Source organism: Lampetra planeri, chromosome 17 (assembly GCF_965212315.1).
Source record: "Lampetra planeri chromosome 17, kcLamPlan1.2.h2, whole genome shotgun sequence".
NCBI classification, from domain to species: domain Eukaryota; kingdom Metazoa; phylum Chordata; class Hyperoartia; order Petromyzontiformes; family Petromyzontidae; genus Lampetra; species Lampetra planeri.
Genome location: NC_136123.1, coordinates 10,406,916 through 10,551,094, shown reverse-complemented (window position 1 = coordinate 10,551,094; position 144,179 = coordinate 10,406,916). Strand labels below are relative to the sequence as shown.

Sequence of the window (144,179 nt, the reverse complement as noted above, 5' to 3'; positions counted from 1 at the left end):
GTTTTCCTAAATTGATTCTAAATGTTGCCATTGGCATGAGATAATGAGATGAAACAATATTCATTGGAAACTCTTGCATCTCGCCATGTGGAAGGTTGGCCCATGTAAGCATCTATCGAAGAACAACGTCTGAGCTCCCTTCAAATGACCTCCGATCCACATTTGGGAAGCTGCATTCTCCCGCAGGGGAATTACACTGAAACCAGACATTTTTAAGTCACAAAGGCTGGTATATTTTTGGTTCAACAAAGTGAAAAAACATAATAAAATATGTTTATTGCAGTCATTCGTGACTGAAACAAGATAGGAAAGTGATGTAAAAGCCAATATAGTTAATTAAAATGGTAAAATCTATGAACATTTAATATTTACCACTAAAATAACATCAGTACATTACAAATGTATTGTAGATAGATTATTAAAAATATATCATAGATTATCACATCTGCAGAGTCATCTCAGCCTAACCCCTGCCCACTCCCCCACCCCTCATGGGCCCTCCCCCCCCCCCCACTTTCCCCCCTCACCCCCTCTGGTAATGTAGTTTAACCTCTCACTTGTGAAATGATCATGCTGTCCATGGTTAGAGAGCTCGACTGGCAACCTGATATTTCCAAATTCGAATCCTGGTTTTGGGTGAGACTCAACAGCGCACAAAGTGAGCACCGCTTCACAGGAAAACCCAGCCACCTGCCATAGGTTTGTAGAATTTGGGTGGGGGTCAAGGAATGTTTCAGCAGCGGTGAGACGTGTTGTTGGTTCGCGCTTGCCTGTGAACGCTCCACGCGGCCCCAATCCCCTCCAGAACGAGTACTACTGCCGGCTCGACTTCCTGTGGAAGCAGAAGTTCAAGAAGGAGCGCGAGGAGATCGAGACGATGGAGAACCTGAACCGAGTTCTCCTGGAGAACGTCCTGCCGGCGCACGTGGCAGAGCACTTCCTCACCCACCACCGCAAGAACGAGGTGATGCGTGGGTGGCATCTTGGGTGGAGCAGACCCCGGGGCCATGAGTTCGATTCCTGAGCATGTTTTTTGTTGTTGTTATGGAACGCTTCACGAATTTGTCTTGCATCCTTGCGCGGGGGCCATGCTCATATTCTCTGTGTCATTCCAATTTTGGTATTTGTACTACCTGAGCAAGTACAATTCCTTACCAAGTTTAACTCGGCATCATTGTTATCACCATCCCCTGATCACCAAACAGTTATCTATATAAACAATCTTTATTTTACCAGGTAAGGCCCACTGAGGTATATAAATCTTTTTCAGAAGCGACCTGGCTACAAATGATAGCTCAACGAAGTGGCTTAGCTTGTGGAAATGTATAGCAGCCAAATACTCTAAACGCGTGATGTTGATTCTAAATGTGGAGGGAAACATTGGAGGACCCCGAGAAAAATCCACAGGCAGAACATGCAAACTCCAAATGTACAGGCGTCAGGGTCGAGATCAAACCCACGACCTCCTGTATACCAGGCGAGGTAGTTAACACCTCACCACCGTGGCACCAAACTATTACATCATTTTATATTTGTCACGATCAAACCCTCATTTATCCAACATCATTATCATCATATGCCTGTAAAAGTCAACCATGTATAAATCAATGCCATCGAATTATTATCGTGCAATGAATCAACTTATTCCACCAATTAGCCATGATCATCAAATTAATCTGGATCATCATTATTCTATACATAATTTTACGTCTACGAATCAACACCATGGTAATGTGGAATGTCCACAACTACCTCTCTAGAGTGCCAATGGAGGTGAGGACCACCCAGGTGTTGACGGAGTATGTGAATGCACGCTTCAGCAGTCGGTGCATACCTCGTATGTAAGTTCGCACCTAACGAGCAGGCAATGGCGGTGCGTCTGCTCTGCTACGACAGGACCTCTACCACCAGTCGTACGAGTGCGTCTGCGTGATGTTCGCCTCCATCCCCGACTTCAAAGAGTTCTACCAGGAGTCGGACGTCAACAAAGAGGGCCTGGAGTGCCTACGTCTCCTCAACGAAATCATAGCCGACTTTGACGAGGTCCGTTCTCACCGCACCTCCTAACAGAGCTGTGGTCGAATCTCAGTCATGCATTTAACAATCACGTCCCAAGTGCGGCTGAATAGGCGGGTGCACAACGCCACGTTAGCACGTGCGGCTGACCGGTACGTTCAAGAGGCAAACATTACTTTAGAAATGGCGGTCAAACCAATTGAAATTTGATCGTAAGTATTTGGGGTGGTGGTGCAGAATATAGGGCACTGACCTGACTTAGATTCCCTGGCCATGGTGAAAACCGTTGGTGAGTGATATCTAAAATTGGTTATCCGCGCCCCTTTCACCATGCCGAAGCATGACTAACATCCCCATGACTGACACGGCACGGGATGGTCTCCATAAAAAAACAATTTTCCAGGTTCCAAGCAAACCTCTACATTTTTCTATTCTCTCCTATTTTTATTTTGCTAGGTACAGCCCACTGTGCTATATCGTAGCTATTTTTCAGAAGCGGCCTGGCCACAAATGATAAGTCAACGAAATGGCTTATGTGGAGATTTATCACAGCCAAATACTCGAAACGCATGTTTTTAAATGTGGAGGGAAAAATCTATGCGACCACGGTATGGACCATGTATACTCCAAATATACTCCAAATATACAGGCAACAGGGTTGGGATCAAACCCACGACCTCCTATAAACCAGGCGAGGCAGTTAACATCTAGCCACCGTGGCACCTGACCACCACGCTCACCACCACACTCAGCATAATGAGTGTGGTTGTGATACATACATCACGTGCTTAGCCACCTCCGCCCCGCTGAGTCCCTTTTAATCGAAGCTCCATAGATATCTTGTCCGAGACAAAATCAATTACCTAACACCGCTGAGCGATGTACGCGGGCGATTTTGTGTTCGCTGGTTCCAAGTGTGACCCGCTTTATAACTATTTACGTCCTCTCTTGCAGCTTCTGTCCAAGCCCAAGTTCAGCGGCGTAGAGAAGATCAAGACGATAGGCAGCACTTACATGGCTGCCACTGGGCTCAATGCTGCGGTGGGGCAAGAGAATGGGCAGGCGAGTACTTTTTTATATGTTCTGGCTACGGCAGCAGATCTCCGGGCTTGTCGACACGGCCGAGCAATGGGCGCGTTGCCTGCTTGTCGCAGAGGTTTGTGGCACAAGGAGGGGGGCGTTCAAAGTCGGAGTACGACGCGGTTCTAAAGAAGTTAAACATACATACATACATACACGGTGGACGTGGTTCGTGGTTGAGGTCGTGGGTCAGGTCGCGGGAGTGAAAATGCGTGTCGTCACATCCTCCTCCAACTGACATGGAGAATGAATGAAGTTGTCACGTGACCGAGGTTTAACAAATGGGTACAGCACCCCAATCGTTAAGTGTCATAAGATTGCTCTCCCGCACACCGGTGGTGCTGAAGCAGTTATTAGTACGTTTTTAAAAAAATCAAAATTGGAAACTCGTTTCTTTTAAACTGCTTTTTGTGTTCAGTTCGTTGCTAACGAAGAAGTTCAACGACATGTTCACGTGTAAAGTTTCATGAATTAGTCGTGTCGGGTGGAGGAACACATTTTACTTCTGTGATCTGACCCAAAAAACAACTCTTACAGATGTGTTTAAAGTGTATAGAGGATACATACATATACAGTATATGTGGGTATTTGGGTTTTATTATAGTGGTAAGTGCACCGTGCTATAGATTCAATGACCCTGGTTTGGGCCTTGGCACATCATTGGGATATCTGAACCTGTCCTGGGCTTCCCCTAGGTCAACACAGCCTTAAATGAGTGTGAGACCGGGCGTGGTGTTGGTCACACCGCCCTCTCGTGTGCCGTGCCGGCCTTCATAGGTGCTCGCTGACAGGACTTGCCCCAACAGTGTATGTAGGCTACACATGGGGGGGGTCTTTGTGTTTGTTGTGTGTGTGCGTGTGTGCGTGCTCGTCTAATGTGCGTGCTTTTCCCTGTGTCTAGGAGCCAGAGCGGCAGTACGCGCACATCGGGATCATGGTGGAGTTTGCCATGGCTCTCATGGGGAAACTGGACGTCATCAACAAACACTCGTTCAACAACTTCCGACTGCGAGTTGGTGCGACATCCTCCCAGTCCCCACTCACTCGCCTCTTCCCTTGACCACTTCAGCCCACAAATCATATGTGTATTTACGAATGCTGAACCTTTTTTCATCATACATAGATAACCGTGCCAATCGTAGCCTCATTCAACTCCATTCAATGGCCACACTCCGTAAGTCATAGGACAATCCAGTCAATCTAGAAACACCTTATTTGGCCGATAACATCTTAATTTATGGAGGACCTCATAGCTTAGAGGATTATACAGGGTGTTTAAAAAAATGGACCCAATTTGAAGTCGCTATATCTCTGCAACCACGAACCACCCATGAATGAAACTCTTACCACTTGAAAGGGCGGGGTATAGAGTTTCAAATGATTACGGCTCGATGCCTCTCCCAGCGCACAAACAGCCTCTAGCCTCAGTCGTTCGCAAGATGGTGACCCCGCAACACACAAGGGGCGTTTGGCGTTCTGCAGTTCAGCAAGACTGAATCCGTAATTGCGGTGCAGCGTGCATTTTTCAACGGCGCTTTGGCATTGATCCGCCAATGTCAAAGAGCATTCATCGTTGGTACCGGCAATTTTAGGAAACAGGCTGTTGATGTAAGGGGAAGAGCACAGGGCGACCACGCACCTCAGAGGAAAACGTGAGAAGAGAGGCGTTTGGGACGAATTCAACTATCGTCTCGATGTTGTCCGTACAGCAGTTGGAGGGCACATAGAGCATTTATAAAATGGTCAGTAAAACTTGATTACTCATTAAACCGTTTGTAACTTTTTGTGTAGTTGTAACATTTTGCCATCGTGAAATATACTGCTTTTAAATTGCGTCCATCTTTTAAAACACCCTGTATACTGCTTTGAAATGTGGTTCATCTTTTTGAAACACCCTGGGGATGCCATTCCCGCTAATCTGTGGTTCCTCGTGACTTTTGGGTCACTCTCTGGCTCGTCCGAGAGTGAGCGAACACTGTGAGGTACGTTACAAAGTTGGAATCATCATCATTATTAATACATGTCGATAAACATGTAAGTCTTCGTTCTTTAGAGCTCACAACCAATTATGCTCCACACACACAACTCTGTCAAGAAAGAACACTGACTTAGGGTGAGAGCAGCGAGGATAAATCATGTGAAGTACCAAAGGGTTTAATTCCAAATCTTTGGGGACGTCAGGTGAAAAAGGGCATAACGCTGGGCATTCCACTCCTTGGGAAGTGACTAGTGTTGCCTATGCGCGAGTCTGGCTCGACTGTATCCTATTACATACCACATGTTCATCCAATTCAAAACAACGACTTAGATTTGTCTTTGAAAGACCCAACACAGAAGATCCCTGGTTTTGATCTTCCACGAAACTCATGGTGCACCCTAAACTGCATCCACTGCACAAACCATGGCAGATGCGGATATCTAATGCACAAATGGAAAATTAAAAACTCTGCAGGGTGCGAGTTTGGTCATCCAGAACAGGACCGTACAATGTATAATGATGCAATGCTCGATCCACAAATACGTAGGAGACATCGCAGCGATTCACTTCGCTGCTGGCTTGGCCACCTGAATGTGACATTGCAGTTGTTGCTCTACGTCTACATCAGCAGACGAGGATTGGTCACCTTGTCTTTCCAGACAATGCCTGATAATCTCTCTTAGCCACAAATGACAGTTCAAACTTCTTGCAACACAGCCTGGAAACACATAGCCCAGGTATGCAGCTGCAAGATACGGGCTATTTGTTTTTTTGTTTGGTTTGCGATGTATCTCATGCTGGCGCCGTGTGCCCTGTGCGTTATCCTTCTCAGGAATCAACCACGGCCCTGTCATCGCTGGGGTCATTGGTGCACAGAAGCCACAGTATGACATCTGGGGCAACTCAGTCAACGTGTCCAGCCGTATGGACAGCACGGGGGTTCTTGGGAAGATTCAGGTTTGCTCGAGGGGCCTGTTGGGAGGCAGAGTAATGATCCCTGACCTCATTACTCATCATCGTCATCATCAACCATGATCAATCCGCTCCTAGAAGAAGGCCTCTTCCAAAGTAGTCGCCATCTCTCACAGTTCTGCGATGCAACCTTATCTCACCTTATTTTAGATTTATATAGAGTGCCTCAGCTGAAGGCACTTTACGGAGTTTAAACAGCGGTAACGGACATTTTAGGTGGCAAGGGGCAGTCCGACGGCTGAGGAATGAGTGACCGTAACAGAGGGCACACAATGAGTGACCGTAACAGAGGGCACACAATGAGTGACCGTAACAGAGGGCACACAATGAGTGACCGTAACAGAGGGCACACAATGAGTGACCGTAACAGAGGGCACACAATGAGTGACCGTAACAGAGGGCACACGTAGCAGGGGAGGGGCGGGAAGGAGCGGAGGGGTGAGGGGCGGAAAGTGGCAGGGAATACGAGTACCTACACAGGAGCTGATTTAATAATTCCTAACATTTGTGGAAAAAACATGCTCTGATAAAATATATAATTGCTCATCCCGAGCTATTCATGTTTTGATACGTGCATTGCCTTTGTCCTGTTCGCCTTTTGCCATTATATAGTCTAACACTGGTTTGTTGCATGTTTTGCCACGAGTATGTGTGGCTAATGCAGATGTTATGCCTTGCAATGATACGTCTATTTGATGATTGAACATCTTAACACCTCCTTTGTTTGTTGCCAGTAAGGGTTAAAGCCTATTCTTCTTTTTCCATAATTTTTTTATTCTGGTAAAAAGGTCCCCATTGGTGGACGTTGTCTCCGATGCGTCCCGTTGCTTGGCTGCCACTCCACCTCTGTTCTTGACCATCAGCTATCATCCCTTCTTCTAGGCGACGTCTCGCCCAAGTCCATCTTTCTGCAACGTTTTTAATGATGTTATTAAATCTCGAATCCACGCGTTCCTCTTTCTGCCTCCTCAAATGTAATTCCAGGCGTGCAATAGCCAAACAGATTGATAAAGAATGAAAATGTCGCTCCCCAAAAAAGCATTGAGAAACCTCAATAACATTGGCAAATGTTTACTCGCAATTCTTTTTTTTATTTAGCCCATTAGAAAAAAAGGTTAAAGGCTCACGAGAAATGTTCTGAGTTCCAAGCCAACAGGGCTTAATGTATGTATGTTGAACTTCTTTCGCACCGTAGGTAGCCAACCGTGCTAATCGGAGGTGTGAAATCTCAGTGCGTAGTGTGGAAGAGCGTTGCAACAATGTATTTCTCGTGCGAGCTCCACATGCTGGCACATGCACTGACAGCAGTGCCCGTCTCCAGTGGCAACGTCAGGGCTAGTGATGTAATTCCATTGGCAGTGGTCTATGCAGTTTACATTCCAGTGGCAGCATCGCCCCTGCCGCCACAGCAATCTCGTGAGGCCACAGTCTCCCTATACTTTGCACGCCGATCGTGTTTTTGTATTGTTTATTATAATGTTCTTACCCACCACTCCTGCACATCTGTGAAAAAACAAGCTTTGTAGCTCATCGGATTTCCTCCGGTATAAATTAATTTTTCTGATTCTGATACTTTGCAGCGGCGTGAGCAATGCGTACGTCTCGGCTCGCGCGTCACCACCCCGCTTGAACCCGTTTCCCCCGCGTCGCCGCGGCGCGTGTTGCGCGCGCGCGTGCAGGTCACGGAGGAGACGAGCGACATCCTGCAGACGCTCGGCTACAACTGCCAGTGCCGCGGCATGATCAAGGTGAAGGGCAAGGGAGAGCTCAAGACCTTCTTTGTCGTCACGGAGATGACTCGCTCGCTCTCGCAAGGCAACGTCATCTGCTGAGTCCCCTCGTCAGCACTCCACACTGTGGACCCAGCGAGTCGGACAGGCTTCGCGATAATTTAGCAGCGTCTGAACTGAGGGGTTAAAGTGCTTGCGCCACTCTTGCCTCCCTCTGTCTTCGGCGAGCGGAACGAATGCGGTCGCGCTCAAGGGTTTGTTCTCCTCCAGGCATCCGTGAACAAGCGTTTTTGTCTGACGTGCTGATCCGTCGTATATTGCATCCATGTCCCTGCAAAGATTGCCGACGAAGAGGTGTGTGGACAGATGACTGCAACACCAGCACCCGCCTGCTCCAAGCCCCCAGCAGGTTCGTGTAGTCTCATTAGGTGATTACATCTGACCTCTCTGTGGCAGTGAAATGAACTGGATCTTTCTCCTCATTAGCCTCTAAAAAAGCAGTCCTGGGACTGATGGAGGTGCTCCAAGTTGCAAACGAAGAATTGTCTGATTCTACAGAAAGTTTTTATCAAAGTGTCTCCCCCACTCAAATGAACGTTGGGCAGGTGCAGATCTACATCGGTGGCCCCCAAAGGCAGTTGTAGAAATTCGACATTCCTATGGCTGGGGCATGTCTCTCGATAAGAGAAGCATAGGAAAACCACTGTTGATATGCAACAAAGTGGTACTCACTTCATCAAGTCCAGGGGGATGATGAGCTGTAGTGCATAAATCCAAGACCATGCCCATACACTTAACGAGTAATAGTTTGTATGCAATTTCTAACAAAGCCTTTTTTTAAAGGTACCTTTTCTGTTTTATTAAAGCTGATAATCTGGACTTGAACTTTTTATGACATGGGCGGCTAAATATAAAAAAGAGAATGCTCTGAGAAACTCCTTTGGTGGAAAGTTGCCTCTCCGTGACCCGATGACGGTCGACTCAAAATCAGGAGGGGTGGCGCGATCCACGGTTTTGTGTCCCCGAAAAAAAAAGGTGTAAACAGCTGCTTTGGCCGTTCAACAGAAGTTCAATTGTGACATGAGTCTCATTGTTTTATTCACGACCTTCTTTTCTTTCGTTTTTAAATCCACTGAGCGTTTAAGATGAAGAACATTGCGACTGAAAAGGAACTTGCTTCACTGCCGCACAAGTTTTTTTTGCGCATTTCGAACCGGCGTATTTGAGGAATTCGCGCAGGAAAGTGTTTGCCAAACCGCCAGCTGCTGTATTGAAGCGATGTTAGAGTTGTATTCTTTGCTTTCTTATTTTGTCCTTTGATCACAGTTAGAGTGTACAGTATCATGTTTGATGCACTAAGAATAAGTTATTGATTCATAATGTGTCGTGAGATTTCATGCATAACTCGCCCGTGCGTATACAATAATCGTGTCTTGTGCGCGCTTGCGCGTGTTTTGTTTGGGGAGCGGCAGTGCAGCGGTTAGCGCGCTGAGCTCTAAACCCAGTGATCCTAGTTTGATTCCCGTTCACAGCCAACACCAGTGACAATTATCTGAACTGGTCCTGGGCCTCCCCTAGGTCTACTCAGCCTAAAATGAGTACCTGGTGCGTTGTTTAAACATCGTAACTAGAAAGACAAAGGCGGCCGGGCATGGTGCTGGCTACCCACGCGCTTGTGTGTCGTGCCGGCCTTCATAGGTGCTCGCTAACAGCATTCGCCTCAAAAGTCTGTTCAGGCTATACCGGGCATCTCTGCGTTGTCTTGTGTTTTGATTGTGGAAGATGCTGCCTGAGAACACCTGGATGCACATCGCCTGCATTTTCTGCACGATTTAGAGTCTGTGGACCCGAGCAGCAATTGGTGCCACCCAAGGTAGCAAAACTTTAGTCGTACAGATTTATTTTATACGGATAATGAGAGTGGATGAATTGCTAAGCCCTCTAATTTCAGGTGGTTATCGCATAATTCACTGTTATTGGCCACGTAAACAAATTTAAACCAGTAAAGTTATGCCACATCAGGTGAAATAAGCTGCTCTGGGCTCACAGGCTATCATGCTTTAGTGCCGCATAGAATTTGAAGTGATTGCAGTGACATATGTAGCCCTCGCAGAACTGACAGTGGTCTACAAACAATGCAGAGTGTATCCCATTGCATTGGAATATCATTCATGTAAATGTATTGTGCAAACCTGTTGATGCATTTCAAAAGCTGCGTTATTGTGAAATCATGAACCCGAAAGCTAATCACAAAGACTGAGCATCCGTTCGTGTCAAAATCGCTTCCGAAACCCGGGACACGAGAGAGCGGCTCTTGCAGCAGGAGTCAACACACCACCGGCTGCAAATGCAAACCGATGTTCATCCAGGTGTGCTGAAGCCTCGACGACGCGCGCACATTTTCACCGTCCTGTTTATCATGACCCCAGTTAATTTCGCAGCACTAAAGTAACGTCCGTGTGAAACGAGGAGAAAATAAACCTGCAGGCCAGGGATTAGTAAAAATGTAGTTCTGTAGCCTCACGGTCAGTCTTTCCATTGCTGGTCCCTTGAACAGAGTGTGTCCGACGGCGATGCTCGTTGATCACATCGCGAGTGAACGGCATGGATTTATGCGACGGGGAGAGACGGGACTGGGCTGTGTACGACCTGAGAGGCGGGAGTTGCCTACCTGCATTTGCGGTATGCGTAAAAGCTGCGTGAAACGAGCATCGCGTGGGTGATTATGTACATAACATACCATGTGGCGTTCAAAAGCGGGCGTAAGTGCGGAATCTAAGCGGGCGTTCATGGCATTGGAATAAACAATGTAACCACCTGTGTTTTAGATGTTGGTAATAGATTTATACGTTGTAGTGAGTGCTCTCGGACACTGTAGAACAAGGCACATGCGCATTGGTTTACTATGTTCGCAGTTGTACCACCCGTGCTCATTGGTATTCTATGATTGACTGCACAGACGTGTTCTTGTGATGCTGATGAGGTATGCACACAAATATTAGTACTTTTATCACCAGTTATATTCCATTTTATTCTCTTGGTATTACATCACAAAACAACTGTTTCATTTGGAATTCGCACAATCAACAGAGCATCGCATCACACCAGGGAACGGCCCGTAGAAAATGACGTCGCAGAACTACTTCTGAAGTCACTCGGTAGGCTTAACATTGTACACCGTGTGGAACACCCTTGTGCCCTCTAAATAAAAAAAACTAATTCATAATTTGGACATATTTCAAAAATGGGACGCATTGTTGGGAGGTGTGGAATAGTGATCATCACATGCATATTGTTGTTACTAAACGGCTTAAGCCTTCACATCTGCCAACATTGTCATATAAGTCTGGGGCTTTCAAGTGGAAGTTCACAGTTTCCTTTATTTTGCCAAGTGACATCTAATTTGACGTAATAAGTTGTCTTTTGTTCAGGAATATTAGTGACGAATACAAACAACGTTGAAATTCTAGAATTGCACAGATGAGCTAAGCAGGCTTTAGCCTGGCTAGTGCTTAGATGGGTGACTACCATGCACAAACATAAAGTCATAGGACTGTAGAGATACGTGGGTGGGTAGCAGGGACCAGTGTTGTTCTGTACTTCAGTGAATACAGGACTATTCTGTCCACCCTCATCAACCGAACTGGCCAGCGTGGTGAAGTGTAGGGAAATAACCTGCAGGACCTGCAGGGCCTGGGGGAGGCCTTCATCCAGCAGTGGATTGACAAGATGGCCAATGCGCCGAGTGACACAAACGACCGACGTTGACATCGGCGGCCAGGTCGGGTATAATGGAACGACTGTGAAGGGCATCAGTGTGTGGCGTTGAAATAAAAACGGTAGCAATCAAACGCAACTTAAACTTCAACTAATTTTTATTTCGCCAGGTAAGGCCCCAATGAGCTATATTGTACAGATTTTTTTTAGAAGCGACCTGGCCACAAATGATAGCTCAACGAAGTGGCTTATCACGTTGAAATTTATAGCAGCCAAATACTCTAAAAGCACTTTTTTTACGTGGAGGGAAAAACTGGAGAACCCGGAGAAAAATCGCGACCACGGAGAAAACATGCAAACTCCAAATTTACAGCAGGCGTCAGGGTCGGATCGAACCCACGAGCTCCTGTATACCAGGCGAGGTAGTTAACATCTCGCCACCATGGCGGCTAATCAGATTTAACAACACAAATGTGTGTAGCACTGCAGGTGCAACAGCTCACAGCTACATCCAAACCGTCATCTCAAAATATCTAGAGCCATTTGTATAATTTAGACCACCAACTGAAAGCGTCTTGAGATGTTATGCCCATTCCAATGGGAACGGAGTGCGATTTCGTCCCCATTGGGACTCATCACCACTGTAGAGCCATGAGGCTGAGAGCTTTTGTACGTGCGCTGCGCGCCTGTGTGAGTCGTTGTATCTATTCGCTTCCAGCCTGCATTGTTGTTTCTGTTGTGATGGGGTTTCTTTCCATTTACACGCTTGAATTAATAATCCAATCGCCGACACCCAAATAAACTGCCGAACCATGAGGCCAGTGTCCTACATCGGGGGCCACTGTCGGGCCCCTGGTGGCCTTTAGTGCGGCCCCTGACGTGCGGGCCCCCAGACAATACGCAAATGTGAAAACACCCCCCCCCCCCGCCATCATTGTGCTGTCAAACCGACAATGATTTCAAATGTGTGGCGGCCCTCAACACACTGATGATGTCTTATTGAAGAACAACTGTGTGAGACGTTAACGTTGCCGATAACTCGAGCCGGGGCTGACCACTGTTCTGTGACTCAGCGTGGAATTCCCGAGTGAGTGGTCGAAGGTTGACGTCGTTCATGACAATGCATTGCCTGTGAGTGCATTGATAACGACACTACAGTGCTGCTGACTGCAATATTCTAATCAGCAACTTAAAGGGGGTCTTCTGTACAAAATAACGAGGGTTATGTATGTACGTGTCTAGAAACGCGCAGCTGATTCGCAATACTCTTTTCTCATGAGTCTTCTTTACTCTTTGGTTCTATCGTTAAAGTCACGTAGTTAGAAATAATTTTAATAATTGTATTTTATTTCTAACTACAGTACGTGACTTTACCGAAACAACCAAAGAGTGTGGATTCCTGCAGTCACGAAATCTTCAAATCAAGAGTCTTTTTTAATTGCATTTTTTAGCCATTTCTTTACTGTTTTTTGTGTTTGCGTTTTGTGGGTGCGCAAAGAACATTCACACATGAGGCATGACACTCAAAAAAATCCATACAGATAAGTCAACAACATCGTGTACTCCCTCCCACCTGCTGGCCACTTTACAGTGAGGCCTCTACTTATGAACACCCGACTTACGAACGTTCAGAGATACGAACAAACCTGTCTGTATGTCCAGTTACCTGTTCGGACAGAGTCGTAAGTTCAACCGCTGCGATCATAGATGGAGGTAGTGGCCTCTACATCTACAGGAGATTTTAAATCCATTCCTCGTGTTTAGTGTACACGGCGTACAACATGTTTGGAATCAACAGGAGTGAAGTTGGACTTATGAACAGACCTCTGAAACCTAACTCGTTCGTAAGTAGAGGAGTGTGGCACGTGTGCCCCTGCACGCACCGCCGTGCTCGCCAAGGCCATCATTTTATTTTATTTCACACCCAACCGGTCGCAATCACTGTTAAACACCCGAGGTAGTCGAGGGACGCTCAACAATGGATTTTGCATGAAACTTCATTTTTACCAAATCAGTAGATCGGGAATGAAGTCTCATGTCACCTCCTGGCATTAGGGTTTCTCTGGTACCTTCCTTTCCTACCAAAGGTGAGGCACTGTTTAAACGGGAATTTGTCAATCATGTCAATACAGTACCCTATTCTTAGGTTTTTTCCGGTAAAGTCACGTAGGTAAAACATCAAAATTAATAAAAAAAATAAAATGAAATAAAAATCACGACGCTTCGGAGGCAACACAAGTCTCCGTCATCAGGTGGGACCGTCACAGCCAGATTAGCTGCATCAAGTGAGGCAATGATTCAAGATGTAATCCCTTAAAAGCAAATTGAGGGGGGAGGAGAGGAGGGGGGCTCATCAGAATGTGGTAGCCAATGAATGGAACGTATCGGGAGGGAGGGGGGCGGGGCTCAAAGACGGCACGGAGTGCCACGTACAACGCATCGCGAGGGGGAGGGGGGCGGGGCCAAAAGGATGGACGACGGCTTGGACGCGGTTGTGCGCAAGCAACTACTGCTGCACACGCCAACGCATTGGACAGAGAGGGGGAGGGGAGGCCTGATACGCATGATAGAAAAGAACGAAAATGCCCATGTTTATACCAATGCTGGCTGAACAATGAAGACAGTACTGTTAAACACTGGGGATGTTAACACTCGGTAAAGTAGAGTAAAATAGTGCCTGTCAGATAAGATGGTCCAAAAAAGTGTAATTAAGTCTTTTTTGCGTGGTTGATAACATCTTTCCAATGATTACTAAGTTTGTACCCATCATCACGGTTGAAATTATGTCTGTGTTTGTATATTTGTATGGCTTCGTGTACAAACCTTTGATGGTAGCCAGGAGGTTTGCAGAGAACCTTGGTCTCGGAAAAGACAATTTCATGAGAGCCCACCGAGTTGTAGCAATGATCGGCAACGGCCGAAGAATACAGTACCCCTCCTCTCATTGCGGGCTTTCTTGAATAATCGCTAATTTAAAAAGTATTTCGATTTATGAGAATAGGCTTTTTTCCTCTTTTTTCTGACAACAAAAAAAAACATTTTACAAGGAATCATGTCTCCATTAACCACAATACTTGCAGTGAGAATGCAAACAAAAAACAACACACATACTCTATTTCTATTTATTGCAATTGTTGCAACATGATGCCGCAATGAGACATTCAATGTGACTCAATTTGTCGTGCCAGATTGATTTTATCTATCAATAGCTAAGTTTCATTTGTTCAAGAAAAGTGTTTGTTAAAAAACATGTACTGTTGTCTCATTTCTGAAATCTTTTTTTACTTAAAAAACATTCATCTATTTTTCTCAGAATGTGCTTTTGGCATCAAACAAAGTATTCATTCAGAGCTCCTGCAGAGCAGGGCACATATTTGCCTGTGGATGGAGATATCACAGAACTTCTTCTGAGATCCCATCAAGTTATTTACAGCCCAGACACCAGGGGGATCACTGTCCTACACAGCCTGCTAAATAAAATATTAATCGCATCACAGGAAAACTAAACGTTTTAATTCTCACCACTGAAATATTGAGCGAAATTACATTTGGAACTTGGTAGAGACCAGCAACTCGCAACACCTGAGAATACAGTACAGCCATGGGTGGCAACCCAACTTCAAACCCACGATCTCTGCCGTGTCAGCTAAATATCCTAACCCCTTAGCCACTCGCCATGTCTATCACTAGAGGCTTTAATCTCTTCAGTGGTGATGCATTCTTAAAAAGGAAATGGCCAAACTTCCCAAACGCAGGGGTGCCCTCCTGAAACCGTGTCTCAGGATGTACTTACTAAACGCACACCTTCTAGAGAGCAGCGCGAACACAAGGTGTCGCGGTGGCTAGGAGATGTTAACTCCCTCGCCTGATATACAGGAGGTCGTGGGTTCAATCCCGACCCTGACGCCTGCTGTATATTTGGAGTTTGCATGTTCCTCTCCTCGTGGTCGCGTAGATTTTTCTCCGGGTCCTCTGGTATTTCCCTCCACATTTAGAAACATGCATCGTGCTTTCAGAGTATTTGGTTGCTCTACATTTTCATATGATGAGCCATTTCGTCGAGCTATTATTTGTGGCCAGGTTGCTTCTGAAAAAGAGCAGTATATCTCGGCGGGCCTTACCTGCTAAAATAAAAAAATAGTTACACTGTTAGGCATCGCGCTCGGCTCCCAAGCGCCCGCCCGAAGTGCCTGCACGTGGCGTGCGCCGGTGGCCGGAGTGCCTGCGCGCTTCTGGCTCGTGTGCGTGTGCCTCGTGTGAGCCCTACGAATGATTCCGAGCGCGCCTCTTCTGTCATTCTGCAGTCGTGTTACGTCGCGGTGTTCAGCACTTGCCCGTGCCTGTATCGTTGCATTGTTTATGTTGCCCCCCACCTGGGATTTAACGCATTGCCCTCGCCTTGCTTCTCCCCCCCCCCCGTCATCTCCACGTGGAGGGGTTGGCAAGCAACGCAAGTGCGACAGCGCTTCTTGTCCTGTTGGCTACAATTTCCTCGTCCGCATTCGATCGTAGCCATTGATTGCGTTGCGTAACGGGGCAGACACAAGTTTTCCCCGCAAATATTCGTAACATTGCACTGAAATTAAAGGAAGACGAAATCAAACAATAGCATGGGATGATATTTCAAAATTCATGATCAAAACAAATCACCGCGTTGTTTCATAGTCATAATTACGGGCACGCTGGCATCAATTGGAGGATATGCTGTCAATGAATATCCAACATGTCCCCTGCTTAAACAAACCACAGGGCAGAAGCCATCACTATTAGCTTACCCGAGCTGTTGAGGGAGGATCCAGATTCCCACGGCAGGGCCCACAATATCTCCTGTTGACTTCCTCACAAAGTGGTATATGTTTTGCAGTTAATCCCCAACCCCACAATGTGTGTATGTTGAACTTCTTTCGCACCGTACATAGCCACACGTGCGCATCGGAGGTGTGGGGGAAGGACAACAAACTGAACACAAAAAGCAGTTCAAAAGAAATGGGTTTTGAATCTAGATTTAAAAGTGCATAGCTCCAGCGCATCTGAAAGCACGCGATGCGGAGACCGTCTTTGTTCGATGGCCAGCCATGAACCACTGCGAGGATGAGCGGAGTTCGCGTGATGATGGTTTATGCTCCTTGACGACATCAGCGACGTATTGTGGTTCATACCAATTATGTTCTCAGCAATGGACGTTCAGCTTTGGAAGGTAGTTGTCACAGTGCTCACAGCCCTCAGTGATGTTACACAATTGGTGTTTTTAAAAGTGAGCTCATTGATGCTAACATACTACATGTGAATTTTAACCGTAGAAATGTATTTGCAGGCTTTCTATCTCGATATATAGGAAGTGGCTGCTTCTGCTGCCCCCATATTACCCCAAGCTGTTTACACGGTAATTTCTCTTCTTTTAATTGCTGTTCCCATCAGTTTCATTAATTTTAGTTAAAATTAAATGATTCAATAATAATAATAATCACCCGTTACTGACCAAGTAACAGTAATCCAATTACGCACTTAAATGCTTAATAATAGTGCAGGATTGCCCATACCTATCTCGAATAATATGACCACTTGTCATTTATGTTACAAAAAAGTAAAAAGTGGGTTCCTACTCAATGGAGCCTGAGGTTTTTGCTCATCTCCTGTTTACAACCCTGCAGCAGTAGTGGAAATTCCACATTCTGATGGAATAGAACAACCACTATTGACTTTCCCACAATGTGGTACTATTTTCATCAACTCCAGAGGACTGGTGCGGCTGTGTCGACCACGAACCAGAAATTGAGTTCCCAACCTTCCGATGACAAAGCCGCAATCTAGCGCTGTGCCACTCGGCAAGGGTCCATTTGTGATATCGCCCACTTCTGAAGGCAGAGCTGGCAAGATAGATCAGCTACCATACAGTGAAATGCACGACTGTTTAAGTGAATGCTTGTACCATTCTCTTGTCTGCATAGCCAAAACAACTTTGTATTTTATTGATGATGAAATAGACATCAGATTAAGGCCAGTAAAAAAAAAACTCGAGGTCATTCTATTACGTAGATGATATTTTCTGTCATGGATTTGGAAAATGGCAAGTTCCTGGACACATTTTGGGTAAAAATTAACAAAAGAGCAAAATGATATAACAATCTGATTCTCATCAGCATACATTCGCTCTCATTTCAATCATCAATCGCCATAGTTAAAATGCATTAATATACAGTGCTGCAATCAATATTAAATTGGATATTCTTTTTCCTATTTATTACGATCGTGAAACCCTTGAGGAAAAGAAAAAGCAATTACAGAGCAATTACGATAATAGTTACTGCAGCATTGCAGACACTCAGTCATTGCATGCTGGTAATTCAACTTCACAATTAAATTGCACTGATTTGATTACTGGTCAAATTTTCCCATCTGCACAAGTCATGTTCACTCTGTGTATGGAACTCATTTGCATATTGACCAAGTCATGTGAATCTAAATCCATGACAACAGTGTTATCATGAAAATGAAAAAAGAGTTCCCGTTTCCATTACTGTCACGATGGCGAGATGTTAACTACCTCGCCTGGTATATAGGATTCGATCCCGACCCTGATGCCTGTTTATTTTTAATTTGCATGTTCTCCCCGTAGTCGCGTGTAATTTTCTACAGGTCCTCCGATTTTTCCCTCCACATTTATAAACATGCGTTTAGCGTATTTGGCTGCTATACATTTCCACACGATAAGCCACTTAGTTGACCTAATCATTTGTGGCCAGGTTGCTTCTGAAAAGAGATATAGCTCAGTGGGCCTTAGCTGGTAAAATGAAATTCGTTTATAGGTTATTTAGATTTTAAATTAAACTAATGTATTACAATATATCCATCAGGAAAATTGGTTCTAAATCAGATAAATTAATTTGCAGAATCACAATACATTAATTACAATCAGTCTTTGTTTATATTCCAAGGTTGACCAGTTCGGACAAGTCTTGTCGATGTTTTTTTTCTTCCAATTTCACCTTGGGGCTTATATAGCTCAACAAATTACATGTCAGGATTTAGTCACAATTGTTTCTGTTCTGGTGAATACATAAACAACTCCATACCACAAAGTGTCTCAAATCTCAATTGAGCATTGGCCCAGTACTCATAGCTATTGGTTGCCCATGTGTCAGTGATGGAAAGTCCAGAATTATCAGAATTATTATTTATTCATACTGGATGAATCCGATCAGCTATACAGCTCTTTTTCACATATGTGAAGTATTTCAATAATGTCCAGTATTTCACAGATGGCCTGTTGGACACCGCTTTCTCTATAAGGCCAACCACTGTTTACGTCTCAACCAATAGTGTGTACCTGATCAATTCCAGTAGGATAATGGGCTGGCTAACAAATTATTAGAAATTATAAGAGTACTTTAGGAAACCTGTTTTGTATTTGAATTACCAATCGATAGCAAATGTCACTGCGTTTCAAAGTGACACTTCAAATGTTGAAAGTTGTCACTGACATAATCATAATTTAACCAAACAATGAATAACCCTTTGTCAATCGTATGCTGGATAACGGCCTCCCCACACTGTATCGGTCATGAGAGATGGGGGGTGGGTGACAGGGCGCAGTGTGCAGAACCAGTTCAGTGGTGTGCTAATAGCGCACCACTGCTGCCAAATGTACCACCCACAAGAAACAAGAGTCCGATCCATATAAATGCCTCGGTTTATGATTACATACGATTGCAGTGTCGTGCATAAGAGATTATGGATGAATATTGGTCAAAATTTGTCTATGTTAAGGGAATTGAATCCTTGATTCGCTGCCCATAGCACATGGATGTAACGTCCGTTTTAGACACAAGGAGATGCACACAAGGCAGACATTTGAGAATGGGCAGAACCATTTTATGACTGAGGCAGGATTCACTTGATTTCATCATTCTGTAAACGACCTATATTTAGAGACTGCATTATTTGTTCCAACACCACTGTGTTACTGCTGCCAACCTGCACAAAATAAATGTTTTACATTGCAGTTCTTTGTCTAGAGACTAGCCCGAATACTCGCCGCGATTCATTTGCAATGGGAATGCAATATTGGCAAAACCTGAATGCTTTTGGTCAGAAGTCAGCGGGAAGCTCAATCATTGGTCAGGTCTGGGCAGTGCCCTCCCGGTAAAAGTCATCTTGTAGGATGTTGGCAACGTGTCGAATCTTACCCTAAATGAATGGGACTCAGTTGATTCAGGGATTGAAACGTGGAAGGAAGATCAATATATCCCCCTATAACTACGCAGTCATTCGTCGCTGTGGTGAGATATATTGACTTGCAATCGGAAGGTCATGACTTCTAACCCAGTCAGGTGGCTGATTCGTCCATTTAATGAAGACCACGTTAGTTTAACACGTGGGGCTTTCGCGGCCAATATCATCCATAATAGAGGTTGTTGGGTTAGATCGCGTAAATATATAAATGTGTCGTTAAAACCAGCCACCACCCGACACAGCCTTACTAGTTGGCTGTATCGGGTGATGGCTGGTTTAACGACACATTTATATATTTACGCGATCTAACCCAAACACCTCTATTATGAATACAATGTTGTTTGCAGTCAGCCCATTTTGGAGAGGCTCTCTCCCACCAATGTAGAAGTGGAATTTTCCACCATTGGCTCAAGGCAATAAAATGAGAAGACTGCCAGTTTGAATGCTCATGTAAGAAGGGATATCGACTCATTTTATTCTGTATGACAAACCAGTCTCTCCTTCTGGCAGTGTTCTTCATTGCAAGGCCCGCAGGCCACTGACGTACCCCATTGTGCTGTCAAACCCCAATGGTTTTGAATGTGTGGCGGCCCGCACACTGATGCCTTATCAGCGGAAGTGGCCCCCATCTGAAAATTAGTCAAAGAACACTTCCGTATGGTCATACCAGCAGTCTCATTGCGTTGTAACCTGAACAGTGGCTTTAGAAAGGTATCGTATACAAACCTGTCTGCACATGCACGACATTTTTGTTGCATTTGAAATATTGTTTCAGTGAGTATGCTACTGACGGCAGTTACACAACTAAGAATGTTTCAACATCAGTATTCAAAACAGGCTTGGAATAAGGTATAATAGGTTTTACCCCTTCTGGCAATAAAACAGGTCTTACGATGTTAAAACACCGAACAGAAACTTTTTGCAAGGAATCCTGTCTGCATTAACCACATATACTTGTGGTGAACATGCAAAGAAAAAACATGCTCTGATAATGTTTGCATTGTCTTTGAAACTGATTGGTCCACACCAGAGACAGCTTTCTATTCTCAAAGTGTTAGACCAGAGAACGCCAAAAGGCGAACAGCACAAAGACAATGCCACTCTCAGGGCATTTCTAGTTCGGGGTGAGCGGCTACAATATGGTACATTTCTTGCCAGTATCCTTGGAATAAGGTATCACGAGCCTTTGGCGTTCCGATCCATCGAGAAACAACATCCCTTCCCGGTCTTCGAAGTCGCATACGCTTCACAGCTGAGTGGCAATGCCAACACCTGTCAAGAGGACGCAGTTGATGTTCACTTCCTTCTCCGTGCACTCGTGGATTAGTTGACAGAAAGAATAATCCTGCTAGCCCCCAACACCTCGTCCAACTTGAGCAGCGATGACATAGGGAGACAACCACCACCACCCCCCACCCCCTGCTGTGTTTCTCCTGCATATTGAAACAGTTCCTGGAAGCATGTGGTGCCCGTTGACTTCCGACAGAATTAGTCAAAATGAATCCCAGTCCACAGGACGTTTTGCTACCAATTGCTAATTAATTAAACTTGCGCGTGCTTTTGGGCGCTCAAGCTTGATGGTCAAGTTCATGAAACTATAATATTGTAAAACAGGTATATATACCGTATTTTCTGCATTATCAGATTAACCTGTTCTCTGTATTGTAAGTAAATGCTGGGGCTGCATTCTATAATCTGGTGTGTGTGTGTGTGAACACATTTGTTTAACTTTATTGACTCATTTGGGTGGCGCATTGCTTTCTGGAGCATCTTATAATTCGCCGAATACTGCACACACCACAATATATTGACATATCTAAGCAGGTGCTCTGTTTGTTAAATGATGCTTACACCATCTGGTGGCAGGACTGTTAACTGCGCTTTCCCATTGGTCCATTGTCTCGGCTAAGGAACATGAAGGATGCACTCTCAATCATCCTTGATACATCCGCAAAGGACAATATCTCTGCGTGTCATTTCGTGTGATCTGTGTTGCGAAGCAATTGCTTTTAATTGCATGTTTATGCACAAGCTATGACATATATAAGATCTTTAACCGTTCTTGAAATCGGGCAAATTGAACGTTTAAGATGTCGCATGGGACCTCTGTGGCCGAGGGGACCACAACAGTGCAAATGAGCTACACTTTTACGATCGTTATATTAATTTGCTCAACTCGTGACATGTTCATTTGCAACTGTTACGTGATACATAAATTAACGTCCTTAATCAAATGGCGTACATTCGACGAGACATTTACAGCAATTACTCTATTATTTGATGTATTATGCCAAATCAGTGTCTCTGTCCTCTTACATTTTTCTAAGGAGTTGAAACTTACCGCGATGTTTCATGCATTCAAAATGATTTTAAATGTCTTGACTCAAAATCTTGATCAATTCGGCAAAACATGTTAATGATACGACTATTTACACATTTTGCTCTGTAATTATTATTCTCATATTAAAATACAATGACAGACTTTCATGTCATCATTTAAAATTGATGTCAATTGGATGTTCAACTAAGCACTTCGTTATTTTGCATAGTGAAGAAATAACATTGTTAGTTTTGAATGGAGCTTAAAGCGGGCAAACTCCGTACATTCTATCAAATGTGAATGTCAAAGTGGCCAGCAGTGGGTGCTGTTGGCTTGCCCTGGCAGCCCTGACCCAGTCGCAGTAATTCTACAGGAATTATAACGTCCTTTGGATTCGGTCGCGTAAATGTATCGTACACCCACCTCGACCCGACACAGCCAATTAGTAAGGTTTGTCACGTGAACAAAACGCGCCAATTAGTTACTACTTCAGCACACCGGTGTGTTGGAAGGCAAACCCACAACATTTACAACTGAGTACGACGTTTCACTGGTCGTTACAACCAGCATCATCAGGCGATTGCCACAATTAATGGAGTACATTACTCAATAGGATGTATAATTATGTTGTGTGGCTGTACTCGCTTACTCTCGTTGAGTGCCTTGCCTTGGCTCCAAGTGTGAGCCAATTTTCCTGAATCGCATCCGTGAAAGTCAGTGTCGGATGTTTACATCATTATAATATGATTTATTTTGTAGAGCACCCTTAAGAAAAAAAAGTGCTCTACAATCACAAAACAGAAGACAATTACAATAATAAAACAATGACAACTGAAGACGGATAAAGTACCCCAATAAAACCAAATCCATTTAAAAAGGGTCCGTGAATATTTTTTTAAAGGTGACATTTAAAAAAAGATCAAGGGGTAACCGAATCTCTCGATGGCATTGGGGTAAAGAATCCCACGGTCTTGGAGCGGTGGAGCAGAATGCTGCATGGATCGAAGTCGCGTGCTAGGAACTGGCAAGGGTCCAGAGTCTGCCGAAAGGTCGCGTGCGGGTGCGGAGCAGGAAAGCAGAGACCCCTTTCGGTACGATGGAGCAAGACATTTCAGGGCCTTGTAGAATACGTGAGTAGCATATTCGTAAATTCACATTCGCGTCTGGATGACTTTGACATGCGCCCTACCGGCTCACGCTCCACAGAGCGAGTGCTTTATGGCATTTGGGTAAAGGACTCCGTTGAGGTGACTCCGAGAATCGCCGTAGTTACACGATGCCATCTTTTCCGTAGGCTGCTGTTTCCTCACGTGACATGATGCTCTGATTATGCTTGAAGGAGTTCAAGAACAACGTTGCTTGAACACGACAACAACACTGAACAGCATGCCAACAACGATAGCAACAATAGGGATGTAATTGGTGATGCAGCCAAAAACATTACTGGAAGTAATTTTTGTTTAAAAGAAAACATGCGTTAAATTAGCAAAACATGTTTATTACGATTGTTCGTGATTCATTGCTTTCAGTATTCATGACGGCCACGCTTTATGTTGCTTACAAAATTAGACGTAAGTTGCAGCTATCACGTGTATCACCTAAACAGTACGTGTGGTTTTATCAGTAAAATATAAACATGTTATTGTTGAAATTAAACCATAGATGTCACTAACGTGTACAATTTCTGGGTTTTTCCCCCACAGCGTATCATTCAACTCGTAATCTTGACGTGTCAGCTTTAAATTATTTGACGCGAATTAACCATAAAAAGCGTACTTTTAAATAAATGCAATAATTCGTCTTAATGAAGAGTAGGCCATTTTTTGCCTGATTTGCTTTTTTGTCGTCAGGTTTTATATAACCACAGGTGCACAGTGATGGTTTCTTACAGTTCGCTAATATATATACGGTATGATGTATTGAAGCTAGTATGTGCTATGACAATATACGTATGTAAGTGTATATATGCCATGTTTTTTATGTTATTATAAACTCTGTGGGGCACAGTGTATGGCATTTTGTTCACTGTATTGCAATAATAAATACCCATGCCACATGAGCCGTGCAGCCAAGACCTCAAACTGATTGAATTTTGGAATTCTGAAAGGTGTCGGTCGGCGTGTTCGTTTTATTTTATTTATGGCTCTGTCGTCGTTAATTATAACTTCCTGAAATCGTGGATTTGCCAGCCCAGTTCCAGCTATCGGTCATTCTCGCAGCGGCGGCTTTTGGTTGGCTGTCGAACGAAGACGGTCACCGTATCACGCGCGTGCCATCAGATGCGCTGCTTCTGCGACCGTCTGGAACGCTCTTCCTTCCGATATTAGGAAGCCACTGGAGCTGTGCAATTTGAAATCGTCTAGATTGAAAACAAATTCATTTGTGACTGCTTTTTGAGTTTAGTTTGTTGTCCTTCCCTCGCACCTTCAGTCCACTCAAACTATTTCATGTGTGTCCCTCTATAACACTCGACGTGGCAAAGTGAACGTGACTCCATGCTGAAGTGTTGAACAGTTGCCATGTATTAATCCCGCCCACCCCCCGATTTGATTCGTGATAATTTGGGGTCATGATTTAATTGAAGCATCAAATAGTTTTGGCCTTTGTTATTTACCATCTCATTTGTGTTGTTTCTTCGTGATTTTTGTCTTATGTCGTACAGACACACAGACCGATGCCGCTCAAGCAATGCATTTAAATCTCAATCATTTTTCTCTCGGTGATCAGTTGGTTCTAACGGTGTTTTAAATAATACCGGAACAGTGTCCCAGACAACATGAGAATCCTGAACGATATTTTCAGTTTTTTTAAATGTTATTGTAATTCATCATATTAAGAGTATTTCGTTTTTTTACTCGTGCGTCCTTAAATATATGTAATTGTTGTTTTTCGTAATGAGTTAATAAAACATAGTCATCGACTTACGAACGGCAGACTTACGAACACCTGTACTTACGAACCAGCTTCCATGAAAAGAAAGCATTATATTGACTTACAACGCGACACGGCAATTGCAAACTAAACCTCGGAACTATTTTGTTCAGAGGAGCGATCAACGAGATGTAATGAGTCGGTCTGGCTCTGGGAGTGAGTGAGTGCATGTGTGCGCGTGCGGGTGTGTGTGTATGAAAGTGTGAGTGTGTGGGAAGCGATAGAGTAGCGGTTAGCACGTTGGGCTATGAAAGCACCAACTCGAGTTCGATCCTTGCTCACGGCCAACACCAGTACCTGGCGTGGCGTGTAAACATCACCACTTGGGAGACAAAGGCGGCCGGCCGTGGTGTTGGCCACCTACCCCCTCGTGTGCCGTGCCGGCCTTCATCGGTGTTACTAACAGCACTTGCCCCAACTGTCTGTTAAGGCTATATGGGTGTAATGGGCGACTTCCGCGACACGCCGTGTAGAGGGTACTTTATTACTCACACTGGCCACAACACAGGCCAACACTTGTTCTTCCTCACACTGAGTGCAACACGACGTATTAACGTCTCTACTGGCTACACACAGCCGATCACTCGGCATGGTCCCATCGCCCCCACTCGGCTACGCCGCTGGCTGGCGGCGTGACGATGATGGCGATGGAAACCCCGCAGGAGATCTTCACGTGGCCGAATGACGGAGAGAAATGTCGGCGAGCAGCGATGCAGCCAGGACCCAAGACCCGGGTCCGCTCCCCCTGATATCCCCTCAGGCGTGGCTAGGCCCCGCCTCCGGCCACGCCCTCTCGTGGAACCTTCGAGCAGGTTCCCGGAGTATCTGGGCTAACCCCACCAGTTACCTTTGCCCCAGATACACCTCCTTCTCTGATTGGTTGTTACTTAACCATGCCCGTACCCCTGATTCCCCTTCCAGGCCAGCAGGTGTCACACTGTCATTACACGGGGGTATGGGGGAGGTTCTTTATCTTTGTGGACACGTGTGTGTGGGGGGAGTGGTAGTGCAACTGTTCACGCGCTCTGCTACCAACCTGGAGACCAAAGTTCAATTCCCGCTCACGATCAACACCAGTGACGATTGTCAGGTGTGGCGCTGACTACTCATCCCCTCCTGTGTCGGCGCCGCTCGCTAACACCACTTGCCCCAACAGCCTGTTAAGGCGACACGGGGGTCGTTGTGGTTGGGGTGTGTCCGTGTCTTTGGTGTTGTGTGTCTGTGTGTGCGCGCGTGACCTGTGTCTGTGTGCAATTGTGGTTACTCATTTCCCCCCTTCCGAATACAGGGTCGCATTAGGACTCGTGAAAATAAACTGTTTTCTATTTATGTTACTTTATTTTATCTTGTATTTACGACACAGTATTTTTTTTACAACGTTACATGCAAATGTACAATTTTCTTCTTAATTGTGAGTTGTGAGAAAATGGCTTCCCTTTTTGTTGAACCGTAACACATTTCATAACACTGAGCGTTTGGGCATATACATACAGTAACATTGTTGTGTTCAGACTTACGGACCGCTCGACTTACGAACCAGTTTCGGGAACGAATTAGGTTCGTAACCTGAGGACTGCCGGTATCTAAGTCTGCTCTCCAGTTGCCTGGGTGAAAAGTGATCAACGTCTTTACGCAATCCTGGTCAGGTGGTTCAACACTTAATAATTTGTACAAAATTCGCATGTTTGTTTGCATTCAATATCATTATTATTTGCAACCGATTCTCACGTGAACAATTTCACGACAGACTGGCAGATGGAACGGTGGGTAACGTAGTACGAAGCAGAGACACTTGGAAGTGAGTCCTGTGTCTTCTATTGCCAAAGTCTTTATTCAGTAACTTCCCCTTACAGTGGGCACTTCCTTGGCTACTCCAAAATAATACAACACACACACACACATCTCGAGTGAACTTACTGGCAACATATAATTCTCTAAAACACGAGAACTTGCGGTTGAGAACAACCTCTCACTGCGTCGCACGGCCCTTGCAGATCCACTTCTGCAAGCCGTCTGGAACACTCCTTCCGATAATCGAAAGCCACTGGGAGCTATGCAGGCATTTTTAAAATCTAGACTTAAAACTAATTTAGTTAGAACTGCTTTTTTGTGCTCAATTTGTCTTTTCCGATTCGCACGGTTGGCTACGTACGGTGCGAAAAAAGTTCTACATACATATACGTACATATGTCGCAGCAGGGTGGGGACGGACCTTCTGCCGACCTTCTTTTGAGTAGGTGGACGTCTGCCCCTGGGCACGTTGGAGGAGGCGACTCATCGTGGCCGCCGCGTGCCCTCGGGTGTGGGGGGAGGAAGGCCACTTGAACGCCCCGAACTCAGTTATCGCGGTGCTGCCCGGCCACCCAGCTCGACCCGGTTTGGAACTGAACTTGACGGCGCTGTAATAACTGACTGTAAAATCGGACCGCGATGAAATCTCCGATCATGCAAGATAGTAGCCATTTGGCCTCGTGTCTGATTACCTCTCAGCCGTATTTGCTGCTGTTGTTGTTATTCTTGAACTCGTGCCCAATTGGCCAGATCTTAAGAACTTTCCCAAAAACTCCTGTTTCTTTGGCTGCCCGAGTTTAAAACTCCCAGCCCGGACTGATCCCTCGAACCAACTGCCAACAACTTTAAATATACCGCCGTGGCACAAGGGATTGATTCTCAATCCACTACAGAAGCTTTCGTGAGCAACGCTATGAATCATAGCTGATTTTTTTGAAAGATCGCATAAGTAGATGCTGATGTGTGTCGTATATACCCTGCTCCACCTGATACTGCCGAATAAACCATTGTCAGGTGACCAATCGGGCCCAAGATTTGCGTGTTTGTTCACGTGGCAACTTTATTTGACTCGAAGAAAGCTATTATGAATCGTATCCAACCACGTCTTACATACTGTGTACATAAAACATAAAATAACAGAAACAGTAACACAGTTTTGCATATATATTTTATAAAATTAGATAATTTTAATGGCAGCAATCTTATCTATAATGTACTTACAAATAACATCACCACTACATTTTTGTCCACTGAGCCATTATGTTTGCACATGAATGGCACATGTTGATCATAAACACATTCCCTCTATCAGTTTACCTGCGACAGAGCATACCGTATTGAAATATTAACAATATATATTAAAAAGAAAAACACTTTTGAAATGATTTTGACAACTTTACAAAATTATCTATTCACACTTGACGTGTTTCGTTACGACACTTGCTGTGTCATGAGGGATGTTTTGTTTCACCGAATAGAGCATAGCTCCTGCAGAGCGAGCGTGTTTATGGAGGAAAAGAATGGCCCAGACAGGTGGAAGAAATATCTGAAAACGGATTAAAGCGCAGAAACGTAACCCCCCGACAACTGATTGCACGCATCACGGCTGGCGGAAGGGCTTCCATTACAGGGACAAGTTCCCCTCTGTCAGTTTTCTTTGGCCTACTCTCCCATGATGGCCAAAACACATTGGAAGAGGTGCGAGCATCATCCACGCTTTAACCCCACCACACGTGACCTGCCGATCGGATTAACTGCTGCGTGCTGCTGGGGAGACAAGAGGCCCAGGGAGATTTAAGAGACACTATTTCAACTGCCGTGCTAGAACATCCAACGGGAGACTTGTGGGTTGTGAATCCAGCTTGTTGACCATTACCTTCACGGCAGCATCTCTGTTGCATGACCCAAGTGGGTTCTCCCTTCCGTGCAGACATGTAAAGTATCTCGGAACCCATTCAATGGTAGGTTAAAGGAATCCTGACTGGGTGGGAATGTGTGGAATTGACCCCAACTCGTGGTTCAGGGCTGCCAAAGGAAAACGAGTGCCACTCTATTGCTCATATCGTCAGCGAGACAGTTTAACTTGACTTGTATTTGTCTGTACATAATATGAGTGATAACATCCTGTACATTACAATCCTTGTAGGGGGTAGTGAAACATTGTAAGGTAATGGAATCCCCCGTAGATTCTGCAATTCTGTAGAGTAAATGGAATCCTGTATTCGAGCACATTAAGTGTGAGGGGTTACATCGTTTATGATACACCGACTATGTTCTATAGGACCCGGTGAGGTGTAGGTTCCGTGTAGTATTGAGACCATATGACGCGCTATCGTCCCAGGTGCTGCTGGGAAGGTTATACGGTCGTGAGTTCAACCGCTGCCCGTTAGTTAACTCAGCCCCACCATCCTTCCTGAGGTCGATCAAAACGATTGGCAACTTTTTTGCGGAAGTCAACATTAGTCAGCTTGTGGCGAGAATGGCCCCTTGTCATGATAGTGTGGAATTTATACCACTGGCTCAGGTTTGCAAAATAGAAATGCGGGAGCGCCTCCCCACAACTCCTCGGAGCACGGAGACAGTTTTCCCCCCTTTTGTATTAGGAGCCCACTCCGAAATGCGTAACCACTCTCTTCACATTGACAATCTGAGAAGTCACAGGGGGAGGCAGACAAGGGCATTGAGAGAGAGAGGTAATGTCGTGATGTCTGGATGCGACAACACATCTAGCTGTTTAGGTTGTCGGCAGAACTTAAATGACCGTGAAAAAAAGCTGCTAGGATTTCATACAACAGAAATACATACCCAGTATAATACCAACAGAGTATCCCATTATAAAAACTGCGTGGTAAATTGTGTGTTGTATATTGTAGCATAATCATTATTGAATAGCATGACCTGTGGGTGAAGCGCCAAGTGTTGTATCAGGGTAAGTGAATACACTCTCCTCCATTCTTATCTATAAGTACAAATTGTACTGTTTATATATGTTTGAGTATATCGGCCGATTGATCTCCCATTGTTTAGTCAGAAGCGTTTTGCTTATGCTCTTACTTAGTTTCGAGTTGTTGGGCTTCATCAGTAGAATCCGATTACTAAACACTTAATGCTGGTTTACCAGACACTGTTGGTGAGGACATTACTTCTAATCACACTGCTGGTTATACTATGTCTAAGTAAAGGAAAGTATCGAGACTGGCTTGCATAACCGCAGACGTGTTAGAACCGGTTTTTACAATGGGCCTCTATTGTGATGATACAGTAATACTGTAGTAATAATAAGAAGAATATGGCATGATATTTTCTGGATACCACAATTTTATATGGTATTATCAATCAATATTAAACACAAAGGACAAGGATAACAAAATATATAAATCAAGCCGCTAAGCCACTCTATTAAATGAGGATCCACAATTTGCACATTTTATTGCCATATGTAACTAAATGTACGTGTAATTGTATTGCGAAATATTGTGAATTGTTACTATATTAAATTTAGTGGAATTTCCAATCACATCGCATGTGATGTGACGATAATCAGTGGCTACGTTGTAAATGTTCTACCTTGGATTAGGAGCATATCAAAGGCAAACTGTTTGCAAGCTAAAAACAAACTCTACATATTGACACATACCACCTCCATTTTATAAATGTAGTTCACCTGTTTATTTTCTATTTAGTCACTTTCCAATCGACAATAAATGACTGCAGGCCATTATTATCTGACTGCAAGCTCGCTGCGTATCTTGTGTAATGAGATTGTATTGAAGGATTTTCACTGTGAGAAACGCAACACGTTAATGTTTTCAGGGAAATTGCTTTTTTATCATAGCAGAGAGAAAAACAGGGCAGCAGATAATGACATTTTTTTTTTAAATCGACAACTGAAAAGAAATTGCCATTTATTACGTTAAATATATTTGTCAAGTCCCAATAATCTGCATTCCTCCCTCAGTTGTGCCCTGTAGAAGGGTCATTGTCGAAAACTATGGATTCAAAGTTGTTTTCGTGGCGTGCTGATGAGGAAAGTAGTGCCAGTGTTGTTCAGCTTGAGCCACAGGGAGGCACTATGGCACCAGCACTGTTGGAGGTCAGCAGTGCTGGGCACCAGACTCCCCTCTCACCATAGAAATGTCTAATTTCCACCAATGGCTCAGAACCACCACTGGAAATGAGCACAAATCTATGCTCGTCTGACCAGGGATAACGATTTGACCTGCCTCGTTTCTAGGCCAGTGCTAGTATATTTGCTTTTTTTAAATACAGCATACATATTTTCATATCCATTAAATCCAATTCGTGATAGGAGTTATGTGTTATTGGTGAACAAAAAGTACTCTAACCGAGCTCCTTCAACCTTGGAGGATGACACTACAGAACTACTTCTGTAGTCACATCGAATGCCTCTAAGACCCAAGATTAGATGTCCTCCTGCTTACCACATTTTGTCAAAATGTATAGCAACAACGAAGTGTCACGCTCAAATATGTGCTATGTACATTGGTCAAATTAAGTGAATCGCCACATTTATTTATATTTTTATGAAGTCGTCATCGACAACTGAGACCATCAACTGACTACACTAATAACAACGTTTAATCATAGATGGCTAGACCCAGAATCGAACTCAGGTCTCAACCATTAAGTGTTTTTTTACGTAATCGCCTAGACTCAGGGGAAGATCAATGATCAATGCCACCTCCGATTATCACGGTTGTCTACGTACGGTGCATACGAAGTTCAACACACATACATATGGATCCTCAGTCAATGAGAACAGTGGCAGGCAGAGTGGCGCTGTGCTAACACTTGTGCCTCACTGCAAGAAGGGCCTGGGTTTGACACCCGACTCGGTTACCCTTCAGTCTGTTATCCCCCTCTTTTGCAAGGTTTTCCTCCGGGTTTTCCCGGCCCCCCGCCCCCCCCCCCCCACAACAACAAAATACCCAACGCTAATCAAGGTCCAAATTTGCCCCGAAAATATATCATCCAAATATTAACTCACACAGCAATCAATGTCCCCCTTACTGGCAGACTACCCCCATCGCTGAGCGCAGGGCGTTGAGTCGCCTTGTGCCGCACAAGGGACAAAGCAGCTGCCAATAGGTGGGAGGGGGATCTTCACTCTGAGACGTTTCGTGACGTGATTGAATGCACGTTCATTAACTCCTTTAGACATAAACTACATATGGCTAAGAGAACATGTGTCTATACTCTATACAACCACACAATTAAACGCTGACAGGAATCTCTTATTTGAAAAAAATGTTGCATTCATTAAACTGGCCAGCATGTGTCACTACGGTACTAAGGTAACGGACACATGACGTTCGTAAGATCCCCTTCCTCTAAGTGCCACCCAGTACGCCATAACGTGGCTGAGTGTATCCCTTACCCGAGCCATAACTACTGTATTGCCTTTAACTTAATGAGGCACGGGTTCTTGAACACTTTTAGAACTGTCCGTGCCCTCTCATCTGCTTCGTTATTTATATGCCAAACTCGACGCCATTTTTGTTTTTACCCTGCCGTTCCCAAGACAATCAAAACCCCCCACTGGAAGCAAACCGCCAACCACCACGGACCCCCGAATCCTTGCATGGTTTGTTCTCCAGCGTGCATCTCGTTCGTTTCTTTGACTCTCCTCGCACCTCATTTCAGAAACAGTTGTTACAACCATAACAAAAAAAACCCCACCAACAACAACCAACAGATGCAATTTGTGGCTGTGCGAAGACACAACCTAAAAAAAATATATAATGCTCAGTCTTATTTCGTAGATATTCGCAGAGTGTAAGCTTGACGACACGCACGTGCTCGGGGAGTATTGTGAGATCACAACAATGCCCCATAGCGGCCTCCTGTGGTGTCATAGGGACGTTATGAGTCCCCTCGCCTCCAATTAACTATTTAACTTTCACTTTTTAACCACGTAAGGTCCACTGAGATATATAGCTCTTTTTCAGAAGTGAACTGGCCAAAAACTATATCTCAACGAAGCGGCTTATCGTGTGTACATTTATAGCAGCCAAATTCTCTAAACGCAATGTTGATTCTAAATGTGGAGGGGAAACCGGAGAACCAGGAGAGAAAGCCGCACGACCACGGGGAAAACATGCAAACTCCATAATAGAGGTGTTTTGGTTAGATCGTGTTAAACTGACTAACAAATATGGGAAGGATAGTATTCTTCACACAAGAAAAGTGAAGAAACTCGGCATCAAGTGGATGAAGCTGTCTTCTTAAAAGATGCAGAGATTCAAAGGTAATACCAAACGCAGTTAAAGTAACTCATCAAATTCAGTCACTTAAAGCTAGCCAAATACTACGTAACACTAATGAATTGTTAAAAGATGCAATCTAACCCAAACACCTCTATTATGGATAATATTGATCTCAAACTCCTACGTGTTAAAATGGCAGCTCAAGATATATAGGCGTCAGGGTCGGGATTGAACCCACGACCTTCCCTATATACCAGGCGAGGTAGTTAACATCTCGCCACCGTGGCACCCATGAGTCAGACCAGATATCTCACTTGTCGTACAAACCTGAGGTGACACAACTTTAGTGGTTCCAATTTCTTCATGTGACCATTAACAGTGAATCACGTGACAACCACTTTATAATGGCCCATGGACTATTGCTGCATGCTGAGAGCCGCCCATGTTAGTCGGTTGCAGGGAAAAAAACCTCATATTTGCCCAGTTTGCAAAAGAAAACTCAATGTGAATTGAAGGAAATTTCATTTCAGGAAATGTGAGCAATTGTCCACAGGATTCCAATGGGAAACCACAATGACGGCACTATAACCTATGTGTGGCAGGTCAATCTGCGGTTGTTGTTGTTGTTGTTATTCACAGGAGCATGTTTGAAGAGAGGGCTACCATGATTAAATATTAACTAACCTATGATTAACTAAACAATGCAACTGTGAACCTGACAATTAAACAATCAATTCACAATTCAGAATAAGCTACATTTACTTGCAGGGGCATCGGTTGCATACACGTCTAGCGGCTTGTGAATGGCTTGAGGTAGGGGGGGGGACTCCAAGGCGCCCCAGCCCGGCCCCTATTCGCATGGCTGCATCCGGGGGCGGGGTGTGAATCAGCCAATGGGAAACCGCCCCCTCAGTGAGCACATGGTTAGGAATTTCAATACGCCCTTCGTGTGCAGCATCGAATGTTCGGAGCCGATTCTATTTCAATTGATTCTACTGAAAATAGATTGATGGAGAATCGATTTCATATGCCGTGAGGAAATTACTGTTGAAACTTTTTTAGATGTATATTTTTTAAAGATACATTTTGGTGGGCCGCCACCCTAATGCCCTGGCACACGTACCAGCCGCCATTGGGTTTAATCTGCCACGTGAGTGGACCAATGTAACATACAAGACAGATTAAGCAACAAATATGTTGCTGGGCATCACTCCGCTGTTCCTGATGCGATTGTCTAGCTTGACCACCTGAATGTGAAATTGTAGTTGTTCTGCATCTGCATCAGCAGCCCATAAGACGAGAAGACTGGTCCAGAACACCCGTGGCTGGCAGGCCAAATTATGAGTTTCCGTTTCCGTGGTGAGACCATTGCTTTGTCCATCATTTTTTAGGGTTGCGTCTTCCTTTAAGTCTCCACAAAGCGTGGCTTCACAAACATTCGCAAACCCACACGTCACGTCCAATGTAAAACTGCACGTTGCAGAGTCCCTCTATCACAGCTCAGTATTTATATTAAACAAGATTCTTCTCTCGGCGAGCCTTATGTCAAACACAAATAAAAGTATTGTTATATACATCATGTATATGCATGTGTATATATATAATTTTATATGCCTATGGTACATATTCTGTACATATGGCGGGGGTAAAGCACGACATTGGTAGGGAATGAAGGCGTAACAAATCTTGAGATTTAGATTTTAAATTGACACGCTAATAATATGTTACGCGTTGACACGTTAATAACTTAATTGGGCCCTCCATTCTCAGTGACATCAGCCGTACCTGGTAAGACTGAAATAAACATGGTGGGAAATGAACAAAAGTTGTCCTTTGGAGTACCCCACTCCTGCAAGAGGAAATATGGAAATTCAAAAAATGGTTGATTGTTGTAGGTGAACACTCAATGGTCATTAGAGCATAGTGACACTGATTTTATAGCATATATACCATAGGCGCATATTCCACTGTGTATGTCAAGTACAAGTATATGGCATATGCACACACATATAAAACATATATGTATGCATACGCATGCATATACACAATACTGCTGGAAAATTAAAGCGTTTCGAACATAAGGCAAATATGGTAAACACACACAACGGATAAATACAGTTATGTACGCAATTCGTAAATAGACGGCACATTTATCTCGATTTAACAAAACGAAAGAGTAAAATTAAGTGTACTGTACTGGAACGCCTCCATCATTCCTCACTGAAGGAAATGTGAAACCGAACTTCTGCTGCGGAGGCTGGGAGGCACTCACAATCACAAGGTCACAAGTTCAAATCCTGGTCTGGGATCCAACCCAGCCCACCATCCCTCCAGGGTTAATAAAATAAGCACCACTTTGGGTGGAAAGTCAACAGTGGCTGCCTCGTGGATGAACTGCCAAAGTGATATAAAATATCCACCGCCGGCCCACGGCAGCCAGCGTAGCTGAGCGTCGCCCCACGCGAATGCGAGCGTCACGTCGAAGTACATTTGCGGGGATTAAAACTGGTTTACGTTGAAGCCGGTCAGCAGGCGAGTGAGCGAGCGAAGGAGCGGTCGGTCGGGCGGGTTGAGAGCACGAGCGAGCGAGCATGCGTGCGTGCGAGTCCGGTCACGTCTCCGTGTAGTGGTGGTAGTGATGGTGGTGGTGGTGCTCGTGGAAGTGGTGGTGCTCGTGCCGCTGCATCAGAGGCATCGCCGTGTCATACGCTCCACCGTAAGCGTCTCCCTCGCCCGCTACAGGCAGCGGGAGCGCCGGCCCGGGCGCCAGCCCGTAGCGCCCGTGCGCCTCGCGTGACCTCTGCCGGTGCTTCTTGTTTCCGTGCTGCTGTTGCTGCTGCTGCTGCTGCTGCAGTTCGGACGGCGATGCAAGCACCGGGGCGTACACGCTCTGTGACTGCAACCGGAGGGCTTTTCCGGACTTAGCCGCGGCTGGCTTGCCATGGACCCTCGGCGAACGCGCAATCAGCAAAAGCTGCTGCTGGGTTCGAGCCTTGCTCGTCAAGGCCTCGCCCTGCTGCCGGTTGAGTGGCGGCGGCGCGTCACCGCCTTGGCCGACGCCGGCGTCGCAAGCGTGCGGTCGATGGCTGCCACGTGGGCCGTGACTCTCGGGCCCCTGCGAGTGCGAGCGACCGTGGGGCTGCGTCACCTTGCTCTGTTGCTCCTGCTTGGCATTTTCTGGTGTGTCTGCACAGATGCACACAAAGGGCAATCCCCCCCATCGTTATATATTTTCGTTTGCACGGCACTTAAATGCCAAAGCATATCAAAACACCTTACAACATATTTCTCGCATCAAGGAGCATCAACCATCACGTGAACTCCGGTCATCCTTGCAGCAGCGGGTTTTGGGTGGTCATTGAACAAAGACGGTCATCGCATCGCGCGCTTTCAGATGCGCTTCTGCGGCCGTCTGGAATGCTCTTCCTTCCGATATTAGAAAACCACTGGAGCCATGGACTTTTAAATCTAGATTGAAACCTCATTTCTTTACAACTACTTTTTTGTGTTTAGTTTGTTGTCCTTCACCCCGCACCTCCGATTAGCATGGCTGGCTACGTATGGCACGAAAGATGTTCAACATACAATCAAACATATCTCATCTCAAACATTTGAAAGGAGACCCCCCCATAAGGCCGTATTTAGGCACCGAAGTAGCTCTGGCCTACTCGCACCTGGTCATCGTGGACACACGGTTTCAACGCACCTTCCTCGAAGCGCGACGTGTAGTTCTCGATACCCGCGAGGTCCAGGTAATGGTTCCGCCGCTCTATGTTCTCGTCCAGGCAGTAATGGTGCCGCGTGTTGGCTGGGGGGTTCTGGTCACTGTTGTGCCGACTGCAAGCAAAAGCGGAGTGGAGGGGTGAATGTGTAGTTCACATGTGCACGCTCAAACTATTTGGGCAATTTATTTTATTTTACCAGGTAAGGCCCACTGAGCTGCAATATATAGCTCTTTTTCAGATGTGCACTGGCCATCACAAATCATAGCTCAACGAAGTGGCTTATTACGTGGACATGTATCGCAGCCAAATAACTCTTAAAGGCGTGTTCCGAAATGTGGAGAGAGAAAATCTGAGGACCCGGAGAAAAATCCACGTGACCACGGGGAGAGAGACGCAAACTCCAAATATATAGGCGGCAGGGTCGGGATCGAACCCAAAACCTCCTGTACACCAGGTGAGGTAGCTAACATCTCGCCACCATGGCGCCCCAGTGGCAGCACGGGCAACAGATGTACAGGCAGACCCTGACTTACAAACGGGTTCCGTTCCTGAGACCCGTTCGTAAGTTGAACAGTTCGTAAGTCAGAACACAATAATACACTGTATTTAAATGCACATACGGTCAGTGTTATGAAGTGTGTTAGGGTGCAACGAAAAAGGGAAGCATTGTTAAAATCATAAATAAGAATAAATATTGCACCTTTGTATATTTGCCAAACCAAATAGCTCAGCGGTTCTGTTCACGAGTGTGAGTTCACGTTCGCAAGTCGGATGGTCTTACGGAAGCTCGTTCGTAAGTGGGGATGCTCATTATTGGGGCATTCGTAAGTCGTAGACTGTCTTTAATCTGATCCAATTAGAAAAATCCGATTACTTTCGTTACCATCCATCATCTTTCTGGGTCAATAAGATGAGTATAACTTGGTGGCAAGTCAGCAGTGGCGTTTTGAGAGGATGCGGAATTTCCTCCACTGGCTCTGGGTACCATTTAGAGAGATGAGCGCGGATGTAAAAATGCAACAAATTTAACTGCGACCGTTCTCTGTGACTGAACTCTTACCGAAGGTTCCGTTTGTCAGGACCGCCAACCCCGTCGGGGCTCCCCGTGGCACCGGCCCATGTCCCCTGTACGTCTGTGTGAACATGGCGGGAAGCATAGACAGACACATAGACAGATATTCAGACATAAAGACGCATGCAGGCATTCATAGAGACACTCAAGCTCAACGTACAGGCAAGCGAGATTCAGAAATCACTGCTGTAAATCAAATTGAGGTCACCTGATTTAGCATTGCTCGACTGCCTTCCCCCTCAACCCCACAATACATCGACATACAGGCATGCACAATACCAACAACAACAACAGCCGCAATTCACCGCTAACTGGTGGTGACGTCACCACTGTGCTAGGTCCACAAATTCCAAATGACAAAGATCCCCCATTTTTCCTTGTACATGTGTATGTATGTTGAACTTCTTTCGTACCGTACGTAGCCAACCATGCTAATCGAAGCCTTGAACAGATTGTTGGGGCAACTGCTGTTAGCAAGCACTTATGAAGGCCACGTAAGAGGGAGGGTGGCCAACAGCATGCCCGGCCGCCTTTGTCTCACCAGTGCTGATGTTTATACACCAGGCAAGTTGCTCATTAAAGGCTGAGTTTAAATTCGCCACTGATGTCGGCCATGAGCGTGAATGGAACTCGGGAAGCCGGGTTTATAGCGCAGTGCACTAACTGCTGTACCACCGCTCCCCACATTACAACACATATATACACGTACGTATGTAGATACACATGCTTACGCTGAGACATACCCATATGCAATAACGCACGGTAACTCACAGAGACACGCTGACATAACCGAGGACGTAAAAACAACATCAACGGCATTATACACATTGCTGTGGTGTCTAGGCTGTTAGCGAGCACCCATTAAGGAGATCACAGAACATGCAGGGATGATGCTATCAACACAACGCACAACTGACCATCTTTGTCTTATCCGTGGCGATGTTTGCACACAAGGCACAATTGACCTCAGAGATAACTGCAATGGGTTCGGATACCACTTGCCGCTTAAGATGTGCATGGCGAGAGATTTAGTCCAAATAACCAGAATAATGACCAGAATCCTCATAACGTGGGTATTATCGTTAAATACATTTTTTTTAAACGTTTCATTTCCGGACCAAATTTTATACGTGAATTTCTATCAGTAGTATGTGGAATCTGAACCTATTACTGGACATCCCCTAGATTAAATAAGCCTTAAATAAGTACATGACATTCTAATGTGCTGTGCCAGCCTAGGACAGGCCTGTTAATAACACTTGTCTCTCCACAATCTATAAGGCTACGAAGGTAGGGTCATCGTGATGTAACAATTTCACGGTATAAAATACGATATTAGACCCATTGTAATGGCATCGTCCATTTTTCTCAGTGTCATCATAACGTGAGTATTGCTACTTTTTTATATATATATTTGACTTCCTAACTTAAAATTATGAAGTACAAAAATTACAGGTTCAAATTAATAATTAAACGAAGAAGATAAATTATGATTACCATGTAAATTAATGAGTTGTAAAATGTTTCTTGAAGTGATTGATGTTATGGTGGTGATATGACATCATAAATTCCATAGTAAATTTAATTTCGTTAATTGTTTCTTGTATAACTGAAAGCATGTGCTTTAGAAGTGTTACAGGTTGTAGGGTTGCAATGATTAGAAGACTTATTGCAGGCTAAAGTCGAGTGAACGGCCGTTGAACAACTTTTAAATAAATCCTTAATCATACAATAAGTGCACCGAAGAACAAAAACAAGAAAGATTAAAATATGAAACACAATTACGAGGTATTAATGTAAATAAAACATCATAATCGTCATATTGTGAAAGTTAATATCGTATCGCGAAAATTATATATCGGCCACCCCTAAAGGAAGGAAGGCTCTGTGCATTTGCTGCAGACACAAACACTATGAACTAAACAATTAAACTTTTTTTTTTCTTTTACCAGGTAAGGCTCACTGAGCTATACAGCTCTTTTCGATTTAAAGCTTTCGTGACTGCAGGGATTCATCTTCTTGGTTCTTTCGGTAAAGTCACGTAGAAGGGAAGTAATAAAATAATAAAAACAAAACATAATAAAATAAAATAATAATTTATTATGTTTTATTATTTTATTACTTCCCTTCTACGTGACTTTACCGAAAGAACCAAGAAGATATACAGTTCTTTTTCAGAAACGACCTGGCCACAAATGATAGCTCAACGAAGTGGCTTATCACGTGGAAATGTATAGCAGCCAAATACTCTAAACACATGTTTCTAACTGTAGAGGGGAAAAACCAGAGGACCCTAGAAAAAAATCCACCCGACCACGGGGAGAGAGAAAGACACGCAAACTCCAGATATACAGCAGGCGTCAGTGTCGGGATAAAAGCCACGACCTCCTGTATACCAGGCGAGGTAGTTAACATCTCCTCGCCACCGGGGTGCCCACACGGGGAGACGGGCACAGCAGGGGTCACATCGGCGTCTCAGTACCGGTATTCGCTCGTCGCCGCTGGCTCGGGTCTGGCGTGACGCTCAGCTTCACTCGCAGAGTTTTGCTGTTGTTGGGGGAGTGGTTGACAGAGTTGTCCACCACCTCGTAGATTGTGTGCATCAGTCCGGCAATATCCTGGTGGAGGCATCATTATCATTAACATCATCATCATTAACATCACAGATGTTAGTTTAACTGGTTTATTGGCTGTGTTGGGTGGTGGCGGCTTTAACGACACATTTATATATTTACGCGATCTAATCCAAAAAACCTGTATTGTGGATTACTATCATTACTACTCACAAAAGTTTACCAATATAATAATCACAAACACAATGTTCCCCTGACCATACAGTGCAAAAAGTGCTCTGATGCGTTGACCTAGGAGACACCCACAGACTATTATTGTACGTGTGCGTGTATCTATACATATTCTGTATATATATACGTGCTCAATATGCGTCATGGCCCAAAGTGTACCCCTGCTCAAAGAGTGCGAGGCATTGCTCATCTGCCGATGAGCTGATGGTGGAAATTCCACATTCCAGATGGCAGGTGTAGGATTCCCATCCGCAGATGATATGTGGCAAGCGACTTTCTGAAGGCGACCTAGAAACCCCTGGTTCCCACCTCTACCCCAACGTGCACTTCATCCACCAGCAGTTGACAAAGGGCTTTAAATGATGTACTACTATGATTATGAACTCTCGTATTACACATACTACAGGTTAGAAAAAAACACACCATTAATGCTGCCATAGAACCCAAAAACACGTACATCAGGATAACATTTTGGACAACGGCTCTTCTTCAGAGCAGAGAGGGTAGGAATGTTGCCTCGTAGTTGGAGATTGTATTTTTGGGGCTTCCCCTAACACAGATCAATGCACATTTTTGGACAAGTTCAAATTTGCACGGTTTTCTCGCCTGCTTAGAGGACTTTTGCCATGGAGTCTTCTGCTCATGGGAAACGGTTCAGGTGTTCAATAATTTGTTTTCTATTTCCCAGCATTTTCAAGGTATTGCACCATCGTGAGATTCAACTCGAGTACATCGCTAAGTCACTTTGCCATTTCTGCTCTGAATTAGGGCCCACTGATTGAAACGTTAACCTGATACTTAAAATTTGTTCTGTTAAGACCGCAGCGTGAATAATAAAGGCAGTTGTTATTTTTTTTACGTGTCAGTATGCTGCTGGCCACTGTGCAGGCCCATTAATAATTTTTGAACATCCACACGTACAGTTTAAATATTTAATGACACGTATTTTGTGGCACACACACACACACGCGCGTACGTGCGTGCACGCACAGCCACAATCATATTTATATACACTCGCGTAAAAACGAAAGGGCATCGTCGCGTGCTAAACTCATGGCTCACAGTTCTCCCTGAATTTTCGGAAACGCAAACGACAAAAATCTCCGCCCTGTCTCTTGTTCATACTCAGCCAAAAAAAAAACACCGCGGGCACGGGCCACCTTGCCCACATTCCCTGGCGAGCCAACGCGAACCCACGGTCGTTCGCCAAAACCCACAAACCCCTCCTGCAACCGCAACAACATTTCGCGCTCGACCACCCCATGCCAAGCCACGTCCCAAATAAGGCTTAGTGGCTCACAAGGGGATTCTTTAGCTGACCTCTCATGGTGAGACTATAGCCAGAGGCTTGTTTGAAATACGTGGGGTGAGCGGGGGGGGCTACACTATTGCATCTGGAAGCACGTTTCTCTGTTCGTGCAGAAGAGCTCGACAAGTGATACCGCGCTCTCTGCATTATAAGACGCTCCGGAAAGAACGATGCACTGCCAAACTTGGGCCTGTCTCAATAAGTTATACGAATATGTTCTCTCGCACACAGACAAAGAGAAATATCCCTTGTATAGCCTGAACATACTGGTGGGGCAAGAGCTGTGAGCGAGAACCTATGAAGGCCGGCATGGCACACGAGGGAGTGAGTGGCCAACACGACCGCCTTTGTCTCCTCAGTGGTGATGTTGACACACCACACCAGGTACTTATTTGTTGAGGCTGAGTCGACCAGATAATCGTCACTGGTGTTGGCGGTGAGCGGGAATTGAACTAGGGTCGGCGGGTTCGTAGCGCAGCGCGCTAACCGTTACACTACCGCTCCCCACAATGCGCACACACACACACGCACACCTACCAGATTATAAGAAGCAACCCCCAATTTTTGCATTAAAATATAGGGGAGAAAGTGCGTGTCATAATCCAGGGAATACGGTAAGTATCATAAGACATGGGTGTACTTAGAGGCAAGGTTGGTAAGACGTGCAGTGGTGGAAATTGTGGGATGCACCCAAATGTAAGGCAATGATATTGTGTATATCGGAGGCAGTACAGCAAGTAGTTTTGTGTGATTTCCTCGTTAACATATAGGTGGCTGTTTCTCTAAGCATGAAATATTGTTTGCAAATATCAATATACTAAAACTAATTCAGGGAAGCATTGCAAAGCAGGACTAAGTTGAAAAAAGTCAATTAAACTTTCCCTGAAGGATAAAGAGGAATAAATATATCCAACGCTCGGAGGTGGGGGCCTCAAGCATAGCTGTGAACATTCCACGAAGTTGGGATCTCATTCCGCCAAGTCAAGAACTCATGTAAACACATCATTCAACTCAATAAGCAAGGCATAACACATCTTTTGCTGAGGAATGTTGGACATATTTTGTGATGCAATTGTGTTTAAAAAAAAGTTGTAGCGTCGTGTCATCTTCTAATAGGTAAATACAATTGCTTTACGAAATTGCAAAGGCAGGAGAGGAGATGTCACGCGAGGGAATGGCTCAGGAAGATGACACTGCAGAACTAATTCTGGACTATTTTCAACGAGCCTCTCTCTCACTCAACACTAGATGGCAGTCCTTCGCACTTTCCTTTGTTATAATTATAATGATGGCAATTATGCCATTACGTGTTTACACATTTTCGCCTTCAGACATGGCGATTGCTAAATTATGCAAATTAACCAATGTGTGTATGTATGTATGTTGAAGTTACACAAATAAATGTGCTGTGTGCAATCGTTAGTCATAGCTGTCAACCCATACGGTTTACCCCATATTCTTGTACAGGGAAATTGAGTTTTCAGTTCCATACGGCGTACGGCCGTTTCAATACGGGCAAAAAGAAAGTGTCTATTAGTTTGTGTTTCTTCCTTGCGATGGGACTTTGTAGGATGAACGTTGAGATGTATAAGGGGCACGGGGTGACCAATAAGGTCTGCACTGGTCTGTAATAAGGTAGGGCACTGACAAGGGGCTGTTGACAGGTGTGGGTTATTGATTGGCATTGCCGCCCCGGTGGAATGGTGGGATGGTCAAAGAGGCCGCTCGTTCAATTGCACAGGGCAGCAGTTGACACCAAGGGGCGAGTTTCTTCAATCCATCTCCCTCTGTCCACCCAGCAATATAAATAGTTACACCGCAGGGAGGGAGTCAATCATCAGGTCACGTGGCGTGGGATCAAGTGCGGGGACTCCCGCTTCTTGGCCAACGTGGAAGAGTAGGCCAATGGACCTTCTCGAGGGGCTCACGGGAGTTTCTCCTGGTGGAGGCCCTTCCACCAGCGGTGGCGTGAGAAAGGCGTTGCAGGGCTGCGCCGCCACCTAGCACTGATCTGAGGGCATCAGACTTTCTATTCTTGAAAAACCTGTTTCATTAATCAGCAGCTGTCTGGACTTGAACCCAGGGTTTAAGTGGTGCCCAACTGAGTGCGCTGGCAAGGCCCATTATGGGCCCGCCTGGGCTATTCAGCCATCTCCTACCATGGTAAACCTGATAACTGGAACACAGCCAGTCAATCCAGAGGCTTACTTTCGAGGCAAAAACAAAGCCAGTTTCGTTTCATTGCTCCGTTAAACAAAATGAGTGTGTGCAGTACAACATGTGGCTTGTAAACCAACATGGAAACACAATGTCGGAGGAAAATGCAGCCTAACGTTCGGGGAAGGGTAATGAGTCTGCCCACACCTGACTCCAGTAAAGCTCGGTTTAATGCAAGGCACGCGTTGCATTTGCGAACTGGAGGAATCCATGCCCCACGTTGCCTGCTGCTGGAGATTTGTGCAGTTTCATGGCCTCTGTGGGGAGAGTCGTTTGCACGTGGGTTGGTTTAAACTGGAGCCGTTTTGAAAACGTGCGTGTGTGGGTTTTATATTATGATTATTTTATATACGCAGCACACAGCATGTAAAGATTAAGGTAATGTATTGTATTGTATAGGGGTACGAAGCACAAAAACATCACCGCCCCTTCATCACTTCTAACGACACGTATACACAGTATACACTCGGCTAATGTTTGAGGCAATGGCCCTTCTTGCAGGCAGACCGACGAAATAGAGAGAACAGATCGGCTGGGAGAGCAACATTCACATCTTGGCGGAGGTTCACGCTTTGTCTGATTTCACTGGGGGAGCAAAACACGTTCCAACGTCTCCGTTACCAGCAGTGGCGGAAATCGCCAAAGCGACGATGTAAACTAAACTGAACTTTTTTTTATTTTACCAGGTAAGGCCCACTGAGATATACGTCCCTTTTTCAGAAGCGACCTGGCCACGAATGATAACTCAACGAAGTGGCTTATCACGTGGAAATTTATAACAGCCAAATACTCTGAATGCACGTTGATTCTAAATGTGGAGGGACAAAGCGGAGGACCCAGAGAAAAGTCCACGCGACCACTGAGAGAGAGACACACAAACTCCAAATATACAGCAGGCGTCAGGGTACGGATCGAACCCACGACCTCCTGCATACCAGGCGAGGTTGTTAACATCGCCACCGTGGCACCCCGTTGTGTTTCGGCTGTCATGAATCCGGTGAAGTGCGGCCTTCAACGGAGATCACACTCCACCGGCCAGGTGGGACAGTGACAGAACCCTTCAGTGGCCACTTGGGAATTGACAGGGCCCACATCCTCATGGGGTCAATGAAATCAGTACCGCTGTGTGGTGTAATCCACGGTGATTATCCTATGCCGGGAGTGGCCATTGCCAAGGGAATGTCGGAATATTCACTCCTAGGACAGAGCCATCAACAGGCTTATGAATAAGCACGTTTTCATGCTTGTTTGAGCCTGTCAATTATGCTTATTCAATGGGACAGCAGATTTGTTATTGTTTTATTTATTTGGGAATATTTTCCAGATGCTCGATGGATTGTTACATCGCAGGATCGTGAGAGGTGATACCAGCTCGACTAGGCCTTCATCCAGCAGTGGATTGACCATGGCTGATTGATGATGATTTTCCAGCGCAACAATGGTTCCACGTATGTATGATATCAAAGAGAGAGGATGAATGTCAACAATTGATCTGATTAAATACACGGCATTGGATTCAATCGCATTGAACTGAAGCAGATGACAGTGTAGAGCTCTGTAAGCAAAAGTTTAATTTCAGCCAGGTCTGTCTGGGTTGGCGACCCGGAAATTAATTCCATTCACCGCATCCAGCATACGCGCTCGCTACTCATCATGTAGTTATCTACCAACGACCTGGGAAATATTCAGTGAGGAATTAAGCCCCCACCCCCCGCCGTCCCCCGGCCCGTAATAATAGTGCAGCTTACCTCCCGAGTCACTTTCCCACTGTTGTCAAAGTCATAGAGCGTAAAGGTCCATTCCTGCCTGTTGCCCTCAGCCACTGAAACATCACATTCCATCTCCTGCTTTCACACAAGTCAAGAACACACACACACAGACACGCACACGCAAAAGGATCCTCCTCATACCCGTCGAAATATCCATCTGACAAGTGCCTTACTTCAACATCAACATCAGCCAACGTCCACGCTGGCAGTATGCACAGATTGAGAACTGCCTTCATTAGATTAATCAGCTTGCAGATTTTTGTTGTTACAATTCAATCAGCACACATTAAGGCCTAAATGGTGCACGAGGGGTGGTGCGCACAGAACAATGTCCAGCCACCTTTGTATCGCCTACACTGATGTTTGCATACAGCACCAGGTACTCATTTTGGGTTGAGTTAACCAAGGGTATTTTCGGATACCGCATGTCATGAATGTGTTTGAATGGGAATCAAATGCAGCTCACCAGACTCCCTGAACCACAAACTCAAAGACAAAACACATCCCATATGGGTATATAGACATTTGGGGCAATTGCTGTGAGTGAGCAGCTGTGAAGGCTGGCAGGGATGACTTGGCCAGAGCCATACCCAGCCACCTCTCTACCCAGTTATATTTCCACACAGTACCAGGCAGGACATTCTCTTAACACTGAGTCGAACTAGGGAAGGCCCAGGTTCAGTTCAGATAAAAACCACTGATGTTGGCCATGAGCAGGAATCAATCGCAGGTTTATGATGGATACGCATGCACACAAGACAAAGATCCCCCATATAGTCGAAACAGACTTTTGGGGAAAGTGCTATTAGCGAGCATTTATGAAGGCTGTCATGGCACACGAGAGGTTGGGTGGTCAGCATCATGCCCGGCCGCCTTTGTCTTCATAATGATGTTTACAGCACACCGCACTCGGTGGAGATTTAAAGCTGAGTCGACCAAGGGGAGGCCCAGGACCGGCTCAGATAATCGTCACTGGTGTTGGTCGTGAGCAGGATTCCAACTCGGTTTGCCGGGGTTCGTAGCGCAGCGTACTAATCACTGGGTCACCGCAGTGTGTGTTTGCGCCGCGCATGCCGTGCACATGCGCACACCAGGACACACTCGCATGCCGTGCACATGCGCACACCAGGACACACTCGCATGCCGTGCACATGCGCACACAAGGACACACTCGCACGCCGTGCACATGCGCACACCAGGACACACTCGCACGCCGTGCACATGCGCACACCAGGACACACTCGCATGCAATGCACGCTCGCGATTCCCCTCTCTGTGTCTGGGTAGACCACTGGGACAAATCCGGAGCGCAAACAGCAATTACGGAGAACAGCTCACGGCAGGGTGGCAATGCCACGCCAAGTGCCTTGCCGCCTGTGATCTGCAGAGTGCCGATATTGACACAAGGCATCAGGCGCTGAACTTCTTTTCAGTATGAGCTCAACTAACAGAGGTCCATGCGAGGTTTTCAGACACCAATCTCAACTGATGTTGTACATATATATGCACACACACACACACGAGTGTGCATCGTCAGGATTGAAATATAATTGTAGTAAAAACACAACGCGCTAACCAAACTTCAAAGACACGTAAAGATATGCCGATTATGTACCCAGGAAAGTCTCACTGCGCATCACGGCTCTTTTTCAGGAGGGTTCCATATTGGGGTGTTCGACCACTGTGCCGTTAATGGTTATTTGGCACGTGGGAGGACATTTGCATGACCAGAGAAAACCCATACATACGAGGGGATAAGACTCAAGGCTCCGCAAACATCATTTATATCCGCAGACAGACAAAATAAATGCAATCTACATGTGAATGTTCGTCTGCTTGCCACCTCATAGACAACAATAATATGCCTACAACACCTGCAATGCATTGGTGGTCTGTCATCCAATCACGAGCCCAGGCCCAGCATACCAAATCTCCCAAGATCTGATGAGATCAGATGCGTGAATTTGGCCTTCGGCAGTGCTTTCTTCGTACGTGAAACAGCGATATGTTGTTCATGGACTACCGGGGCCAAAAGCCTCTGGATGCTGATGATGCTGGACCCATAAACTTTGGTGGCAATTGGCCCACAGGCCTAGATGCTGCCATGCCTACTAAGTAAATAAAAATAAATGTTACATATCGCCATTCACACGAGGCCTCACAGCGCTTTACAATTCAATGCCAGTAATAAAAAAAACTTAACATTAACACTAAGAGCAAAACAACCCCGCACAGATGGATATGCAAGAGAAATTAAACGTGTTTTTAAACGAGCCCTAAAAACCTCGACTGTCGGAGCATCCCTAAGGGACCGGAGCAAGACGTTCCACAAACGAGGCGCCTGACTACACTGGAAGCTCTGTCACCCATTGATCGCAGATTTGTCCTCGGTACACTTTGGGTGTCCGGATTTGTGTGGATAGAAATTGCCAGACAGGGGCAGCATACGGTTTCGGCAGATCTCTGCCTTGTCAGCGCCGATTGTGTGTAGTGTCGTCATCTGCCCTGGAGTCCCGTCCCGTGTTCTCCCCTCGCTCGCCGCCCCGTTGCCCGGCTCTGCTGTGCAGCCTCTTCTGACGCTTTGACCGGGCTTCTGCTCCGTTCTTGTTCTGCCCTGGATGAGGCTGCGACATCGCTCCCATCCGTCCCCCCCCCCCCGGCTCTTTTCCTTGCTTTAACCTGATTGTCTCCCCAGTTTTTCACAGCATCCTGAGATGTGCTCGCATATATATAGATGCTGTACGTGTGATTATTATTAGTAGGAGTCAAGTAAACTTCAGAGTTTGTCTTTGTTAATGTGGGAATTGGGGTGGCACTCATCTGCCACTGCAATTAGACATCCAGCGATGGGAATTCCACATTCCCATGGCGGTATCCAGTCTATTCATAAGACTACCGCTGTTTGATGTCCTTCAAAGTGGTACTTATTTAATCGTCCCCAGAGGGATTATGGCCTGAGTTTACCCTGGACTGAAATGTGAAGTTGCAACGTACGCTCGATTCGAATGTTCTAAACACAGCACACCCATGGAGATTATTTGCTGTTAGCGAGCGCCTATTTAGGTGGAATGGCACAAAGGTCAAACCGCCTTGCTTGCTCTGGCAATCAGGAGAAGGTTCGAGCCAAGTTTGTTTTAAAGTATTTTTCGAGTTCGGTAAATTAAAGTTCTGCTATGTCGAAAAGTAATAATATTATTATTTTTCTATCTACGTGACTTTACCGAAAGAACCAAATAATGTTGCTGTGTCATTTGCTCACAGTTGTGAATCCCTTGCGAGGGCAAATTATTAAGAGTGCCCTCATATGTTGGTGGTTAGTAATGGAACATTCCTCTTTATATATAGGGGGGTGTGGGGGGGTGATTAGATTTTGCAATCTGCCAAAAGTCCATCTCCCTCAGGAATATATAAATCATACTGAGGCGTATTTTGTGGTTGGACGTTGTGTGCCTAATTCGTGCCGGTGCCGTGTGCAGGAGCTTCTGTTTGCGGTGAACGTCCGAATGCGACTTTGCGTGTTGGTGCCGATGCATGCACAAAGACTAATATATACCGAGAAAGTCAAACGCGTGTAAGTGTAAGCAAACATAAGAGGGAAAGGAAAAACACACACACAAACAATGATACAAATACACAGCATACTAAGACAACGATCCCCCATACAGCCTTTAACAGACTGTCGGGGCAAGTGCTGTTACGAGTCATAGTTGTTAGTTAGGCCGCGCAATGATTTGAAGACATTTGTGTTGTTAAGAACCCTTCAGCACCCGACGCAGCCAACCAAATTAAATTGTCACGCGGTGTACACGTGTGAAAGTATGTGGTCTGATTTCAAATCCCAGCCATGGCTCACATCTTGACTGAAAACTTTTGTGACTGCAGGAAATCATATTCTATGGTTCTTTCGGTAAAGTCACGTAAATAGAAAAATGATAACAATAAAATAATAAAAATAAAAATGAAAATAAAGTGAATAAAAAATAATGAAATAAAATCATTCATATTCTTTTTGTATTCACTTTATTTTCATTCTTATTCTTTTATTGTTATAAAAAAATAATCTATGTGACTTTACCGAAAGAACCATAGAATATGGCTCGCATCATTGGTAAGTGATATCTAAACTGCTCCTTGGTCCCCCTTCACCAACATGCACTGAACAGCGTGTTCAATTATGGCCACATAATTCCCACGATGTTACAGTGTCGGTAGAACTTCGTCCAACAATGAATTGGCAAAGAGCCTTAATGTATAATTATCATGACTACCATGTAAGTGTGGGTGTGTGTGTCGATATAGATTGGTGGCATGGGGATTAGCACACTGTGCTAAAATCCTGGAGGCCTGGGTTCAATCAATGGCCATGCATATCAACGGAAATTGTCCCTCCTTGGTCAGCTCAGATTTAAATGAATACCTTTTTTATTTTACGAGGTAAGGCCCACTGAGCTATGTAGCTCTTTTCTAGAAGCGACCTCGCCACAAATGATAGCTCAACGAAGTGGCTTATAACTTGTAAATTTAGAGCAGCCAAATACTATAAACGCATCTGTATAAATGTGGAAGGAAAAAACGGAAGACCCAGAGAAGAATCCATCCACGGGGAGAACACACAAACTCCAAATATACAGGTGTCAGGGTCGGGACTTAACCCACGAGCTCCTGCATGCCAGGTGAGGTAGTTAACATCTTGTCACAACGGTACCCTATACATAGTCCAGCGTGTGACAATCAGCACTGGAGAGATGAAGGCAACCAGGCATGTTGCTTGGCACCATGCTGCCCTTAATTGGTGTTCCTTAACTGCACCTACGCCGACAGAGTTTAATAAGCCAATTGTTCTGGTTTTAGCTCACTGTAAAGTTTAAAATAAAAATTTCCAACCAAATGTAGCAATTAGATACATCTGATGGCTGCATTTTAGATACATCTATGATTAGCACAGTTGGCTACGTACTGTGTGAAAGAAGTTCTACGTACATACGTACATCCGATTGCTAAATTTGTTCGTGGGAACTGTTCATAAATTAATGTGGCCAGATGACTACGTGACCTAACACAAAAATCTATTGCAAAATGCGATATTGGCTGCAAAAACCAAAGCGTTAAGTGCTTCCTGCGAGTATCGATGAAGGCTGGCACGGTATGCAACGTGATGGAGTGGTCAGCACCACGCCGAGCCGGCTCTGTCCACCCACTGATGTTTACACCCTGCACCAGGTACTCATTTAAGGCTGAGTTGACCTAGGGTATGGCCAGGACTGGTTGAGATAATCGCCAGTATTGTGGTAAAAAAATAGAGAACCCACGCAGAGCACACACGCAATCCGCGTGGACATAATAGCACTGCCACATGGACACGCTGAGATTAGCCTCGTGGACCACAGGAGGCGCGTGCTTTTAGGAAGCACCTAAAATCAGCGCAGCAACATACCAGGCCTACTTTATCTCCGCAGTGTCGGCATTTACACACTGAAGCAGGTACTCATTTATGGCTGAGTCAACCTAGGAAACGCCTAGGGCAGTTTTAGACATCGCATGCCGCCGATGTATTTTGCTAGGACTCAAATGCAGGTCACCAGGATGGTAGTGCAGTGCGATAACCAATGAGCTCCTGCACCTTACAGTCATACAAGACAAATACAAACACCCCCCCTTATAGGCGAAACAAACTGTTTTGGCAAATGCTGTTCGCAAGCAGCAGAAATGATGAAGGCTGGGGTGGCACACGAGCGGGTGAGTGGCGAGCACCACGCCCAGCCACCGTTGTTTTCCTCGTTGCGATGTTCACGCTCCACAATTCGCACTAATTTGAGGCTGAGTCAACCTAGGGGAGGCCCAGGATTGGTTCAGATAATCGTCACTAATGTTGGCCGTGAGCGTAAATCTATCTCGGGTTGCTGGGTTGGTAGGCCAGAGCGCTAAACCACGATGCCACTGGTCCCTACAGTCATGCACATGAACACGCACACACGTAATCATCACGGGTACAATCATCTAAGCAGGTGGCACTGTGGCAGTGTGGGGTAAAAACACGCACGTGTTACCTCAAGCTCAGACGTCATTGTCTGACGGGTAGTGCAAATTCCGGAATTTCATGATTTGTGCAAGCGAAGAGGCTGGCTAAATGATATGTGTGTGCAAGTATGTAATCTATATCGAACCACAACCATGGCTAACATAATTGGTAAGTGATATCTGAACGTGTTCAAATATGGCCACGTAACTCCCACGACACCCTTCGTCCAAAAATTAATTGGCAAAGGTTTTAATTAATAATTATTATTACTACCATGCAAGTGTGGGTGTGCGTCGGTCCAGAGTGGGTGTGTGCGTGTCGATTAGCACGGTTGGCTACGTACGGTGCAACATAAGTTCAACATACATAGAGAATAGCACACTGCGCTACAATCCTGAAGACCTGGGTTCAATTAATGGCCACACATATCAATGCCAATTGTCTCTCCTTGGTCAGCCCAGGTGTAAATGAATAACTAGTGCATTGTGTGACCATCAGCAGCGGAGAGACAAAGGCAGCCAGGCATGTTGCTGGACACCAGCCTCTCATATGCGATGCTGTCCTTAATTGGTGTTCATTATCAGCACTTACGCCTGCCAGAGTACAAGGTTGAAAAGGTCACCAGTGTCTCTGTGTGGGCGTATGTGCACACGCGCACATGCACATGTGTGCGTGCGTACTTGGTGGGGTGTGTAGACATCACTACTGGGGAGACAGAGACGTGGTGTTGGCCACCCACCCCTTCGCGTGCCATGCCGGCCCTCATAGGTGCTGCTCGCTCACAGCACTTGCACCCAACAACCTGTTAAGGCTACACGGGGGATATTTGTTTGCACTCACGTTAAAGTTGAGCCGTTTCTTGAAGGATGAGTTCAAGGGACCAGGATGAGAACCCAGCTTCTCCTCCTCCACAGGCCTGGGACTCGATCCTTCCCCTCTCTTCTGGAAAACTGCTCAATGCAAAAACACGAACAAACACAAATTCGTACAAACCACCTCTTGCCTAATTTTTGAAGCGCAAATCAATACACTGGTGGCGAGGTGCATAGCGTTTAGCACGCCCCACCAATTAACCTGCAGCCTAAGTTCGATTCCTGGCCTTGGCTAACAGTGGCGACTGATATCCGAACCAGCTATTCACCAATGCTTTGACGCAGCCATTAAATCCTCTTTTATTTTTTTTATGCCTTTCAACGTTCAGCAAGTGTGCAAGGCCAACGTATGCAGGCCTGTGGAAGAGATACATAGATGACACGTTTGTCATCTGGCCACATGGCCTCCCAGCACTGAACCATTTTTTCAACCACATCAATTCCATACACCCATCCATCAAATTGACCATGGAAGTGGAAAATGATGGCAAGCTACCATTCCTGGATGTTTTGATCGAGAAGAGGCCTGATGGCTCATTGGGACATTCCGTCTACAGGAAAACCACCCACACGGATTCCTATCTAAAGCCTGACTCCCACCACCATCCGGCCCAGAAGAACTCCCTCATCAAAACACTACACCATAGGGCCCGCTGCATCTCCGACCAGCGCCACCTAGCCAGTGAACCGGAGCACGTACACCAAGCCCTCAAGATGAATGGATACTCAGACCACACAATCCGCAAAGCTGTAGCCCCAATCATGGGAAGACAACTATCTGAGGACCCAATAAAAACTATCAACTTGCCATACATAGCAGGTGTTATTAAAAAGATTTCCAAAATCTTAAACAAACACAAGATCCAGGTCCGATTCAATACAGTACACAAAATCCGTAATTTGATCCCATCTGTGAAGGATGTCATTCCTGACATGCAATACCTTGGTGCAGGGGCGGTTTCTTCATTAGGGCGATTGGGCGACGCACCACCAATGTCATTCAACCACAGAGTCACGCTAGCCGTCACTGTGCCTCTGGATATAGTCCAATTAGCGTCATGTCACGTTCTGTGGAGTACCGCTTCTTTTTGGGCGATTTCACTCCGGTTGAGAATCGCCCAGAGTGTTCCCATAGACTTACATTCAAAGATGTTTTTTTTCGAACGGGGGGCGCTGCAATGCATTCTCTATGGCTTCCGGGAGGGCTCGCACTAACGTGCTTACGTCATCATACGTGCTAACGTCATCATACATAAGCACGTTTCATCCAACAATATTATTTGTCGCCACCTACTGGAATCTTTAATAAAAGAAACTTGAGTGGATTGTATTAATAGTGAGTATAGAAACAAACAAGATGTATTGTAAGAGTCACTTTATTTTTCATTAATATTAAAGAAGTGAAGTTGCCTTTACATGCTTAAGCTGTTAATTTATCCTTTGCATGGGTGGACCTTATCCTTATAAATCATCCAGACATTTGCCCCCCCTGAGAGATTTTGCAGGAGCCGCCACTGCCCTGGTGTCTACAAACTAAGTTGTGTCTACGGCAGCAGTTACATTGGGGAAACGAAACGACATGTCTCGGACTGTGTTTGCGAACACAAGGCAGATTTTAAATACGGCAGAACCAATACCTCTGCAGTGCCTGATCATGGTTATAACGCAGTGTGCGCGCACGATATTGTTTTTTTCCGAGACCAAGGTACTTTGCAAACCTTCGGGCTACTATAAAATATTTGTCCATGAAGCCATCCAGATATATAAACATAGAGACAATTTCAACTGAGAAGATGGGTATAAGCTGAAAGGACGTTATTAACCAAGCAAAGTCGTAACTTGCTGTGGTGCTTCCATTCTTCCCTGCCGTTTGGCTGTTATCTCCGACTCTCTGAGTTGCATTGCCTTGTTAGGTGCCTCTGCATTAACGGGATTGGGGTCTCACTAACATGGCCACTTCTGTTCCCTTAGCCTCGATGTATCGATGGTTCTGGCTGTATGATGGGCTGTGTCACTGGCGCGACCACCGTTGCGGTGGTTCCCTTGCGTGGACGCTCTTGCCTCATAGCGCAGCTTGTGTTACACATAGAAATGACATTAACTTACTAATCCCCCTAATCTCCCTGCCTAATCTCTCCCATCAACATAGTGCTAATCTCCCATTAACACTGCTGTTGTACGCATATGCGGGGACGATACTCTTATGTGGCGACGGAAGCTCATTTCATATCTCTCTCCCTAATCTCTCTCTCCATAATCTCCCCCATTAACACAACTGACGTGCTTCCGTCCGGGGATGGAATTCCTTTCCAGCTCAGACCCCGCTTGCTTGCCCATCTCCACATAAATAACCTCTTGTTGTAACAGCTCTCTCGCTGGTTCAGCAGTTCCACTGCTGGATTATTTTTTCCTCCTGAGGACGACCACTTGTGTTGCGATCGAAACGTCGTGATATTATGTTTTGTTTTATTTTTCTACCTACGTGACTTTACCGAAAGAACCAAAGAGTATGCAGGCCGTATGGACATTGGAAAATATAATAAACATAATTCACTGCAATCCCCAGCTGTGATCTTGGAAAATAAAAAGGAGATTTACTAATTTGGTGGCGTGGTGGTGGCAGCAGAGGGAGACAGAAATTAGACGATAGCAGGAGAGGAAAACAAGGAGGAGAAGTCGGGCAGTCTAGAATCACACAAAGGGTCAAGGGTTAGGTGAGAAGCAAATCAATCAAGGGGACCAGATCCCTGTCTCCACGGCCAGTGATTCCTGCAATCGAGCCCAATTGAAACAGATTCTGACGTTCACGATAAATGCACCGAATCGGTTCAAGGAATCCTGACTCTGCTGACGAGTCACTGAATGTCAAAACTGGTTTCGAGTTTTTGCTTGTATTTAACCAATGCTGCTGAAAAGATCCTATCCCCAGAAAGCCATGCGCTTATTTATGTGAAAAGACAAATACTTGGAAGTAGGTATTTATGTCTGCTTAGTTATTTTGTTGCATATCGCTAATGTATTCTGAGCAGATGGGCACAAACAACGCCCAGACAATGGTCCCCTATTTCAACATCTATTACAGAATCTTGGTTTAAGGTGCCGTGTGCGAAGCTACTGGTGGAAAATCTACACTCCTATGGCAGGGCCAGTCTATAACAACTCATCAGGGCAGCCACACTCTTGACGTCACACAACCACAGTCCCGTTTTATTAAATGTGCCGTGACTCAGAATCAGAATACGTATTTCTACTGGAGGAATCCCATGAACTATAAAGCTCATTTTCTCATATGTCCAGTATTTTCATCGGTATCGAGACTCAGTGGGGCTCTCCTGGATAAATGAGTACATTTTTGTTGAAATATAGATTCCACTCCCACCTGGCACTTATCTTCTTAACTTATCAAGATTTATCTAACATCTTTGCTAAGGCGCTTTACAGCAATTACACAATTGTGCACAGGATGGTAATGATTTGAAATTAAGAAGTGGGTTATTGTAAGCAGGTGGTGTAGTTTTGATGCCGGTAGAACAAGGCGGGTTCATAAGGAGGGGTTGGGATAGTCCTGATCGTAGTTGGGGGGGGGGGGGCTGAAAAGTAATGAGGCTTCGTTGCATTGGGAAGACAAAGGTGGTCGGGGAGGGGTAGGAGCCAGGAGGGGGAAGGGAGTCCAGAGCTGGGCTAGAACCATTATGGAGGCCTGTAACTTGGCTGGCAACGTGACAGAGCCTGCCCTTGTCTCCCCAGTACTGAAGTTGACCACACCACTCACAACAGACACGCATTTTAAAATCAAAATGCAACTTAATAATACGAATAATAATTCAAAAGCATGTGTTAATCCACTGCTTGATGAAGGCTTCCCTATGTAACTGGTTTACAGGATGCAAGCTCGCTTTTGCTTTAAAATACAGGCGGGAAAAAGGCGTGTTTTAATCCAGAGAATATGTTAGATTTCTTTATCCACGTTAACGTGGACATGTTTTATATGCCCCGAAATTAATAATAAACACAATTTATAACGCGCGCATATTTAACGAATCGGTCAAAATGTTACATTGAGAAGATGGAGGTGCAGAATAGAGATCATCGCATGGACATTGTTGTTGTTGTCATGAAAGCAGCATGAACCATCACAAAAACTCCGGCCATTCTCGCAGCGGCTTTTTGCAAACCATCGAACAAAGATGGTGGTCACTGCATCGCGCGCTTTCAGATGCACTTCTGTGGCCGTCTGGAACGCTCTTCCTTCCGATATTACGAAGCCGCTGGGAGCGATGCATTTTAAAATCATCCAGATTGAAAACTCATTTCTTTACAGCTGCTTTTTTTACTTCTTTTTTGTCATTCCCCCCGTATCTCCAATTAGCATGGCTGGTTACGTACAGCACGAAAGAAGTTCAACATACATACATATATATGTATATATATATGTATGTAGTTTATGTACATACATACATAAACTGCTTAAAAGCAGAGCCAATCTCAGAGTTATGTGAAAGCATATTCAACGCATGACAAATAAACATATACATTATTTTTTTATTTTGTAAAATGAAAAACCAAATGAAAAACTATATTCTTTTTAAATGCAGTCTTTGGTGACCGTGCTGAGCGCTCGCTAGCACTTGAGAACCTGCTTTCGAATCAAAGATCTCAGCGCCTGTCATCGCAATTGCATGCTCTGACAAGGTAAAGAGCCATACTGAGCCACCCAGCCACAATATGAAAAAATAGCGCCACGTGTGACGTTGCTGATGACAATGTATCTCACCTTCGGAGCATTCCTCGTCCAAGTAGCGATATCCATCCTTCACTCCATCCTAAACGCACAAATGACAGATAACGTGTGATTAAACGTGTGCAATAAAATATTGTCCAACTCGTGCATTCGGGGTAGAGGGCTGTTTCGAAACATCAATACCGCGTCTCGCGTTCACGGTTACACGTATCAAATTACGTGGGTAAGAATCAATGTTTCTCAATGCAAGTGCAGTGGTGTATTCCCTCGTTATTCACCAACTTGCAATCCGCGATTTTGGCTATCCGAGAATCACACCTGGAACTCTACACGACTGCATCGAGAGAGATAAAGTGGTGAGAGGGAATGTGATGCGAGAAACTGATCGAATCAAGTGATGAGGTCATCGTCACTGCATCCTTCTACTGCGCAGCATCGTCATTATAATTCATAGTAATCTCATTGATAAACTATTATTTAATACTTTAATATTAAACTTGATTTACTTTATGTTTATTATAATCAATTTTATTGTGATAATTCGCATGCATTTAATTACTTATTTACATATTCATTTTAGGTAATTCTTTTTAAAGATATGCTTTTTTGTAGGCCAATATCACTATCTGTGAAATTTGCTATTCAGGAGCATCTCCGGAACGTATCCCTCGCGAATAACGAGGGAATACCGAATGTTGTGTACAACTGGGCCATGGAGGGTGATGGGTCGGGGGGGGAGTTGGTGAATTGTTCCATCCCCGAACGTTCAGGTTTCAGATAACGTTCGACCATCATTCACTTCGCCGTTTCTCAATGTGATTGCCGATCATAGTGGCACACACCTCTTCCACGTGTTCATCAAGAGCACCGCCTTGTAACAGCACAGTACAGCAACATCGTGGTCTAACGGTTGGGGATCGGCCCTCGATTTAAGTACACAGCACATTTATACAACTGTCCTTGAAAACACTGACGACGGAAGATTACTGACATGCACACGGATTCCCATTCGCACGCATGGAGACGCAAACTAGCCCTTTAACAATCACAAGTGGATCCATTGATCTGCGTTTTGTTAATTCAGGACTACGTGAGGGCTGTGTGTGATCACCATCATGCCCCAGTGCTCATGTTCATACACTGCACCGGGAACGCATGTAAGGCTGAGTTGACCAAGAGGGAGAGGGGCAAGACTGGCTCAGATCGCACTCACCACTGATGTCAGCCGTGGCTGGGAATCGAAGCAGTAAAGTCGCAGGGTTAGTAAAAGCAATGCATTAACCACTGCGCCACCACTTCATGCCTCACTCCATACAAAGAAACGGAATATCCACCGTATAGCCTTAACAGACTGTTGGGGCAAGTGTTGTTAGCGAGCACCTATGAAGGTGAACAAGGCACACTCGGGGGTGAGTGGCCAGTGCCATGCCCGGCCGCCTTTTTCTCCCTAGTGGCGATGTCTACACATGGTGCCAGGTACTGTACTCATTTGAGGCTGAGTCGACCACACAAACGCACGCGCACACATTTCTGCTCAGAAGGATTTGAAGTCCAATTGTTTACGCATACCAACAACAAGTCCCATGTGGTATGCCTTCATTGTTAAAATGGAAACTGTTCTGCAAAAAGCATATTTCAAATCGTGACAGTTACCGCAATAAATATGAACATATTTGGAAGTTGTTGAGTCAAAGTGTTTTTTTTCTTCGCTCCCCTCAACCCAACCACAAACGATTTTTGTTTGAAATCCCAGGACGTTTAATAAAGGCATTTTGTGGAGAAATAGGCCACACGAAACAAGACGAAATCACATTAGAGGTGGCATAAAGCGCCTCAAGGGCATCGTAATGCGCCCCCCTCAACGCTACCCAAGCCAATTCCAATTCCCTGAGATCGTAAATGCGGGCAGCCTTCCATGAAAAACCCCAATTTTGTGTGTGTTTTTTTTACGCTCAAAAACAAACGCGGAACGGCCACTCATATACGTTGGCGATTCTGAGCCAGTGCTGGAAATTACGTATTTCTACAGCGGTGACCAGTCTCTCCATAGGGCTTCCTTCGCTTGACTTCATACAATGTGGTACTCGTTCTATCAACCGCCCCCCAACCTTCCGCCTGAGTCGGAGATTGGGTTGACTCGACTCTCAATTAGGATTCGAATGCACAACATTCTGACGGAGAATGCACCACGTTCGGATGAGTGCTCTATTCACAAGAAAATTTAGAATAAAAGTGCCGATGAAATAGTAAATGTATATTTATTTGTTTCTTAGATTTGATTTATATCAGCAGGAAGGGCGCAGTCAGCTGCTCAGCTCCATTTCATGGGTATCCCGTGATGGTACAGATGTTATACAGTACAGAACTTGAATGTGAGTACTAACAAATAAATAACCGTGACAGCTTGATCTGAAATGTAGCAGCTTTGAGAATTCCCAAAAATATATACGCTCTGGGTGAGAGGCGTCATTCCCATCATTAGACGCTCGGCTGGAGGTCAATCGAACCAATTAGCCCAACGCGAGACATTCCGTGTGGCTCGCACACTTACACCGCGACCAGCTAGGCGCCATCTGCTCTGTTTTGTAAACTTGTGTGTATGAATAAAAGGAAGACGGAGAAAACAAATCCAAGTATGTAAACGTTTGAACAAGCTTTGGCTGGCTCTCATCTCTCCAATGGCTTGTCTTAGGCAACTGCTAGACATCAGACATTCGTGCGGCGGGTACTGGGTCTGTTCCGTAGCATAGACACTTTGTTGACTTCCAACAAAGCGGTGCACATATTTAACGACCCAGCAAAGGGTGATGCGCTAAATCAATCCACATAGAGGGACTGGAACTCACTCGTGACCTTCACGTTGCCGGGACAATGCTGGCACCCCGTGCCAACCTCGCCGGATAGATGTTCAAAATCAATTATTTTTGAAAATGTTTTTTACTCAAATATTTCACCTGGAAAAAAACCACGCGAGAAGGAACGTCTCGTTAGTGAGCGCGGCCAGGGTGTCGATTGGCATAATGAAGTTCAACATACATACCACATTCGTTATGACACCTTTACGAACAATCTAAAACATATTTAATAGGTTAAAGTTTGTGCATTGCCAAAATATACGTGCGGGTGTTTGGAGTGTTTGAGCAAACATTTTTAATAGCTCTATACGTAGTAGATTACAACAAAGACAAAGTTCCCCCATATAGCCTCAACAAACTGATATGAATGAGCACCTATGAAGCCTGCCTGGTCAGATTTATCTTCCCATTGCTGATGTTCACACACACCGCAGCGGGTACTCATTTAAGACTGAGCCGATCAAGGAGATGCCCATGACCGATTCCGATAATCACCACTGACTGGATAATAGCCGTGAGTGGGCATCGAACTCGGGTGCCTGTGTTCGTAGTGCAGCTGCACTAAACCACCGCACTACTGCTCCCCACAAAACAACAGACGCGTACACATGCATGCACTGAAGCATGCACGCTCAAGAGACCATGAAACACACTGGTTTAATTAGGTCACCACCAAGCACTTGCCCGCATTACTGCAAGTCGTCATCGCCAAAGCATTGGGGGCTGTTTTGAACTTTATTCAATGCAGGTTCCTCGTGGCTATGACATGAGACACTGCCGCTGCTGGATGGGATAAAGAGAACGTGGATTGTATTTAATGAGTGACAGTGGAAGGGAAACATGTTTACGTTCTACAGGGGTCACGTGTTGTGTAGAACCATTTTCTGCGCAAGTCTCCAATTTTTTCTCGCTGCCCAAATGACTGTGGGGATTGTGTTCGACGAAATGTTTCTGGGCCCGAGCTAGAAATGGCAATTCCCCATTACTTTGGCACGTGCCAGTCTATCCTTGGAAAACCAATGCTGATATCCACCAACTAACTCGTTGTACGAACCCCTCACGGATAAGCGAATTTTAATTTGCAACAGTCCACTTGCAAGACGGGCGTCCTAACCACAGTGCCGACTGGCCGGATACGAACACAGCAGTGACAATAACAGCAGCTGCAATCAACAACGATGAACTATTATCGTGAGTTTTAAACACAAATTAGGTTTTTAGAAATGTCCAAATGTTATTCTTCACGTGTTTACAAATGTGGCCTAAAGAACGATAACGGTAGACACATGACTGATAGATTGGCGTGCCGCTCTTCACAGGGAACGAATGAGCACTGTTGAGTTGTGGCGCCGAGACTCTTGAACGACTCCAAACGCACGCATGTCTGTGGTGTCATCCACCGGAGGACATTCCCTGGCAACATCAAACTCCGCCAACAGATGGAGTTCCAGATGGTGTTTGCTCTCGTTTCTTCCATACGGCTGATGTAGATGCAGAGCAGCAACTACAATCTCACATTCAGGCGGTCAAGCCAGATAACAGCGCCAGGAGCAGCGGAGTGTATCGCTGCGATGTCTCCTTCAGATTTGTGGATTGGGCATTGCGTCGTTATACGTTGTACGGTTTGTTCTGGATGACCATAGTCGCACACTGGAGAGTGTTTATTTTTCTATTTGTGCATCAGATATCCGAATCTGTCATGGTTTGTGCTAGTTGCGGTGTAGGATGGACCATGAGCTTCGTGAAAGATCAAAACATTGGATCTTCTGCGTTGGTCTTGTGACACGATCCTGACAACAAAACTGAATAACTACAATTGCAACCTACAAATAGGGCCCTTTGTCAATCCGCTTCCGAATTACGGCTTCCCCATGGAGATGTGTTTGACAATACTTGCTGTTCAGCACGGACTGGTGACAGCATGGCTGGGCTGGGGGGAATCGGCCCTGTTCAGAATGTAGCTGTGCCAGGAATTGAATCGGTCTCGTTCAAAATGTAGCTGTGGCCTGGAATTGAATCGGTCTCGTTCAGAATCTATCTGTGGCCAGGAATTGAATTGAGGTAACGGGGTTTGCAGTGTAATGCATTCAGCACACAAGTTGCTCTTGTGTACGGTATTTAAAATAATCTGATGTCGCCCAGGTTGCCCTTGCAGAAAGAGGCATTGTTTTAAGTGTCTCAACGGCACTATATTCCATCTTGTTAAATAAGGGATACTACTACATATCAAAAACATTTAATCTTTTTAACTACAGTGTCATAAACTTTAAAGCATTGCATGTAACAGTCGGAGAGAGAGAGAATCAGTGGCCGGTCTACCGAAACAGATTAGCACACTGCAGACGAACGTACACCACGTAATTACACCGATGATGTTCCGGCCACGTGCATGGCTTTATACGATGGGGAAACGCAGCTCTGAACCCCTGAGGCCAGGGGGACGATGCGCACGACCGCCGCCTGACTGATGGCCTCACCGCACGCGCGTTTATGTTTGCACCGCATTTCGCACGAGAAAAAAGCCCTCGGGCAGAAGCCAGACGCTGCGCGCAACAATATCGGTGACATGACGTGCACTTTAAACAAGCCGATGAAGTACGACGAACCCTATCGCCTGACGATCTTTCTTTTCTGCTTCCGGTGAAGAGTGGCGTTTCGAGCAAATATACGTGCCCCCAACTGCTGCCCCCGAAACTGTTACTGGTGTTTTTTTTTTAGTGCCGCGCCGACGCGAGCGTTCGGAGTAGCCCGTTGCGCTTTCAACGTCCTCTGCAGTTGTACGCTTGACGAGGCTAAGTGCCTGCGTGCGCAAAGGTGGGGGGGGGGAGGGGTCGAATTAAAATGAGCGGCTCAAGGAACGTGTGATGGATTACACTGCGGACAATAAAAAAGATCATGTTGTTTCACATATATAAACGTAAATCAAAACAATGATGTGACTATAGAATGTTTACGTCCAACCGGCACCTCGTAGCGTAAAGAGGAGGGTCCTCGCTTGCACACCCAGAAGGCAGTGCGTCCGATGGGTTGTGTAATTATTATCTATATTTTTTAATATGTGGAGAGACGGATATGGGCAGGAGACATATCGTCTGCTCATGTTTTTGTTATATACATAGCGAATTGTATATATGGCAATGACCTACGCTGTGGCCCGTATTGTAAATAGAAAATGGAGACAAGTGCTCGTTGGGGAACAGCTACGAAGGCCAGAAGAGCACAGTGGCTGCCCAGCCACCGTTGTGTCCCCTGTGTCCATGCTGATGCATCGCAAGGGTTTGTTTTTGTAGGGAGGGGGGGGGGAGCTGAAGTGACCTCAGAGAAGACGAAGCCAAGTTCACATACCAGAGCGGAGCAAAATGTCAAACACGAGTTGATGGGATCATAGCAGTCTGCTAACCATTGAAACACTGCTAGTAATATTGAGCCCAATATTAATAATAATATCATCATCGCCACTAGTGAATAGACCTTACAAATATAGGTTTCTATATTGCCATTATGAGCGATGATGCAATGGTTAGCAGCGTACTATGATCTAATACAGAAATATAAAGCCATATGGAGCATGTAAACTACTCAGATTCATTGCCCCTCATGCTTAGGAGACTTCTAAGCAAGCGCACCACTTATGTAGGAAGTATTACGTATGTCTATAAAGCGTAAAATATTTTTTATTGCCGTTTGCCAACACAAACCCCGAATATTGTGTATGTATGCTCGTATGTTGAACTTCTTTCGCAGCCGTACGTAGCCAATCGTTGAAAAAAAATTGTACAAGTTCAGATGCACAACCACGCGTTACACATTTTGCTGTACATAATGCAATATTTGTTGTGTGCTCACTCAGGCCATCGTCTCTGCCGGCTCCGTAACAATGTATACCACTTTGTGGGAAGTCGAACAGAATGATTCGTTTTTGTCTTCTGGCCGGAGCAAAGTGGAATCCCCACAAATCCATCGATGGAGATTGAGCAATGGCTCGGTGCTCGTCTGAGCAAGGGGTCACTCAGTGGTGGTGGTGCTTGGCCTCAACTAAACTAGGCAAGGGTTTTAGGTCCCCCCCGAGTGGCTGAAGGGGGCCTCTGAATTCGTGAAAAAAATGCAGGGTGTCTGGATTGTTATGAATACTGATTGGTACTTTCTTTCTGTTTCAGGAGAGATCAAATTTTCTGATATTATGACAAGTCCACCCATTCACCCGACTTAACACCATTACATTGAAGTCTACACTCGCAAACCATTGTTGATGCTGCGTCATCATCCATCCCTGCAGATGTGTTGGAACAGACTTCTCCGAGTTTGAACGCCGAATCACATTAATGATAGTGAATGATGGACGACATATAGAAGTTTATTAACAATTCGAGAATATATAATCAATACCAAAACAAAAACGTATGTCTACTACACGTAGAAATATTATATTTACGTCACTATCTCTAATAACAATAAAACTATTAAATTCTATTTTTGGTATAAATACATTTTGGGACACCTTATATATGGGTAAACTAAATATCAGCTCAAACTCAAATCACATTTTTTTTTTTTATAAAAGCCCATCGGTTTAATCACGTCTTTCAAATAATTGTAATTATAATAGCCTATTACGTTAATTATTTCGCACAAATGTGTTGTAGTTGGCTTATGCAGCTTGCCAAACATGCGGCGTTTGAGGTTAGGTGACGCACCCAAGCACATGGTTGGCTTGCTGAATGCCTCTCCACTGGTATACGCACACAACCTCTACAACTGGAATATATCTCAAGAGGGAAAGACGCAGTTAAACACATGTTAAACGTACATTTAAATTGACCACCTGTCATTATAATTGTAAATTAAATTATTGATACAAAATTTTGTGAACTTGGGCAGTCCCCCCCCCTCTCTCTCTCCTTAAAAAAAAGAAATATCAAAGCGAAGGCTGTGTACCTTGATAAACCAGTTTAAGAGGAAAACAATCTGCTTGGGCAAGATTCCACAAAAATAAATTAACAAAAAGCGATCTTTCCATCCCTCCCCTGCTCCTTGAAGTAGAATTATCAGAGGCACAATCTCCATACTTTTCAGCAATGACAGAAATTGCAGTTACCCAACATCTAAGAATATATTTGTTCTGATGCAGAGTTTTTTTTTATGAATCAATGTCTATGCGTCTGTTATAATCGGATGGTTGTGTGTTTCAACTCTTATCTGATGGATAGACTGTCGTTGCCATAGAAACGTGGAATTTTCACCACGAGCTCAGAACTCCCAACAGGCATGAGCATCGCATTCTTATCTGAGAACGTCGACTTTATGAAATGTCTTCCTACATATAAAAAATGCTATTCACCGTTTGAAATTGACCGTTTTTGGTGTTTAAATTAAATCGGGACCAGGATAACATTTTCAGTTTATTTTAGTTTATTCAGCGTTGGTTTTTTTCCTCCGCAGTATTTGCTTTCGTACGTATCGACACCGTTTGGTGTTTAAGCAAAAATCAATTGCAGATGGATCAGCTCGAATTCTTTTTTTACAGCAGCTGCTTCACCGCAACGAGAAACATTGACTTAACTTTGCGCTCAATGTCACGCAACCAACTAACCCGTTGCATAGCAAACTAGTGAGGCAATGGCTGGGCTGCATAGCTGTTAAATGCTTTATGTGGCATTGGGGGCCACTACATTACTAACTCGTGGTCAAAGCACTTGTATGTTTGTACGCTGAACTTCTTTCGCATCATACGTAGCCAACCATGCGCATAGAAGGTGCGGTGGAAGGACAACAAACTAAACAGAAAAAAATAAGTTCTAAAGAAATTAGTTGTCAATCGAGATGATTTAAAAGTGCATAGCTCCAGTGGTGTCCTAATTTCGGAAGAAAGAGTGCTTCAGGCGGCCACAGAAGCACATCTGAAAGCGCACGATGCTATGGCCATCTTTGTTTGATGGTTAGCCAAAAGTAGGGGCAAGGATAACCAGAGTTCGCGTGATGGTTTATGCTCCTTGATGAGACCAGCAAGGTATTATGGTTTATTTGTGGCAAGCTCTTTGTGTGTAATGAGTGCGACCTTAGCTTGTGTTCGTTCGGCAACAAAAAGCCAATGAAGCTCGGCGAGCAACGGACAGACATGGTCAGATCTTGCAGCACCCGTCACGACACGTGCCAAAGAGTTTTGTGCAGTTTGCAGTGGGGGGTGGCTGTTCAATTCATGCCTTTGCTTGCTTCTCACTTCTGCATGGAATAATCAAAGCCCAGGCTCGTGGAAGGGGAAGACTAAGGAAAGTGTGACAACATTTATCTGATTATCTATTAGATCTTAGTCCTTGCCCACATCTCGAATGAGTGCATGTAACGTAACAGTGTAACGCTGTAGTGATCATTCACGGCAAACTTGTAAATAATGCGTGTAGATTGTCATCACATTTTTAATTATATACAATTATGATTTACCCCTGTGATAGTAAACACCAATGGGCTCCATCCAGATTAAACGAAACCTTTTGGATTATACGATGAAGGCACTGAATTTGGTTTTGTTTACCAGAATACATTTTTGAAAATATTTGATGAATAATAAATAAGAATCTATACGATTAGAACTGAGCGACCACGGAAGATATAATTTCAATTGCTATCATTCCATCCTGCAAGGTTGCTACAACAATTGTAATTCAACTGTGGGCGATTCCCATCGGGATATAGTTATTGGGATCCGATTCATTTGAATGGGATTCTAACAGGGATTTTGCCATGGAACTATTAACTATTTTTTATTTTACCAGTTAAGGCCCAATGAGTTATATAACTATTTTTCAGAAGTGACCTGGCCGCAAATAATAGCTCAACGAAGTGGCTTTTCACATGGAAATGTACAGCAGCCAAATACTCTAAACGACTGTTTCTAAATGCGGAGGGAAAAACCAGAGGACCCGGAGAAAAATCCACACGACCATGGGGAGAAGATGTAAATTCCCAATATACAGACATCAGGGTCGGGATCGAACCCACGACCTCCTGTACACCAGGCAAGGTAGTTAACATCTCCTAGCCACCGTGGCGACGTCGAGCCACGCATAGCCTGCCCCTCTAACAATCGCAAACTTCTGCCAATGCCACAATCCCATCAATAATCATATTCGTCTCAAAGAATCGCCCAGCTTTTATAATGGCAACTTTGAACGTGTTTTTTTTTGCATGCTTCAAGCAACATTTTGGAAGGTTGAAAAACAAAACCTCAGACACACTGCAGCCTCAACTCCCCTCTTCACCCTAACCACCCTCCTCTCCTCAAAATAGCCTCCATTTATCTGCGCAACCTTCAAACAGCAGCCACTGGGAGGACTCACCCGGGTGCCCTCCACCCCGTATCACAAACACACATTTTCCACTTTCCCAGCTCTCTCTCTCTCTCTTCTCACACGTTTCCAGTGAAACAAAATTAGAGGACCGGTGTCAACACAGCGCAATTAATGGGCCTCGTCTTCAAAGGCCATAGAGAGGGAGGGAGAGAGTCCTTCATATCCCCTTACCTTTTCCCCTCGACACGAACCCTAGTCAGGTAAAGTGCACCTCTCTGGCTAGGAATATTGGTAAAGATAATGGGTGAAACGGTGAAAAAGATTCCAGATCAATAGGTTACTATGGCACGTATGTCTTTCTTAAATCCATTTCTAAACTGAGATTTTAGAAAAAGTTTTTTTAGCAATGTTTTGAACAATAACAATTTTTTTTCATGTTGCAGTTGTTGCTGTTTGGCCCGGTATTGCAAGAGAAACAGAACATGGCCTTGCTTAGAACGACCATGGATGTGTGTACGTATGCATGCGTGGGCGTGAATGGCTGCGTGTGTGTGAGTGCATGGGGAATGGTAGTAAATGCTTTGTGCGATGTTCCTGGCCACCCTGCTTTGATTCTCGGCCTTGGCAATGCCTATGTCAGTTTCCATCTGACCCTCGCTTATGCATCCCCATGATGAAGTTCTGTCTCCAACTCTTTATCACACTCGATCTGTCTCTCTCTCTTTTAAGTCTTGGGAAAACTTTATGAAGGATAATGGAGGGGGTGGGTGGGGGGGCTAACGGGATCACTGATGAACAGAAGGCAAATCATTGTTGTACAATTTTGCACCACGTACGCAGACGTAGGTAGTTGGGGTTCAATCGCCGCTTTAAAAAAAAATTCACGCGGAAAAGAAAAATCATGAAGCACGACTGCCTTGTTGCTTTCAACTCGGGTGACATCACCGCGGCCACGTGGTTTCGTGGCAGGCTCGAAGTCAAAAGTTCGCGGTTCGAATCCAGCGGCCGCCCAGATTATTACTGCGGTGAGCGAAAGACCACAGCAACAATACGACTACGCCGCGCCGTCTGCTCTCTCTCTCTCTGTCTGGCCTCTCAATTTGTTTTGTGCTATGAAGAGAAATGCCATTACCCCAAACATCACCTATTACACATGTATTTCCTGATTGGCTACTCACGGTGCTAAAAAGGTTCAACTTACATCCATGTGGAAAGCCCCCCCACCCACCGGACGAGGGATCTGGGCCCTGGCCAACAGCGCAGATCTCACAAAGACAAGACACTCCTCTCTGTGTCCAGCTTTCTCTTCAACAGCCAAACGTCTCCCTTCCCTCTCGACGTGTCTCTTGCTCTCTCCCAGCCACCACTACTACCCTTCGCTATCTCTCCCCCTCTCCCGTTTCTCGAGAGTCTGCTATTCAACTTGCCCTCGTGCGTGTGTGGGAAGGCACGGATGTGTGTGTGTGCATGCGTGGGCGTAGATGTCTGGGTGTGCGTGTGTGCACGCATGGGGAATGGTAGCAACTGAATTGTGCTATGTTTCTGGCCACCCTCGTTTGATTCTTGGCCTTGGCAACGCCAATGTCAGTTTGCATGTGAACTTTTCTGAGGCATCCCCGAGGTGGACTTTTGCTTCATAAGGTCGCACTCATTACACACAAAGTGCTTTCCGCAAATGAACCCACAATACCTTGCTGATCTCGTCAAGGAGTGTAAGCCATCATCACTGCAAACTCCGGTCATCCTCGCAGCAGCGGGTTTTGGCTGGCCATCGAACAGAGACGGTCACCGCGTCGTGCATTTTCAGATGCGCTTCTGCGGCCGTCTGGAATGCTTCAATGAGCTGTGACAATTCTGGGTCACGATTCAGTTCAAAAATGTATAATTTATTGCCACTGTGGTCAAAGTATCACCTCTCCGTTGTAACTTGCTGCTGGACATCTGTGAAAAAATGAGCTTCATAGCTCATCGGATTCATCCTTCTGCAGTCTAGATAAAGATTCTGATTCCCGCGTGGCTTCAGGTGCATCTTACGGAAATCAAGGACAGTCCGGGACATACACAACGTGCAGCAAGGGCAAGAACGGTGCTGTGCACCGTGATGCATACGGCACGAGTGTAGGAATCCATTGTACCAGACGAATCAATGCGTGACGAATATTCTATACACGGAAGTGGTGGCATTTTGTTTTGGTGGCATTTTGTTTAGTAGTAGGGTTTTCATTTGCTTGGTATTCGCTGTAAACAGGATTTGGTCCTTATATGTAATTAATGGGCAGCATTATGGGATGCAATAAGCATGTATGACGCTGTATAAGATGAAAGTAGTATTATTATAAGCAGAGAACAATTATAGGATTGTTATGATCTAGAATTCATACCCAGCTATGCAGAACATCAGTGGCAATTGGTATCTGACATGGGTCTCCATTAGGTCCACTCAGCCTTAAATGAGTACCTATGGCAGTTGTGTGAGTATCATGACAACTGTTGTGCCAAACAAGTTTTCGTCTCCGTGTTGCGGACGACAACACCGCCTCGTGTGCCGTGCCGGTGGTGAGATGTTTACTACCTCGCCTGGCATACAGGAGGCCGTGGGTTCGATCCCAACCCTGACGCCTGTACAGTTGGAGTTTACATGTACTCCCTGTGGTCGTGTGCATTTTTCTCCGGGTCCTCCGGTTTTCCCCTCCCCATTTAGAATCAACGTGAGTATTTGGCTGCAATACATTGCCACGTGATCAGCCACTTCATTGAGCTATCAATTGTGGCCAGGTTACTTGTGAAAAAGAGCTGTACAGCTCAGTGGGCCTTTCCAGTTAAAAAATAATATATAGTTTCAAATAGTTTAACAGGCGCTTGCCAACTGCCACTTGCCTGACCAGCCTGTACGGCTTAAGGGGATCTTTAGTACTTTCCGCTGCTTGCTGTGCACGATCGTGATCTCTGCCGTATGGTGTCGCGCTGCACTGACGATTAACTATGCCTAATGGTGACCCCAGCAACCTGGGGGTTCAATTAATTCTAAGCCAGCTTGCGCACAACGCCTCTGGCAACAAACAAACAAAAAAGCGCATCCCGACCTTTGTCTTTTGTGTTGATGAACCACGTAGCGGGCACCTGTATGTGTGCGTGCCTGTTTGCTTAACGCGGGCTCACTTTCCCTCTGCTCTCCAAACCGTTCAACAGTCACCCACTCAAAATGCCCGAACCTCCCATCGCCAACCCTAAACCCCCCCCCACCCCCATCGCTGCCCTCCTGCCCCTCGTCACAGCTCTCACGACTCGCTCTGAGCGACAGGGCATGTTTCAGTGGCAGCTGCAGACACTCGGTCTCAGCTCATAGATAAAAACCCTTCAACGGTCACCTCCCCTCCCTCCTCGCTCAGCCAACCCTCTCCTCCCCCTACACTCAAGCGCTCCCTGTCCACCCCCCTGCCCCCAGCTGAGCGACAGCTGCCCAGGGCCCGCGTACAGACCCCACAGATGCCACTCCTGGAGTCAACTTAACCCTCCGGCCCTCCTTGTTCCCAAAAAAATGAAGGATCCCTCCAAAATGCGCGTTGTGCCTCGCGATGCGTTGCCACAAACGGATCGCTGCGCACGCAGCCACATAGACAATTTGTTTTTTTACCACCAGTTTTGTTTGTACCAGGTCGGGCCCACTTAAGCTATGTAGATCTTTTTCAGAAGCGACCTGACCACAACTGATAGCTCAACGTAGTGGCTCTCATCATGTGGGCATTTACAGCAGCCAAATACTGCAAACGCACGTTTCTAAATCTGCGTGAGCACGGGGAGAGAGATAGAGATGCAAACGCCAAATACACAGGCGTCACGGTCGGGATCGAACCCACAAACTTCCCGTGCACCAGGTGAGGTAGTGAACATCTCCTTGCCACCGCTGGGCCCACGCACCTTCAGTGCTCAAAAGCAACTTCTGGGAACTCCATTTTAAACCTCGATCGTCGTCAAACGGTGCCGAACTTACCAAGGCAACTCGGTAGCTTGCGTGTCATTTCTATTCGACGTTTGTTTACTCAGTCGGGATATCCTCACTCAAGACTCTTCCTTTTCAAGGCGGATATTGCAAAGGGATGTTTGATGAGTTACTTTTAGCGAGCGTTTTGCGTGCGGGAAGAAAACGACGACGACACATCTGCACGAGGGGGCAATGCTCGGAGGTCCACACAGATGGGTTCAAGAACCCAGCTTCGGCGCTGGCATCCTCTGGCCGCCGAGTAGCGCAGTCGGATTGGGAGCGTCACAAACCTGCAATGATCCATCAACCCTTGCCTGCAAGGGATGCTGGGTCAGAGTCACGCATCCCACACATGCCACAGTTTAGCTGCGTGGCACTGCGGCCGGGGCAGACGGCTCACAATCAGGAGGTTTATAGGTTGGAATCCCTGCCCAGGGTCAACTCAGCCCATCGTCTCTCCAGGGCCAACAACAGTAGATGTCACCTTGAGCACATGCACACACACACGGTGCTCACGCTGATGCATTTACAAAGACAAAGATCCCCCGTATAGCATAGAACACACTGTTGGGGCAAGTGCTGTTAGCGAGCACCTATGAAGGCCAGCACAGCGCACGAGGGGGTTGGGTGGCCGACACCACTCCTGGCCAACTTTGTTTCCCTTGTGGCGATGTTACACACCACACCAGGTACTCATTTGAGGCTGAGTGAACCTAGGTGATGCCCTGGACCGGTTCAGATAATCGTTACTGGTGTTGGTGGCCATGAGCGGGAATTGAACTCGGTTTGCCGGGTTCGTAGTACAGCGCACACACAAAAAGACACACACACACATATGCCATGCAAATGCACGCAAAAACAGCTGCCGGTCATCACTAAGTGGGAGTGACAGCTCCATAATGCCTGTGCGCTTGTGCCAAGTTATAATTACGAACGGCAAGTTACAGCCCCTTTGTCGTTCCACTGCTGGATGAAGACATCCCCACACTGTGTTGGTCACTGGGGGTGGAGTGGTGGGGTGGATAATAAATAACCACATTGGTCAGTGTGGGATGGGGAGGCGAGGGTGGCCAAGACAGATTCAGAGAGCACTCCATGTTGATGTTAGCCATGGCCAGGAATCGAACTCGGTGCTCTATCCACTGCAACGTATGTACTGTATGTTGAACTTCTTTCGCACTGTACTTTGCCATCCATGTATAATCGGAGGTGCGGGGAGGACAACAAACTGAACACCGCTCTATCCCGACATATACGACGCACTAGTTACTAATGGAAAAACATTGATTTTTACATTCCTGCTTCGATGCAAATAGCTTGATCCTACGGCTCAATATTTATCCGTGAATCAATGCAATAATGTAACCGAGTTCATAGCACAGTGACCTAACCATGGTGCCACTGCTCCACCCTGTGCCATGTTAAGGTCAACTTTGACGTAATTAATTTATTTGTACCCCAAGAGACCTGGCACACAGAATATCGTTCTGAAAGAAGAGTCCAGCCTGGTACACAAGACACACAGATACCACACGCACAAAGGCATAGATCCCCCGTATAGCATTAACAGACTGTTGGGGCAAGTGCTGTTTGCGAGGACCTATGAAGGCTGGCACGGCGCACGACGGGGTGGGTGACCAGCACCACGCCCGGCCGCCTTTGTCTCCCCAGTGGCGATGTTTTTACACACCGCACCAGGTACTCATTTGAGGTTGAGTCGACCTAGGGGAGGCCCAGAACAGATTCAGACAATCGTCACTGGCATTGGAGGTGAGCGGGAATCGAACTGGGGTCGCCGAGTTTGTAGCGCAACGGGTTGACCGCTACGCCACCGCTCCCCACAACGCGCACACACACAGACACCAAATGCAGACATGCTCGCACACACACACCACGGGCGAAGCTAGTTGAGTCCAACTATGGGAACAGCGTGGCCTGTTTGTGCCCGGAGTGGGCTCATTCCCAGCAGGGTGCATGTGCCTTTGACTCTTGGGGGTCAGCTCTCAAGAGGAAACCAGATTGCACTGACACTGCAATTGCTCTCACTTTCGAGTTCCTTCTCTCTCTCTCCTCTCTGGGTTCCCGCCCGAGGAGCGAGATCAGAGCGGCGAGCCGTGCCGATGACAGAGACAAGGGGCGTCTGTTGGAGCCTGAAAAACAACGGCCATTTATATAGGCACGCAAGTACGCAACGTTTTCGGGAGAGTTGCGTCTGAAAAAAGTATTTAGGGCGTTCCCAACTCGTGAACTCAAGGGCCCTGTCGAGGTCCAAGCGTCATGTGAATAAAAATTCTCCCTTTTGGAATTTTCAAAGTAACGCAAGCTGAAGACAGTTATCTGCGTATTTCCCCCCTAACTAACATGTACTATACAGTAGAACCCTTCTGGACGACTAATCACTTAACGACTAATCGCTTAACAACAGGCCTCCATAGAGCCCAATGTGTTCGCTTACCGACCATTCCTCTGTTAACGACGGGCAGATGTAGGTACAGTGAATATGCATTAATGCATCGATTAACAATGTTTCGATTAATAATATGTTTTTTTTTAATAATGTCGTTAGTATCTTATTGCATTAATATCCATTGTTTAAATCTTACAAAGTAAGTTTTTTTTGGATGAAAAGGGGTAACGTCCAATGCTATCAGAACGAATTAAGCCTTGAATGTGTATGTCCTATACTCGCTTAACGACCAAATCGTTTCACGGCCAGTTTCGTGGAACCAATTGCTGTCGTTGAGAGGGAGGGAGGGGTTCTACTTATTTTGTCAATGCCCTTTTGGAAATAACTGCACTCTCTGTGGTGCTGATACCATTATTTAACAATTTGAAAGTGTTTTAAATAGTCAAAATTTTAAGCATGCAAAGTAAAGAACTGAAAATACGTATGTTGAACTTCTTTCACACCGTACGTAGCCAACCGTGCTCATCGGAGGTGCGGGGGAAGGACAACGAACTAAACACAACAAGCAGTTCTACAGAAATTCGTTTTCAAAAACGGCTACTTGTTAGTAACGGCAATCTGATTAAACACACAAAATTAAGTGAAAATGGATCACTTGTCGAGTAATACCCCGGTTTACGTGGGGGGATGAGTTCCTGAAAGGTGCGACGACGACGAATATCGAAACGACGTCAATCCAAAGAGGCTGAGAGGCGACGGATAACGAGGAAGGACGGACGACGATGCTGTCAGGGACGTGAGCGTGGGGGTCGAGGCGACGCAGATCAGGTGACGGTGTTAATAGCGAAGTGACGGCGAATTTGCGAAATGGCGTAAAAGGGGGATAACGCAAATCGGGGGTATTACTGTATCTGCATTTGGTAATCTGATTTCACAATACATTACTCACCAGCGCTGCCCGCGCACGCACACACAATATAAACGCATCATTCATTCGCACAGAATGTTAATGAGACAGCCGTTTAAAACTGCGTCGCTGAAACGCTGGCAACGTATTCCTTACAGACTCGCAGCCCTTTGAAACCAAAAAGCTCGAGTGACCTTCAACAGCGCGATACCAGAAGCTTTCAAAACAATCACGGCTGAGATGGCGGAGAGCACCTGGGACTCTCTCTCAGACCTCAATGTGTGCGACGTGCCGACGTGTCACGGCCGGCACGTGGAGGTCGACAGGGATGAGGCTCGTTCGATCAAATATTCACGCTTCCTATGCGTGTCTGTGTGGGGAGCGGTGGCGCAGCGGTTAGCGCGCTGCAGCGCTTGCGAACCCGGCGACCCGAGTTTGATTCCCGCCGACGGCCAGCAACAACGGCGGCGATTATCTGAAGCGGTGCTGGGCTTCCCCTATGTCGACTCAGCCTCAAATGAGTACCTGGTGTGGTGTGTAAACATCGCCACTGGAGAGACAAAGGCGGCCGGGCGTGGTGCTGGTCACCCACCGCCTCGTGTGCCACAGTGCCGGCCTTCACAGGTGCTCGCTAACGGCACTTGTCCCAAAAGTCTGTTGAGGCTAGACGGGGGATCTTTGTCTTTGTTTCGAACCAGCTCAAAGTTCCGTCCGATTTTACGTATTTGTGTGTGTATATACACGCACACACATCTGTATTCATTCACTTTTTCTGACGCATGGTACACATCCAACAATAAACGTGCTGCTCGAAGTGACAGGGTCGTACACGTCGCCAATCACTGGCTGCTCTTTTCTTTACATAAACACAAGATGGGCGGGGAGAGGACGGGGGGGGGGTAATTTTAATTATTTATTAAGGGATGATGCCTTTATGGACAACTTATATGATGCTCTCGCAAGGCCGTGCTATTTCAGATATATTTCAGAACAATGGACTCAAAGTTAGAGGATTGTCATTTCAATTCCAAGTCGTGGACAAGCTAAGCCCACGTTTCTCCCTTGCCGATTAAATGTTATCACTCAAGTAGAGACTTGCACGTCGATGCCTTTTTGGATAGACTGGCCTCTGCCATGCTAATGTGGAGTGTATACCACTGGCTTGTTTGAACTGGGGGACACGTTTTCTTGATATCGGCGCAGGATATCAGTGGTATAATCTGCAACGTTGAACCCAGCAAATCCATCTCCAGTATCATCTCATCTCACCCGACCATTCGAACCCACTTCTCTCCTGCCTGCCGAGAGCCCCCTATTATTCAATTTTAAAACAAAAAACAAGGCCGACGAACAATGCGATTATCAGATGGCACCTGAGCAGGTGGCCTGCCGTTTTACCATTCGTCCAAAGTCCACACGGCCTCATTAGAGCGGTGGGGGGGGTCTACACGGGCAGATGGTATTCCGCAGGGCAGCACCGGCGTAAGTGCGGCAAACCGAAGCCTCCGGCATTAATGAGCGCTCGAGCCACGAAAAGGCCAACAACGAGTCCACCGCCGTGCGTTGCCGCGTGCGGGACACGGCGACAGACGCGCCTCGCCGCAGCCGCCGCTGCCTTGGGCGGCGCTTGTCCGTGGGTCGGCGAGCGACGTGGTGCTCACCCGCGCTCCGTCCAGGTCAGGGGTCGGCAACCGATATAAGAAGAAGAGCCACTTTTGTTTTTCGAATTCGGCAAAAACAAACTAAAATCTCCATGTTTCAAGAGCCGCAATTGCATGCGAACACGAGATGGTGGTCCCTTAATAAACGACGTCACGAAAGCGGCTCCAGGTCAAGTCGACGTTGTCTCCGTTTTGTAAATGAGCAAACGCGCGACGCTCGTTTGCTCCGCTGGCACCCTTTAACCCGGGCGTGGACATATTCCACTTTCCCACGACGCGGGGCAGTGTCTACACGTGACAACCATTGTTGACTTTCACCGACAAAGCGGTACACGTTTTATTCACCCCGGAGAGAGATGATGCGCGTGCAAATGATGAAGCCACTTTGTTGAGCTGTTATTTGTGGCCAGGTCGCTTTTTAAAAATAAGTTAATACCTCAGTGGGCTTTGTCCGGTAGAATGGGGATGGTTTAGTTGTATTTGTGTGTTTGGGTGATTTGTTTACCTTTATTCTACTTTACACTCCTATTACATTCTAACCCGTCCCGACTGAACATCTGTGAAAAAGAGCTTTATAGCTCATCAGATTCCTCCAGTATAAATAAATAGTCTGATCCTGATTCACAATCAGTCTGATTGCTTGGGCGTTTTACGTAAGTAACGTATTCTCATGCAGCGTTCGATACATTTTACGACTGACACGATCGGACTTCATCCTTAACTACTCACATAAGGTTGTTATTTCTTCAGTTCGCCCTGTGCCAGTGCGGTGTCAGCCGGGAAGCACAGCACAACATTGAAGAAGGCTCCGCGTAGCCTCGTCTGAAGGCAAAGGCTGCTGCGATCCATCACACCGACGACCCTTTTGCTGGTACAGGAACCGCAATCGTCTTGTGATTTGTTGTCAACAGAGGGGCGGTGCAGGAAAATTAATTGTCGTAGTGTGCATCGATGCTTCCCAACCCGTAAGTGAGCGGTGTGGTGAAGTACGGTCAAATGGCCCCATTGAGCCACAACGGCTTCGGTAGTGCCTCATCCAGCAGAGGGCCGTACATGCACAATTGTTTTTGCTAATCATCGCCACCTATAATATTTAAAAAGACATAAAAACATTCCTAAAAAGTAATGAACCGACACACGGTAAGCAACGGTAATCTAATTACACGTTCACAATGCAGCAACAGCACACGGCTTTACCGTTATTTGACTTTGGTAATCCGACTGTACGGCAATAGTCTGAGCACAGCTGCCCGTCAGCGTGTGCAAGCGGTCCCCAGCACCGGGCAAATTATGGCCAACTGTTCGTTCCCTGGGCTGGTGGTGGTTGGTGGTTGGTGGTGGTGGTGGCTGCTGGTGGTGGTGGTTGGTGGTGGTGGTTGGTGGTGGTGGTGGTGGTTGGTGGTGGTGGTGGTTGGTTGTGGTGGTGGTGGTTGGTGGTGGTGGCTGCTGGTGGTGGTTGGTGGTGGTGGTGGTGGTTGGTGGTGGTGGTTGGTGGTGGTGGTGGTTGGTGGTGGTGGTGGTGGTGGTTGGTGGTGGTGGTGGTGGTGGTTGGTGGTGGTTGGTGGTGGTGGCTGCTGGTGGTGGTTGGTGGTGGTGGTGGTTGGTGGTGGTGGTTGGTGGTGGTGGTGGTTGGTGGTGGTGGTTAGTGGTGGTGGTGGTTGGTGGTGGTGGTGGCTGCTGGTGGTTTGTGGTGGTGGTGGTGGTTGGTGGTGGTGGTTGGTGGTGGTGGTTGGTGGTGGTTGGTGGTGGTGGTGGTGGTTGGTGGTGGTTGGTGGTGATGGGTGGTGGTGGTGGTGGTGAGTGGTGGTGGCTGCTGGTGGTGGTTGGTGGTGGTGGTGGTGGTGGTTGGTGGTGGTGGTGGTGAGTGGTGGTGGCTGCTGGTGGTGGTGGTGGTGGTTGGTGGTGGTGGCTGCTGGTGGTGGTTGGTGGTGGTGGTGGTGGTGGTTGGTGGTGGTGGTTGGTGGTGGTGGTGGTTGGTGGTGGTGGTTAGTGGTGGTGGTGGTTGGTGGTGGTGGTGGCTGCTGGTGGTTTGTGGTGGTGGTGGTGGTTGGTGGTGGTGGTTGGTGGTGGTGGTGGTTGGTGGTGGTGGTTGGTGGTGGTGGTTGGTGGTGGTTGGTGGTGATGGTGGTGGTGGTGGTGGTGGTGGTGGTGAGTGGTGGTGGCTGCTGGTGGTGGTTGGTGGTGGTGGTGGTGGTTGGTGGTGGTTGGTGGTGGTGGTTGGTGGTGGTTGGTGGTGGTGGTTGGTGGTGGTGGTGGTGGTGGTGGTGAGTGGTGGTGGCTGCTGGTGGTGGTTGGTGGTGGTGGTTGGTAGTGGTGGTGGTTGGTGGTGGTGGTTGGTGGTGGTGGTGGCTGCTGGTGGTGGTTAGTGGTGGTGGTGGTTGGTGGTGGTGGTGGTGGCTGCTGGTGGTGGCTGGTGGTGGTGGTTGGTGGTGGTGGTGATTGGTGGTGGTGGCTGCTGGTGGTGGTGGTTGGTGGTGGTGGTGGTTGGTGGTTGGTGGTGGTGGTGGGTGGTGGTTGGTGGTGGTGGTGGTGGTTGGTGGTGGTGGTGGTTGGTGGTGGTGGTGGAGTTTGGTGGTGGTTGGTGGTGGTGGTGGTTGGTGGTGGTGGAATTCTTGCCGCGTGCAAAAATGACAGCGGCTCCGGATGAGGAGGCTCACAACGCCGAGCGGGGTGTGTGTGTTGGGTGTGAATCTGTGCTACCCATTGCTACAGTTCCCAGCGCAAGAGTGCTCATTGCTACAGCTCCCAGAGTGTTCATTGCTACAGCTCCCAGAGTGTTCATTCAAAGAGAGGCTCTGCACCCCATCCCACTTCAAAGGCCCATCGGCTGCTGCTGCGGCCACAGCAGCCAAAAGCTCTGTGAGGTGGCTCACACACCCCACCCCCCACCTTATTCATTTGATGCAGGGAATCTAATCTCATCCCTATTTATTATGCTTCACAGGGAGGAGGAAGAGGAGGGAGGAGGAGGGGAGGGAGAGAAAAAAAGGCCTCACGCAGTTGTGGACTGACTAAAGGGGCTCGGCTAAATTAAACTACAAACGGCGATGGGAGGCGCGGGATTGCCTGGCTGGGCGGGCGAAGGGAAGATCTGGAGCACAAAGAAGAGACTTTAAAATAAGGGAGATGTAGTGAGAGTGAGAATGATTCAATCAAAATGTCTCCATCTGACTGCCAATGTGTAGGATAATGCGAAGGATTTTTTTTTTACCCACAAGCTCCGATGTCTGCCACAAGAGGTCAAAGTTCATCCGTGTACGAATTGGGCAGCGAGGTGGTTTGCTCATCTACTCTGGAGGCCCCCAGAGCCAACGACGGGATCCTTGTGATGGAGGCGATAGAAATGTGAGCAATTGCATTCGCACGAATGTGATGTAACCTCCGATTAGCACGGTTGGCTACATACGGTGTGAAAGAAGTTCAACATACATACCACAACGTGGTATTCATTTTACTGACCACCACAGGGATTTGATACTGAAATCTCTGAAGTGTGAGTGCAGCACTCCAGCTGCAACGCTGAACTGCCCCGCCATTGACGTGCAAGTGGCATCGCCAGAATGTTCAGAGACCCTTGCCGCTAAGTGACAACAACATCTGCACTGGTGTACGTCGAGTATCATCCCTTCCAGCTCAGGGAAAAAAAATGTTTCGCCCTTTATGGGGAAGTCAACAGTGATCGACTCATGGGAAACATTGCCCTGCCATGGAAATAAGAAATTTACTCACAGCCTCAAGGCCACCACTGGAAATGAGCGCTGCTCCATTGCTCATTTAGCAATGAGAGTGACACGAACTTATAATCCTACATGAATGACCAAACACCGAATTGGCTCTCGTTAAGACCGAAACAGGAGGATGTATCCACAACTCTGGCTGTCGCCTGATGAGGCTGGTTGTCAATTACCGGCGAAACGTCGTCATACTCGAATTGTAAATGTTGTGGGTTTACTCTCCAACACACCAGTGTGCTGAACTAGTGACGAATTGGCTCCGTCGGGTGGCGGCGGGTTTAACGACACATATATATTTACGCGATCTAACCCCAATAAAACCTCTATTATGGATGACCAAACATTACCAAATGTGGTTTCCTTGGAATCTAATTACCATCGGTATGTCCAAAGACAACAACGTTGTTTGTTGGTTACTTTTAAAACGTCGAGATGTAAACATTGTCTGACAATAATGTAATTATTTAATCAACTTCAACTTACAAATGCTCCACGTGCATCCCTTAGTCTTTCAATCACAAGAGTCTTGAATAACTGCTCTGTTCCACAAGTTGCTGGCTTTTCCCTTCTTCGGGAAGGGCATTTTTCACGTGAAACTGTAATAAATTACACTGGAACATCATCGTAGTCTTTGTACAGAACGGCAGGTTTCCTTTATAGATAAAATATCTCAAACGGCTTTGATCTCCTTTCAAATGAAAAGGAACCTTAGGAGAACAAAAAACAGGACAACAGAGGTTGTTTATTTATGGATTTATGGTATTTTCTTTCTCGCTTTTCATGCCTTCCAATAAAAAATGTAACTCTGGGAAAACTGATGTGCACCTACACGGGCATTGTTTTCGATGCTCGGGCGCGGCTCAAAAAATGTGTTAGCAATTTTTTCTCCTTCATCATTTTTTTTGCCTCCAACCCCCACATTTCTCCCCCCCCACACTCCTCCCCTACTGCACCCCCCCCCCACCGTCTCTCTGCTCCGCTCTGCTTTCAAGCTGTTCAACTGTGTTTTCTTTGGAGCTACAACAGAAGACGCCAGATTCAAAACAGAACGGCTGGGATTTTGGCACCGGGAGATCAAAAGATTCAGGCCACGTGTGCAAGGGGGGAGGGGGCAAACTCGCAAAAATGCACGTTTCACATTTTAAGCCCGCGAACTTCATTGCACATGCACTGCTCATGCTATGTTATTCATTTAAAAAGCACCCCCCCCCCCATCTGTGTGATCTCGCTTAAGTGAGCCTGGCAGCGACGGGTGAGCGCTCCGAGCCGAGAGCGCGACGTCAATCAGAGTCGACCCCGGCTCTCTCTCTCTCTTTTTTTCACGAAAACAACGGCGGCCGTTAATATGTCTTTCCTTTTGTCACTTGCTGCAGCTCGACCGAGCGGTAGGAGACTTCACCTCCAAAGTGCCTTGTCGCCTAAGCCGCGAGCCTCACATCGTCACGTCAAGACGGAGCGTCGCCACCCCCCCCCCTGCCCCCCGGAAGATGACACTACAGAACGACTTGTTGAGTGTCTTCAAGTAGGCCTCTCTCTCTCTCTCTCACCAACAACAACAGATGGTTGCCCCTCTTCATCTTCCGCAGAGGGGAGGTAGGTGGGGGCGGGGTTTCTCTGCGCATCGGCCATTGGAAATGCTCGCACATTTGACATCGGCGAAATAAAGTGATAAACCAAACTTGTGAAGGAGGGGAGGGGAGGGGAAGGGAGGGGGGTGTTTGCAGTCATTGTTGACTGGGCTCAGACCATCAAACTCGCGATTCTTAAGAATGTGGCTTAATCACGGGTGGCTGCCCAGATTTAAACCCAAAATCTCAGTGGCTCTGTCTGGCTCAGCGCTCTGACGTGGCTTTTATGAGCCCCCTGAGGTCATTCAGCCACCAAAAAAAAGCTGAATTTGAAAGCAAAGACATCGAGCATTTGTTTTGTATGCAGACATGATGATTTTAAGGTGAAAACAGCAGATGGCCAACTTCATCAGCAGCCTCACAGCCATCATGGTCACGCATGAACCAGGATTCCCCATTTAACCTTGTAGCCATGGCGATGGACGAGAGCTAAAACCAGAGTACTTACTGAAGGCCGAGTTGACCTAGGGGAAGCCCATGACACGTCCAGAAACCACCTGCCACTGATGTGCATGGACTGGAATCAAACCCTGGTCGCTGTTATTGTGGAACCACAACTCCCACAGTATGACAGAGACACACAAGACAAAGACACACAGATGCCCCGTGTAGACTTCTGCCAGACCGTCCGGGCAAGTGCTCTAAGTGAGCAGCTATGAAGGCCAGAGCGTCGCACGAGGGGGTGGTGTGGCGAGCACCACACCCAATCACCTTTTGTTTCCCCAGTGTTGGTGGTGTTTACACACAGCACCGGGTACCCCATTTAAGCCTGGGTCCATCTAAGGGAAGGCCAGTACCAGTTGAGATGCTCACCGCTGATGTTGGCCGTTAGCTGGAATTAAATTTGGGTTTAAGCACTGCGCTAACCTCTCCACTACCACTCCCCACATACACACACAACAAAGGGAAAGATCCCCCGTGTAGCCTGTAACAGCCTGTAGGGGCAAGTGCACCCATGAAGGCCGGCACTGTGGCACACGAGGGGGTGGGTGGCCAACACCACGCCCGGCCGCCTTTGTCTCCCCCAGTGGCAATGTTTACAAATCGCACCAGGTTCTCGTTTGAGGCTGAGTCGACCTAGGAGAGGCCCAGCACCGGTTCAGATCATCGTCACCGGTGTTGGCCGTGAGCGCAACATCGAACTCGGTCACCAGGTTCGGAGCGCAGCGCTCTAACTGCTACACTACCGCTACACAGACAAACACAGAGACGCAAACACGCGCTCCCATACACGCATGCACGCACGTGCGTCCAGGCAGCATTCCCGTGATAGAAGCTCATTCTTGTTGAATCCAGCTCCGGATTCCACCGAGGCACGAGATAGGGAGGGTGGACAGACACTGCAGTGTTGTGGGGGGACGGCAGACATTCCACACGCTGCTGATAGGAGAAATCGAGAGAAATTGACAAAGGCACCATCTGGATTCGCGTCGTTTTTTTTTCCTTTCTTTCATTGCTCGCGGAGGAAATGAGGACCTTGCACTGTCTACGAAAGGCAATGTTCACGTCAAAAGTCACGACCACAAGTCGAGTCAAAGTGAAATGTTTCCAATTCACCAGTTTTACGATTTTCTGTGTTAGTCGAACACGTGATGTTTTGCTTGAGTAAAGAATTGTTTTCCTAAATTAACAAAAAATAAAATCTTTACCGCCTTTTTAAAAACAAAAATCATCGACACCAGGACGTATAATCATACAGGATTGTTTTGCTTTTATTTGCAAGTGGGTGCACTAATTTCCCATAATTCTCGAAGGGTAACTCAGTGTTTTGGTGAAACAAGTATGGATTGGTAGTAGTGCTCATCTCCAGATGGTTGTCCTGAGGCAGGGGTGTAAATCCCACATTCCTATAGCACGGGCCAATCTCAATCTTCAGCACAACCAATATCGTGTGGTACGAATTTTAGCGACCCCAGGAATATGACGCTTTCATAGCACAACCCAAAAGCATCGCAAGCTGGATACTAATGGCTTATGAAGTTGCGAAATAAAGTACATGAATACAAAAGGAAATATATCACTGCCGAACACGTTCACGTGACCTTTACGATAAAAGATATGAGAAAAAATGGCCACGGGCTGGGATTTCTACAAAAAAAAATCGAGCATGCGAGGTCAGGGAAGGTCACAGAACAGATCCAACGGTCATGGAAAATAAAACCAGAAGATAAATAACAATGGCAGGAGCGGGAACAGGCAGTGTCCTCAGAGGGGAGAGGGAGACTACAAGAAAAGGGGGAAATGAGAGGGAATTATAGAGGTTTGTGTAAATATAATGCAGCTTCATTATGAAAGGCTCTCAATTAATTACTGGAGCATCACACTGACAGCCCAAAATGCTTCTGCGGCTGCACATGCTACGCTGCATAGGCACGCAGATGGATGCAACACACACAGCGCGCACGCACAATGGATGTATTGTGCACGGCACACACTCACACATTCAGACACACGCACACACACACACGGACTCGCAACATGCACAGCGATGTGGACGAAACACATGCACGCTTATGTGTAGACGGATGCAATTGTGTACACACACAAGGACACAAGAGACAAAAGCAAATATCCCCCGTATAGCCTTCACAGATTGTTGGGGCAAGTGCTGTTTGCGAGCACCTTTGAAGGCAGACACGGTACACGAGGGGGTGGGTGCCAGCACCACGCCCGACCGCCTTTGTCTCCCCAGTGGCGATGTTTACAAATGGCATCAGGTATTCACTTGAGGCTGAGCCGACCTAGGTGAGGCCCAGGACCAGTTCAGATAATCGTCACTGGTGGTGGCCTTGAGCGGGAATCGAACTCGGGTCGCCGGGTTCTTCGCGGAGCGCGCTAACCACTCACTACCCTACCGGACACACACACACACACACGTGTACACAAACACGTGTACACACACACACGTGTGCATACACACACATACACAGAACACACAGACACGCGTGGCCGCGCAAACATCGCACACCAACGCAGAAAACAAAGTTCCCCCGTATAGCCTTAACATACTGTTGGGGAAAGTGCTGTTAGCGGGAATCGAACTCGGGCGGTCGTCAGGTTCGGAGGGAAGCGTAAGCGCTGACCGCTACGCGGCCGCTCACCCCGGTATAAATGTACGCACGCCGCTACACGTACAGGCACGAAAATACTGGGATCTCTTATTGAGTACTTTTGACTGTCGGGGGCAAGTGCTGTGAGTGGGCACCCTTTGACGGGTGAGAAAGCACGCAAGAGAGTGTCGGGTCTCAAGCATCACACGTGGCACACGAGTGCAGATGGTCATGACTACAGCACAGCGCCAGGTACTCATTTTAGAGTCAATGTTGGGGAGGTCCAAAAAAAGTGTGTTGGCCAATTGGCACTTGTGATTAAGTGCAGGTTGCAAGCGCTCCACCCTCATAGCCACACTCACGCACACAGACACCCAACCACAGACCCACACACACAAACACCCAAGCACAAACCCACACAGCCACACACACACAAACACCCAACCACAGACCCACACAGCCACACACACACAAACACCCAACCACAGACCCACACACACAAACACCCAAGCACAAACCCACACAGTCACACACACACAAACACCCAACCACAGACCCACATAGCCACACACACACAAACACCCAACCACAGACCCACACACACAAACACCCAAGCACAAACCCACACAGCCACACACACACAAACACCCAACCACAGACCCACACAGCCACACACACACAAACACCCAACCACAGACCCACACACACAAACACCCAAGCACCAACCCACACAGCCACACACACATAAACACTCAACCACAGACTCACACAACCACACAAACACCCAACCACAGACTCACACAACCACACACACACAAACACCCAAGCACAGACCCACACAGCCACACACACACACGCAAACACCCAACCACAGACTCACACAGCCACAAACACAGCCACACAGACCCACGCACAAACAAACACCCGCAGACTCGCAATCGTGCGCACAACATCCACGTGCGAACACGTGCGCCCTGCAGAGTGCCCGTATTTGTTCTAGGGGTGGAGCACGCGCTTAAGATAGCATCCCCAACAACAGCTGCGGTGGTGGCGGGCGGCGGGGGGGCCACCGGGGCTCGGCCTAATTGTCCGAGGTGAGAACACAAACAGAGATTGCGGCGCCACTTGCAAGAGAACAGAGAAGGGAGCCCTGGGGAGGGGGGGGGTCCTGTCATTGAGTTGGAGGATGCGGACACTCTCTTGGCCTCGCTTTTTTTTCTGGGGGGGGGGGGGTGGGAGACACGGACGGGCGCTTATATCTGGCGCGGCATCTCAAAAATGCCGTGGGCAAAAAAAAGGAGACCCCCCCCCCCCCGTGGTCTGCAAAGGGGTCGAAGGGAGCACGGAAGATTTACTGTTGTTTTGCACCGTGCGGGGGAACGGTGATCGCAGACACGTCGGCGTACACACACACACTCGCTCTTGCTCACAAGAGTACTACAAGGCAGTGGTGTGCGTGTGTCTGCCCAGTGGGGAGCGGTGGTGTAGCGGCGAGCGCACTGTGTTACGAGCCCGGCGTCCCGGAGTTCGATTCCCGCTCACGGCACAACACCGGCGACGATTATTTAAACCGGTCCTGGGGTCTCCGCCTAGGTCGACTCAGCCTCAAACGAGTACATGGTGCTGCGGTGTGCAATCATCGCCACTCAGGGAGACAAAGGCTGCCGAGCGTGGTTGCTGGCCACCCCACCCCCTCGCGTGCTGTGCCGGCCTTCATAGGTGCTCGCTAACAGCACTTGCCCCAACAGTCTGTTAAGGCTATACGGGAAGGGGGAGCCTTTGTATTTGCCTTTGCCGACAGTCACGTGGTTTCAGGACGCCGGTCTGCCCACTGCTCATGAATTGCCCACCTTGACATGTAGAGGAGCGCAGAGCTTGAGCAATTTCTGCTGGCTTCGGCTCACAGCGTGGCAGCTTACCCCCCCAAACCCCCCTCGTTCTGTGCTTCCTCTTCGCGCATCTCCGAGTCGTCATTTATCTCTCTCGAGAGCGAGCGGAGAGTGTGCTGCAAGTTACGATTCAAACGCATTATTGTTATCGTCGCATCACTGCCATGCAAGTGGTATTCGAAGACGTTTCTGGGCTTTCCCGAGGGGTGGACTTGGCACGGTGTGGACACATTGGCACCGAGCCGAGGCAGGTGGGGGTGGAAGGGCCAAAGGTGGCCCAGTTGTGGTCCAAGACGCAATTCCACCACCACCTTCTGTGCCGTGCCAGCTTCATTCAAATAGGCGGCTGCTAAAAAAAACGTGTCCCCCGTACAGTCTGCAAGGGTAGATGGGGGATCTTTGTGGTGTCACGTGCATACTGTGTGCACATGTATCCATCTTCATGTGCACATGCACTTTAATTCTTTTGTCCTCAGTTGTGTTTAAAAACTAATTTGTTTTTGTGTGTGTTCCGTTTGTTGTCCTTTTCCCGCACCTCTATGGAATTATAACTTATACTCTATAGTTATACGCAAATTCTCCGCATCCGTAGCTACTCTCTCACGTAAAAACACGAACAGTTACATCTTTATACTCGTTACACACTCGCACAAAATACAAAGGTGCCCCATTCATCCTCAAGGACTGCAGCAGGCGGCAAGTACTGCTCGTGAGCGCCTATTAAGTTCGTTGGGCAGTGTGGCCAGCTTCAAGCCTGACCGCTTTGTCTCGCCACTGCTGATATTCACACGCCGCATCGGGTGCTCGATTAAGGCCGAGTCGACCTAGGGGAGGCCCACAACCGGTTGAGATCATTGCCAGTGGCCGTTGGCCGCGCGCGCGGGACGAGAACTCCGTGACGCAGCGCGCACACACACACGCACACACACACACGCACACACACACACATATACACACGCACTCACACACACGCACACACACACGACACACACACACATATACACACACACACGCACACACACACGCACGCACACACACGCACACACACACGCGCACACGCGCATTTAAGCGGCACACACATGCGGAGCAGGGAGTGAGGCTGCCTGCCTGCCTCCATGGCTGGTATTTTAATTATAGGCAGAAGCTGCCTCTACCATCTGTAACCCAATGCTGCCGGGCTGTGAGAGCCTTCCCCGACAGCCCCTTGCCGTGGCCCCAGTGCCCAAGGCTCCTCTCTCTCTCTCCATACCCAAGTCTTTGTCTCTGTCAGAATCTTTTCCTCTTTCTTCTTTTCCCTCCACACTTCATAATTCTGCCATTATCTCATATTTGCATGTTTCATTCCCCCCCCCCCCTTTATCACCGGCATCCATTCTTCTCCACCCCCCCACCTTCCTTTTTTCATGAATCACTTTTTGTTCCAAACTTTCAAAAAGATTAAACGTCCCCCCCCACCCCCACCTCTCTTTCCTTTGGCCCATTCATGTGTTGGTTTATTGTAAGCAATGCCCACTTCTTTTGGTCGCCGTTGCTGTTGTGCGACATTTTGAAACGGCGTCTTTGCGCATTTATAAACATCGCCGCTGATCGCAATCGCGAAGCCGCTGGATGATTGTCTGCCGCGGCCTTTCATACCGAACCGCGCGCGCAAATTATCCGGCCGACTGACTCTGTGGTCTCAAAGCCGGACTCGCAATCAGAAAGGGCACGGGGGTTCAAAGCCCGGTCAGGGCGGGCTCAGAATCCCCGTCTCATCACGGTGGACAGAATTGTGAGATGTCAACGCAGGGTTGCGCTATGGAGAGGCACAGATCCCAGCATGGGAATGTGGAATTTGCAACAACTGCCACCGAAGGAGATGACCAATGCCCCATAATGCCTTGGGTCAGAAAACATTGACTCTTATTTTTTTACGTATATATTAATTGATTTTCTGTACTATTCGATAAATTCTCAATTAAACATATGAAAAGCGTGTGAAAGCTCACGAAAAGTGGTCTAACTATAATTCCGTATATATTCTCAAAGTAGAAATTTTAAAAATACTGTCTTTCCAGAATTATATGGCAGAGGCATTCCGCAAGTAAAAGATAAACTATATTCGAATTTATTTCTATCTTTACATACAGAGAATATGCACACACGCATACACAAAGACTCACTGACATGTACAAAAAAGAGAGATATTTCCCATATTGTGTTCTCGATTGTTGGAGCAAGTGCTGTTAGCAAGCAACCAGCTGCTATGTCCAGCATGTCACGCGAGGGGTAGTGTGGGCATTCGATAAAACAACACTAAACTATTTCTTATTTTATCAGGTTTGGTAAAGCAACCTGGCCACAAATAATAGCTCAGACGAAGTGGCTTATCACCAAATGCTCTAAACGCATGTTTCTAAATGTGGAGGGAAACACTGGAGGACCCGGAGGAAAATCCACGCGACCACGGGGAGAGGCATGCAAACTCCAAATATACAGTCGTCAGGGTTGGGATCGAACCGTCGACCTCCTGCATACCAGGCGAGGCAAATAACATCTCGCCACCGTGGCGAAAAGGCCAAGCTGTCTTATTCAAGGCTCAGAACGGGACCAGGCACCACATGCCACGAACGTTGTGTCCAGCTTGGAATTAAAGTCAGGTTATGGGCCGAGTTCTTAGCGTATCGTGCATCTAACCACTGCAGACGCACTCACCACACTGCAAAGACAAAGATGCCCCCGTATAGGCTGAACAGACTTTTGGGGCAAGTGCTGTTAGTGAGCACCTACGAAGGCCGGCACAGTGCACGAGAAGGTGGGTGACCGGCACCACACCCGACCACCTTTGTCTCCCCAGTGGCATTGTTTACACACTGCACCAGGTACTCATTGAAGATTGAGTCGACCTAGGGGAGGCCCAGGACGGATTCTCGTGATCGCCGCTGGTGTTTGGTGACCGCGAGCGGCAATGCAGCTCGGGCCGCCGGGTCGTCAACCGCTCGCGCTGACCGCCACCCCAGCAAACCGCACACGACGCGCGTGCGACGTAGCGCGCAGGCCACGAGGGGAAAACGCGCCCTTCAGCGGGAGGTGGCGTGACCCGGCCACCAGCGGCCGGATTAAAACGGGGGGGGGGGGGGGTGTGTGTGGGGGGGGGCCCACGGGATTGTGGTGGGAGCCGGCGAGGACGGCCGCTGGGGGGAAAATCCGTACCAGGTGTGCGCGCCGCGGCCTCCGGGGGGCCCCGAGCTGCAAAGACAATAAAAGCGGCACGGCTGGGCCAGGGGGCCTCGGGCCCTGCCTTTAATTTACGGGAGCAAGAAAATAAATGAGAGACCCACGGTGCGGTGGTGACGTTGGTGGTGGTGGTGTTGGGGGGGGGGCTGAGAATGGCTTGGGGGGGGGGCGTGGATCCTGAGGCTGATTGACTGCACACGTGCGTTCCAGCGCTAATGTTTTACTGGCAGCGCTGCGCGATGCCTGTCTTGTTTGGCAGTCGCCTTTGTGCTAAATCATTTTCCGCATCCGACGTTTCAGTTCGTCTGTCAGAATCATTGCCACTGCCGCCGCTATCGCCACCGTCATCTTCGACGTGAACTTTCCGTACACGCTTCATATCAAGCACACCTTCATGCCGTGTACCACAAAACAAAGACGATACATTCCCGAATGTGATCACTTCAAAGAGAAACATACTCCTCCCACACTCGCTTCGTCTTCACTTGTTTTGACACTCCGCGTCAGTCGCTGACATACAGCTGAACTTCTCTTGCCGATGTCTCAGCGAGGTCGTGCTCGGATCTAAAGTGCCACTGTGTCGCATGCACTTGTTGACTCTGGCTCGGTCTGTGAAAGGGACCTCAAGTCTCAATGAACGATTGCCTAACTCTCACTCTGAACGGCTGTGAGTTCAAAAGCCCAAACTGGGGTTCAACTCGCTCTGTCAAATCCGTGGGGTTTTGTTGAAAAATCCGGGCGGGATTTCCGTCACGAGCTCTAGAGCCACGGACAAGCTCAAAGAGCACATTGCGAGTTATTAGCTCGCGAGCAAAGTTGTGACTAAATGTGTGGCCAAATGTACGAGACCGTTCACCCCATCACGGAAGAAAGGCACGCACAAGCTCGTTTATCTGTTGCGAATGGTCGATTTAATTTATTGTTACGCATGGTCGGATGCTCGTGTTGCCAAAAATGTTTACTTAGAAGCAGTTTAAAACTGCACGAATAGAACTCCTCCCCTCGATATTCTTAGAAGTATTGCTCCCCGGGTGTTTATCCTGTCAAAAGTGCTGGCATTGAAGCTTCAGAATGCCCACATTTTCACACTTATCGCCAAAAATCTCGCATCCCACCACCCCCCACCGCCGCTTGTGGTCATGTGATGAAGCTACTGACGATGCGACTTTAGAAAGGAAACAGATTTGTAAAACTGATCAACAGTTGTGTGCGCGCCCCAGAGGGGGGGAGGGGTGGGGGGTCCATCCCGGCTGTGTTTCTTTGATTCACCAAAACCACGTCCTGTGTTGGAACTTAGGTTCTCAGGCGAAGCGATTCGATGGCCACCGTTGACAGGGCCGCAACAACAACAACAAACCCCCCCCCCCCCCCGCAACAACAAACCCCCCAAACTCCCCCGGCAACAACAAACCCACCCCCCCCCCCAACAAAATCTAATTTGGTTTGTCACTGAATTTGGCTCGGAGAATGCCGTATCAGTCAATTGGACATGCGATGAACACTCTTCGCAGGGCATGTACAAGATGTGCCTACGCCGTTAGTTTAGAGGCCATTGCGGTGGCTTCAGGAATAGTTCCGTGGCAGAAACTTTTGGGACCATTCTCGCACACAGGGTGGTGCGCTGCTCACTGCAAGAGCGATAAAAAAATTATAATCTCATGACAAAGCACCAAGAACGTAATTGGAATAAAACATGAAAATATTCCACTTACTTTATAAGTAAACATTTCCTTGCCCCTTATTGTTATCCCATCTTCCCTTTTTAGGGTCTCTGAACTCGGTGTCGCTTTGTTGGAACTCTAAACTAAACTATTTTTTATTTTACCAGATAAGGCTCACTGAGATATCGAGCTCTTTTTTAGAAACGACCTGGCCACAAATAATAGCTCAACAAAGTGGCTTATCATGGCTATCACTCATTCCCCATTAATTCAATCCATTCAAAATCATTTACTGTAATCAATTTCGCTTTTACTTTATTCACGTATCACAAATTCGCCCATTGCGTCCTCTCATCAATTTTATTCACCTCACCTCCACCATTACATTCATATTATTATCTGTAAAGCGCCTTGGTTAACGTGCTATAGAAATCACGTTAAGATAAGATAAGATAGCGTGGAAATGTATCGTATCCAAATACTCTAAAAGCACGTTTCTCAATGTGCAGGGTAAAACCGGAGGACTCGGATACAAATCCACGCAATCACGGGGGGGAGAACGTGCGAACTGCAAACATACAGCAGGCGTCAAGGTTGAGATCGAAACCACAACCTCCCGCATACCGGGCGAAGTAGTCAACATCCCGCCACCGCGGCACAGAAGCGGTGGTTGTCCTGGGAAGAGATTTGTCCCCGCCATGGCAGTGTGACATTTCCACGGCAAACTCGGGGCCGGTAAATGGAGATGAGCTGCGCCCCAATGCTGTATGGGTATGAGGATGCCGTGACCCGCGACCACTGACCCCTCTGACTTTTGACTTCCATAGCCACGTGTGACCAGTGCACTGCACTGTAAATGCTTTCCAGTTTGAGGCAGGCAAAACCTGATTCTGAACTGTCGTAGGATTAAAAAAGCGTCACACATTTGTACACTTTTTCGTTGTTGTTGTTGTTGTTGTTGAAAACAACAGCTTTGATTTTTTGTTGTGCACAGGGTGAGCTTGCACGGATTTACCCAACATTCTTTGCGGTCTTATGCGGCAGGGATGATGGTTTGTTACGCAAACTTGAGGACCAGTTTTGACTGGGTGCACTGAAGCAGAGCAAGCTGATGGAAGACATCGCCGCTGTTATGCACTCCCTAAAATTACACACTCCCAGAAGGCCGCTGGGCTGATGGGTTGTGTAAGAAATAGTTTACGTTTTGACTCAGGGAGACAGATATATTAAGGAGACACATTGACTGCCTATTTAGCCGCTGTTAGGAATGTGTCTTTTAAAAGCAACGTTTAGTTTTGGTTACTTTTAAAAGTTACTTTTAGTCTTTATTTGATAACTAATTACTCGGAGTATTGAAAAATACTGTTACATTGTTATACGTTATAGTTTTTTTTTCAAAATCTGCTTATTGAGATCATTTACTTGTGCGATGACATTCTTTGTCAACATATACGCATGGAGGTTGATTTAGGAGTGACAGTACCGTGGCACGCTCGTAAGCTCTGCGTGGCGGTCCGTGTGGACTCGCGGCCGTTATCCTCACATTAACTCCACATACCGACGTGATCATTTCCCCCCTTGTGAATTGTTTTGGAATCATTGTTGCGTTCTGATAAAAAAAAATTAAAAATACGGGAACGAAATGGCAGCCAAAGGGGGGAACGCACAAAGGCGGGTGTGCAACCACCGTGCGTGCGTACATTGAACTTCTTTCGCACCGTACGTAGACATCCGTGCTAATCTGAGGTGCGGTGATGGGCCGATGAGATCATCAGTAGTGAGACGGATCGTAACGCCTGTGGACCGTGACGGATGGCGATGGTCATCATCAGCAGTGGAAAACCACGGCTGATGATGAACCATGTAATGCTTTACTTTCCGCACAGGTACAGGACATGGAATCGTGGAAATGGCGCTTATACTGTAATTTGTAGCGGTCCTGAGCCAGTGATGAAAATAAATTCCACATTCCCCTGGTAGGGTGCATGCATATTCAACTATTGACTTCTCACAAAGTGATATGAATTTTAGCAGCCCTAGAAGGATGATAGGCTGGAACAACCTATGGCTGGGATTTGAAATTGCAGTCTTCCAACTGGATGACAATATTGGATACACTGAGGGATATAAATAAAACACAGACAAAGATCCCCCATATGAGCCCCCATATCGCATTGACAGATTTTTTTGGGCAAGTGTTGTTAGCGAGCATCTATCAAGGCTGGAATGGCACACGAGGGGGTGGGTGGCCAGCACCACGCCTGAGTGGTGATGATTACCAGGTACTCATTTGAGGCTGAGTCGACCTAGGGGAGGCCTCGGGCCAGTTAAAATATTCGTCACTGGTGTTGACCGTAAGTGGGAATCGAACCCGTGTCGCCAGGTTCATAGCGCAGCGTGCTAACCGCTACACTATCGCTTTCCACTGACTGTCAGTAAACACACACACACATACACGCGTATCAACACCAGAATACACAGAGGCACACAAAGAAACTCAAGCATGTACAAAGAGGGTCAAACACACGCTTCCAATGACGCGGACACACACACACAGATACACAGAGAGACACACAGAGACACACACACAGACACACACGCACGCGCACGCGTGCGATCCCAAACGCGTACTTAACTCAAACTCCTCCGTTTCACTCAAATAAGCGGTGCACAAAACCGCATAATTGAACTACCTGTAAGTCACTCACAGAGCCTGTGAAGTGGAGGCACAGGTCATGAATTAAGATATTGGATCTGCGTAGAGCCAGCACTCGGAATTTAGTGCCTGAGAACCATGGCCAAGAAAGGGATATCCTCCGGTGGGCTTGGTTTACCATTTCTCCAATGTCACTACCGAACCAAATTTGGCTGGAATGCCAGCTTTGCACAGTACTCCTTCGCAGCCTTGATGCCTCGGATCGTTAATGGTGCACGCGATGGCTAAATCTTGCATCTGGAATTGCATTTCTGCGCGACCTCTGACTTCGTTATGTGTTGCATCCTGAGAGCTAAAGCGATATTGCAATACACCGTAGGTTTTGGAAATGGGGTTTCATTTGGAGCAAGGTCTCTGTCTTGTGAATGTTCGACTGGAAATAAACATTTTGCAGGGACTGCAATCTGAACCCATCCATTGCTTTCTGGATGAGGAAACTCCCTCATTTCAATTCAAGTAAAATTACAAGTGTATCGCTGCTCAACAAAGAAATGGGGCAGTCTTCAGAGTGACCTGAGGCAGTGTTTACTGGAAATCTGTAAAAATAAACTTCAAAGCTCATCGGATTTCTGAATGGTAAATACAGATTCTGATTCAGTGTTGGGAATTCTTCATTCACATGGCAGGGGCTAGTCTTTCCACAGTACTCCAGCATTGACTAGCATTGCCTTGTCACACACTCATTGTATTGATCGTGGTCGTGTGATGGGCTTAAAAGGCTATCTCCTGGTCCAAACGTACTCCCCAACCCTGCTGAGGAATTGAACTCACAACCTTACATTTGTGACTTGAACATCCGCCAAGAACAATTGTAAACAATGGCTCAATATGCATTCCTAAAAAATGCACGATCACAGTGAATAGCCTGTACAAACAGTGAAATAATAATAAAACAAAATCGGTTCATTTGAATTGGGGAATTTGCCAAACGTGCGGTGATGTCACTCTTTTTTCAACCAATTAACTGCCATGAAAAATAATGCAGGATTCCAATATCACATATTAATCAGGCAAATTGTAAGTTGCACACAATAAACATTGTTGATGAGATCATATTTTTTTGATCATGTCATTAATTTATTAACAGAAAAGTTGACTAAAACGTAACACAGAAGAAAAAAACTGACAAACGCTTCCACACGTAGAGGCGGCTTACTGCATTACCCCACACCTCACCACTACAGTCATTGCATCCCGGTGAAGGGGAACAGCACCAGCTCAGATTTTACTCGCCACTGACCGTACGTATGTTGAACTTCTTCCACACCGCACGTGACCGACCGTATCAATTGGAGGTGCAGCGGAAGGACAACATCAAACCAAACACTGAAAGCAGTTCTAACGAAATGAGCTTTCAACCTAGATTATTTAAAAGTGCATCGCTCCCAGTGGCCTTCCTAATATCGGAAGGAAGAGCATTCCAGACGGCCGCAAAAGCGCATATGAAACCGCGAGGATCCAATTCAGGCCAGCGGAATTCGGAGCACAGGGCACTAACCGCGGTACCACCACATGGCCACTAATTATTGTGAATCTAATTCATGACGGGTGGCCCTCGTGGCTCAGAGCAGTAAAATGAACCGCTGATTTCATGGGAAATAACTGAACACCGAGTCACAAATTGACTCTTCATCGTCTTCTCCATCCCGCCTGGGTTGATCAAATGAGAACCACTTTGTGAGAAAGTCAACAGCGGGCATCTATCAGAGGAAACCTTGGCACCTGCTATAGCAACATGGAAATTCCACGACCGACTCGAAAACTCCATTTAAGGTGCGCATCAACCAACATTAACTGGACAGGAGCTGGCGGGGGGGATTGTGAATTATTATTGTTGTTGCTTGTTTTGTTTCGAACGAGTTTTCGCTTCTGCAGATTTCTATTCACCCTGGCCTTGGGAACGATCTGGGGTGAAATGCAGCGCTGAGCAAACAGGAAGCAGCCTGGGTCCCCTGGGGCATGGGTCAGATGGCGCCACAGGTCACCCACACAGCCAGCAACGCATGCGGAGGCACGTGGCTGCCGCTTTGTAATCACAACACAGGCGCTTGTGGATTGTGGACTACCCACACGCGCGCGCGCAGACATGCGCACGTACGCACGAAGACAGAGATCCGCAGTGTCGCGTACACAGACTCTTGGGGCAAGTACTGCTAGCAAAAGACATTCTCATCTCGCTGCCCGCCACGTGTTTGCCACTCCAGCGACCATGGCTCTCTTTCCTTCGAAGTTTCCAAGTCGCCCTCCATTCAATAGGAGGGGGCTCTTTTGTCTGCTGCCGCTGCTGCTCCTAATACCTCCAGCTCCCTCCTGCCAGAGACTGACCGTTCGCAGCTGTTCAGACGTCTCGGTCAGTAGAGACATCACCGTCCCCGGGACTCTGGTCTCCCTCGCGTTCCCACGTCACTAAGTTGTCCCCATGACCAAAGAATGCGCACGTCTTGATATATAATATGCCAGCTAAATAAGGCGCAAGGCATGTCCGTTTTTTGGAGATGCGTTCATATGTATACACTTTGTACATTCAAACCGTATTGTGTTGTATATACAAAGACAAACATTTCCCATATAGCCTGAACAGACTTTTACAGAGACAAGCAAGACAATGGCACGAAGACACAAATATGCCCCGTGTAGACTTCTGCCAGACCGTCCGGGCAAGTGCTCTAAGTGAGCAGCTATGAAGGCCAGAGCGTCGCACGAGGGGGTGGTGTGGCAAGCACCACACCCAATCACATTTTGTTTCCCCAGTGTTGGTGGTGTTTGCACACAGCACCAGGTACCCCAATTAAGCCTGGGTCCATCGAAGGGAAGGCCATTACCAGTTCAGATGCTCACCACTGATGTTGGCCGTTAGCAGGAATGAAATTTGGGTGAGAGCAGTGCACTAACCTCTCCAACTCCCACTCCCCACACACACAGCAAAGGCAAATATCCTCCAATATCGCCTGAACATACTTTTGGGGCAATTGCCGTTAAAGGGCACCTCTGAAGGCCGGCACGGCACACGATGGGGTAGGTGGCCAGCACCACGCCCGACCGACTTTGACTCCCCAGGTACTCATTTGAAGCTGAGTCGACTTAGGGGAGGCCCAGGACCGGGTTCAGATAATCGCCACTGGTGATGGCCATGAGCGGGAATCGAACTCGAGACACCAGGTTCGTAGGGCAGCGCGCTAACCGCTCCCCTGCACGCACAAGCGCACGCATGAGCACAGTACAGAACTCGCCTTTTGACTGGCGAACACAATGACCAGAAAAATCTATCCAACTCACTGTAAACATCCTGGGTATCTAAACAATTGAAATATTGAGATGAAATACACACACAAAAGCTCCAAGTAGGAAAAATAAACTTCCTGCGGCGAATTCGGACTCCCTGCACCCAGGTGTTCACAAGCCCCCCCCCCACCCTTGTCATTCATTCTCCAGGGAGACGGCACCAAACTTGTCCTCCTCCCGAGAGCCCCCCCTCACACGACATCAAAGTGGCAGTGTTCTGCTGAGGAAACCGGGAGGGAGGTGGGTGTGGGATTGGTTGTGGAAAAGGCAGCGGGCATTGTTTGACTCGAGGAGCGACACACCGCTCACACAGAAGGCGGTGGGGGGTTGCCCCCCTCCCGCCTTGCCAGCCGCGGGGTGTAACTTTCTTGTTGGATGGCCCAACTGTCATTGCTGCTGCTGCTGCTGCAGGGGTGCGATGCTACTGCTGGCAGCGACACCGCCACGCACTGCGCGTCCGTCCGCCCTGAGCGGGCCCAGCGAAAGGCGGCGCGGATCGTGACGGCGAGCAGGGGGGGGGGGCGCTTATCGCGCGGCGCTTTAATTGCGCAGATTGCAGAGGGCGCACTTTTGACGCGGGCAGATGTGTCGGGCGCAGCGCGTTGGCTGCGAGCGACAGACGGCGGGGAGGGTTCGAGACGCCGCCCGGGGGAGCCCCGCCCGCCCGCTCGTTGGGGCACTTTTAGGAAGCGTCAGAAATGTCGCAGCTTGCTCGGATCAAACTGGATCGGCGTACGTTGAGTGAACACTTCACTTAGCAGGGCTTCCCATTTGTATTTGTTTCTGGTTCGTGGCCACCACTGGCGGCAAACGATGGTATGCCAGCGCTTTGAGATGACCAATTTGAATGGGGCTGAGTTTATCATGATGGTGGTTAGTGGATTGGTTTACAATTTGTTCCTGATTATGACTAAGCTGTAATTCGTTTTTTTAATTACCCCACGTGTAGTTTATTTTGGATTATTCACAGCGTCTAAAGACCTTTTATTTAAATATAGAGGGCGTGATCATTCAGGTAAATGAAAAATATCCATCACTCTGTAGGTGACAAACACGAGTGGCTTCACACCCCCAGAAGGATGACAGCCAGAGTTGGCTGGGATCTAAACAGTTCAGATGTGTAAGGCAAGCGCTCCTTACCAAGCAGCAAAAAGAGGCCAAAAGTTAAATCACGTGATATTAAACTTAAATTATTTTAAAACATGTTTACATTAACATTATTGTTTTTTTCTGTTGGAACGTTGTATTCAATATTTTTATGCAATTAACGATAAAACAATCATATGGAAAATTTTCATTTAGTGCATAAAAGCCTAAGAATATAATCAAAGGCGCATTCGAATAAGTTACCATTTTTTTGTTGCGATCCGTCACCATAAAAGTACAAAGTAAAATCCAAAATAGGGCCACAAATATCTGACCAAACGAACGCCCGTAACTCATCGCTGGCGTTGGCGCACCTCCGCGCCGCAGCCGTGCGTTGCGTGTTTTATTTTGTTCCCGCTCGCACGGCACGCGCAGGGCCCACACGGCACGCCGGTGTTTGTCTCCGGCGGGGGCCCTGTGCCCGGGCGTGAATTTGTCTGTTTGCGTAGACCGCCATGCGTGCGCTATTGCTGAAGCGTTCTCAACCCCAGCTGTGCGAGGGGGCGGGAGAGGTCCTAAGCAGTTTCCCTTACAGTGACGCCCTGGCAAGATCCTCCCCACCACCGCCCCCACCACCCTCGGTTTCCGTGACGAATATTTCGGGCCAGAGCCGCCAATGCTTTACCGGCGACTTCTGGCAGCAACAAAAAAAGGGCCCCCTTTAAGGAGCTGATGTTTGTTTTCATTCATTGTTACTTATTCTTTACAACTATCCCCGTGGTATTCACTCGCGTAGGTTTTCTTTCGCGATAAAAATATGTTACATTTCGATCCGGTTTGCCGAGTGAGGACGCCGGCTGGGTGCGGATGGCGTCACTGCCCCGCGTGCCTGCCCGGTGCCGTCGACGTTGGGACGTCAAGCGGCCACGTCGCGTTTAGAGCACAGCGCCGTGAACCCGTCGACCTTGCTGTTCGATTCCAGGCCACTGCTAACTTCAGCGGCGAGCGAAATACGAATTGGTACCCTACGTCGACTCTGCCCTAAATGATCACCCAGTGCATTTTTTTGTTGTTCAAAGGCAAGCACTCCCTGATAGGGGTACCACGGAGGCAAAATGTTAACGACCTCGCCTGGCCTACAGGAGGTCGCGGGGATCAACCTCAACACTGACGCATGCTCTCCGCGTGGTCGCGTGTATTTTTCTCCGGGTCCTCCGCTTTTTGTCTACACATTTGAAGCTGCGTTTTAAAGTGTATGGCTGCTTTAAATGTCCACGTGATAATCCACTTCGTTCTGATTAAGAGCTATATAGCTCAGTGTGCCTTACCTGGTAAAATTCAAAAACGTATATTTCTATATGCCATCCGGACTTAACAGGTGCTCGCAAATAACACATTGCCAAACAGTCTCTACGGCCACACAGGGAATCTCTGTATCCATCTCTTTGTGTGTACAGGGAATGGTGATGTGGTGGCTAACGTACAGCACGACATTCCTGGTCATCTGTCACTCCACCCAGGAAATGTAGAGTATAAACACACGGTGAAAATATAGCGCATTGAAAAAATCCGTCACGTAACTTCCATGATTTATTATACGTGTCAATGCATTTTAATAATTCCATTTAATTTAGTACAAGTACTACATTTTAATTCACGAACATTTATCTTCCAATGTAAAACTAATAATTACGAAGCAGATGAAGAAGCTCATCAAAAGTTGGAGTCAAAGTCTCTCTTGGTTCAAATGAGCAAATGGGATAATACATCTAAACAGGCAGCCTAGAGAGAAAATTCCACATTCCTTTGGAGGGAGGCAGTCTATCCAGAGTATAACCACTGTTGGATTACCCACAGAGTGATAGCGATTCCACCAATGGTACAGGGAGTCAGCAACTGACGGTTATTTTAAACTTTATATTGTTGACTTCAGGACCCTAAACACAGCCTACCATTTCAGCCATAAGCATACTCGCCTTCTCCAAGATTGATGTTCCACGGTTTTGTTTGTTTATTTCTTCAACTTGTATTGTTACATTATAAAATATGTCTATCTTGACCTTGTTTTGACATCACTAAGTCTCATCAGCAAATACGTGGCATTGTCCACCAATGCAGCTCTGTGTCCGGTTGTAACGGCTGCAGGCAGAGCCAGACTTGAATAATATTATGATATATATATCAGATTACTTAGTCACTGATGAACATGTTCCTGATTTTAGATCGTTTATATTTCTAAGAATAATCGTAAGGAGATTTCCATCCAGGATTCTGAGTGTGAACAGTGACGCATCACATTTGTCAGAGAAAACGGTATCTCTGAAGAAAAATGTATCACAGAACTACTTCTGAAGTTACATCAAGAGGGGGACATGCTCACGTGAGATGACACGCATTTTTATACGACCTGCAAAACTTGTTCAACTGGTGAAAGTCAGACCCAAACACGTTTAGTCCGCAGAGCTGAAATATACCAAACGTTTTGTTTGTGCAGTCATTGGCAGAGGTGTGGACTCGAGTCATGTGACTTGGACTCGAGTCAGACTCGAGTCATGAATTTGATGACTTGCGACTCGACTTGGACTTGCATAACAATGACTTTGTCCCACCTCTGGTCATTGGTGACCGCATTGTGGCCATGAACTAAATGGACTTGAAAATGCCAGTTTAATCACGGGTAGATGAAGCCTGGATTCAGACCCACGATCTCATAGCATCAGCCTCCACCATTTGTCAAACTTGCTTAGCTCACTTTTTTTGTTTATAAGCACAACCATGTGAAAAATAAATCATGACTTGAAAAGTTTTGATTTATATATATTCGAGTGTGTGTTGTCAGAATGCAGAAATGAATGCAAGCTGTGCCGGAAATTGGAGGGCAGATTTAAAGAAACATATATACGAACCAGATTGCGTATATTTTTTTCTCTCCTTTTGTGAATACATTTTTAAGCAAAGCATATATTCCCACAAGCATTATTCTTCGAGTTAAAATTCACTCCAATTAATATTTACTTCAAAACATATGCAACGAGCTGCACTGATAACATCTGACCAAGCGGCGCTGCGTCGAAAGCAGTTGCTCTTAACCTGGCGTTGCACGCTGCACCGCCTGGGGGTGCGGGATGCCCTTTCTGGGGGTGCGAGACGTGGCCAGATGTTTTTAGAAGGCAAATCATCGAAAACACAAATTAAGCACGGGCACGTAAGCACAACTACTTTGTTTCATCAAACCTAGGTATGTTTACATGAAACATTTTTTGTTACGATTGAGAACTGGTCTACAGCAATGTTTCCCGAGCTCGAGTCCTCGTGAACCTCGACCACGCTACGTCTTTCCGCCTTTACCAATTTACTCCTCCCATTCGTATACACATTTACTCGCGCCTGATGATTGCTAAACACGTCCCACGTGGCGCGCTAAGCAGTTCAACTAAACTTTTTTTATTTTACCAGGTAAGGCCCACCGAGCTATTTATGTCTTTTTCAGAAGCAACCTGGACACAAATGGTAGCTCAACGAAGTGGCTTATGACTTGGAAATGTATAGCAGCCAAATACTCTAAACGCGTGTTGATTCTAATTGTGAAGGTAAATGCCGGAGAAAAATCTACGCAACCACCGGAAGAACACGCAAACTCCAAATATAGAGCAGCAGGCGTCAGGGTGGGGATGGAACCCACGACCTCGTCATAGCCACCGCGGAGCCCCTAAAGCGTCTAGAAGTCAACAATGGCTTCCCGATGGAGAGACTGGAGCTTGCCATGAGAATGTGGAATTTCCACCCACTTGCTCAGGTCTACCAATAAAGATAATTGACACCCCCATAGGGCGTTTAAGCAGGTATACAATTTGACTTTTACAGAATTCACACGACATTCAAGGGAACTCTAATCAATGAAGTCATACAACAGATTTCAGTAATCCAAATGTAAATTATATGAATTAGAATCATTCGTGGTGAGTGGCGGGGGGGTCATCGACTGAGACGTGGGTTAAATATACCACCGCATTCCGTCGAACTCAGCTCCGAGTTCTAACGTGTCCATACAGACGATGCCACAACAACAAGTCCACGAGCGATTGGAAAGCCTGGACCAGGCCGTGCTGGATCGTTGCCAGACGAGACCAGAGCAGCGCTGTTCCGTTTCTCGTCCCAGCGCTCACTGAGGCATGCGGTACCGTGGACTCATCTCCCTCCCTGCCCTCCGAAGGCGAAGGGAAGCGATTAAAAGTTAAAGGTTTTTTTTCTTTGTAACAAGCTTTAATATATGCTGGGTTAGCTTACGCTAGCTCAAGAAAATATTCAATGTTACACCTTCGATTAGCGAGGTTGGCTATGTATGGTGCGAAAGAAGTTCAACGGAAAGTACATTGTACAAAACATTTATAATAAAATTAACACGCCCCCCCCCCCCCCCAACAACACGGAAGATGCGTCGGACCGTGTCTGACCTCGTCCGACCGCGCGTTTATACTCTGCGCTGACCCCGTGAAGGTCACGGCTGTATCTGAGGAGCGGCTTCTGGGTGCACACGAGCAGGTGAGTGAGCGGGTGAGTGAGCGGGTGAGTGAACAGGTGAGTAAGCGGGTGAGTGAACGGACCCAGCATCTGCATTGGGTCAGCCAGGCGCAGACGCCGTGAGAATCTGCGCTGGGACCCCTTGCCCCGTGCGTGAACCGGGCTCTCTCACTTCCCAATGGACGTGGGAACGTGGCACAAATGTGACGACCGACTTGCGGTGAACCGCCCCTTCGCGGAGCGTGACGAAGCGATATCTCGTGTCGGGCAAGAGAGGACTGCAGTGGAGCCGACTCCAGAAGTAGTTCTGCGTCGTTTACGTCATGTGAAGAGGCTCTGTTAGTGTGGGAGTTCCACAAGGATGCTGTTGCATTGCCGAGCGAAAAAAAACACGCCTCTGCAGAAAACACAGCTGCAATTCAATCGGTGCTCAAGCGCAAAAAATTCCAGTTAGGTTCAATTTCAGTCACCGAGCATTTGATGTAAAGTACCTGTAATCCCGTGCTTTAGGGGCAGCGATGCTGGATTACAGGCACCACGTGCATTAGATATTCACGATTAGGACAATATGGTGGTGGTGTCAGTACATCAAAAAGCTTGTTGACCTGCCTGTACCGATGTTTGACCATTTAGCCACTCATACACATACCCTTCCTTACAGGTTTTTAAAGAATACTAAATCCCAACGGAAGACCCTAGAAATCAATTCTGGCACTTTCTGGGTAAGCGGGACTCTGGATAATCGTGCCACTTTAAAGGCAAGATGAGTCTCTAGGGCTCAAGATAATCAAGTGTGCTTTGCGAGCAACTTACCGCCATAGGACATGAATTGCAATCGAAGTGTCAGTTTGGATGTCTCCGAGGTCTGCGTAGTCAACCCGGGTGCCACGGTGGCTAGACGGTGAGACGGCGTGAGGCCATGCCGTGGACGTCAGCGTCAGCTGAGCAACGGTTGATCATCAAGAAGAGCCATTTTTTTCGAATTCGGTCAAAAAATATAAAAGAAAACCCTCAATCTTTCAAGAGCCGTAACGCACGCGAACACGAGACGGTGGTCCTTAATAAAACAACGTCACGGAGCGGTCCTTTATAGAGCCGCATGTGGCTCCAGAGCCACGGGATGCCGACCCCCCCCCCCCCCGATCTAGCAGAAGGGAAAGCAATGGCAAAATGTCGTGGCATCAACGGCATGGGCCGTGCTTGGTGACCTCTTGACCCTGGCTCTCGATTACTGGACAATTACCGTGGACATCTACGGCATTGAGCGGCGCACACCGACACCGCTTTGACTTTCATTTCCCGATCCCGTGCGTGTGAAGAGGCGCAGGGTATCACTTTAAAGCGCCCAGAAATTTTTCCGCAACCAGATATCCTTAATATTTGGCGTTGTGGGGGGTGCGAGGGCGGTTGGAGGAATGGGGCCGTGGGTGAGCCAGGGGGGAGGGAAAACAAAATCTCCAAAAGGAACACAGCGCGGAGTTGCCGGGCGTAACTGTAGAACTTGGGGTCGCTGAGCGCAACCACCACTCGGAGTCGCCACACGGACGAACAGAGCCCTCCCCGTCCGTCTATCTCCGTGCCAAGCCGCCCCCCCCTCCGCCACCAGGGCTTCGGAGTGGAGCTCGTCCGGTAACCCTATCGCTGCGAGAGCCCGGCGCACACGGAACTGGATATCCCTCCCGCATGACGCGGGCGTTTATACGTGCCGTGCAGAGCCATGCAGGATGAGGGCAGACAAAACTGGGTTTTATATCCAGCGTGTTTGTTTATACACCGTGCACGGCCACACCTCCCCCACCCCCGCGTCGCCCGTTCGAAGCCACCCCACTCACCCAATGACGCGCGCAGTCCGACCGCTGCAACTCGAATGCATTTCAAAGCAGGTGTGCCCATTGGCTCTGAGGTTCAGGTATCATTCGGGTCGGACGACCACTGAGAGCTCGCCGAGATGGGTCTCTGAGCAGAGGGAGGATCCGATGTGGTGACACACGCAAACGCACGCGCGCGCCTGAATTCCAGGGTTGGTGAGATCCGCGTCGATTGCATCACGTGTGGAGATGATACGTACGTATGTTGAACTTCTTTCGCACCGTACGTAGCCAACCGTGCTAACCGCAGGTGCACCTGCGGTGCCGCGAGGTGGTCCGTGGAAGGAGGTGCAGAAAAGAGGCTGTTGGTTTTTCGGCCAACATTTTTGAGTGGTATCGTCTGATGGGCGTGAGTCTTCCCTGGGTATCTCGGTTGTCCACCGAGCACAATAATATTCCCCAAATAGTGAAACATCCTCAAGCAATGGTCAGCCGCAAAGTCTCTGGAGGCAGGCTTTGTGAGATAGATAAATGGCTATTTTTTGTTGTTGTTAACAAAGCTAGCGAGCGCCCATTGAGACACACACACACAATGCTGTCGAGGAGCGTATGATGTATTACATAATTCCCATTCAAATTCTCAGCGGTTGCCCCATGGCCATGTAACGAGACGCACGAGTCGAGATTCTGAGCACTGCCCAGCCTTGTCGGAACGACGTGAGCGCAGCGCCGCCACGTTCGATCAGTCTCCTCGTGTTGCGGCAACAACAAAAAAAACGGCGGCAACCTTTCAAGCCGCGACAACAATGACTTCAATGGAACAAAGCCGTGTTACGTAAATAAATATATAACCGAAACAAAAGGTTATAACCGGGGTGGCATTTTGATTAGACACACCTTGACATATTCGGATTTGTCGGTTTAAATCCAACGTCTACGTTGGACATGTTTTATTTCATTTCAAACGAGATCCGACCTAAAATGTCACACGACAACAACTTGGTACGTGAGAAGATGCTGATGATTCCGATGATTATAATAATAAAACACTTATCTTCAAAACGTCATCGACATTGCTTTAGGCCGCTTTGATGATGAGGCAAAGGTTAATTCAGAGGAGTGGCTTCAGTTTGTCCCAAAGCGATGTCCCCATTGCGATAATGATAACAATAATTACATGATATCGAGGCCGTGCCGTGATGTAAATAAATGTCCGTCTGAAGCTCCTGTCAATGGAGCAGCACAGCAAATCACCAGCGAAGCTAGCCCCGGAGACGACGTTACAGAACTACTGGAGTTAAAATTCATGTTAAAGAAATGTCCTGTATTGCCACGTATTTTTTTTTTATATAAAATGGATAGTAATTAATTAGTTTTATTTATAAACCACGGAAGTCGGCTTTCGCGCTCTGTGAGTTTTGTAATTCTGCAGCAGGGTGGCGAAAATATATCTTGCGTTGCCATTAACCGGTGACAAGCGGTTCACTGCAGGGCTGCGCCTCTACCTTCTGAGTCACGAGGGGAGGGGGCAATTGTGACCACGTGCTCACCGAGGCCGACGTGCCGTGCGCACGCTCGCACGCGCCACTCTGTGCAAGCGTCACAAACAAGACGGTCACCCGGGTTCACCAGTTGACGTTTCGCAACCCTCTTTGGGAGTTCATTATCTTTTCGGCTTCTCGTACCCAACAAATCCAGAGCGCTCCTTCACGCTTGTTTAATAACAAGTCTTGACTCCAACGATGAGCCCTAAAAGGTCAAAACCCACTCCAGAGTTTGCTTGTTGACACAAATGCTGCTGGATTACTTCAGTTGGGAAGGCTTGTATTCTGGCAGACTGAATCCTAATTAACTTTCTGTGGATAGACAAAAGGAGGTCAATTTCTAAAGAGTGGTTCACCGCTTGTCCAATATCCAACACACACATTTATAACACGACCGCGAGGACTGTTTCCTCCTAATAAATAGTGCCCAGGCTGAGTCCATCCAACTCCTCCATTTGAGAACCTGGTTTAGTTGTGTTGAGCGGCCGTGCACAATTGAATACGGAAACCCACGGTGACGTTCGGCTTGGTTCTCCGAAATGTGTGTTTTACCATTGGCTCCCTAAGCCACCCAGCCACCGCTGTCAAGGAGAGTGTGTTTTTTCTTGTGTGGCAGCAGCTCAGGAGATGTGAACGTGAGAGAGGATGGTTGTGGTAAGCCAATGAAAACAAGACTCCTGGGCTTGAACAAGACAAACAACCGAAGGACTGTTATCTGATTGGTGTCAGTGGCAGTACATTTAGAGTGTCTCATTTTTTAAGTGAGGATCTTAAGGATGTCACTTATTGGTTTTTACCCTCTGCGTGCGTGCGTGCGCGTGTGTGTGCGTGTGTGTGTGTCTGTCTGTGTGCACAACGGAGGGGATGGCGTTGTGCTTGCTGCACTGTGCTTACGACCTCAACGAGCCTGGTTTGCGTCCTGGACTTGCACACTTCATGTCAATTTAGTCTGGGCCTCCCTTAGGTCGACTCGGCCGTCAATGAGTATTCGATTTGGTGTGTAGCCATGAGCCATGGGGAGAGAAAGGCACACTGGGATGCACAGCACTGTCCACACAACTGCCATGCTGGTCTTAACAGGTGATCGCTGACAGCACTTACTCTGACGGTCTGTACGCTTTAACGCAGACACTGCCACAATTTTGAAAACAATGTCTTCGCAAATACCGACTTAAGGCCCCTTTATTAAATTCTACAAAATGAAGCATAAGACGTGCGTCATTCCTGCACCTGGGACTCCGTGGAGAGGCGAAGAAGTAAAAATATTTAATCGCAGAAAAGATGACATCTCAATTTATAAATGGTGTTTAGAATTCCAATCATGTATGGCACAGAAGACTTGTTCTGATTGAGAGCTCCTGATAGGTACACCGGGGCGACTATCTCTTATCTGATTGGGCCCGTGACAGGTATGCCGCTTATCTACTGCGGCGGGGAGGCTGACGTGCAAGACCGTGGGGATGGGAGGGATGCACTCTAAAGAAACATGTGACATGCAACAGTGCACAAGGGTATACAATACAAAATCAACTTTGCATTGAGCTCAACCGATACAAAGACCAACATGTGTGCACACGCGCTTAGTGTAGCCAAGTGCATTGCGAGTCTGCAGAACAGACACTGCATTGTTCAGTCTTGGAACACTGAAGCAGTATGCCAGCTACACGAAGGTGTGATGCCAACGAGTGCCACCGGTGTAGTGCAATACAGCGAGCTGTATTGTTCCAGGAGACAACAAATATTGGAGATCATCACTGCCATTCAACGGTGCTGCTTCATCATATGGTAACCATGGACTCTTTTACTATCTCCTTAGGGGTCATCATATTCTGGAATGTAGCCCTCTATCACAGGTGACAAATATGCACAAGTTTTGACATTACTAAGCGATCATCGCTGCAACAATATATTGATGTCTTACCATTCCCTTAAAAATCACATCAACAACAACAATACAGATTCACAGCCCTTTGTCAATGAGGGCCTCCCCACGCCGTGCCAGTCACGGGGGATGTTTGACCATACTTCACCACCCTGGCCAGTGCAGATTGGTGAAGTTGAACGTTTCCCAGTAGCGCTACACACATCACAATTATGAGTACGTGAACAAAATGAGATAGATAGACCAGAGAGGAATTAAGCCCCCCCCCCCCCCCAAAATAAAGGACGACACAAACGGGACACGCACACACACGTGCCCGCGCGCGCACAAAATCTATTCGAGGAAACCAGAAGATGACCGCGAATCATCGCGATACAATCGAACGTTGTGCTTCAAGATCCTCTCTCTCACTCACTCACGCAAACACTCCATCCCCCTCCCCACCGAAGTCCTTTCCTGCCACTCCTTCGCGCCGCCCTCCTCCGCTCTTCTCGCCGCCGCCGCCGCCGTGTTCCTTATCGGCGCTCCCTCCCAAGTGAGGCGTCACCGGCTTGTGGGACGGGGGAGTTGGGCTGCGCTCGGGATTCCCACGGCAGGCAGGCAGGCAGCAGGCTCACCAGGGCCCGTGACAAGCCACTTCGTTGAGCTATCATTTGTGGCCAGGTCACTTCTGAAAAAAGAAGCTAAATATCTCGGTGGGCTTTACGCGATCATATAAAATAGTACATTTTTATTTGTCCTTTTTTCTCGTAAGTTGATTACATTTCCTATACTTTGCACTCGTGTTGTGTTTGTGTATTGTTTGCTGTTGTCACATTCTGACCCACCCCTCCTAGACATCTGTGAAAAAGAGCTTTGAAGGAGTCAGCTTCGGGACTGTGCATTTTTTTGTGTTCGAACAACACAGTACTGTAGTCGAAACGTGACCAAAGGAACGGAATGTACCTTGGAATCGTGTAAACTAAATCCCCCAAGTGTGTTGTTGTTTGAATTAAAATCACACAGCTTCGCTTTAAATTTAGATTTAAAGCTTTCGTGACTGCAGGGATTCATCTTCTTGGTTCTTTCGGTAAAGTCACGTAGAAGGGAAGTAATAAAATAATAAAAATAAAACATAATAAAATAATTATTTTATGTTCATTTTACAAATCCACTCACAGTGACGGGCAAAGTCACTTTTCTCGGACATAGTTTACGAACTGGTTAGCACGGTACGGTGCGAAATAAGTTCCACGCACGTACACACACACGCACGGTTGACGTCGCAACAAGCAGTGGATACCATTCGGTTGTGTGCATTCTACCAACCCCACGGGGATGGTGACTCCCGCAACTCTTTTACTGATCAAGTGCTCAGCAAGTCCCACTGACTGGCAATCCCTTTTTTAACGGGAGGGGCCTGCAACAGTTTGATGACCTCCCCCCCCCTCACTGACTACCGCCGCACGTGGGACCACATTGGGAGTTAAACGGAGAAATCCCGCACACATGACGCAAGGGGCACTCGAAGCTTACCAACCTACTTGCTGTCCTGCCTCCGACAAGAAGCACTTTGCGGCCCTTAGGGTAGGTGTATTTGTTTTAAAACAACCGATCTCAACACGATCCACAGACCCCATCCATCTAAGTCACCGAATTACCGATGTGAGCCTCCGCTCCGAGCGATGATGATGATGATAATCACGATCGGACCGATTGGAACTTTTTCTTTTCTTGGTTCTTTCGGTAAAGTCTCGGTAGGCTGGTTACAGGTAAAAGTGATTGACTGAGTCGATGCAACCTCACGAAGCCCCTGAGTAGAAGTAGCTGTTCTGCTTATTCCGGCTACCGCAGGTGTTTTATCGTGCCCAGTAAACAGCATTTACATAGGTGCAGGGTGCTTATCTCCCGTGAAAGCAACACCGGCCGCTTATCAATTGTAACACTTCATCTTAGGGGGTTTGCTTCCCATAAAAAACAAAAAAGCAAGGGTTTTTATCGTAAATACCTTTGTTATGAAACAACATCAAGGGGCCTTAAAGCACAAATGTACAATCTTGCCAGGGAGTCACCCATCACGACGTGGATCGTGGACTGCAGAAGACACAAACGCCCGTGTGGAAATCAACAAAACCTGTTCTTTGTTTTAATCGTAAAAGTCAGCGTCCGCCCACTCGTGTCTTGTTAGCGTAAAAATCCACGTAAAACCATTTAGAAAAGCGAAGTCCTCTAAGTGAAACGAATGTTGACCTCCATAGAAAGCGGTACTTGCTTTATTGACCCCCCCGAGCGATGATACATACACACATACACACACATACATACACACATACACACATACATACATGCACACACACATACACACATACATGCACACATGCACACAGGTTCGTTCGGGTCCGGGCTAGTGAGTTCATTGAATGTTCGAGCCTCAGCTTCAAGAGGCTTTAAGAGGGCTTTCCTCCCCTCCCGCCTGCAGCCTCCGAGTTGCAGTGATTTCGTTGCCTTCTTGGACTCATTGCCAAGAAAAGGGGAAGGCAAAATGAAACGATCCCACATGATGGCTCGAATCAGCAACAACCTGCACATTCCTGCCGAGCACCAAAGCCAGCGATGGGGGGAGGGGGTTCGCGGAGGCATCGAGGTTCCCGCTGCTGATCCTCGGCCCAGCATGCGGGTCGCAGGCAGCGAAGTTTTAAAATGACGCGCGCACGAGCGGGCGCGAAATTGACATCCGAACAAATTCGGATGGGCGGTGCTGCGTGGAGAACGCTCAACTCAAGATCAATAGGCGGCGGTGTCAAATCCCAATTAGGGATCGACTTCGTTAATCATGCCTTCCATGGCTGATTAAACGGGTGCCACGACGTGAATTAAAAACAAGATGCGTAATGAGACGAAAACAGGGACCCAGACGACACGGGGATGAGAAAGCGTAATTGCCTTTGATGTTAATTGGCTTTTATGTTTTAGTAGGATCTGAATTTGAGCTGATATTTGCTGTGTCTCTGTATATTTATTTTTCACGAGATGGCGCTTTGGCGTGGAAGATTTGTGCCAGTAAGGCGCCGCGTGTTTGAGCAAAAATAACATTGACTTGCCATTAATCCAGGGCACCTTGAGCTACTTAGGACCCTAAGCTTTTGCTTAGTTTGCTCATCATCATCACCATCATCATCAGCCATGACCAATCCACTGCTGGAAGAAGGCATCACCCAAGCCGCTCATGATCGGGCGAAGCAACGATCCACCAACTAGCAGCGTTGGCTACGAACGGCGTGACAGAAGTTCAACGCACAAACACACACACGGCCCGTCCGTCACCTCCATGCCAGCCGATCTCGTCACGCCGCCTCCTCGGCTGACGTCCTGTTCTGTCCCTCGGCTGCCACCATCCACCATCGCCCCCTCTCAGCTACGCGTCCTGCACCATCCCACTTGTTTACTTCACGGTTCGGACCGTGTCATTTACCTCCGTGTCTCCCCTAATCCACGTGTTGCTCTTTCCATCTGTGAGTGCAATTCCAAGCACGCGTCTCCCCACGCTACTTGGAGTGCTTTTCAGTTTTATTGTTCCGGATTATTCGTCAATGGTCACGTTTTCGAAAATGCACGTGCCAGAACAGGTTAGTACACAATAATAAAGGGGGGAAACAGTTTCTTAACCAATGCCTAGATAAATTAGCCCCTTCCATGAGAACGTGGAATGCTCATCGCTGGCTCAGAGCTCCTAACGGAGGGATGAGTGCGACCGCCTTCATAAGTTAGAACAGCGAGAGCACTTTAGACTTTTTTTTCATTTAAGCTGTGGGCCAAAATTTTGTAAAACAAAAATAAACAAATACAGTACAGTGCGGTGCATGTTTCGTTTTGGTGTCATCGTCTGGGACTGCACAACGTGTCGGCGTTCCAGAAGCACCGGCCCCCCCTCGCAACTCACCTCCCGCCGCTTTTACCACAGCTCAGTGGGAGCCCGCAAGCCGGCATCTCGATGCTGTTGACTCAAGTCGCTGTGACGGGGTTCACAACATTGCTTCCAACCCCCCCTCCACCATCACTACACCCGGCCACCTCCCCTGGAATTAGCGAAGAGATTGAATTGTGTGCCAGGGGAGCGGGTACGAACTGTCTTTTCTCCCAGCGCAGCCGCGGCTAAACAATGCACCCCGCGGAACTTCCTGCCAATTTGTCCACGGCCAGGACACAGCCGCGGGCACGCAACGGCGCGAGAAAAGGCCCTCGCGGGTTTCTGCCAAAAGAATGAGTCACTCAAGAATAATTAGTGTGGGACATTTTTCGTCGTTGCTTTGTTTCGTTTTCATATGTTGTCCGTCCCCAGAGACCCCCAACGAGAATTGTTATTATTATTATCACTACTATTGCTCTGTTGTTATTCTTTTTTTTCATTCGTTTCTTTGGACCCCCGGTTTCTGGCCAGGCACCAAATCCCGTTTCCAAAAACAGACTCCGAGCACAGTCTGCTCCCACGGAGCAGGAGATGAAGGGGAAAGCAGCTATAATGAAACTCCTCTTATCCGCAATGGAATGCATTGCATTCCAATCGATAACAGAGATATGTGCCTTTCATTAGTCGGCGCTACACTTGGTTGGCTATCACGAGGGTAATGTGAACAAAACTAAAGGTGAATGTGCGAATCATCCCCCAAAAACAAACTAAAACATGGAATTTTTTTGTAATGCATACGACAGCCACTCGATGTCACAGCCGGTACAAAACACCGTGCAAAGTCACAGCGAAGTTCTGTGCCACTGTGCCGATGAACACACTGCATTGCCTTGACCCTACATCCTGGTGACCACACTTAGGGTTAACGACATCCATGCGTGGCTATCATCTTCATTCATCAGCGGAGCGTGAATGCGAGGGAGTTGGCCGTGCCGCGGTGACGAGATGTTAACTCCCTCGCCCGGTATGCAGGAGGTCGTGGGCTCCGTCCCGACCCTGATGCCTGCTGTATATTTGGAATTTGCGTGCCTCTCTCCCCGCGGTGGCGTGGATTTGTCTCTGGGTCCTCCAGTTTTTCCCTCCATATCTAAACTCAACATGCGTTTAGAGTATGTGTTTGTTACAATTATCCACACGTATGCCACTCTGTTAAGCAATCATTTGTGTTTGTTGACATCTGTCGGCATTCTTCTTCTTGCTATTTGGAAATAAATTGAAAAATCAGCCCCGCCGCGTGTAAAGAATAAGCACTGCAGCAGATACCGCGTCTGCAAGGCACGAGAATGTTCACCGTAATGTGGAAATTTAAAATGGAATAAAACCCGATCCAAGCTTAACCCCAATTTCTGTGACTTGTGCGGCAAGACCCCACACACATCTACCCCCCAGAAAGCCTCCACAGAATTCATTTTTCCCATTCCCAATACAGCTTCGGGGGGCGGCGGGCTGGGAGTGAAACTCAACACGGACCTCACGGCAGGAGGGTCTCTCAAACCTCACAGCACAAAAGCCGCGACGTCAGAGCAGCTGCCGCGAGAGAGAGCAAACAAAATATCCACACATCAAGGAGTCTGAAACAATGGAGGTGCACACACACACACGCACGCGCGCACGCGCGCACGCACACACACGCACACACACACACGCGCACACGCACACGCGCACACACACGCACGCACACACGCGCACGCACACACACGCACGCGTGCACACGCGCGCGTGCACACACATACACACGCACACGCACGCGCGCACACGCACACGCGCGCACGCACACGCGCGCGGCATCGTCACTGGGAAGATAAATGCCGTGCAACGTTCCTGAGCGCGCATTCGCGTGCGACGTTACGGCCTTCATAGGTGCTCACTAACAGCACTTGCCCCGACAGTCTGTTAAGGCCATACGCGAGATATTTGATCTTTTGTGCGTCTCTATTGAACTTCTTTCGCACCATACGTAGCCAAGCACCGCGCCAATCGCGCCGCGCGATACAACCCGGCGAACTTGAGTTTGATTCACCGAGGCGGCTATTATCGTTGGCGGGTGGTATCCGCTTCACCAGCCCGCACAGACCAGCGTGGTGAAGTATGGTCAAACCACCCCCATGGCCGACACAACACAGAGGAGCCAAGATGGAGCAGTACATTGACAAGGGGCCATTCATGAATCTTTTGATGTTATCCCAGCGGTGATACAAAGAGTCAAAAGGTGAAACCATTACCCCCATGCTACAGTGCCACACTCCTTGAAGATGACGTTACAGAACTACTGTGGTGCAGTATTCTATTTCTATAGTGATTTAAATAGTCATTTAAATAGGCCCTCTTACCCAAGAATGCACGGTTTATCACGTCAGCCTTCTGACATACGTTTACAACGCATTTAACCCTCAGAGCAGCACCAGGCCAAATTAATCGGCAAATCCAAAATGTGTATTGCGGGGGCTTTTATTGCAGACATTTGGTGACTGAGCTGAGACTATCAGCTTGCTACGCAAAAAAACTCGATTTCATAGGGCAATGGGTAGCCACGCAGAATCAGGACTCTGACGTGAACAACCTTTAACCCCGACCCAACTATCCCAAAAAACGGAGTTGTATTTGTTCCCAAAATATGGACATGTAAATTTGGTTCAGCAGTCGTTTTGTAATGGATCAAGCTAGAGCGGAGTCCCACACCAGATCCGGACACCGATGAGAATTTATTGTCTCTGACTATTAATTTGTGAATGTGGGGAAATGTATACTGGGTGCCAACATTGAACGATGCAATAGATTATTTCTCTCTAAATACGCACGTGTATATATAAACTCTATGACTGTCTTGTGTAACACTGTGTTACTCTATTGTGTAATGGCGTACAGAGCACAGCACAATATCTATACACATTGCAGCATTATCCTCCAGTTGTTGCTTGATCTGGACTTCTAATAGAGCGCACATCATCTCCGCACGCCCAAACGTTACAGTGTAACGTGGGAATGTCATTGTGCAGATATCAACTTAGCCACCCCTTTTATACCCAGGCGAGTGGCGATGTGGCTCAAGCACGCAGCCCACAACCCACAGCTTCCAATCCCAGTCGCAGGCCCGAGTAAGCCCCATTATCTGTGCACAGTCATTAAAACGAGTAGCGCCTTTTGAAAAGTCACCAACAGAAGTTGTCTTCGCGTAAGCCTGAACATTAGTTGTCGCGCACTCTTGTGAGTCCAGTCCATCACGAAATCGCCACGCTGATAGCACACAACAGACGAAGCTCTTCGGAACAAGAACGCTGTTTTAAGCCTGTCGCGCAACTGGCCCAGGCCCGAGGATAGATCCCAAACATCTGCTGCCAGTAAGTGGCCGTATATACGCCGGCCCAGGTCTACGCTGCGCGTGGGTTGTACGTACGTACGTTGAACCTCTTTCGCGAACCGCGCTCATCGGAGGTGCGGGGTTACCAGCAGGAGGATCACCATGGGCTGTGGATCGTAGACGCCGTCTCGACCGGGGCCCGGTTAGCACGGTTGGCTACGTACGGCGTGAAAGAAGTTCAACGTACGTACATGTACCGCTCGGCGAGATCGGACAGAGCGGATATCGGTGCACACTCTTTGCAGATGAGTCGACATAGTTTTGAGGGAATGACCCTTGTCGTGGGAATGTGGAATTGTCAAAGGGTGGTTTTGGGGCCACTGATCGTAATGAACGCAGCCCAGTCCTTGCTTGAGCAGGGAAATGATTTAACTTGACTTTTTTTATTCTTAAGATTGTATGAAGGAATGCTCTCTCAACAGCGGTCACGTCTCCCACGGCTCAGCAGTAAACATTGCCAGTTGTGTGTTGTATCCGTGAGAAGGTATGCATCATTATTACTGCTAGACATTATTCTTGGGGATTCACAGGAAATACCTTCAGAAAAGGTCACAACTAAGGCACCCATAAAATCAGACCAATTACATAACCCTGGCGCAATGAATGAGGACGCGGGATTGGTACAGATTGTGTGTGTGTGTGGTTTTTGTTTGTTAATATCTTGGCATTTTTTCAATACTTAAGTATATGTTAGGCTGGGTGGCACTGCGGTTAAGGCACAGACAGCATTGGAAGGTTTCCACTCAAGTTCTGGATGGGGGTCGAAACAAAAGGCTGTTCAAATTGGCAAAAGTTTGTGGGAATACTGGACCCGGTCTTGGGAATGTGCCATTTCCACCACTGGCTGAAAAAGGAGGATTGAGACTTGAACTTGGTGCAAAGTTGTGGCCACTTTTTATGCGATTTGGGAGACAATGGGGGCCAGTCACGGTTCGGGCCCGACCACCCCCTTGTGTGTGTGTGTCACAGCAGACCTTGTTAGTTTTAGTCTAGTTTTTAGTTTTATAGGTGCATATTAGCAGCACTTTCCCCAATTGTCTGCACAGCATAAAAGAGGGAAATCTTTGTCTTTACATTTAGATCTTTGTTTGTGGTCTGTTATGTGTGTGTTTGTGTGTGTTTTTCAATCGTGGGGAGCGGTAGTGTAGCGGTTAGCGCGCTGCGCTATAAACCCGGCGAACCGGGTTCGATTCTCGCTCACGGCCAACACCAGTCACGATTATCTGAACTGGTCCCGGGCCTCCCCTAGGTCGACTCAGCCTCAAATTACTACCTGGTGCGGTATGTAAACATCGCCACTGGGGAGACAAAGGCGGTCGGGCGTGGTGCTGGCCACCCACCCCCTCGCGTACCGTTCCGGCCTTCATAGGTGCTCGCTAACAGCACTTGCCCCTACAGTCTGTTAAGGCTCTACGGGGGAACTTTGTCTTTGTGTTTCAATACACCAAGCCCAGAGGTGCTTTGATCACGAGGCTGAAAGGATATGCCCTGGAGCCATGTGTAGTGGCTACCCCATGCACAGACCCCTTCCCCTTTCCGATCAGCCCGAGCCACATACAAAGGTCTCCCGTGTAGCCTGAACAGACTGTAGGGGCAAGTGCTGTAAGCGAGTACCTATGAAGGCCGAAACGGAACATGAGGGGGTGGGTGGCCAGCACCACGCTCGGCCGCCTTTGTCTCCCTAGTAGCGAAATGTTTACGCACCGCACCAGGTACTCATTTGAGGCTGAGTCTACCTAGGGGAGGCCCATAACCGATTCAGATAATCGTCATTGGTGGTGGCCGTGAGCGGGAATCGAACTCGGATTGGCCAGTTCGCAGTGCAGCGCTAAACGCTACACCACCGCTCCCTACACGCCCACACAGTGATACACACACACAGACACACACACAGAGACACACGCGCACCCGCAACTCACCGAAGCGCGCGCCTCTCCTCATCACCACAAACATTAAAGAAGCCGAGCAGCAGCACAATGATGAACATTCATCCCCCTTATCTCGTCGATGCACTCCCCCCCACCACCACCCCGCACAGCAACTCTGCCCGCTCGGGGCGTTTGTGCAGACGGCAACGTGTTAAGCATCGGCACTATGGGGGGGGGGGGGGTGAGGGCGGGAGAGACAAAGGCGGGTTGGGAGGTGATGCTGCCCACGTCCTCCCACGTTCCTGTGTCGGTTGATCTTGGAAAAGGTGAAACTGGCGAGCAACTACCGCTCGATACTGCCCTCGAAATTGGGGAGGTGTGGGGGGGGGGGCTTTGAAGCAGCCCTGTGGCATTGCCAATGTTGGCTTCCGTGCCACCCGAAGCAGAACGTCTCGGTTCAATTCCGAGCTGGTAAATAACAAGATTCTGGAACTTGGATTGTGCCACCGCTGGGTTGACTCGGCCTTAAAAACGATGTCACCATGCACATCGGTATTGTGGGAGACAAAGGTCACGTATTCGTGCGTGGTGCCAATTCCACCAATCTCCCATCCACCGCTTGCTTGAATATGTTAAACATAGATAGTGTATATATTTGTATTCCTCATCGTTTAACATTTACACACAAAGTGCTTGCCACAAATGAACCTGAATACCTTGCTAATCTCGCCAAACAGCATGAACTATCACGCAAACTCCGTCCGGTCATCCTTGCAGCAGCAGCAGCGGCGGCTTTTGGGTAGCAATCAATCAAAGACGGTCACTGCTCTTCCTTCCGATATGAGGAAGCCACAGGAACTATGCACTTTTAAATCATCTAGATTGAAAACGAATTTCTTTCGAACATCATTTTGTGTTCAGTTTGTTGTCCATCTCCCGCACCTCCGATTAGCGCAGTTGGCTATGTACGGTGTGAAAGAAGTTCAAAATACATACTTGCTTTTCAGTATAAATGTGATTGCGCCTTGATTAGCATATTTGTGCCAGCAAGGTGCTCCGAGTATTATAATAAAAAACAAAATCGACTTGGTTCATTTTCCGCAGTGGCCTTCTGCACAGGTGCTGTTCACGAGCAGCACTTGTCCCAACAGTCTTTTAAGGCTACACGGGGGATCTTTGTCTTTGTGTGGGGAGCGGTGGTGGAGTGACGATGAACCCGGCGACCGCAGTTCGGTTCCTGCTTCCAGCAAACATCAGAGACAAATACCTGCACCGGTGCTGGGCCTCCCCTAGGTTGACTCATCCTTGAAATAAATAATACCTTGTGCCGTGTGAGGCAATCGTCAATGGGGAGACAAAGGCGGCCGAGCGTTGTGTTGCCCCACCCCCCCCCGTTGCTGTGCCGGGCTCCATAGGTGCTGGTCTCTAGCAGCACTTGCCCCAATGCCCCAACAGTCTATAAAAGGCTACACGGGGGAGCTTCGTCTGTGTGTGCTTGCACCTAGCATAATGTCAAGCAGTGATGTCTAGAAAAAATACTTTTAGCCCTGGCACAGCTGCGTCTCGCTGATGAGACCCAAGAGAACAGAACATATGTCTGCGGTTACTCTTACGCTCCAAACCCGTTTGAGATGCTCTGCACGTGTGTACGCGTGGTGTGCACGTGTGTGTGCGTGCGCAAGCGAGTGAAGGCACGGAGTGGGTCGCAGCTCCAATGCTGGCAACCTGGGTTTGATTCCTGGCTATGCAGAGCGTCAGAGGCAAACGGCAACCACCCGTGGCCTGGATCTTATCTTCGAGGGCTCGTTCGCCGCTTGCTGCAGAGGCTGACGGTGCGAAACCAACAGCCGCCCTAGTTAATACTGCGCGGTGTGTGATAACTTCAATAACGCTACGCGTCGATCACTTCACGGCGGACGTTAAAGATCCCCGTGACGTCATTCACAAGAGCAGGCCTCTGTGTGCCGGCGCCAGGGTACAACTTTGGCATATTCCAAAAATGACATTGCAAATTACTCAATTTCGGATTATACACAGCAGCAATCATCACCCCCCCCCTCCCGCTACTGCCAGACTCAGTCCCAGGTCACTGTTGCAAATGAGACTCATCCTGGGTCTCTTGAGTTCTCACCCTGGTCAAGACGAAATCAACTTGAAACTTGACTCTGTCGAAAACAGAATTAGTGCCATCCGCCCAGGGAAGACAAAGGTGGCAAGAGCGCAGTGCTGTGTCCATCTCACCCCCCCCCATCGTGTGCCATGCCCGACTATGAGTTGATGCCCAGCAGGACTTGCCCCCTGTGGCATGCTGCATGATGATAAATGGGGACAATTGTCATTGGTTGTGTGAATGAGAGAAAAAAAACCCCATTACAGCTTCGTTTACTGATTGCTCTTCACACATACATAAATTAAATGTTTCTTGGCGGCACGCTTACCACCAATTTGCATGGGTAGAGGGTTTTATGCCTCATCATCATTATCATCAGATCGCCCGTTAGGTGTCCACTGCACATTTCGTCATTTGTTTCCACTTGCCTCTGTCTTGTGCCAATGTGCTACAGTTTGTGCCACATCTCTCTGGCACCAATCTCTGATGTCGTCGTTAATTTAGCCATTCTCTGTCAAGTCTTCCTCTCTTTCCAGTTCCTTCCTTTTTTGTTCAAACAACAACAAACTTTGAAATCTCCTGTTGTTGTTGTCCATCCTACATATCACGTGGAAATAATGCCAGTTTCCTTCTCATCACTGCCTGCATCATCAAGTCTTCTTCTACGTGCAACTTTTGTCTCACTACTACCTTAGTAATTCTTTGGGTCCAGTTTAGACGCAGTATCCTTCTATGGGAATACATTTAAAACGCCAATATCTTATGTCTGTCAGTCTTTTTCAATGTCCAAGTCTCTAAGGCATAACAAACCTAGACTGAACACGCATGTTCTTAAGATGTTCAATTTGGTCTTGGAGCTGATTTGCTCGCTTCTCCAGATCTTATTGCATCCTGCCATTTACTCCTTTTGCTTTTGCGATCCTCACTCTTACGTCGTTGATGCCTCCTCACATCTAATAACTTAAGCGAGATCTTACCATAGATTTACAACGTTCCCGATAAAGTTGCCGTGTCGTAATGTGCGATAGCGCGCGATCACAGTGCCAATGTGAAAACTGCCCACACAAGTACATGGGTCAACATTCAAATGCCACCGCCATCACCCTAGGGAAGAGGTCATCACTGTATCAGGAGGACCCTGCTTGGATTATTTGGCCAATTCCTTTCTTATTTACATGATCTTTGCGTGGCAGGAGACAGAGAGTGTCTGGAGGGAAACCCATGAACACGAGGGATTAAAAGCCCCAGTTCGACTTGCACACACCTACTTGCTGTACTGCTCCTGCATTAAGTGAGGCGTTTCTCTCGCTTCGTGTCTCCATCTCCACATACTCCACCAACCGCCTCGAAGCCGCTGCATCACATGCACGCACTTTGACCCAATGCATGAACACATCCTATTCTCCACACGGTACATTTTCTGATTTCATTGCAATCCCCCCCCCGAACCCCCCTCCCTTCCCCCACGATGCAATGGGGGGTGGCGCGGGGGGGGGGAGAAACACATAGCAGGAGCATTTGCATCTGTGTGTTCGGAGTCCTTGTTAAGGGCAGGGCATTCACAGCCGTAGCCTCTCCTTGTGCTCATGAAGCGTGACTTTCACTTGGCCCTTCGTGCTCCTAACTGGGCGGGGGCCCGGGGGGGGGCTTGGGGGGGGTTGAAGGGGGAGGGGCCCGGTGGTGGGGGGGGGGCGAGGTATTGTTGTGATGCAGCCAAGGGAGGCGAGTCTGTAGACAGCTCCAGAAGATGTCGCCGACTGATAAACCAACCGCGCCGTGGTCCACGCGGTACGTGGGGAATATCGTGCACACGGTGGACGTATCCCTGGATACAGATCTGTCATGACACCGGCCTAACCTTGCAGCGGGGGGCCTTCTACAACGCGGGGTGTGGAACGTCCCAGTAAATGACGGAACGTTGGCCCAACGTTGGCATGTTTACTGGGGTGGGCACTCTGGTTGTCGCCGAGAAGCCTCCGTCGCCTGGGTGTTTCTGATGATGATGATGAGTGGATACACACCGATATATGCAAACAAATCAAGGACAAGTTCCACCGTATAGCCATGTGTGTTTGGGAGAAGGTGGTGGTAGGTGATGTGGCCGGAACTTTTGGTGGGGCCAGTTTTTTCCGGTGGACAACCACTGTTGACTTTTGACTAACTTGTACGAATTTTATCAACACAAGAGGGCTGATGAGTGGAGTCGACGCCTGACTGGGCAATTGAACTCTTAAACGTCAGGCCCGTGATCTGAGGGCACAGACCACAGCACCACCCCAACCTGCTTTGCTATACAGCCTCATACTTTGAAGGGCTCTCAAAAGGTGACAATGCCATTCCATACAACAACAACAACAAACAACCCCTGCCATTCGCCACTAAAGTGACAGTGTCGTCACCACGGCGCTTGTGCCAGGCTATGTGCACTTTGAGGCCACGTAAAGTGTCAAAGGCTCGCTGGCACAGCGGGCCTCTGAAGGGGTGTGAGGGGGCTGGTGACCCCTTCACTTTCAATTAAATTACCACAAAACCACGTTTCAAATATAATTCCATACACACACACAATTGCATGCACACACTGGTATTTATTTTGACATGCGCACGCATGCATGGTCGTGGCACCATCGTACACCAGGGAGAGGGCATCGCAGCGTGACTCCTTGCCACGTAGGCAAATTGAAAAATAAGGATTAAGTTTGGAATTGAGAGACGGCTTAGAAGAACAATGAGCGGGTGACCCAGACATCAACGAGGCAAGAGCTATAATCCAACCACAAATTCCTCTGAGGACAATGTTACCACAAAGATCAACTCTTTCTTTTTGTTTATCCTGCCACGTATCGGAGTTGCACTGCTCTGAAGATGATGCCAATCATGCACCAACGTCGAGGGCTCGATCTACCAGACTGACTGATGAACCTCATCTACACTGCGTTCACCCGCCACGCTGCAGGTCACAACACTTCACCTCTTCCTGCTTCCTCCCTCGCTCTGCTCCACCCCTAGGACTTCGTGGAGCTATCATTTGTGAGGTTGCTTCTGAAAAAGAGCTATGTAGCTCCGTGGGGCCTTACTTGGTAAAAAAGTGTAAAAAATTGTTTTAGAGTTTAGTTTTAAATTCCCTCCTACCATCGTCTCATTCCCCCCCCCCCCCAAGCTCTACATTAACCTTGCTCAATTAATTTAGAAGCGTGTTACTTCTTATTTATTACAACATTACGAGTGACCTTTGTTGGTGGCCACGTGGCATTTTGCGCCTGTGGCCCTTGCGCTCGCCAACCACTATTTAAAATAAATATATAATCATCCTGGTCCCCCGCCATAGGAATGTGGAATTTCCCCCACCGCCAATGCAAATGAGCACCACCCCCTTATTTTTTTAAGCAGGGGGACACTCCCGCTTTTGTTTCCTACGTTTTTTGTTTAGTGAATGAAATTTGCTTCTGTATTCTTTCCCAGCAGAGCCTGGGTCTCCATTGCTTAAGAGACTCGATTTCATCTAGTGTGGCTCTCACTTGGGTTTAAATATAGTTTTGCGAAGGGCACAGCAGACAAGGCAGCGGCACAGGCCTGCTCTGGATATTTCTGCGACCACTCTTAGCTTCATCAGCAGGTTACCTCCCTTTAGTTCTTGGGGTTCGGTCCTATTGCTGTGAATCCTAAGCAACTTAAATGTGTCAGTCTGGCCTCGGAAGCTCAATGGTGACCCGTCGCTGCACACACTGCGAACGTGTTGGAGGCATTTATTTCGGGAGGGGGGGGGGGTGTTACTTTGAAATAATAATCATTACTGGTATTCATGTGCTCACATTCTAGCACAAATGCTGTGTGATTGTGAATGAAGAGCAGGGTCACATGGGTTGATTTCCTCCTTGTTACAAAGTGCTTCATGTGAAAAATGCCAACTGTTTTGTTTCGTGATGTTGTGCTGAGATGATGAAGACTTCATTCGGATTTTTGTGTTGTTTGTTTGGTACAGCAGTGCCTGGCCTCGTGTTCGAGAATGGTTGCCGGAAGCAGATATCACAGAACTACTGCTGAGAGCCCTACGAAGTGACCTCTTATCCACACTTGGGTGGGACAGATCTGTGCCACCTGCCCTGCTACAGAGATACATTTCCATTACATGACAGTCAACCTGATACATCTTAACTCTAATATTTGTATTTTAGACAAATTCGGAACAGGACATGTATACAATGGGGTTTTTGTGCAGTCGTTGGTGGCCAAGCTGAGTCAAACAACACACTATGTTGTATGTAGGGTGTGTAGGTGTAGATGTTGTATGTAGGGTGTGTAGGTGTATATGTTGTATGCAGAGTGTGTAGGTGTAGATGTTGTATGTAGGGTGTGTAGTTGCATATGTTGTATGCAGAGTGTGTAGGTGTAGATGTTGTATGTAGGGTGTGTAGGTGTAGATGTTGTATGTAGGGTGTGTAGGTGTATATGTTGTATGCAGAGTGTGTAGGTGTAGATGTTGTATGTAGGGTGTGTAGTTGCATATGTTGTATGCAGAGTGTGTAGGTGTAGATGTTGTATGTAGGGTGTGTAGGTGTAGATGTTGTATGTAGGGTGTGTAGGTGTAGATGTTGTATGTAGGGTGTGTAGGTGTAGATGTTGTATGTAGGGTGTGTAGGTGTATATGTTGTATGTAGGGTGTGTAGGTGTATATGTTGTATGTAGGGTGTGTAGGTGTAGATGTTGTATGTAGGGTGTGTAGGTGTAGATGTTGTATGTAGGGTGTGTAGGTGTAGATGTTGTATGTAGGGTGTGTAGGTGTATATGTTGTATGTAGGGTGTGTAGGTGTATATGTTGTATGTAGGGTGTGTAGGTGTAGATGTTGTTTGTAGGGTGTGTATGTGTAGATGTTGTATGTAGGGTGTGTAGGTGTAGATGTTGTATGTAGGGTGTGTAGGTGTAGATGTTGTATGTAGGGTGTGTATGTGTAGATGTTGTTTGTAGGGTGTGTAGGTGTAGATGTTGTATGTAGGGTGTGTAGGTGTAGATGTTGTTTGTAGGGTGTGTATGTGTAGATGTTGTTTGTAGGGTGTGTAGGTGTAGATGTTGTATGTAGGGTGTGTAGATATACATGCCTACAATGCAAATGTTTTCTTGTTGGTGGGGGGGGGAGAGTAAAAAGCTTGGGGGGGGGGGGGTCTACAATGTGTGTAAACCTGCTGGATCACCTTTTTACCCTCACATCTGGGGGAGGGGGGTGGTCCACTTTCTATAACTTTTCGATTCAGGCCTTCTGAAACGCTCTTTTATAATTTAGTTGATGGATAAACAGACACACAGAATGCCAGGCTTTTATAACAGAAAGGCAGTTTTCCTGTATTTGAACCCAAGTTCCCCGTATTGTCAGCTAAGCACTCTGACCTCTAAGCCACTGGGCCATCAAATGGATATTTCTTAAAAGCTCTGAGCGATAATGTTTTGATCTTCTGGGAGGCACGGCTAGATATTATCATTTTATGTTTTGGGCCACGTTATTTTTAGTTGGCAGATCTTGTCGTGCAGGAACCATTGAAATACAGGCATTAATACATGTGTGTGTACACTGTATATGTGAATGACTGCAGAAATATATCCACGTACAAGGGATGAAAAACGGTGCAGTGTATTTCAGTACATTTCTCGAACACAACTCCGTATAAAGGCAGAATCACACTGCAACAATGGCTTTAGTGGGTACGTACAGCTGACCCCACAAAACCCCCGAAAATATATTTTGAGAAAAGTTTTAAGAGAGGAAGAGAGAGAGAGAGATTATGAGCACCCAGGCTGCATCCGCCTTCTCTAAGACGAGCTTTGGCCAAGACACGTTTAAGCAAACAGCATTTGCCACGTACACTTGTTTGCTGTTTTAATGCGACTGCACGAGTAACGTGATCCACACCAGGAGGCCACAGTGCTCATGCATCGCTTAAACAAACCTGGAGAAAGAGAGGAGGAGGAGGAGAGAGAAAAAGAGTCCACATATTTAGGGACACAAAATACTGTCGAAGATTTTTCAAAATGGCCCAGAACCGGAGCTCGTTTACGCTGCCGATAAGTTTAATTATTGTAATCGGATTCCACCGCAGCGCGTGGGAGAAGGCACTGTGGCGTTTAAGCGGCCGTTCTCTTCGCTTGAGGCTCCTTCGTAGCATCGACGGGCGTCTGCGCTGGACAGACCACTTCTGCAAGTTGGCCTCTTAATGCCCTGATCCCGGGTTGCCTCACCATCACCCGTTGGTAGTGAGCGTGCGTGAGCGCGCGTGGTCGCGCGTGTGCGTGCGGTTTATTGATGCGCACGTGTGAACATCAGGACTGGGGAGACAAAGGCGGCCGGGCATGATGCTGGCCACACCACTCGCCTCGGGCACCACACCGGCCTTAGTAGGTGCTTACTAAGAGCACTCGCCCCAGCAGTCTCTTCGGCTACATGGGACGCCTTTGTCTTTGTGTGCAAGTTTAATGCAGCGGTGGTCCAGGTTCAGATTCTAATGAACAAGAGTGGTAACTTGTATGTATCAACTTGTATGTGCCTATGTATCAATTTGTATGTATGTATCAAGAGGTCAGGATGGGGCTCATTTGCAAGAGTGACCTGGGGCATCGTTTTTCCAACAACAGCAGCGTCACAACAATTGGATCTCTCCACGGCTTCAGCCTCCCAACAGAGGGCTGACCTAACCATCAAGCCGCCGTGTTGCAGGTCCAACTGGGTGCCTGAGCGCACGCCGCCTTGAGACCTCACTAAGTTTGTTCACGAGTGGAGGAGACCGTGGGGGAGAGCACGCGTGGGGCCGGCTATGCTGTCTCGACACAAACCGCGCAGAGCGAGCGTGCGAGCGCGCACCATTAGCCCCGCAAGGAGGCTGCTGCTGCTGCTATGAACGCTGGTGTGTCTGTGGCGTGAGTGCGTGCGTCCTTACTGGGCAGGTGAGTCTGCCTCTGTGCCCCGCAAGTCTTCCTCTCGAGCCTCCTCCACTGTCCTCCAGTCGTCGGCACAATGACGTGCTCGCAGCAACACTGTCGCCTGCATTGTAAACACACGAGGAGCGCAACGTGTTAACCCCTTCTCGTTCCGATGGCGTACGTGTACGTACATGCATGTCATCAGTTTTTCTTCTGATTCCATTCCGATGACGTACATATACGTGTATGTCATCAAAACGAAACAAGAAGAAAAAATAAAAAAAAACTTCATCGGTACCGGGCGTGTGGCACAGTTCGACGCCAACTATCATAGAGTGCGATCGTGTCACTATGGTTCTCCGCGGTGAGTACAATGTCTTTAAAAACAACGGCGCTATGCCTCTCTAAATAAAATTCATGCTGAGCCGCTTGGCCTTCCGAGATTCGGAGGCGAACGGGGCACCCACCCTGCAACTTGCAGACGTCCCAGAACGGGAATAGGGTTCACAGAGCTGCACTATCCAATTTATTTTAATGATCAAATCCTCTATCGATTATCGGTTCGGTTGCTTGACAAAGCAGATGACATGAAAATAGCTGCAAAAGGCTAATTTCACCCCTCTTCCTACACGTACCACATCGCGGAAGTTAATGGGCGTGGCTTGGTGACATCATCGGTGTCGTCAGCTACGTCACACTGAGCGTTGCTTGTGGGGGTTTCCCACCTTCGAGATGCAGCCGCCTGTTTTTTCTTAAAGGGGTCTGAGTATTGGACTACAGGAAAGTCATTGATTACAGTTCTTAGTCGATTGACTTAACCGGGCATCCAGACCAGGATCGAACACCCCTTTGTGATAATATGCACAGCCAGGAATCGAACCCTGCACATGAAGGTTCATAGTGCAATGTGTAAACCACTTCCTCTCTCCTCTCCACAAACACACGCACACATGTGCATGCGTACACGTGCACACACAGACAAAGACCCCCGTATAGCCTTAAAAGTCTGTTGGGGCAAGTGCTGTTAGCGAGCACCGATGAAGCCCGGCTCGGCACACGAGGGGATGGGTGGCCAGCGCCACATCCGGCTGCCTTTGCCTCCCCAGTGGTGATGTTTACACACCAGGTACTCATTTTAGGCTGAGTAGATCTAGGGGAGACCCAGGACCGGTTCAGATAATCGTCACTGGAGTTCTCCGTGAGCGGGAATCAAACTCGGAGTCCGCCGGGTTCGTAGTGCAGCGCGCTAACCACTACCCTACCGCTCCACACACAGACACACACACACCTTGCTTAAGTCCTCCAGGGTCAAACAACCAGAGTTTCAACCCTTGTGGGTCTCATTAGTATGCTGCAGCTGTGCTACGGTTAAATGGATTTTACGAGACAGCTGTAATATCAGCAACTCGTATTTATCGTCGGGCAATTAATCAACGTTCTAAATTTAACAAAGGTGAGAGCCCATTGAGATCCAATGTCACTTTTGCAGGGAAACCCGAGACAACCACAATTACGTGGGGACAGTTACGCAATATTCCATCAAGATTTGTTTCTGTTTGGCTTGAGGAAAGCATTCACGCTCGGAATGTGAAGCACGGCAACCGGCCAGATGGAGGAATATTGCAAAGAGCAGATGCCGAGAGGTCAGGGTGTCAACCTCACTCCGGCCGTGTGCCTTGGTAGAAGGACAGCAACAACGGACTGAGGGGTGGCTCGCATCAACGGCATCGGCCGCGATGATCTATTGACCAGAGGGGCGCCACGGTGGCTAGGAGATGTTAACGCCCATGGCCTGGTATGCAGGAGGTCGTGGGTTCGATCCCGACCCTGACGCCTCGGTGGGCTTTGCCTTGGTAGGGTGAGGATCGTTTTGTTGTATTTGTATGCGTTTGGGTGATTTGTTTACTTTTTTTGCACTCCTATCATGTTTTTGTAATGTTTGTTGTCATTACGTTCCTAACCGCCCCTACTGGTCATCTTTGAAAAAGAGCTTTAAAGCTCGTCGGATTCCTCTATTGTAATGAAATATTCTGATTCTGTATATTTCAAAGTTTGCATGTTCTCCCCGTGGTCGCGTGGATTTTTCTCTGGGCCCTCCGGTTTTTCCCTCGACATTTAGAATCATCGTGCATTTAGAGTATTTGGCTGCTATATATTTCCACACGATGGGCCACTTCGTTGAGCTATCTTATGTGGCCAGGTCGCTTCTGAAAAGAGCGAAATAGCTCAGTGGGCCTTACCTGCTAAAATAGAAATAGTAACAAAAAATAGATAGTTAGACCTTGACCGGCACATAATGGGTTACTCTTGCAACATATTTCATGGGAATTTAATTTTCCACCTCGTGTTTACACACACACACAAAAATAACAAACTTTGGTCATTCTTTGCTGAAATTACCGGGCTGGTTGGAGGAAATGAGCATCGGCCGTTACGTTTTCGAAAACAAGGAACAATTGTTTGGTTCAAATGAGTATTGGCAGTGTCGATCTTCTGATGGCTCTGAGTGAATGGTGCACAGTCCACATTCTTATGACAAAAGGCTGATACCTCGCCACAGGAGAATGACTGATAGAATGCCACCACGTGGAGCATCCTCACCAGATGGCGCTTATTTTATCAACCCCAGAGGGATGACGACGAAACTAATAATAATAATGATATGATGATGCTATGGATGAGTGGCCCCACACAAAGGTATGAACTCATAACCTTACGATTGGGAGCCTTTTTTCTGTCCAATCAGCTGAGCTCGGGTAATGAAATCACCCACACAACAAACACACAGACACACAGTGCCACGCATTCGCGCAGGCGGTGAGCACATTGCGTGCACACGCTGCTGATAAATGCTCGCTTTTAATTTTAAGAACCTAAGAACACATTCATGACGAGTCAAGATTTAGAGCGCCTTGATGTCAATGCACTTTGGGATGAAGGCCTCCCTACACTGCATCAGTTAAATTTCGATTTAAAGCTTTCGTGACTGCAGGGATTCATCTTCTTGGTTCTTTCGGTAAAGTCACGTGACTTTACCGAAAGAACCAAGAAGATGGACCGTATCAGTTGTGGGGGTTGTCGTCTGACCATCCTTCACCACGCTGGCCAGTGCGGATTGGAGAAGGTTGGGCCCAGGTGTGGTTCAGGTATTGCTCGCCACTGACGTTGGCTATGGCCGGGAATAAAAGTCACATATCTGGGATCACAGCACAGTGCAATTAATCGTGTACATTCATTGCGACCGACATGTAAACTATGTATCCTGCGGCCGTCTGGATCGCTCTTCCGTCCGATATTAGGAAGCCACTGGAGCTATACACTTTTTATTCTAAATTAAAAATTAATTTCTTTATAACTGATTTTTGTGCTTCGTTTGTTGTCCTTCCCCCACACCTCTGATTATCACGGTTGGCTATGTACGGTGCAAAGGAAGTTCAACATACATACACATTCAGATACCATTTGGAATTTGCCTGATGATAATCACCGCACTTATAAGGTGAACTTTGTTACTACAGTAGTCACAACCACAGCATGAACACCGTACACACAGTACAGGAGAACTTATCTTATCCGCGGCAGCTGAAGCGTCCACGAAATATCCTATTATCCGCCGCCCTATTTCTTCCTATGACCCGCGATTTTACCCACGATGCATCGCGAGGCGGCTTCCAAACACTTTTTTTGCGGATAACTCGAATCACGCAACACATTCATCCTTTTATCCACGGGTGTTGAGCGATTATTTTGGCATGGCGGATAACGGGAGTAAAATCGCGGATTACCCAACAGATAATCAGATGCGCGGTATTGACTCCCCCCATATCACCACGGGTGAGAGGGTTATGGTGGATAAGGAAACCGTTAGCTTCTTGGCCACAATTTGCTCCGATTGTGGCCCTGTCTTATGTCAGTTTTATATCTCGTAGCCAAAACCGACGTCCTCTTGCTATAAATATTGGGTAAGACTGGACACTAGAGAACTAAACTTGAACTATTAAAATATTTTTATTTTACCAGGTAAGACCCACTGAGCTATATAGCTATTTTTCTGAAACAACCTGGCCACAAACGATAACTCAACAAAGTGGAATATAACGAGGAAAATTACAGCAGACAAATCCTCCAAGCGCATTGTTGATTCTAAATGTGGAGGGAAAAACCGAAGGACCTGGAGCAAAATATTCGCGACCCCGGGGAAAACATGCAAACTCCAAATATCGAGGCATACGGGTCGGGATAGAATCCACGATATCCTGTATATCGGGCAAGGTAATTAACATCTTGCCACCGTAACACTGCATGGGGAGGCCTTCATCCAGCACTGAATTATTAATGTTATTTCAAAACTGTATGGTACTTGTGGTAGCTAAACATGCACCATGGCCAGGAATTGAACCCACATCCTAGGGTCTCACTAACAGCATATGGCCACACATACAAAGAAAAAGACCTCCCCCCCCCCCTATCGCCTTTAACAGACTGTTGGGGCAAGTGCTGTTAGTGAGTAGCTCCTATGAAGGCCGGCATAGCACACAGTACCACGCCCGGCCGCCTTTGTCTCCCCAGTGGTGATGTTTACACATCGCACCAGGTACACATTTGAGGCTGAGTCGACCAAGGGGAGGCCCATGACTGGTTCAGAAAATCCTCACTAGTGTTGGCCGTGAGCGGGAATCGAACTGGGGTGGTCGGGTTCGTAGGGCAACGCGCTAGCCACGACACTACCGCTCCCCGCAGCACATGGCCCCACGTACCCCCCCCCCCGCATGCAGCGAGAGACACTGGGGTATTGTGAAATTCAGAACTGTATATTGTTACATCAACCTTGAAACTAATTAAAGTTGCGCAAAACGGAAAGTCAAGCCTGCGCACATGTGTCGGGCAGGTTCAGATGACAGGGCACTTAGTAGGCTAAGTTTGCTGCACAGAGATAAGCTTTCCTCTTATTTGAACCAGATGAGAGCTCATCGACACTTGCGTCTTTTGGCAAGGGAGACCTTGGGATGGCAAGAATAAGAGTTGTTGCGGGTTCGCATGGCGAGGCGTCGTCATTGCGTGCGTACGCACAGAGAAACGCGTGAGCAAAAAATCGCGCCCAATGCACAACGTGATTTGGGGGTTTTTTTCGTCGGTTCAACAAACGCAAAGCTGCTCGACACGAATCGCATTGCTCAGGCTTGCGCTGTGACTGCTCCGTGGACAGGAGGACTTAAGGGGTATATCCCCGCTTCGCTTGACCGGGTATTTTCTCAAACCCACTCACACCGGTTACTCAATCTGCGGGTGTAATATTTATGAATTTGACTATAAATTTGTACCCCTCCTCTTGCCATTTTTAAGGAGCGCGCGGTTTTGTTTTGTTGTTGTACGTTCTTTGAGTATTCCGGGGGTAATTTGCTCAGAGGGCAGCTGTTCCAACTCAGATCAAACGATCCGTCTTCAACGCACTCGACACTGAGCCACCGATGCCCTAATTCGCTCGCTGTTTTTTGTGTGTGTGTGAGTCTGTTGTTAAATTCGACCACAATAACTCCAGTAAGCATGATCCGATGCGAATGCAACTTAAGTGTAACGTCGTGTTGCTATTTAGGGGGCACTTGCCTTTCACAAAACCGGGCCAAATTGATGAAAGGGTTGCCCAAAAAAGATACTTGTTGAACCCCCTCCAGCTCGAGACAAATACTGTAAAAGCCTCTTCGGCCAAGGCGATGACGTCATGCGCCGAGCACGTGCTCTCGCCTCCACCCCGCTGACACCTTTTACGTGTGACGTCACGCACTCAGGCGACATCATCTCGACGTCCAGGCTCGAGACTACACGCGTCATTAGCGCTTCGGAAATAGTTTCCGAGGAAAATCTGACGTTGGTTAAGCGTTCAAGAATTCCATGCATATGCACGGTGGGGTTTTTTTATTCGTGGATTTTTGTTGTTGTTTCCCCGATGTCAACAATGTCTGGCAATCGTTGTTCAATGGTGACAAAGAAGCTCTCTCTCCCTCTGTGTGTGTCTAGGAAATTGTCATTCGATTCGGTGTCCCATGTTTCCCTGCATGACGATCGGCCTCATGCACCGCACATCGTCGCTTGCTGGAGTGCAACATTTTTATCCGCACATTTTGGCAGCTTGGTGTTTGCGTGTCACGCGTTCATTTCACCGCTGCTTTTCAGTGAATGTTGATACGAGCAACACACTGAGTTTGGTATTCATTATGATGCTTGTGTACCCAGGATAGCCTCACTGAGGCTCCACTCGTTCTCAAGTGGGCTCTTTGTCAATGTTTCACAGTAGGTAGTGGGGGGGGTGGCTACGTGTGGTCCCAATTTGAGTTCGAAAGAAAAATCTGCTCGATTGTAAAGCGTGCAGCAAAGCCGTTTATTACATTCGCCTCGGCGCTTATGTTCGAGGCAAAAACTCCACGTTCCTGTGGCACGGTCAGTATGTTGCATCCGACAATCATTGTTTGAGTTCTCGAAAATGTATCAACCCGAGAAGATGATGGGTTTGAGTCAATTGGGATGAGCGTGCCATAACCGCAGCGCCACCCAAATAAGAGGGTTTCCAAGTTGTGTTCGGGCGTGTCAAAATCTAGAGAATTTTTTTATAAAATAGGCGCTCGCTAACCACCCTTGTTGTCTATTACTTTGAGTTGGTAGAGAGCTGAGGCTTTTAACATGATCACGATGCACAACAGAGGCAATTGCTATATCAGCCTGGTCTGGGTCACCTCTAGGTTGACTCAGCACTAAAACTAGTATCTAAAGTCAGCTATTTGTGTTTTACCAGGTAAGGCCCGCTGAGCTACGTAGCTGTGTTTCAGAAGGGAAGTGGCCACAAATGATAACTCAACAAAGTGGCTTGTCACGGGGAAATGTAGAGCAGCCACACACTCTAAACGCGTGCGGCCACGTGAAGAGAGAGAGCTCCAGAACATGCAAACTCCAAATCTACAGCAGGCGTCAGGGTCGGTATCGAACCCACGACCTCCCCCATGCCAGGCGAGCACCTGGTTCCAGTGTGGTCACCAGCACTCGTGAGCTAACAAAGGTCAAACAGCTGACACGTGCACGGTGACGGCCAGTCGCATTGCTACCTCGCCTCGTGTCTCTGTGTGTGTGTGTGGCCGCAATAGGCGCTCGCTAACACCACTTGAACACACCACCAGCCCCCACCACCGGCTGAAGCGAAATGTTGTGCGCCGGTGAGTGGAGGTAAGGGCGAACGTGGGTTGCGAGGTGAACTCATAGCTACTCACCTTCAGGGCTCTCCCGCCGTCTCCCGGCTGAGGACACAAGAAAGAGAGACAGCGCAGAATGAGGGCTGTGCACAAAGCAGCACGTGCACGCGTGTGCTATAGGAGACGTACACACAGATAAAGGTGCAGGCCCCCCCGTATAGCCTGCACCAGACTGTTGGCGCAAGTGCTGATAGCCCGTAACGATCAAGGTCGGAACGGCGCAGCAATGGGGTAGCTAAAGCGCCCGGTCGTCTTTGTCTCCCCAATGCGGATGTTTTACACACCGGACCAGGTAGTCGTTTAATGCTGAGTCGACCTAGAGACGGCCCAGGACCGGGTTTGATAATGTTCGTCACTGATGTTGGTCCGTGAGAAACAACTTGAGCTCGGGGTTTTACGCAGCGCAGCGCTAACCACTGCGCCACCACTCCCCACGAGACTCTTACAGAGACTTGCACACACACGGCGCAAGTCGCATACAACAATATTGTCCGGATCATAAGACGGTCCGGAAAGTAAGACGCACCGCCCCACTAAAACGGGGTGATGTCGATGAACTTATGTCAACGATGTTCAGACGCACTCGCAACGTTTTTTTCATTTCAAATAGAGAAGGGAAAAGTGCGTCTTAAAATCCGGAGAACACGGTAGCATACACACACACAAGTTAGACAACACGTGCACACACACACACAAGTTAAACAACACGTGCACACGCACACACAAGTTAGACAACACGTGCATACACACACACACAATCACAATGACTTTTAAACGCACACTAACACATTCAGATACACGCACAATCACGGACGTAAAGAAACAGATTCCCCGTATAGCCTTCACAGGCCGTTTGGGCAAGTGCTGTTAGTGAGCACCCTGCTAAGATCGACACGAAACGCGAAGAGGGTGAGTGGCCAGCACCACGCCCGTCCGCCTTTGTCTCCCCAGTGCTGATGTTTACACACCGGAACAGGCACTCATTTGAGGCCGAGTCGACCTAGGGGAGGCCCCGGGACCGGGTCAGGTCATGGTCAGTGGTGTTGGCCGTGAGCGGGAACTCGTCTCGCCGCGGGTTCGTAGCGCAACACGCTCACCGCCACACCACCGCGTGTGTTGTGTGCACACACACACACAAAGACAAATATCACCCGTATAGCCTTCATAGACTGTGGGGCAAGTGCTGTTAGCGAGCACCTATAAAGGCACACGAGGGGGTGGGTGGCCAACACCACGCCCGACCGCCTTTGTCTCCCTAGTGGTCATGTTTACACATCGCACCAGGTACTCATTTGAAGCTGAGTCGACCTAGGGGAGGCCCAGGACCGGTTCATATAATCGTCACTGGAGTTGGCCATGAGCCGGAATAAAACCTGGGTCGCCAGGTTCGTAGCGCAGCGCGCTAACCGCTACACTACCGCTCCCCACACACACATACACACACATACACACACATATACACACACACATACACACACAGACACGAGCAACTGTGTCTCTACAATGCACACACAACACACACGCACCACACATCAATAAAAGAAAAGCACACGGTCGCATTGATGTATTATGCATGCGGGTGGTTGCAGGCTGCACGGTGTGTGTGCGCGTGTGTGTGTGCGTGGCGTGTGTGTGTGCGCGTGTGTGTGCGTGTGTGCGCGTGTGTGCGTGCGTGTGTGCGGTTAGCACGCTGCACGACCAGTGAAGATTATCTGAACCGGTCCTGGGCCACCCCTAGGTGGACCCAGCCTCAAATGAGCGCCCGGTGCGGTGAGTAATAAACATCGCCACCGGGAAGACAAAGGCGGCCGGGCGTGGTGCTCTCCACCCACCCCCTCGTGTGCCGTTCCACCCTTCATAGGTGCTCGCTAACAGCACTTGCCCCAACAGTCTGTGAAGGCTGTACGGGGGATCTTTGTCTTGTGTGTGCGTGACGTCCGTGCAAGGCGCTCTCTCTCACCGTGTTTTGATTGCAGTTTGCCCATCGTCCCTCGCTATGTGGGCCACGGCATCCGTGCGCGAAGAGAGGGCGGCCAGGACTCTCGTTCCTTCGCTCGCTCTGCTCGCTCTTCTTGTTACGATGATGATGATGGTGGTGGCGTTGATGACTGTGATTCTGTAATGTCACAGTGGAGGGGTACAGCTCTCCTAGCTCGCTCTCTCTCTCGTTCACGATCTTTCTCTCGCTCTCTCGCTCTCTCTCTCCCTGGTCTTAGTTTATCTTCTTATTCGATTTGAAATTCAAGAAATCTTTGCAAACGGCACGCACACACACGCGCACGCCTTCCAGGAAGCACAAGATCCAGACTGATGTGTCGGCTTCTTACTCCGTCTCTTTATCTACAGCGCGTGTGTGTGTATATTCACGCGCGCGCGTGCGTGTGTGTGTGTGTTTCCCTCTGTCTTCTTGTCAATCTCCGCTGTGTGTCTTTGTGTGTCCCTGTACGTCTCCTCTGTGTCACCTTGCGCGTGTCTATCTGTGTCTCACTGCAGCGTGAGGCTCTCCTCCGCGTCTCTCTCTCTGTGGCTCCCCAAGCCAGCCACTTGCAGGCTAAACCATCAAGCTTTACCATTGGTCTGCCGTCGGGCGGTAGATCAAAGGGAGGCTTTTTTCCTTCTTTCAACCCCCACTGCACCCCAAGCCCGCACCCAACCCATCCTTCACTGCCTGCTGCTGCTGCTCTCTCTCTCGCTCCATCTCCCTCCCTCCCTCTCCCCACCACCGCCACCACTGCACCCCCCTGCAGAGACGCCCAGCCCTTCCCCCGCGCCTGTGAAAGTCCTTGCCTCCGCTTGGCCACCCCACCTCCCCCTTACCCATCGAAGATCTAAGACTAAGATCCCCCGTGTAGCCTGTAACAGACTGTTGGGGCAAGTGCTGTTAGCGAGCACCGATGAAGGCCGGAACGGCACACGAGGGGGTGGGTGGCCAGCACCACGCCCGGCCGCCTTTGTCTCCCCTGTGGCAATGTTTACATACCGCACCAGGTACTCATTTGAGGCTGAATCGACCCAGGGGTAGGCCCAGGACCCGTTCAGATAATCGTCACTGATGTTGACCGTGAGCGGGAATCGAACTCGGGTCGCCGGGTGCGTAGTGGAGCGCGCTAACCGCTGACACTACTCATCACAGACACACGCGCGTTGGGATGCCTCGCTGGGCGTGTGGGCTGTTGGAGCAAGCGTTGTGAAGCGAGCCCCTCTTCAAGTCGGTGCAGAGACATTCACAGGACGGTATGGGCGGACGCCGCGCAGCAAAACGCGCCTGTTGTGTGTCTTTCATGACCACGTCTTTTTTTTTCGAGGCCGAGTTAACCTAGGGGGGTGGGGGGTGGACCGAGGGCAGGGGTAGGACACAATTGCTACCGGTGTTGTGCCAAATCGCCAGGAATTTAAGCCGGCTCTCTGGGTTTTCAGGACGGTGATAACTACTGGAACAAACACAAAGATCCCACCACCACCACCCCGTGTATCCGTATCGACTGTAAAAGGGGTGACAGTGCCGCTTGTCAGCGAACACCGATTTAAGGCTACCACGGTACACAAGGGGGGTGTGGGGGGGGCGTTATGTGGTCAGACCCATCGTGCCTGGCTTCCTTATTTTCTCCCCATTGCTCACGTTCGTACAATGGCCCCAAGTATTCATTTACAGCTGCACGCACCTAGGGGAGGCCCCGGGACGGTGTCAGATACACCGCTCGCCACTGAAGTTGCACGCGGGCAGGATATCATGTCTCAGGTCGCCAGCACCGTCGCTGCATCGCAGTGGCTCAAACCACCACTGTGCTCGCTGCGTGCCACCGTGTGCCCCGTTCGGCGCTCGAACGGCAACATGGCCACGATGCCTGATAGGCTGACCTCCAGAAAATCTGGCCCAGCAGGAGCCGAAGACATGCATGCACATGCTGGCAATTTTGAGAAGCGTCAATTTGAATTAGCCTGTATTGGTGTCTGTTTTGCGTCGCCCATCTTCACGTGGGAATTGTTTTCCGCATTCGAGAGCAGCGGTGGCCGACTGTCGTCTCTCTAGAATCCACCACATGCGGCTCTATGGAAGAGGCATCACGTAGACGCACTGAAGCAAAGCATAAATCATGTCTCCCGTGCTGTGCCGACAACTGTCAATATACAGTATATACACCTGGCTCTTTTGCAGAACTCTTGGACTCTCTTTGGCTCTTGGTCTGTTCCAGGTTGGCCACTCCTGTCCTAGACTATGGTAACAGCTCTCCTTGAGATCAATATTTTACTTTGGGTGTTCATGGTGGACATAGAGAGGACCCCGGCGGGAATGTATTCCGGAAATTAAAGTTCGTGGTGAACAAAAACAACAACAACAACAAAAACAACAAAAAAACAACAACAACAAAAAAAAGAACAACAACAAAAACAACAACAACAAAAACAACAAAAACAACAACAACAACCCGTCACCTCGTTGACAACGGATAGGTCATAGTGTGGCAAAGTCATAGCTCAAATCTGATGGTTGAAATCTTTCAGTCACAATGATAAAAAAAAGCATCAGAACCAAATCGCTTAGGAAAATGTATCACTGCCGGTGAAACGATGGCACGAAAACAATGCCACCCAACCCCCCTCTCATATGCCATATGTGCTCATTAACAGCACTTGCCCTAGCGGTCTGTTTAAGGCTATATGGGAGATATTTGTCTTTGTTAGCCATAGCACGTGGGTCTGCCTTGTTCTCATACGATCAGCAAGACAAGGAAGATGCGTTCACCTTAATTGGCAAGTGATGGAAATGCCACGTGCCATGGACGTAAATGTATAATCTCAGCAACAAAAACTCTACGTACAAAACAGCAGCCATTGACATATCTTCGCTTGCAAAATATTCACGATGAATGATCACACGGTGAATAAATAACCTCGAGCGAGGATAAGCGCCAATATTCAAGTTACACAATTAATAATTATGAGCACTGCCATATAGCAACAAGAAAAATCGATAGACGCTAAGCTATCGTTTTTGGGTCAATCGCCCTTCTTCAGGGGCAGAGAGAGGGTGGAGATATTCGCCGCCTTCAATGTGGGGAACTCATTGCGGCGCGGTGCTTTGAGAACAAGGTCGAGTGCTGGTAAATCTTCAGACAGTCGACCTTGACGGCTTTGAATTGACAGATAAATACATGGTGCGTCCCCTCGGCCGGCAGGCGACGAATCGCAAATGAACTCTTACGTAAATAAAACAAAAACCCCCAAACAATTTAAATGGATGCCTTCCACGAACTCGCGTGAAAGAAATAGTATATGCATTCGATACAGGCACAAATGTATCGGATATTGTGACTTTTACTTTCAGCTCGTGCTTTTGTTAGATTCATACCATGAGTTTAGAAGAGCATTATTCGAGAACTGTTGTCAGCAGAGCCTCACATTGTTTCAGAGAATGACCCGGGAAGATGACACCACAGAACTACTTCTGGAGTCCCGTCACTAATCCTTCAAGCTCCATAAAGTATAGTTCACTGCCTTTCAATAATATACTTGATGACAAATAAGAATAGACGTTACCCTTTCTGGCAATAAAACAAGTGTTAAGATGTTCAAACACCAAAGGCATCAGAGAGAAATATGAAACTTATGTTCGCCTTTCATCGATGGGTGAGGCCAAATTGAGGGGCAAAAACTAAATTGTATATGTTGGTCTTTTGAGCAATCGTTGGTGCATGGGCTGGGACCATCAACTAGTTCCACTTTAGAATCAGAATCTGTTTTCACACCGGAGCAATCCGATGAGATATTGCGCTCTTTTTCACAGATGTCCAGTCGGGGCGGGTAAGAATCGAGGATCTTCCACCCACGTTCTCAGCAAGGCCATCTCCAAGCTCTGACATTGACATCGTCATCTCCGCAACGCATTAACGTTTCACACTGGTAACGTATCAACCCAAAGGAATTTTCCAGAAATTCAAGTTTTTTTTGCCAAAGTTGTTTGTGTGGGTGTGTGCTTTATTATTATCATTAAAGGCCAAGCCTTTGAAAGGGCATACGTGAGTTTAATCAGAGAGGCAGCCTCCAAGGCAAGATAAACTGCACGAGGCCGAGCTACGGAATCAGGCTTGCAAACTCTTCCCCGGCCGTCACGCGTGACTAACTGGTGCTCTGTGTGTTTTTGACGCCCCATTGAGTGCTGGTGTGGCAATAGGCGGTGAAACCCCCATCCCATCCCCTGGCATTTCTAGAGGGGTCAAAAGTCGGCGAGAAGGGCTTTTATTATGAGGGCCATCGGCACCCCCCCCGCCCCCCATAAAGCAATCAGCCCATAAAGCAATCAGGCCATAAAGTCATCTTTACAATGCCGAACGAGGCTCATACTTTACGTTAAAACTGTCAACAGCTTAATCTTCGGTGTGGTGTCAGCACTTATGTATGAAGTTATTACGTTCTGTGTCAATGCGCATTGAGTAGTCCATTGTGACCACGGTTACACCTCTTTATTCAAAGTAAGGGATCTCGTGTGGCTGAGATCCCTTGTGCGTTTATTTACAATGCACACCAGTAGCCTGATGCAGTACAGTGGACTATCAGGCGATGATGGATAACCATGCATTGATTGATAAAAACTCATTTCTTTAGAACTTATTTTTTCGCGTTTCGTTTGTTGTCCTTCCGCCGCACCTCCGATCAGCACGGTTTGGCTACGTACGGTGCAAAAGAAGTTCAACATACATACACACAATGCAGTCTTTTGTCCACTAAATCTCATTAAACACGTGCACGTGTGTCTGTTAAACATCGCACGTGGGTCTGTCTTGTGGCCTGCTGGCACGCCTTCACCTTGCCGAAGTGCACCCAGCCTGGCACGAGTGCCTTGCTAATGTCATCATCACTCGTGGAAAAACGGCACACACACATAGGCAACTATGTTTGTGTGTTCTTTGTACAAAGTCCTAAATAGGCCCAATGTTGCGATGAACATCTGCGTTTTATCAGGCAAAAAATCCCATACATCTAAATATAAGTGTAGATATATACACGGGCAAGCGTGTATGTGTGCTTATGTGTGGTCTGCGCATGACCCTATAGCCTTTGCAACATACGTGTTCAATTCACATTCGTGCACCTCAGTGGCAAGTCTCTGCCTTATCAGCCCTGAGTACGTGGGAGAGTATGGAAACATACGCACCGGGGAAGACAAAGACATCCAGGCACGGTGCTGGCCATACAACCCACTCACGCACCATTACGGCCCTATTAGGTGCTCACGGACATTCAAAGTCCCCTATCTCATAAGAGCATGCTGCTGTGGTGCAAGAGACTTGCGATCCAGAAGTCACTCGTTTGATCCACCGGATGTATAAATGAGTCAATGAGCGGGTCACGCGTGGTGCTGTAAAGTGCGCGGGTGACCTCCGACTGGCACGGGTGGCTACGCGCACGGTGCCAAAGTCGTTTTCAACGTGCACACGTGCAGGCGGGTGCGCCGAGACAGCCTCTGGGAAGGGCTGCCGAGAGCGTCTCTCGGGCAAACATTTGTGGGGATACATCTCGACCCGTCCTCATTCGGTGAAAGTAGCAGTCCGCGTAATGTGCCGTATCTTGTAAACCTTTACAATGATTAATGAATGGTGCGGCCTATGTGGTGGTGTTTGTAAATCTGCCAGACGTTCTCCGTTTAGCCCTTGTAAGAGTGTATCAAGCAAAGGTGCGGCCCTGCAATTGCTTGGCTCGCCCCACTGCTGACGGAAGGATCTCCACGAGAGGGAGCTCTGGAGAGCCTCCCTCGATGATATTTTGGCCTACTCTTCCACTCTGGCCACGTGTCTTGGAAAAGGTGGGAATACCACGTTGACGTCACCTGACCTTCATGTGCTATATTTGCAGGCTTTGTTTCAAAAACGAAATTGCAATTCACGGTCCGTTTATTTTCTGAAGGCTATTTTTGGGGTGGAGACATTGGTGAGAGAACTTTCTTCTTCTTCTGCCGTTTGCCTGTGAAGTCAAAGCGTCTCGTAAGAAGCCAGCCATAATAACCCTGCTTACGTAAATTCATGTTTTTTTAATCTGCAGACGAGATGCAAGCGACACAACGTGTTCTCTTCGCCACTGACTACGGCTGTTAAAATGCTTAAACAGCACAATTTTTTTTATCCAATTGTGTGTGTGTGGGGGTTTGTTTTTCTTCTCAGTGAAAAATTACATTTGCCAGGGGACTTTGACTCAAGACCGACCGGGTACTGTTTGGTGCCATTGACGCAATATCAGCATCATCATAATAAATGTTTCGTCCCATCAGTTTATAATGCAGCTCTTGATACTCACAGAGATAATATTTTATACATATATATAAAATCATTGGGAGAAGCCCAAAACAAATGCAATATGCAATAATATAAAGGAGTTATTTTTAAACTATCAAAATAAGTAATAATTTAAAGAAATGTTTAGCCATTTCAAGTTAAGTTGAAGTGTCTCCTTTCTCAAGCACGTATGAGCTGATGCTCAACTCTGGTGGTGGTCCCTGTGCCCGTGCTGGAAAATTCCATATCCCCATGGCGGTGACCAGCCCATCCATAGGACGGTCACTGTAAAATTCCTACAAGCGAAACTCGCTGTAGCCACTCTGGAGGAATGATTATGGGCTGGGTTGGCGTATGTATGATTGTATGGATGTCGGAGATGTACGTTCCCTGGCTGAATATACTGTACATGACAGTGGGGAGTTCATGACTCCATCCAACCCACCCTTAATGTGCCGTATTCTCATCAGTTTTTGAAGCGAAGCAGGGTTGAGCCCTGTTTGAACTTGGACAGAAGACCGCATGGAACACCGGGTGTTATTGACGTGGGCTGCAAGCTGACATGCAAACTCCAAAATATATACAGCAGGCGTCGGGATCGAACCCACGACCTCCTGCATACCGGTCGAGGTAGTTAACATTTCGCCACTTGGTCGCTCCGTATAGCCACGCGGGTTTGTTTCCATAGCCATTGCCTAACCTGTGACTGTCGGGCACAGACAAACGGCCTCTTCACACGCACCCCCGCACACCCCCACACAGACACACGTGAAAGTAAATATATAACTGAAGGGCAATGGCAATGGGTGTGAAGAGTCGTGCGTGTTGCGGGGTGAGATAGTTGCTGTTGGCACTCCCACGGACACCGACCACTCAGAGTTAATGATAGACCCGCTTTGATCCCCTCAGTACCCCCCCCCCCACTGTCTTGTGCCTTGTGCCCTTCCTTTGATGTTTGCCTAAAAAAACCGTGGTGGTACATCCTCACAATTTCCTTCTTCAGCCATTGCCCGGCACCCACCCACCCCGCCTTCCTGCCAGCCAGCCAGCCACCTCCTCCTCCAGCCTGCTGCAGCCAAACCCCACCTCCACACCCCAAACCTCTGCACCCAAACCCCACCCCCCACCTCTGCCACCTGGCCACCCCGTGCGGTCTTCCTCCAGAGCCCTATCCTTCGGCACCCCTCACCCGCCCGCCCCGGGCCAGACCGGCCGGCCACGCGGCCACAAGGACAAGCCACACAATCGGTCTCTCTTCTTGCTGATGACCCACCCCCCCCGTCCCCATTGCTGATGCACAAATGGAAAATTAAAAACTCTGCAGTGTGCGACTGTGGCTCATCCAGAGCAGAGACCGCACAACGTGTAACCGACGCAACGCCCCACATCCACAAAAACGCAAGTAGCCATCACAGTGATAGACTGTCAACCCCTCGTCAGTGCCCTACCGTATTGCAGACCAAGTCAGACCTCATTGGTCACGCCGTGCCCAACATCAATCTCAACGTTCACCCGACAAAGTCCCATCGCAAGGGGAGAGACACACAAATAGACACTTTGATTTGTAGTTGCCCGTATTGAAACGGCTGTACGCCGTGTGGACCTGAAAACTCAATTTCCCTGCACAAGGACACGGGCTGAGCCGTGTGGGTTGACATCTGTGCGCTGCCCCTGACGCGGTTGTTCCAGGTGGTCGTTGATCTGCTTCGACATCAGCAGCAGCCGTACGGAAGTAGAAGAGCCCCTGCTTGCCCGAACAGCTCGCAGTCCTTCCATGCCACGTCTTCATTGACGCCCTTTCCTGCCGACACGGCCCTTTCCTGTTCCACCTCGCACCAGGTGGGCTTTGTT

The 144,179-nt window shown here is 47.6% G+C and overlaps 2 protein-coding genes and 1 non-coding gene across 6 annotated transcripts in view; 1 reads left to right on the top strand and 2 right to left on the bottom strand.

Moving 5' to 3' along the window:
* ADCY2 (adenylate cyclase 2) overlaps positions 1-10,614 on the top strand; it is a 282,866-nt gene extending 272,252 nt beyond the window's left edge. For all 3 annotated transcript variants that reach the window (XM_078602107.1, XM_078602109.1, XM_078602110.1), the window contains exons 21-26: positions 806-964; positions 1,897-2,043; positions 2,971-3,078; positions 3,998-4,112; positions 5,907-6,031; positions 7,726-10,614. In XM_078602107.1, coding sequence (XP_078458233.1) covers positions 806-964; positions 1,897-2,043; positions 2,971-3,078; positions 3,998-4,112; positions 5,907-6,031; positions 7,726-7,878 — 807 coding nt within the window. In that variant the 3' untranslated portion in view covers positions 7,879-10,614. The remainder of the gene's footprint in view (positions 1-805; positions 965-1,896; positions 2,044-2,970; positions 3,079-3,997; positions 4,113-5,906; positions 6,032-7,725) is intronic.
* On the bottom strand, positions 1,039-1,145 carry LOC144723427 (U6 spliceosomal RNA). Its single transcript, XR_013586179.1, has one exon. It is a non-coding gene; the product is annotated as a U6 spliceosomal RNA (small nuclear RNA).
* A 24,863-nt stretch (positions 10,615-35,477) lies between the features above and the next one.
* On the bottom strand, positions 35,478-136,596 carry NKD2 (NKD inhibitor of Wnt signaling pathway 2). Of its 2 annotated transcripts, XM_078602105.1 has the most exons (10): positions 136,022-136,596; positions 134,080-134,106; positions 126,841-126,944; positions 57,556-57,604; positions 52,750-52,859; positions 45,870-45,965; positions 40,274-40,409; positions 37,780-37,852; positions 36,701-36,831; positions 35,478-36,180 (listed from the first exon to the last, which is right to left on the bottom strand). In XM_078602105.1, exons 1-10 carry the CDS (start codon positions 136,044-136,046, stop codon positions 35,606-35,608), a joined length of 1,326 nt encoding a protein of 441 aa, XP_078458231.1. In that variant the 5' UTR covers positions 136,047-136,596; the 3' UTR covers positions 35,478-35,605. The 2 variants fall into 2 exon arrangements, with proteins under 2 accessions (XP_078458231.1, XP_078458232.1); XM_078602106.1 differs by lacking the exon at positions 45,870-45,965.
* Positions 136,597-144,179: the final 7,583 nt, after the last annotated feature.

Coding starts and splice junctions, on each gene's coding strand:
- NKD2 (XM_078602105.1), bottom strand. CDS start 136,046: ATGGGCAAACTGCAATCAAAACACG. Junction 40,410..45,869: donor GTGGGAAAGTGACTCGGGAG/GTAAGCTGCACT, acceptor TGCCTCCACCAG/GATATTGCCGGACTGATGCA. Junction 36,181..36,700: donor CACGTCGCGCTTCGAGGAAG/GTGCGTTGAAAC, acceptor GCATCTGTGCAG/ACACACCAGAAAATGCCAAG.